This window comes from Macaca nemestrina, chromosome 3, assembly GCF_043159975.1.
Source record: "Macaca nemestrina isolate mMacNem1 chromosome 3, mMacNem.hap1, whole genome shotgun sequence".
NCBI classification, from domain to species: domain Eukaryota; kingdom Metazoa; phylum Chordata; class Mammalia; order Primates; family Cercopithecidae; genus Macaca; species Macaca nemestrina.
Window position 1 is genome coordinate 69,796,479 of NC_092127.1, and position 144,179 is coordinate 69,940,657.

The window sequence follows — 144,179 nt, forward strand, 5'->3', positions numbered from 1 at the left end:
CCCAAGTGGAAGAAAAAAATTATAGTCTGGCCAGGCACATTGGCTCACACCTGTAATCACAGCACTTTGGAAGGCTGAGTTGGGCAGATTACTTGAGGTCAGGAGTTCAAGACCAGCCTGGCCAACATGGCAAAACCCCGTCTCTACTAAAAATGCAAAAAACTAGCCAGGCACAGTGGTGTACCCCTGTAATCCCAGCTACTTGGGAGGCTAAGGCAGGAGAATCTCTTGAACCCAGGAGGCAGAGGTTGCAGTGAGCCCAAATCTTGCCACTGCACTCCAGCCTGGGCAACAGAGCAAGACTCTGTCTCTAAAAGAAAAGAAAAGAAAAACAAACAAATGTTATATTCTGACAAAAACAATGTAGATAAATGTTTATGACAGTTTTATTTGTATTCTCCAAAAACTCAAACCAACCTAAATGTCTAAATGTCCTTTAACTAATGAATGAAAAAGCTAACTGTGTTTCATTTACACAATGAAATGCTACTCAGCCAAAAAAAAAAAAAAAAAAAAAAAGGAATGAACCATGGACGTGCACAGGAATATAGATAAACCTCAAAAGTATCATGCCAAGTGAAAGAAGTCAAACTTAAAGGCTGCATACTATATGATTATTTTTATATGACATTCTGGAAAAGGGAGAACTATGGGAATAAAGCACAGGTTCATAGTTGTCAGACTCATGATATGGGGAGGAAATGACTACAAAGGAACATGGGAGAATTTTAAAGAGTGATTGAACTGTTCTACATCTTGCTTTTAGTGGCAGGGTAATTATATAATCTTTCATTTGTCAAAACTCACATAACTGTACACTAACATGGGTGAATTTAATGTATGCAAATGATACTTTAATAGGAAAATTAAAAACATTGATTATACAAAATACTGTAATCCATTCATTCTAAAGCAATTTATTTACATTTTAACACTTCTGAAATTGTGAGTCATCTTATAATCAATGGCAATTAACATCAGGTCATGGTTCCAGTGGGCAGCGTTTCTTCCCAGTGAAACAAAAGATAATTGTATATCTCATAAACAGTGTTGTTGATTTGATGAAATATGGTATGCACATGTACTTTCTCTGGTTAGTTAAGTTACACACACTTATTTCCGAAATTGTATAAAATACAAGCCAGGCCCAACCAAATCTAGCAGCACATCAAAAAGCTTATCCACCTTGATCAAGTGGACTTCATCCCTAGGATGCAAGGCTGGTTCAACATACGCAAATCAATAAACGTAATCCAGCATATAAACAGAACCAAGGACAAGAACCGCATGATTATCTCAATAGATGCAGAAAAGGCCTTTGACAAAATTCAACAGCCCTTCATGCTAAAAACTCTCAATAAATTCGGTATTGATGGAATGTATCTCAAAATAATAAGAGCTATTTATGACAAACCCACAGCCAATATCATAATGAATGGGCAAAAACTGGAAAAATTCCCCTTGAAAACTGGCACAAGACAGGGATGCCCTCTCTCACCACTCCTATTCAACACAGTGTTGGAAGTTCTGGCCAGGGCAATCAGTCAGGGGAAAGAAATAAAGGGTATTCAATTAGGAAAAGAGGAAGTCAAATTGTCCCTGTTTGCAGATGACATGATTGTATATTTAGAAAACCCCATCATCTCAGCCCAAAATCTCCTTAAGCTGATAAGCAACTTCAGCAAAGTCTCAGGATACAAAATCAATGTGCAAAAGTCACTGGCATTCTTATACACCAATAACAGACAAACAGAGAACCAAATCATGTGTGAACTCCCATTCACAATTGCTTCAAAGAGAATAAAATACCTAGGAATCCAACTTACAAGGGATGTAAAGGACCTCTTCAAGGAGAACTGTAAACCACTGCTCAATGAAATAAAAGAGGACACAAACAAATGGAAGAACATTCCATGCTCATGGATAGGAAGAAACAATATTGTGAAAATGGCCATACTGACCAAGGTAATTTATAGATTCAATGTCATCTCCACTAAGCTACCAATGACTTTCTTCACAGAATTGGAAAAAACTACTTTAAAGTTCATATGGAACCAAAAAAGAGCCTGCATTGCCAAGACAGTCCTAAGTCAAAAGAACAAAGCTGGAGGCATCATACTACCTGACTTCAAACTATACTACAAGACTACAGTAACCAAAACAGCATGGTACTGGTACCAAAACAGAGATATAGACCAATGGAACAGAACAGAGCCCTCAGAAATAACACCACACATCTACAACCATCTGATCTTTGACAAACCTGACAAAAACAAGAAATGGGGAAAGGATTCCCTGTTTAATAAATGGTGCTGGGAAAACTGGCTAGCCATAAGTAGAAAGCTGAAACTGGATCCCTTCCTTACACCTTATACAAAAATCAATTCAAGATGGATTAGAGACTTAAATGTTAGACCTAAAACCATAAAAACTCTAGAAGAAAACCTAGGCAATACCATTCAGGACATAGGCATGGGCAAGGACTTCATGTCTAAAACACCAAAAGCAATGGCAACAAAAGCCAAAATTGACAAATTGTATCTAATTAAACTAAAGAGCTTCTGCACAGCAAAAGAAACTACCATCAGAGTGAACAGGCAACCTACAGAATGGGAGAAAATTTTTGCAATCTACTCATCTGACAAAGGGCTAATATCCAGAACCTACAAAGAACTCAAACGAATTTACGAGAAAAAAACAAACAACCCCATCAAAAAGTGGGCAAAGGATATGAACAGACACTTCTCAAAAGAAGATATTTATGCAGCCAACAGACACATGAAAAAATGCTCATCATCACTGGCCATCAGAGAAATGCAAATCAAAACCACAATGAGATACCATCTCACACCAGTTAGAATGGCGATCATTAAAAAGTCAGGAAACAACAGGTGCTGGAGAGGATATGGAGAGATAGGAACACTTTTACACTGCTGGTGGGACTGTAAACTAGTTCAACCATTGCGGAAGACAGTGTGGCAATTCCTCAAGGATCTAGAACTAGAAATACCATTTGACCCAACCATCCCATTACTGGGTATATACCCAAAAGATTATAAATCATGCTGCTATAAAGACACATGCACACATATGTTTATTGTGGCACTATTCACAATAGCAAAGACTTGGAACCAACCCAAATCTCCATCAATGACAGACTGGATTAAGAAAATGTGGCACATATACACCATGGAATTCTATGCAGCCATAAAAAAGGATGAGTTCATGTCCTTTGTAGGGACATGGATGTAGCTGGAAACCATCATGTCCTTTGTAGGGACATGGATGTAGCTGGAAACCATCATGTCCTTTGTAGGGATATGGATGTAGCTGGAAAACATCATTCTCAGCAAACTATCACAAGAACAGAAAAGCAAACACCATATGTTCTCACTCATAGGTGGGAATTGAACAATGAGATCACTTGGGCACAGGAAGGGGAACATCACACACTGGGGTCTGTTGTGGGGTAGGGGGAGTGGGGAGGGATATTGTTAGGAGATATACCTAATGTAAATGATGAGTTAATGGGTACAGCACACCAGCATGCCGTATGTATACATTTGTATCAAACCTGCACGTTGTGTACATGTACCCTAGAACTTAAAGTGTAATAAAAAAAGAAAAATAAATAAAATAAAATAAAATAAAATAAAATACAAGCCAGACATGGTGGCTCACACCAATAATCCAACACTTTGGGAGACTGAGGCGGGAGGATCACTTGAGGTCAGTAGTTCAAGACCAGCCTGAGCAACACAGTGAGCTCCTGTCTCTACCAAAAATAATTTTTTTTTTAATTTGCAAGGCTTGGTGGCATGCACCTGTGGCTCCAGCTACTCAACAGGCTGAGGCGAGAGGATCACTTGAGCTTAGGGGATCAAGGCTGCAGTGAGCTGTGATTGCACCACTACACTCCAGCCTGGGTGACAGAAAGAGACCCTACCTCAAAAAAAAAAAAAAAAAAAATGTACAAAATATAGACATGTAAAAGGAAAAGGAAAATTAGTCAATAATTCTAGTGATTATAGCATTATTGTCTTTTTACCATGCCCAGACATCCATGCTTATAATTGAAAATATTTGTACTTTTGACAAATTACCTTGTTTTGAATGTCACCTCTACCACAGAATTGGCCAGATAACACTAGGTGACATTTTTTACTTTGTCAGTTTACTCAAATGACATCTGAGTTGGCCATATTGCCTATTGGTCACTTGAATGGATATCTTCAAACTTTTTTGTTTGCTTGCCTACTAGAAAATTTTTTTTGTAAATTTTACACTCAATCATATTTTTAGTTGATTTAAAATGCTTCATTGTAATTACATGTAATTTCACCAATTATCCAATATTGGGAATAAAATAAATACTTTACTCTTTCAAATGCATCTAATGGAATTTGAATGCCATTAATATATAATACCCCCCTAAAAAATACATACACAAAAAAGTTGTTGTTCAGCTATGAAAATTTACATATTTCTTTTTTATAACTCTACCATGTAATTTCATTCCACAGATTTTTATTCTAATTATACAATATCTTATACTTGAAAGTTTATTATTGATCATTTTATCATGCTTTCCCATACCAAAAATATGTATAGAAGTTTAAAATTTAAATTTTGTTTTCCTCCTTGTAACCAAAAGACTTTACATATTTAACAGTTTCTCCTGGGTTATTTTTATAACTATATTAGTTCATAGATAATCAAAAGAACACCTGTTACAAATTTTGGTAAATAATCATTTAATTTGAAAGTTTAACTTAATCAGAAGTGTACATCTTAATGAGATGAATAGGGCTATTTTCCCCAGTTTCACTATTTATATATAAATGGACAGGATTCTGCATTGATCTATACATGTTTTTCCCAGTAACTCCTACTTGGAATTACTAAGTATCATAGGTCACAAAAGTGAATGCTTCTTGTTGTTGTTGTTTGTGTGTAAGTAATCAGCTGAAAACTCAGGTTCCTATTCAATTTTATGGAAAGAAAAAACATAGGAACTGTTTGACATGCAAGTAAATTTGTTACACATTATATTAAAATAGAAACCCTGGACACGATCTCTAATTCTCTTGTCCACACACTTCTTTCTCTGCCATGGTCAGCACTTTATTTGCACAAAGTTACTCTTCCACTTTTATATTTGAATAAGACACTATACTTTAAAGAATAGGACCTGGTTTTCTGAGCGGTCACCAAGATGCAACCAAGAGGTATAGGAGAGCTAGATCACTGTGGATGTAAATCTTGATCAAGGAGAAGAGGAGGTGGAAGGGAGCTAAAGAGAAAATTTCCCCCTCCTTTTTCTCTCTCTTATGGACTACTCAGAATGGAAATTCCTCCTTTTAACCCTTCCAGAAAAGTCTAAAACACAGAGTGACTGTGATTGCTAAATAACTTGCTATGTCTCTTTGTGGTTTTGTTATGGTAATCAGTATAGTACACTGCTTGCCTCTCTTCTCCTTTCTTCCCTTTTCTTTGCTGCCTTAGGCTTGTATCTTCCCTTTGCAAAGTGTTAATCCTGGCAAGAACTGTGAAAGGCCTGAGATTTTAGCCTGCCTGCAAGTTACCAAATGAGCCTGCCACAGTTTCACAGATGCTGACAAGAAGACATGAGACTTCTAGGTCAGAGACAAAGAACTTTAATACTGACAGCACAGCAGGCAGTGAATAGTGTGAACTCCATGTTTACATTGGCTTCCTTTGTCCACCAAGCCACCTGGGGGACAATGTGCTAACAGTAGATTTCTGTAACAGCTGAGAAATCCCAAGCTTGGGAAACTCTCGATCTTTTAAAGGGTCTGCTAGTAAACCCACTCAACCTTTTCCCCAAAGGGGAATATTTCCTTTATTATCTTGGTCAAAAACAATTCTGCCTTCTGTGCCCAGGGCTGGTGACGCTCTCTTTTTTCCAAGGTTTTCTGCTACACAAATATTCCTTGAAACATAATTTGAAACAAAAGCTGTCACAGATGTGACAATTGGTCTGATAGCTAGTTTATAATTTTAACTTTTATTAAAAAGAGATAGAAAATATTTAACATTTTTATGATCAAGTAAGAGGAGAATTCATGGTAATCAGGATAAATCTCACATGACATGACTTGAAAAAACAGATTTTAATCAGTATTGAACAAAAAACATTAAGTCTGAAAGAAATTTCATTACAATTTTAACCATGATTTTTTCTAATGTATTTTAAATTTTTCAATATTTCCAGAAAATAATCGATTATATTTAAAACAAAGCTTTACTACCCTATGTTTTTAGGTTATTCTTTGGTGCTTTCAAATATTAGAGAATAATATTGAAAAGCATAAGAAAGCTTTCCTGTCATTTAAATATGCAGAAAATATTATTTTTAAGCATTCAACAATTGTTGCTGATGCTCTTTCTGCTATTTCCTTAATGAACTTCCTTCTGGAAGTTCAAAAAAGAATTTTTATGAAATAGGAGATAAAAGAAGTCTGGGCACAGTGGCTCACACCTGTAATGCCAGCACTTTGGGAGGCTGAGAGGGGATGATTGCTTGAGCCCAGGAGTTTTGAGACCAGCCTGGGCAACACAGTGAAACCCATCTCTATAAAAAATACGAAAGTTAGCTAGACATGGTGGTGTGTGCCTGTAGTACCAGCTACTTGGGAGAATCCCTTGGTTCTGGAGGTAGAGGTTGTAATGAGCCAAAATTGTGCCGCTGCACTCCAGCCTGGGTGACAGAGCAAGACCTTGTCTCAGAGCAAGACCTTGTCAAAAAACAAACAAACAAACAAAACACCAAAAGAAGGAAATAAGCAACATTGTGAAATAAAAATTTATATCTTTATACATACCTGAATTCATCACATTCTTAAGTGGCAAAAATATCAGTTTCTACTTCTGGGCTTTATCCTTAACAAAAGTATGTATGAAGCTGGGAGAGCCTAAAAGCCCTCTAGGTTTATGGTGCTATGATTAATCACTGGAAAAGGCTTCCCCTTCCTTAGGCACCCAGATTTGTTTAGCCTTCAGAGTAATGCACTTTAGTAAGTTATAAAATGAATGAGGAATTTGCATATCCTTTATAAAGTGGTACTTGGGCTTTTGTGAATATAGGCTTGTTTTCTGGCAGAACAATTTTGGGGAAAAGCTACATATGGAAGTAAAGTGTCAGAAAATTGATTCCCTTAAAACTCTTCATGTTTAGGTATCTTGCAAAATGTTCACATCCTCCCAGGTTGGCACCACTACACTATGCTATATTGTACTTCTCAAGATTGGGAAGGATGCTAAAAGCTTATGAAGATTATCAGTAAGTTACTGATTTACAAAAGCTCAAAAGTGCCTCAGTAAAATAATAAAATCTAGTCTTATTGTCATGGTTAGAAACAAGACATAAGGAAGATAATATGGTTTAACCAAAGAAAGAGTAATAGCATTAGACAATTTTGTATCATCCTACCATTTTTCTTAGGATTGAAGTTCTTTTGGTCCTCCATTGCTGTCCCACTTGCTCTTTCTAGGTATCCATGTACTGAGGTATTTCATTTGCTGCAGCAACATACATTCCTTTCGGAACTTCCCTGGATAGAGTGGAATCGGAGTCTGCTACAGTGATCTTTTCTAGGACATTTTCTCAACCTCCCACCCCAGGTTGAGCTCACAAAACTTAAATGTAGTAGCAGTTGTAAACTCCTCTTACTGTTTCTTTTACTACATGGTGAGAAAATGCTTTAGAGAATAACAAAGAAAACTTATCTTTTTGTCATCTTGAAATTTTGAAGTCCAACTATATTCAAAGCACTATGGAAACTTTGCATAATTATTGGTTCTTTAAAACACAGTTGGATTTTAGCCTATTTGCTTTTATTGTATTGAAGAACTATTTAGCATTAGGTTGGCGTGTTTCAGAGGTTCTAAATATAATTTTATAATGTTTAGTGGTAGACTCAACATTTTTAAAAACTCTAAATTTGCAACTAAAAATATATTAAAATTGTAAAAAACAGACAAACAAAAAACTAAAAAACCGAAAAACCTTTAATACCTAATTAGGATACCTTGCCACAAGGTGGCAGGGGAATGCCTTCATTTCATGAACTGAACTACTTGATAAAAACTATTGTTGCTATTTATTTCATTTATTTGCTTTTTATTGAAATCTAGGATCAGTTGGAGACCAGTATTAGCGAGGTGGTAATCATTAACAAATTTAATCGTTGATTGATGTAAATTACTCTCTCTCCTGTATCATCATGATGTTTTGATGACGTATCAACTATAGCATCAAACATCTCCTCTAGTTTACTGATTGATAACTTGTAGTCTCTGGGGGTCTTGAAGACCCTTTCAGAGGCTTCGTAAAGTCAAGAATATTTTATCACTAATGCTAAGACATTTTTGCATTTTCATTCTCATTTTCTCATAAGTGTATGTACAGTACAGTTTTGCAGTGGCTGTATGACATGGGATAATATTATCATTCTGACACTTAAAGGAATGCATTATTATCGTATACTTGTCTTTGAAGTTTTTTCAGTTTTAATTTCTAATGTGGTAAATATTGATAGATATAAGCTAAACAAACAAAAATTCTTTAGGATCCCCAATAATTTTGAAGAGATTGAAGGAGTCCTGACACCAAAATAATTTTAGAAGTACTTCTCTAAGTAGTTAATTAACTCTAATTAAATGTATTCTCAGCCAACTAACACAGGAACAGAAACCAAACACCACACGTTCTCACTCATAAGTGGGAGTTTAACAATGAGAACACGTGGGCACACGGAGGGAAACATCACACACCGGGTCCTGTAAGGGAGTGAGGCCTAGGGAAGGGATGGCATTAGGAGAAATACCTAACGTGGATGACGGGTTGATGGGTGCAGCAAACCGCCATGGCACATGTATACCTATGTAACAAACATGCATGTTCTGCACATGTATCTCAGAACTTATAGTATAATTTTTAAAAAAGTGCGTGTATTTTTCTATCTCTCCTGAGGATAGGAATTTTTATCAAATTTACCTTTGGATCCTATCCTATTGACAATTTAGCACTGACCATGCATAGTAGGTATCCAAAAAAGAAAGATTTGTTGAAAAACAGTACTGCTAGGTGAGAGATATTAGTAGAATAGAACAGGTGTTCATGGAGACTTTAAAAACAGATATTTAAACTTTCCTCATTAAAACTAAAAAACAAAATAATTAGTTCTAATGTATGTCTTCAGGTAAAAACTTAAACCATGTATAATTTAGTCCCTTTGAAATTAAAATGCAATAGCACTCTGCTGACGAATTTTACCTTTATGTTCTACAAATTTGTATCTCCTATGCAAACTTTTGTTTTTTAAGTTAGCATATTTGATAGGGTTTGGCTCTGTGTCCCCACCCAAATCTCATCTCAAATTGTAATCCCCACGTGTCTAAGGAAAAGAGCTGCTTGGATCATGGGGACAATTTCCCCCGTGCTGTTCTCGTGATAGTGAATGCATTCTCATGAGATCTGATGGTTTTATAAGTATTGGAAAGTTCCTTCTTTATGCTTCTCCTTCCTGTCGCCATGTGAAGAAGACTCTCGTGATAGTGAGTACATTCTCATGAGATGTGATGGTTTTATAAGTATTGGAAAGTTCCTTCTTCATGCTTCTCCCTCCTGTCACCATGTGAAGAAGGTTCTTGCTTCTCCCTCACTTTTTGCCATGATTGCAAGTTTCCTGAGGCCTCCCCAGCCATGTGGAACTGTGAATCAATTAAACCTCTTTCCTAAATTACCCAGTCTCAGGTATTTTATAGCAGTGTGAAAATGGACTAATACAGGAAATTGGTATCAACGTAGTGGGGCACTACTATAAAAATAAGCTGAACATGTGGAAGAGACTTTGGAACTGAGTAATGGGCAGAGATTGGAAAAGTTTGGAGGGCTCAGAAGAAGACAGGAAGAGGTGGGGAAGTTTAGAACTTCCTAGAGACTTGTTGCATGGTTTTGACCAAATGTTGATAGTGACGTGGGCAATGAAGCCCAGGCTGAGGTGGTCTCAAATGGAGTTAAGGAACTTGTTGGGAACTGGAGTAAAGGTGACTCTTGCTATGCTTTAGCAAAGAGACTGGTGACCGTTTGCCCCTGCCCTAGAGATCTGTGGAACTCTGAACTTGAGAGAGATGATTTGGGGAATCTGGCAGAAGAAATTTCTAAGCATCAAAGCATCCAAGAGGTGACAGAACATAAAAGTTTGGAAAATTTGCAGCCTGACTGTGTGGTAGAAAAGAAAAATCCATTTTCTGGGAAGAAATTCAAGCCAGCTGCAGAAATTTGCATAAGCGAAAAGGAGCCAAATGTTAATAGCCAAGACAATGGGGAAAATGTCTTTAGAGCACATCTGAGAACTTCATGGCAGCCCCTCCCATCACAGGTCCAGAGGCCTAGTAGGGAAAAACTGTTTTGTGGGCTGGGCTCAAGGCCCCACTGCTGTGTGCACCCTTGTGATTTGGTGCCCTGCATCCCAGCTGCTCCAGCTCCAACCTAACAGGGGACAAAGTACAGCTCAGGCTGTTGCTTCAGAGGGTGCAAGCTTCAAGCCTTGGCAGCTTCCACATGGTTTTGGGTGTGCAGGTGCACAGAAGTCAAGAATTGAGGTTTGTAAACCTCTTCCTAGATTTCAGTAGATGTATGAAAAATGCCTGGATGTCCAGGTAAAAGTCTGTTGCATGGGTGGAGCCCTCATAGAGAACCTCTGTTTGGGCAGTGCAGAAGGGAAATGTGTGGTTGGAGCCCTCACACAGAGTCCCAACTGGGGTACTGCCTAATGGAGCTGTGAAAATAGGGCCACTGTCCTCCAGACCCCAGAGTGATAGATCCACTGACAACTTGCACCACGTACCTGCTAAAGCCACAGACACTCAACACCAGCCCATGAGAGCAGCCATGGGGACTGAACCCTGCAAAGTCACAGGGGTGGAGCTGCCCAAGGCTGTGGGAGCCACCCTTTGCATCAGCGTGCCCTGGATGTGAGACATGAAGTCAAAAGAGATTATTTTGCAGCTTTAAGATTTAATAACTGGCCGGGCGCGGTGGCTCACGCCTGTAATCCCAGCACTTTGGGAGGCCGAGGTGGGCGGATCACAAGGTCAGGAGATCGAGACCACGGTGAAACCCCATCTCTACTAAAAATACAAAAAATTAGCCGGGCGTGGTTGTGGGCGCCTGTAGTCCCAGCTACTCGGGAGGCTGAGGCAGGAGAATGGCGTGAACCCGGGAGGCAGAGCTTGCAGTGAGCCGAGATCGTGCCACTGCACTCCAGCCTGGGTGACAGAGCGAGACTCCGTCTCAAAAAAAAAAAAAAAGATTTAATAACTGCCCTGTTGGATTTCAGACTTCCATGGGGCCTGTAGGCCCTTTATTTTGGCTAATTTATCCTATTTAGAATGGGAGCATTTATCCAACGCTTTCCCCCTCATTGTATCTTGGAAGTAACTATTAATAACTTGCTTTTGATTTTGCAGGCTCCTAGGTGGAGGGGACTTGTCTCAGATGAGACTTTAGACTAGGGCTTTTGAGTTAATGCTGGTATGAGTTAAGACTTTGGTGGACTGTTGGGAAGACATGAAAAGTTTTGAAATGCATAAAGGACATGAGATTTGAGAGGGGCTGGGGCAGAATGATATGATTTGGTTCTGCATCTCCATCCAAATCTCACCTCAAATTGTAATCTCCACATGTTAAGGGAGAGACCTGTAATCCCCATGTGTTAAGGGAGGGAGGAAATTGGATCATGGTGGCAGTTTCCCCTACACTGCTCTTGCAATAGTGAGGGAGTTCTCACAAGATCTGATGGTTTTATAAGTGTTTGACAATTCCACCTTCACACATGCTTCTCTTTCCTGTGATCTTGTGAAGAATGTTCCTGCTTTCTCTTTGCCTTCCACAGTGATTGTAAGTTTCCTGAGGCCTTCCCAGCCATGCAGAACTCTGAGTCAATTAAACCTCTTTTCCTTTATTAATTACTCAGTCTCAGGTATTTCTTTATAGCAGTGTGAAAACAGACTAATACAATATTTTACCATGGAGTATCATATTCTGAATACTGTTTTTTCCTTATAGAAGTTATAAAGTCTTTGGCCGGGCGTGGTGGCTCAAGCCTGTAATCCCAGCACTTTGGGAGGCCGAGACGGGCGGATCACGAGGCCAGGAGATCGAGAGACGATCCCGGCTAACATGGTGAAACCCCGTCTCTACTAAAAAATACAAAAAAACTAGCCGGGCGAGGTGGCGGGTGCCTGTAGTCCCAGCTACTCGGGAGGCTGAGGCAGGAGAACGGCATAAACCCAGGAGGCGGAGCTTGCAGTGAGCTGAGATCCGGCCACTGCACTCCAGCCTGGGTGACAGAGCAAGACTCCGTCTCAAAAAAAAAAAAAAAAAAAAAAGAAGTTATAAAGTCTTTTATATTAGAAGCTATAAAAACCGAATAGGGAGTCATGCTTAATTATTCATTGAGGACACAAGAAGTGTTTAAAGCATCAGAAACACAGAGATATTTTTATAATGCAATATCATGTGAAACTGGAAATTAATCACTGAAAACCTATTTATATAAGATATGGAGAATTGGCGTACTGAGAACAGCCTTTCAAACATAGGCAAGAGCAACTTGCTTTGAGAAAAGCTGATAAGAAGAAGCATCCCCATAGAGGAAAAGCCTTTAGACCCCTACAATCAAGAGAGGTTTGGGGGCTGACCTACCACTTCTGACTACTCTGGGTACAAATTTTTATTGAAATTATCAGCTGGTTTTACTCAATTTCTTTTTTTTTTTTTTTTGAGATGGAGTCTCACTCTGTCACCCAGGCTGGAGTGCAGTGGCACCATCTCCGCTCACTGCTAGTTCCACCCCACCCCCCCTCCCCCACCCTGGGTTCACTCCATTCTCCTGCCTCAGCCTCCGGAGTAGCTGGGACTACAGGTGCCTGCCACCATGCCCGGCTAATTTTTTTGTATTTTTAGTAGAGACAGGGTTTTACCATGTTTGCCAGGATGATCTCGATCTCCTGACCTCGTGATCCACCTACCTCGGCCTCCTAAAGCGCTGGGATTACAGGCATGAGCCACCCTGTGTAGCCTCAATTTCTGTTTTTAAAGTAATTTTTTCTTTGTATAATTTTGAACTAAAACATTATTAGTAACTGAATTCAAACTATAGAATAAGAAAAAATATATAGTAAAGGTTTAATTAGTATAATTACGTATTGGGCCAAAACCTTATAAATAATATTGTGTGATTCTGACGTTTCCTTCAATATTTTCAAACTAAGGAACTGATTATCCTCTTAGGGGGCTAAGAAAATGTTTTAGAAATTAAATATTTTCTCTCTCTTATTAAACAGAGGTTTATTGTAAACTGATTTCTGTATTCCACATCATTTATATCTCATATGAGACTTGCTAGAATTTTTCCTCTCTTTTATCAGAATTAAAATCAATATCAAGTATTCTTAGGTTCTCCAATTACAGTTGTTCTAAGTTTCTGCTTTATTTAAAGATTCTCAGGCCGGGCATGGTGGCTCAAGCCTGTAATCCCAGCACTTTGGGAGGCCGAGACGGGCGGATCACGAGGTCAGGAGATCGAGACCATCCTGGCTAACCCAGTGAAACCCCGTCTCTACTAAAAAAAAATACAAAAAACTAGCCGGGCGAAGTGGCGGGCTCCTGTAGTCCCAGCTACTCGGGAGGCTGAGGCAGGAGAATGGCATGAACCCGGGAGGCGGAGCTTGCAGTGAGCCGAGATCTGGCCACTGCACTCCAGCCTGGGCTACAGAGTGAGACTCCGTCTCAAAAAAAAAAAAAAAAAAAAAAAAAAAAAAAAAAAAAAAAGATTCTCCATAAACAATTCCTGCAGCTCTTGAATTTGTTCATAGTTGTATAGAATGCAATGAGCTTTCCTCCCATCCAATGTGTGCTGTAAATTCGTGCTACAGCTGCTCATCATGTAAGAAATAGTGGCTCTATTTGTGTCGTACACAGCTTTCAATTTCTCTTTCTGTTCTGCCTACAGAGTCTCTGGTTTCTCTATAAGGCATAAGGCAGTTTTTCATTTTTTGGAGGTTTGTTTCTGGAGGTCCCCCATCTTTTCATTTGCTCCATACTGCACTAGGAAGGATTATATAGATCAACCCTTAATTTTTGTTGCAATTATCTCCCTGATTATTTAACTTAAAACAGAATTTCCCTCACCAAACGCTATTAGAAATAAATTTTGATTACATGACATTCTCTTAGTCAATCAAAAATCCCCTCTGATCATTGAAACCATTTTATGTTCATTGTAGTGTGGACAATGCTTATCCTTCTTTCATCCTGCCTCTTCACAGGATGGAATCCAAATTTCCCAAACGTACTTTGTTACATTTTTCAAACACACCCATCTTTCCAATGGCAACTTAAAGACCTTTTAAAGGAAACTTAACCCCTTTACTATTTCTACATCAAACAACAAAACCATAAAGAATATTCCTTAAAAATGACTAAAGATTTTGTCGTTTTAATTTCAAAATCTCTGAAGCATTCTTCAATTGAAAGTATTGAGCACAATTGTTTCCTGAGGAAACACACTAAGTAGGCCGGGGTCAGGGTTCACAATTGGACTCCTCCTAAGTCCATTAAATGTCTACTGCTTTTTTGTCTGTGTCTGAAAAAGTGAAGACCTGGCACATTTATTCAAGTTGTTAATGGGAAGCAAAATTCCATTATTGACAATAAAGAGAGATTTCAGATTATGTTCCTTGATCAAATACTCTGTTTAATTGCTCTACTTCCCTTTTTACTTTTTGTATAACAATAATCCTATAACAGGATATGTAAATAAACTCAAGGCTAGAGCTGAGGGTGGAAGGAGGGAAGAAAGAAAGAAAGAAGAGAGAAGTGAGCTAAACTCAGATGGTCTTTACCTCTTCCATCCTCTTCAAACCATCTTGTTGTAGGGCAGTGAAGGTTAACTCAGACATCACCTTTCTTGAACTCCAATTTCTCTCCCCAGTTTAGCCCAAAGCATGAGGAAACCACCCCTGTGTGTGATTTAGATGGGTGGCTTACTGCTAGAGGAGCCTATCCCAGGAGGGTCTCCCTGACAGTAGTAGTGTGATACTGTGACAGAGTACTCTGGGTGCACTGACAACCCTGGAAAGCAGATGTCACTGACCTCTAACTGTGAATCACCCTCTTATACGTTATCAGCACGTTATTATAAGGAACTGTTCAAATTCAAAGAGATAAGATAGAAAGACAATCCAAAAGGATAAAACAACAAGTCATACATGAATTAGTATAGATAATAAAGGCTGCTGACTACCTTCATAATATGCATAATATGCATTTGGCTTTATAATACAGAGATTCTTTAAAGAGAAGAAAATAAACCTTTCAAGGATGCCTTCTCTCACCACTCCTACTCAACATAGTATTGGAAGTTCTGGCCAGGGCAATCTGGCAAGAGAAAGAAAGAAAAGCTTTAAATTCAAACAGAAGGAGTTAAACTATCCACGTTAGCAGATGACATGATCCTATACCTAGAAAACCCCACAGTCTCAGCCCAAAAGTTCTGAAGCTGATAAACAACTTCAGAAAGGTCTCAGGATACAAAATCAATGTGCAAAACCACAAGCATACCTACACACCAACAACAGTCAAGTCGAAAGCCAAGTAAAGAATAAACTCCCATTCACAAATGCCACAAAAAGAAGTACCCAGGAATACAACTAACAAGGAAGGTGAAAGATCTCTACAAAGAGAACTACGAACCACTGCTCAAAGAAATCAGAGATGACACAAATAAATGGAAAAATATTCTATGCTTATGAATGGGAAGAATGAATATCTTTATAATAGCCATACTGCCCAAAGTAACTTATAGATTCAATGCTATTCCCATTAAACTACCATTGGCATTCTTCACAGAACTAGAAAAATACTATATTAAAATTCACATGGAATCAAAAAGGAATCCATAGAGCCAAGGCAATTTTAAGCAAAAAGAACAAAGCTAGAGGTATCACACTACCTGACTTCAAACTATACTACAGGGCTACAGTAACCAAAACAAGATGATACTGGTACAAGAACAGACACATAAACCAATGGAACAGAATAGAGAACCCAGAAATAAGACCACACACCTCCAAATATCTGATCTTCAACAAATCTGACAAACACAAAGAATGGGGAAAGGATTCCCTAGTCAATAAATGGGCCTGAGATAACTGGCTAGCTATATGCAGAAGATTGAAACTAGACCCATTTCTTACACCATATACAAAAATTAACTCAAATGCATTAAAGACCTAAATGTAAAACCCAACACTATAAAAACCCTGGAAGACAACCTAGGCAATACCATTCAGGACACAGGCATGGGCAAATATTTGATGATGAAGACACCAAAAGCAATTGCAACAAAAGCAAAAATTGATAAATGGGATCTAATTAAACTGGAGAGCTTCTGTGCAGCAATATATATATATAATATATATATCAACAAATTATATATATATAATTATATATATAAAATATATAATATATATATCAACAGAGTAAACAACCTACAGAATGGAAGACAATTTTTGCAAACTATGCATCCAACAAAGATCTAATATCCAGCATCTATAAGGAGTGTATAAGGAATTTATACATATATAAGAAACTTCAAAAAATTTCAAGAAAAAAGCAAACAACTCCATAAAAAAGTGGACAAAGGACATAAACTGGCACTTTTCAAAAGAAGGTATACATGCAACCAACAAGCATATGAAAAAAAGCTCAACATCACTGATCATTAGAGAAATGCAAATGAAAACCACAATGAGATATCATCTTGCACCAGTCAGATGGCTATTATTAAAAAATCATAAAATAACAGATGCTGGTGAGGTTGTGGAGAACAAGGAATGCTTATACACTATTGGTGGGAGTGTAAATTAGTTCAGCCGTTGTGGAAGACAGTGTGGCGATTCGTCACAAACCTAGAGGCAGAAATACCATTCAACCCAGCAATCCCATTACTGAGTTTATACCCAAAGTCACATTATAAAGTCACATGCACATGTGTGGTCATTGCAGCAGTATTCACAATAGCAAAGACATACAATCAACCTAAACGCCCATCAATGATAGACTGGATAAAGAAAATGTGGTATGTATACACCATGGAATACTGTGCCACCATAAAAAAGAGCAATATCTTGTCTTTTGCAGGGACGTGGATGGAGCTGGAGGCCATTTTCCTTAGCAAATTAATGCAGGAACAGAAAACCAAATACCACATATTCTCACTTGTAAGTGGGAACTAAATGTTGAGAAAACATGGACACATAGAGGGGAACAGTACACACTGGGGCCTTTTGGAGGGCAGAGGGTGGAAGGAGGAGGAGGATCAAGAAAAACAACTAATGAGTACTAGACTTAATACCTGGGTGATGAAATAATCTACACAACAAACCTCCATGACACAAGTTTACCTATGTAACACACCTGCACTTGTACCCTTGAACTTAAAAGTTTAAAAAAAGCAATTTCATTTTTCATAATGTATTTTCTTTTCTAACTTATGCTCATAGGCCATAAGCTGAGATTACATTTTTTTTATTACTTTCAGTTTGCTGGCCTTGGACCATTTTGCCTTTGAACTAATTTTATGGCATGCTGAACTTCTGCTTCTTTACCAGCTTCTTCTCAAAGGAAGAAAACTGCAGCCCTGACACCTTCAAAATGAAAACAAGCAAATGAACAAACAAAATACCTCCTCCAGGATGTGGAGGCAAAGCCTTTTTCTTAGAATTAAAGGCCCACATTTGTTCACAATGCTGTTATTCTACCTGCGGGCTTGAAAAATGGGCTGAAGGAAACATCGGACAAATAACTGTATGGCAAGAAACCGAGCAGACAGATTGATTCTTAATTAGTACCTGTGTAGAGCCAAGACCCTCATGTATAATGGTAAGCATCAAAGCAAAGCCTTAGTAAGCATTAGGTGATACTTAAGCATACCAACACATGATAGAAGTTTTTCTTATTGGAAATATATGAAAATAGGTATTATGTGCTATATAACATGTGATATAGTTTGGATATTTATCACCCCGCAAATCTCATGTTGAATTGTAATCTCCAGTGCTGGAGATGGGGCCTGGTGGAAGGTGTTTGGATCATGGGGGCAGATCCTGCATGCCTTGGTGCTGCCTTTGTGATGGTGAGTGAGTTCTCATGAGATCTGTTCATTTAAGTGTATCACACCTCCCTCCCACTCTCTTGCTCCTGCTTTCACCTGTGATGTGCCTGCTCCCCCTTCACCCTCTGTCATGACTGTAACCTTCCTGAAGCCTCCCTAGAAGCCAAGCAGTTGCCAGCAACATGCTTCCCATAAAGCCTGCAGAAATGTGAGACAATTAGACCTCTTTCCTTTAAAAATTAAAAACAAAGAAAATGCACTATTTTATCAAAACAACATATTGTTGATGATGACAATGATGGATGATGATAACGGATTGTTAATATTATTTAGGTACTTTTTCTCGCAGAGGTAAGGAACATTACTGTATTAGTCAGGGTTCTCTAGAGAGACAGAACTAATGGACTAGATATATGTATAAAGGTGAGTTTATTTAACATTAACTCATGTGATCACGAGGTCCCACAATAGGCCATCTGCACGCTGAGGAGCAAGGAGAGCCAGTCTGAGTTCCGAAACTGAAGAACTTGTAGTTCGATGTTCGAGGGCAGGAAGCATCCAGCACAGGAGAAAGATGCAGTCTGGCTGGGAGGCTAGGCCAGTCTCTCTCTTCACATTTTTTGCCTGCTTATATTCTACCAGCACCGGCAACTGACTAAATTGTGCTCACCCAGATTAAGGGTGGATCTGCCTTTCCCAGCCCACTGACTGAAATGTTAATCTCCTTTGGCAACACCCTCACAGACACACCCAGGATCAATACTTTGTATCCTTCCATCCAATCAAGTTGACACTCAGTATTAACCATCACAATTACCTATGTCCACAAATACGGAATTTGTCTCATTTCTTTGTCTATTTCTAAGTTCAATGCATATATTCATTTATTTGTTTAAAGAAAAAAATAAATTCTGTCTGAAACTATTTCGTCTAATACTGGTGGAGGACGTGGTACTCCTGGGTCAGAAATAAAGGCCTTTTTTCTTTTTTCTCACAGGACAGCAAGCCGTTTGTGCATCAGCTCCCCTGCGCAAGCCTGCAGGGAAAATGTGAAGGAGGGTCTAGGAGGATGCTTGCCTGTGCTGTAGATTGTATTACAGAAAAAAAACCAAAAACCAAAAACCAAAAACCAAACAAACCAAAAACACTGCTCTTGGAGAACCTACCACTTTATAGCGAGAGATAAGGAAATGAACCTCTTTGTCCCAGGGGGAACATGACTTCATTTCTCAAGGTTGCTCTGGAAAATAAAATCCTAAGAAGTGTCTCAGGTGAAGAGTACTGATGGTCTTGTTAGAGGCATTTGAACCAGAGCAACTCCATTTTGAATAGGGGCTGGGTAAAACAGGGCTGAGATCTACTGTGCTGCATTCCCATATAGTTAACACATTCTAAGTCACAGGGGAAGATAGGAGGTCAGCACAAGATACAGGTCATAAAGACCTTGCTGATAAAACAGGTTGCAGTAAAGAAGCCAGCCAAAACCCACCAAAACCAAGATGGCCATGAGAGTGACCTCTGGTTGTCCTCACTGCTATACTCCCATCAGTGCCATGACAGTTTCCAAATACCATGGCAATGTCAGGACGTTACCTATATGGTCTAAAAAGGGGAAGTGTGAATAATCAACCCCTTGTTTAGCATATCATCAATAAATAACTATAAAAATGGGCAACCAGCAGCCCTTGGGGCTGCTCTGTCTATGGAGTAGCCATTCTTTATTCCTTTACCTTCCTAATAAACTTGCTTTCGATATAGGAGTTAAAAAGAAATTATTTAGGCCAATAGTAAGGGTAAGGAAGTCCTCTGTAAGATTTCCCTTTTAGTAAAAAACAGCCCCCAAATTATTTCTTTTCTAACAAAAAGCAGCTTGTAAAATTGAGCTGCAAACATGGATAAGCAAGCTGAAAGCTTACAGGGGTGAATGCCAGCAGCTAAAACAATGGGAAAAGGCTCCCTGGGGGCTAGGCATGGTCAACATGGTGGCTCCATCTTCCCTTTTCCTTCCAAACCATGCATATAGTAAGGAGCAGGCAACATGCTGCTGGCCAGGCAAATACTCCATTTGCATAATAGAAGATTAGGGTGGAGCAGCCATCTTCCCTGGGTTTTATGTAAATGTCACACCTGGTCCAACCAATCTTTGGTCCCTATGTAAATCAGACACTGTCTCCTTAAGTCAGTCTATAAAATCCGGTGCACTTTGCTATTCTCCTTTCTCTTTCTTTTGCCTATTAAACCTCTGCCACTAAATCCACTTCTTGTGTGTCTGCGTATTTGATTTCCTTGGAGTGAGGAGACACACCTTGAGTATTTACCCCACACAAACGATGCCGCTTCACTTTCATTTTACTCTACAGACTCGCCCTGAATTATTTCTTGAACGAGATCCAAGAAGCCTCTCTTGGGGTGTAGATCAGGACCCCTTTCCAGTAACAGTCTTGCATTCTCGGCATACCTAAAAACATTTCTGACGTGCTCCCAATAACACCAGTGCTGCTGGTACATTGTCTATATTTTGAGTGGCAAAGAGTTGGGGTTCCAGTTAAAAAAAATAAGATCCAAGGTCCCAAGGTTCCAAACCCACTGAATCCAAGTCTCCAGAAGGAGGTCTGGATTATATTACCAAACACCCCAGGTGAGTCTTTCAGAAATGATAAATAAGAAAAATTACTAGTCTAGGTAATAGTTGTAATCTTGAGCAGCTGAAAATAGGTAAAATTAATGTGAACACATTTTATCTTCCCATTAACTTACATGCAGTTCTAGACATATTTTATTTTATGATTCAGGCTTAACTCACAGTAACTTTCAAGTCCCAGCTGACAGCTTGTGAAGAGTAGCAAAATACACCACTTTGTCAGAAGACTTCTTCTGAGCTGAAAGCAACTGAAAAAAAGCAGTTTACAAAAAGCCGTCTGCCCTCCCCCTGTTTGCCTAAAAGCGCAACATAAATTTGTAAAGATGTCCCCCTTCCCTATCTCCAAGGAGGACAGAAGTTACTCACTAGAGATAACCTGCACCCTTATCAGCCTGAAGACTGCACCAGTGAGATCTACGTAACAAACCTTGCTAAAATTGGCCCTTATCTGCCATTAATTTCCCCATATGATTGCTTTTCCACAACTTGCCACACCTAGAAACTCAAAGTCTTTACCCTTTGTCTTATCATGTCTCTGAACATTTATTGTTCTTTTATTAAGATGCTATGTATGCCCAGAAGTTACTCATGCTGAGCACTCACATGTGTAAATGTTATGCACATACTAACTGATATAGTTTGAATCTGTGTCCCCACCCAAATCTCATGTTATGCACATGAGAAGGGGTTGTTTCCCACCCTGCACTTGGAATGAGAGAAGTGAAGTTACTTGGGTAGGGTCATTCTGAATGGGGGCCAGTATGGAAGCCAGAATAGCTGAGATCTAGCCCTGAAGAAAGTCGGTCAACATCAGATTCTGTGGAAGTCCTCAATAAAAAGAGAACGTAGACTCCAACAAGAGCCAAACTGATAGGCAACTCTTCAGAAAGACATTCATTGTGGAATGAAGGAGGCAATGCTTAAAGGAACCTAGTGGGTAAGCCAAACAAAAGCCAAAGGTGGGAGAAGCTTAGGAAAAGACAGGGTTGGGGACCCAAGCTGTGATGTAGTTAGCAAGGCTCCAGAAACAGAAAGCCAGACACCAGCAGACGAGAACGCCTTCCACTGAGGCCATTTTGTGTTATTGTTGTTTTAAGCCTCAATACCCTATCTCTCCCAAGAAAATAAGAATCTGCCAATAAAAGCTTAAATACCCCAACCTAGCAATGCTACATAAATTAATGAAACAAATATTTCTCTTTAAATATAAATCAGCACCTCTAAATTATATTTCATAGATTTGGGTTGGGTTTCTTAAAACACATCACTGATTCATAGTATTTCAAAGAATAGCATGATTAAAAGAAAAGACAGGAGAAACAGAGAACAAATTATTTAGACTGTATTCTGATTATTCTCATGATGTTTTTACCATGGTTCCCTAATGCCCCTTGTATATGATTTCTACCCCATCCTTTGTTCATCACAGTCAGTGAGTTTAAAAAAAAAAGAAAGAAAGATCAAGCCTTTAATCTAACAAGAAGCTGAAACAAATTTAAGATGCTTTTAAATCAGTAGATGGAAACTCAAACGTATGCCTAATCATCTGTGATGAACTTCAGTATTAAATATATATAAAACATGTTGTACTCTCAAAGGGGTTCATTTTCATGCTTGACATCACCAATTATTATTCAAGCAGATAGCAAAAGATGAAGCTCAGAAGATGATTAAATAATTAGGCGGAAGTACCAAATGAAACATGCATACTTTGAAGTCTGTAATTTCAGCAAATGGCTGACATACACGAGTATGGAAAAAAACATTTGCCTTTGCGGGATCTAGATGAAGATTAATAATTCAGATGCAGTGTTTCCAAAGTGTTTGAGAAAACTTCATAATCAACTTCCTCCTCATCATAATTTCCCAGATTTCTCTGTACCTTTCTTCTCTCAAAGGTCTTCTTATTCACTGCCCAGCTCTGATCATTATTTTCATACAGATGACTATAAATCTACCTCTCTGTCCCAGGGCTCATTTTGGAGCTTCAGACTCACATTTTCAGCTATTTCTTAGCTGTTGTTTCCTAAATCACTTATCTGAACCATAAATTCAGCATAATCCTAAACTAGTTTAACAACTTTCTACCCCAGATGAGATCCTTCTGTGGTTTATAGGTAATAAGAATTCCATTTCTTCATATGTTCATGTTCATAATAGCTAAGTTGTTTTCAGCTTTTCTTTCCCCTTCACCTCTAAAATTCCGTCAACATCTAGTCATGTAGATTCTATCTCCAAAGTATTTCTTGCATTCTTCTTCCTGTGACCCTCATTTACTCCACCTTGTTTACGTCCTTATTATTTTTAACTGAAGCTCCATAACAGGAGAGAGAAAGAAAGACCTCTTGTCCATCTTGAGCACTGCTATCAGATTATTCTTTCTTATCCACAGGGTCTCATCTTACTCTGTGGCTCTAAATCATCAAGGGCTCTTCACTGCCTACCAAATAAACATTTACACCCTGGTATTCAAGATCCTTCAAAATATACAGGCCTGGCACACATTCCCAATCTTATTTCCTACTACTTTCCCTCAATGCCTACACATTCCAGTCAAATCTGATTGCCCCTCCAAATAGAAACTGTGCTTTCATCCTTCTAAGGTGTCTTTCCCTTCCTGACACTTAAAAGGCAGCAAACATGATGGAGAGAAGGGCTGGGAGCTTTGGAGTCAGGGGTCATGTTGTATTGCATTCCATTTCTCAGTAATCAGCTGTCTAATTGTTGGCAAAGTACTTCGTTTCTCTAATCCTGTTTTATAATCTGTTAAATGTGCATAATTCCTACCTCACAGTTATAATTTTTATAATTATAAAATTATAATTTTATACTTATAAAGTTATAAGCTTGAAATGACATAATCCAGTAAAGGAATTCAGTTGTTCCTACCCTCTTTCCTTCAAGTGGACAAATCTCAAACATTGTGATCTCACTCCATTAACCCTTTCTTTATCTTCTAAACCAGATATGATCTGTCCCTTATTTTTAGTGTGAATTTTTATATGAATCTTAGGGCCCTACTTTACTGTGTATTAAAGTCATTTAACAAATTGCAAGATATTTAAGGTCAATAATTTTGCTTTACCCACTTCAGGATTTCTGTGGTACCTCACGTAGTGTTTTGAATCTAGCTCAGTAAATATTCATGTGACTGAACTGATTCAAATATCTCCAATAAAAAAGAGGGTGTATGAAAGAAGCCCCTAATACGCCTTGGGTCTGTGAAGCCAATCTACTAATTAGGGAAATAAGAAAGGAGGCTGTATCATAGAGAGATGACATATTCAACTATAGAGAACAAAACTATGTGCCTTCTTACAGATTGTTTTCGAATTATGGGAACACCAAACTAAATATAAAGACCATAGCTCCAGGAGGGTAGAGGACAGTAATTGCTCTGTTCTGTAATTTGAATAATTCAATGCCACTTTGGAGAAATAACAGCAAGAGGTAAAAGCTGAAAGAGGTAAGAGGGACAGAGCAACTACTGTCCTGACAGAGATTTCATCAGTGAATGCCAAAAATGACCCAAAGGACAAATAGTGTAAACAAACTCAGCACAGGTGAACCAGATCTGACCATCAGGTAGGATACACCTTCAGGCTCTTCGTTACTATTCTGTGAAGCATCTCTATTCATTTTTTAAAAGCTTTTTGCTATTAATACATATTTCACATGAATAAAAATTGGTATGATATGGTCAAAGGTTGCATTTGTCTCAGACTCCAAATCCTTGTCAAAATGGCTTGGTAATGGCCATCTTTTATCTTATTATCTAGAATTTCTTCAGATACATTTTTTAGATAGTTTAAGAAGCTTGAAAGTTCTCTCTTTTTCAGTATCAATTTGAAGGAAAATATTCCTACACATTTTCCGTTTAATCTGGAGATTATTATGTTTTAATCTATATAGTCAACTCTTTTTCAAGTGATTTCAATTAATAGCTATAGGGATAAAAACAAGATAAAAATAATGAATGTGTAGAGAATTTTTAAAGTTTTTTTGTAATTATTTTACTTTGGGAGAGGAGAGTAGGAAAATAAATATCAAGTGTGTTTATAACCTCATAAGAAAGAAGTAACAACTTTGTGTGGGATATTGCTGACCTGGCTGTAAGAATGTTTTTATTCCAGCAGTTTCTAAACTGAAGAGGCATAAGCTGTATCTCCCTATATTAATTGTTCTAGCTAACTGAGTGTTTTTAAACAATCATTTACAACAAGCACATGATAAACAAGTTAAATTTTAACTAAGACATTTCCAGTTTTAGTGTTTATTCTAAATAGGTTTACTGAACGTCATTTTAAATGAGTAATATAATGTTTAAAGTGTCACTAAAGAAAGTATCTATTTTGTCTAGGTGGCAGTGGAATGGATTAGCTCACTTGTGATATTAATATCACAAAATCACATGAGTTTCTCTATTTATAATTTATAAATTATAAATTTATTAGACTATTTGTAATTAACCTAAGAATTCACAGCAACTGGAGAATTTCATAGGATAACTCTTGGGCTTCGGTCTTTAAGTGGTCTTCTCTGCGGTGTTTCACTATCCTCCTATTGCACTCCATGACACTCACTCTTGGTTTGATTTTTAATATTCTGGTCATTATTTGACATTCCCATTTGTAAGCTAGCTACTCTTCTGCTCCATACTTCTATTATCAACCCTTTTTATCCCATAGATTCTCTCTGTATGACAGCTTCAACTATCCAGGTTGGAGTGCAGTGGTGCAATCACAGCTCACTGTAGCCATGACCTCCTGTGCTCAAGCAGTTCTCTCACTGCAGCCTCCCAAGTAGGTGAGATTACAGGCATGCACCACCACATCTGGCTAATTTATTTATATTTTAAATTTTTTTGTAGAGATGGGGTCTTGCCATGTTGCCCAGACTATTTCTCCAGTTTTAACCTGCCCTCAAGTCTCTGAACCACACATTCGTTGGATACAGATTTGAATGCTTAACACAGGCATTTTCCCCATCACCAAAAGTACAAATCTAGGTTACATCCATTGTTTCTACTATCCTCTTAGCATTTCTTCTTCTTAGCATTAAGTTCTGATTTTAATTTTAAGACATTTATTAATTCAGTTATCTTCTCACCAATGCTTTCCCATTCACTGCTATTGTTCAGACCCCATAATCTTTCAGCCAGAGTATTGTAATGGCCTGTTAACTTGTCTTCCTAACTATAATCTTGCTCTTTTCAAATCCACACTCTCCAACCATTTCTATCACCTTTAAATATTTTTCAGTGGCTTCTTATCAAGTTCAAGCTCTTTAACACTGCACACTACGATCACCACTTCTTCACCTCTGCATCTTCCAACACAATGTGCCATATTATGCTCCAAAAGATGAAACTGCTTGTATTTTTCTAAACCTAGCTATCTTTATTTTGCTTGATACTTTACCTGAAACGTTTGCCCACACTTCTTGTCTTAAATAATTTGTATTCATTTATTCCAAGAAGCCTTCCCTGGCCTCAACAGTTTGAGGGCTGAGGGTCATGATATATAGTTCTAAATTATCTATACAATACCTCCCTATCCATATCTACAGATCCTCTATTATCTTATAACATTAAGACATGGATTTTTTTCCATGTATCCATTTATCACCTGCATTTTATCACAGTGCTTAGACTATCATCATTACACACATAATGTTGAACTAGACTGAAATTTTGGGAAATTGCACACAATTCAGGGCCATGCCTGGATAAGTAAACAAACACAGTGAAATAGTTGTTTGTGGGGGAAATTAAAATCTGTTTTAGATGAGGTTTCACTAAGAACCTGAAAGGGACACATAAGAAGAAAAGAAGGACAATGAAAAGACTTAAAAAGTAGAGTTTGATCATCATAAAATCATTCAAATGTAGTTAAAGATTATCTAAAATCATCAGTCTTTTCCACTTTCAGCTCTATCAAGTTTAGATGCTAGTTTCTGCTTCCCTCTCCAAAAGGACTGACTTACTTAGAGGTGTAGGATATACAGTGCTCTTCCTCATCTCCACACTTTTACCCCTGCTGTTGCTTGCACAAAATATCCTCACAATTTTCTTCACCAGACTAACTCATACATTTTCAGGCTCAGCTCATCGGTATCTGAGGAATAAAATTACAATAGTTAAGTGCAAAAGGCATTTACAAAACAATATGAATAGTTTGATTCCACTTTAAAATTTATATACCTACTGATATATTTGTCTGCGTGTCTTTTCAACCCAAATGTATGCCTTTTTTTTTTTTGTACACAAAAATATCCCAGAAGGGTACATTATCTACCTCTGGGGAGTAAGACAGAAGAATTGATTGTGGAAATTTGTACTTTTCCTTTGTAATATTTGAAAAGAGTTCAGATTCCTCCTCTTGGAAGTCTGGCTGAGCTGCCCGGATTGGATGAGGTGCTCACTCTTGTTGCTCTGTAGCATCCTGGGCAGACTCTGAGGCATGGCCACATCCCAATGTGTTTTTGTCTTATATTATTTGAGTATCTCTCTCAATATCTATATGCTTTTTTGAAAGTGAAATTTGCTTCTATACTACCAACTGAATTCAGTACCTGATATATAATAGAAATTAATTTTCACAGAGATTGGTTCAACCAATATGAACAGTTGAATTGAATTCTCCTGTAACTGTCAGTCCTGACACTTTTTGTAAGAAACAAAAGTGTCAGTTTCAAGAGAAAAAAAGTACTCAAAGCTTTAAAATTTGGTTTCTTTAGACACATCCCAAGATAGGAAAATTGTCTATAATATTCAGTCACATTTTCAAATAGCTTTCAAAAAGTCAGCAAACTTACTCTTATATCCTTGTCAAAAACATGCCAGCTCATTGAAAATGGTACTTAAAACATACTTGTATATGAATGTTCATAGCAGCACTATCCACAAAAGTAAAAAAGTGGACACAATTCAAATGTTCAACAGGTGAATGGATAAACAAATTGTGATCTATACACATACAACAAAATATTATTCAGTCATTAAAAGGAATGAAGTATTGATACATACTACAAAGTGGATATAAAGACTTTATTATAAGTTAAACAAGCCAGACACAAAAGGCTATATATTGTAGGATTCCATTTATATGAAACTTCCAGAATAGGTGAATCTATAGAAAACTGAATTACCAGGGAATAAGAGGGTGAGTGATGGAGAGTAATTGCTTAGTATGTACAGGGTCACCTTTTAGCACAATAAAAACGTTTTGGAACTAACTAGAGAGAGTTGATGGTTGTGTAACATTGTAAATGTACTAAGTGTCACTGAATTGTTCACTTTAGAAAGGTTATTTTTATATTACACGAATTTCACCACAATAAAAAATATATACCAACAGTTTATGACTTAAAGAAAAGGCAGAAGTAGTTACACAGGAGTACATTTTATAAGTCTTTCCCATTATAAACCAAGCTCTAAAAGGGCTAAAAATTAGCATTAATAAACATTTTATTTATTCATGGGAAGCAAAATCTTCACCACATTCTATTTCTGTCAAGTTTAAAGGTTTGAGGGAGATGACAGAAATTAAAAACAGAACTATTGGGAGACAAGGTCTACAGCAATTAATTTTTGGTATGCTCTAACTACAAAAACAGAACTGCAAATATCATTTTTCTGCAGTTGTTAAATCTGTTTTAAAAAGCTAAATTTAACTGAGTTATTTCCAATAACAATCAGAATTAATTCTTAACATTATTTAATAATCTCTATATATGCTATAAATTTGAAACTACAAAAATAGATGTCTCAGGAATATGAAACATATTTCTTCAAAATAATGCAATCAAATGTATTTGGATTCACCTATTAATGCTACCTCAGATGGCACTGCCTTTGCTGTCATTTCCGTGAGAAAACAGAAGTGACTTTTCCATACAAAAATTTAAGAATTTTAGCACAAAATAAAATATGTATTTTGTTAGTCATACTAAATGCTGTCTTAATGCCATGGAATAATAAATGTGACTTCTTATATGGTTAACTTAGGTGAAAATTACTTAGACTTAATAGAAGGCTGCACTTAAATAAGTGACTGCACAGTACATAGTAAGGGGATATTAAAATGTATAATGTCACTTCTAGAAGTACTATTAATATTTCAAGGGAAATTTTCTAACTTACACTTTCAGTTAAGCCCAGCTTAGCAAATATTGACTTTACATAATGTGCTGAGCATTGTGATAAGGAATAAAAAAGCAAGAACAGAATTACTACCCTCAAGGAATTGGCCATCTAATGAGAGCCAAAGAGTTCAAATAAGTTGTAGCTAGATAGCTTTATGTTTAATAAAGTGTAAGCAAGTTCCAAAAGTAGTAAAAGGAAGTAGGTAATTAACTCAGTTTGGAGAAATTATACATACAAAGCATAGCATATGAGCCAGTCATGGTAGGATAAATAGAAGTTCAATGGATAAACAAGATAGGAAAATGTGTTTCAGATATTCTAGGCCTATAAAACAACCCTATGATCTTCAAAGAACTATGAACAGTTTATCAGTGAAAAAAGAGGAAGAAAAGGGTGTGAGAAGAAAAGAAAATAAAGAAGAGAGGGAAAGAGAATAAAAAGGAGAAAGAGAAGAGAAAGAACTTGAGCTGTAAAAGCCGACTGGGACCATATTACAAATGATTTTGTTGAGTTTGAACATCACCCTCTGACCATCAGGGAGTCACTGAAGGAACTCATCTGGGGAATGATATGGTCAGATTTGCAATTTGGAAAGGTCACTCTGGTAACAGTATGGCCAAAAGATTGCAAGGACAAGTCTGAAATCAGAAAACATCCAATAGTAAACTATTATAACAGTTCAGGCTAAACATGAACAGTGCTTGAATTGCAAGGCCAGTGGTGATGCTGTAAAGGCAGACTTGCAATATAACAATTGCTGACCAACTGGCTGTTGAAAGTGAGAAAACAGAGGAAGTAGTTTTATGGATTTGGATAGAGATTGCGGCATATCAGTAATGCAGATAAGGAGAGAGGGGAGCCAGACTGCTTAGCTCTGCATATGTTGACTGAAGGACTTATAGACTACCTTCATTCTGAACTGAAGACCTCAAGCCAAAGATACATATTTAGCTGGACTGAAGACCTTTTCTTGAAGATACGTATTTAGGGTGATTCGGGTTTTTTTGTTTTTGTTTTTGTTTTTGTTTTGTTTTCTTTCTTTCTTTCTTTTTTTATTTTGAGACAGTCTTGCTCTGTCGTCCAAACTGCAGTACAGTGGTGCAATCTCAGCTCACTGCAACCTCCGCCTTCTGGGTTCAAGCAATCCTCCTGCCTCAGGCTCCTGAGTAGCTGGGATTACAGGCGCATACCCCGTGCCCGGCTAATTTTTGTATTTTCAGTAGAGACGGGGTTTTACCATGTTGATCAGGCTGCTCTAGAACTCCCGACCTCGTGATCTGCCTGCCTCGCCTCCCAGGGGTGATTTGGTTTTAAATGGCAATTTAAATGGATGACATTATCCGGGGAGAGAAGAGCACTTAAAAGCCTGAAGAAAACCAAGCTTAAGCATACTTTGCGTAAGTAGTATTCTAAAGAAAATGTCATGGAAGTAGGAGGAAATTCAGAACAGTATAATATCATGGAAGTCAAAGGAGAAAATAGGTTCAGGAATAGAGTGATCAGCACTGTTAAATGCCAGATGAAAACTGAGTAAAACAAAGACTGAAAAATGTCTATTGAATTTGGTAACTGAGAGATTATTTTAATGGAATGGGGAAGATGAAATACAGATTTTAAAAGGAGGACAAGAAAGCAAAGTTATTTTATTTCATTATTTTTTTATCACCGTATTTATTTTATTATTTTTATGCTTTACTTTCCAAAGTTATCATTTCAATAAGATGGTTGAGAATAAAATAAAGCCAGGGAAATAATTTTTAAAGAGTGTTTCAAGCTGCTTCTTTTTAGTGTGTTGAGCAATTTATTTTTATTTTTTCAGGAAAACATAATCAGTGGTAATTTGGCATTTAAAATTTTCCCAGGAGCAGGAAAATTCGCTACTGAAAATTCTGAAGTCATTTAAAACAGTAGAAAACTTTAAATTTTAGGAAATCCTTGACATCAGGGAAATAGGCTCCTGAGAGCAAGACATCCTAATGACTTCAGATTACCACCTGTGAGCATATAAACGCCTTTCAGAAGTGATACATATCAAGAAGTTATTGACACCATAGAGACAGTAACATGTGCTGGTTAAGAACAGCTCTGCAATGTATCTGTTGAGATTCCAGGCTTGGCTCTATCACTTTCTTGCTGTGTGATCTTGCCCAAGTTATTTATTATGTCTTAAGTCTCATTCTCTCACCTGTAAAATGGGGTTAATAACAGAATCTACATGATAGGGTTCTGTTAGCAGTAAATCAAATAACATTTCTCTTGCATTTAGTGATAAGAAAGATGACATTGATTTGATATCTTCTAGATGATGATGTTTATTGTACATGTTTGTATAATTCATATTTAGAGCCATGAAATTAAGACTTTGAAGGCAGTGAGTATAGACAGAAAAAGGAAGAGGTCTAAAAACTGTTTCAAGCCCTCTCCATCTGTTAGATATTGGACCTTGAGGAAGAACTGGCAAAGGAGCCTAAACTCAAGCAGTTAGTGAGGTAGGAAAAAAACCAGGAGTGTACCATCATGGAAGCAAAGGGAACAAAGTCTTTCAAGAAGGTGTGGATGATCAATTGCATCAAATACTACTAATAAATCAAGTAAAATGAGGAATGTGAATTGATTCCTAGATTTGTCAAAGGAGAAATCTTTGGTGACCCTGACAAACATGGTTTTGGTGGGCATTATCTGTGTCTTTATGTGATCTTGATCACTTTTGTACAAGCCAAAGAATAGGACAGTTTTTTTGTCCATGACGGTATTTGATCCACATAGGGCCAATGAAATGTGGTTGATGTGTGCTGGGAGCTTCTGGAAAAGTTCACATGCTCTTCTTGTTGAGCTAATGGAAAAGACTTCTTTGCCATTGGGCATGACCAAGAAACCCAATATCCCTGAGGTTTTGGGTAGATATCTTAGACTCTTGAGATGGAATAGTTTTGCCACAGAAAAAAATAGAAGTTAGGCAGAAACTAGTCACCAATAACATAATTGAATAGTAATTAATTGTCCAAAGTCCAATGTTCCTATTCTTCCCAGAGTCTGCTTGGCTCCAAATAGATGAGCAAATAAATTCCATTTTTATATAAGCCATATATATTTATTTTTCTGTTACATGCAACAGAAGTGTTTCTAACTAATAGTGCAATTTATCAAGACTGGCATCACATGAGCTGAGGCATAGGAAAGGTAGTGATTACTTGAAGGATTTTAGGCATCCGTAAAAACAACTTCCACCACATTATATTACACATGACCAGATCCTGCTCTTTTTCATCTCTGCTTACTCCTTCATTTTAAAGTTGTTCTAATTAGTCATATAATTAATTAATTGAAAAACTGTAATTCGGTTCTAAGAGGATTATGGAAAGATAGTGATAGAATTTCAGTATTTTATTTTCTATTCATTCCTAGCTTGAATTTGTTTGTCTATGTTGAGACAAGCAGCAATTGGTGTTGGTGAGCTGTTGAGTATAAATTATTGAGTTCCAAAAAGTCTTGATAGAGGAGAAAATGTGGAGTTCTTTCCCAACATGGGTTAGGCATTTGTCTGAAAACCAGACTTAGATACCCTCAAAATAAAGTTTGTGCTTGATGAATGCTGGGAAAAGTCTCAGAGTTCTGTGCACTCCAGGCAGCTAAGGTCAACTTAATCTTAAGTGAGGGTTCTGAGCCTGACCTCCACAAAGCCCAAGGAGGGATGTCTGGTGGGCTGAGACTTCCCTATTTCTGACGATAGGAAAGTGTGAGTAGAAAGAGGAATAGAAATGTTCTTTTCATTGCTTAGACAGAGTCTCTCTGCCTCCCTGTTACACAATTCCTAAGGGAATTAGGCAGGGGATGCTTTGCTTTCCCTCACTTAGGGGACCACTGGCACTCCAAAATCTGTATCCAGGTTCCCATGAGTCCACAAAGAAAAATAACCCATTAGAATAACAACCTGAAGTAAGAAGAACAAAGGATACAGGTACCCAGTGGAATAGAGAGGCTGGGGAGATCAGTTGAACAAAGAAATTGAAGAGCACTTTAGTACAGTGCGCACACACACACACACACACACACACACACACACTTCAGCTCTCTAACTATATCTATGTATATTTATATATTTAAAAAGTATGAATTTAAATCTAAATATATAATGAGAATCTAAGAATGTGGAGTTTAAGTGCTAAATAAGGATTCTTGAAATAAAAAGAAACACTGAAATGAAAGCCTGATGAGTTTAGAATTAAAAGTATTTCACTATGTCAACAAAACATAGGAGCCTGTGGAAGAGTGGGTTTGGGGTAGAGAGGAGACTTAGGAATAAAAACATTCCAAATTTTTCATCTGATGAAAATAAAACAGAGAAGATAAGCAAGTGAAAGTATGCTGAAGAATTTATTTTAGTGGAGTGAGTGGGGTGACAATTAGAAGTAGAATGCCTTGGTGGAAAAAAAAAATGGGATCTTGTTTATAAATAGGAGCAGAGAAATGTGCAGCAGATGAGGGGTGCTTGACATTGACATGGCAGACAAATATACCTCTTTTCAAATCAAGCACACAGCTTTAATAGAAAAAAATTTAAAGCACAGAGAAATTGAAAAGAACAACCAACAAACTCAATTTAAAAATAAAGCCACTGCACTGCAGCCTGAGCAACAGAGCTAGATTTCTGTCTCTAAAATAGATATATTGATATATATTTATATTATATATGATATATAACATATAACATATAAATATTTATAAATTTATATATTTTAAATATATATAGAGAGAGAAAACTTTATCACTTATAACTCTTAAATGGAGAATTGAATATATATATCTGTATATAGCTATTCAAATCTATGGAATATTTACTAAAATTCAACATATACTTGACCACAAAAAAACTCTTAAAATTTTTTTTAAAGAAGAGATTTAACAAGTCATTTTATTTTCATTGTAATGCAATAATTTAATATATAAATAATAAAAAGGTGAAAATATTGTAACTAATTACAAATTTGTAAACATACTTTTTGTTAATTATTGAATCAAAGTGGATATCAAAATTAAAGTGGAAAACAATCACATAAAGCAATAAAAAGAACACACTGTAAAACCAGTGAAAGCTGTACACAAAGGAAATTTTATAGCCTTAAGTCATTATTTTCTAAAAAGATAAACATTAAAGACACCAAACATTCAATTTAAAATGTAAAATAAATAACAAATACTGAAACAAGGAAAAGAGAAGTTGTAAATGTAAAAGTTGAAAGTAATGAAACAAAAAACAGAAATGTAAAAAGAAAGAACAGATACATTTAAAAGCCAGTTATTTGAAAAGATCAATAGACTAAACCCTTTGTAAGTCTCAATAAAAGAGGAAAGAAAAGAGAAAGCAAAATGTCGGAGACTGGAAAGAAGGTATCAAAAAGGAGACAATGAAAAATATAGAAAAGAATAAAATAATTATAAGACAATAACACATGCAATTTGATTGCATCAAATTTGAAAATCTATAGTAAAGGGACATTTTTCCAGCAATATATAAATAATCAAAATTAATTCAAGAAAAAGAAACCATCAATACTTTAATTACCAAAGAATAGATTAGAAAATTGTTTAAATTAGAAAATTATTTATTCATAACTGAATAAATCACCAGTAGCAGATGGTTTCACAGCTGAATTTTATCTAATCTTAACAGATAATTCCAATGTTATTTAAACCATTCTAGACATCAGCAAAATATTAAATGCTGCCCAATTAATATTATGAAATTAGCACCCTTAAATATCAAAATATGATTAAAACAGTACCAAAGGTCACCTATAAACATATATTCCAAATATTAACAATATTAGCAAATAAAGTCTACCCCCTGCAATCAAGTATAATTTATTTATTTTTTTCTGAGACAAGATCTCACTGTCATCCAGGTTGGAGTACAGTGGCCTGATCATGGCTTCTCACAGCCTCAACCTCCCAGGATGAAGCAGTCCTCCCACCTTAGCCTCCCAAGTAGCTGGGACCACATGCATGAGCCACCACATGCAGCTAATTATTTTTATTTCTATTCTTGTAGAGATGGGGTCTCCCTATGGTGTCCAGGCTGGTCTCGAACTCCTGGGCTTAAGTGATCATCCTGCCTCAGCCTCTCAAAGTGCTGAGATTATAAGCATGAACCATCAAGCGCAGTCATAAGTATAATTCTATTCTAGAAATGAACTGTTTAATGTCAGGAAATCTAGCAACATAACCCATTAAATAACAATTAAATAGAAAAACATTTTGGTTATATCAATAGAAAATGAAAAATTCAAAATTCAGCAGCCATTTCTAAGTAAAGCACTAATAAAAATAAGAATAGAAGAAAGCTACTTTAAAATGTTACCTATTAAAGAAAACACATCAAATATTATTCTAAATTGCCAAACACTAACATAATTTCAATTAAAATCAGAAATCAGAGAGGGATTTTTATCACATTGCTATACAATATTGATATGGAGTATGTAGCAATATGAAAATACTGCAAACAATAAAATTAATTTGAACAGTAGAAAATATAACATTTTTGAAGTTTGAATTTTTTATCTAACAAAGGAGTCTCAAAAAGACAAAATACAAAGGAAACACTACAAGAATTATTAAGAAATTTTTAAAAGATAGCTGGATACTTCATAAATATAAAACAATCAATTACATTTTTCTATTCATAATAAGCATTTAGATGTGAAAGTGTAAAAAAATAGCACTTATCTTATAAACATAACCATATTGTCATAACTATGAAGTTTTGAGGAAAACTTTTAAAGACAAATACCAAAAATAAATGAAAAGGTATAGTGTCTTCTTAAATGAAAATACTTGATATTATATAAATATTATTACCAAAGTATTAGACATTTATTACAATTCCAAATAGAATTTTCACTATTTTTCTTTTAATTTAAAATACTCAATGTTTTCTTGGAAGAAAAAATAGATGCTTCAGAAAGGCCAAGAAATATTTCTAAAAGAAAAGTGAGAGGGGACTTTATTTTCCAGTTATCAGAATCTTTAGCTAAACTTTGTAATCAAATCAGTATGATATTGATCAAAAAACAGACAAATAGATGATTGCACAATGTGGATAATCTATAAATATATCTGGGTACATTAGAAAATTTAATGCATTCCACTTCAAAGTTAGTATCTTATTTTAGTGTTAAAAGGCTGGTTAATTTAATAAGCCACACTGCTTAATATGACCACTCATTTAGAAGAAAATAAAGTTAGATACCTATCCTACACTTTATTTAAAAATAAACTTCAAATAATTTTTTTTAAAACTTAGATATTAACAAAAAAACCTAGAAGAAAATTAGAAGACTCTGCATATAACAGGTAGAAAAAATCTTAACAAAATGAGAAAATTAGAATTTACAAAAGAAAGAAAAGGTATACTAGACTACATAAAAATTGCAAAATTTTTATGACAAAAGATAAAGACAATCAATTTTTTTTATAAAACTAGCCCCTCAGATTACAAATGTTCATCATCTTTAATATATAAGGAGCTCTTACAAATTGACAATGAAATGACTAACAAAAATTTAAAAACAAAAATGAATAAAAATAGGAATAGGCAATTATAGAAGAGCAAATCATATGGATAATAAACATGTAAGAAAATTGCTCACTGGCAGGTAAGAAGATACAAATTGAATTAAGAAAGAGATAGTACTTTTTAACACTCAGCCTGGTAAAAATGAAACAATATACCCATTACTCGTGAGAATAAGTGGAAGTAACCACTCTTCTACATTGCTGAAGGAAATATTCGTTATTACAATACTTTCACCAATGTTTATTCAAATTTAAAATACGTATAATTTTGACCTTCCGTTCCATCCTGAGACTATGACCCATAAGAAAAAATAGCACAAGAGCCTAAGGATGTGTACAGCAGAGTGTGTACTACAGCATTGTTTGCAATGGCCAAAAATATGAAAATAAGATAATTTTCCAGCAAAAGGAATGATTGAATAAAATAGCAATATACTCTATGGAACATTATTAAAACATTAGAAGAAATTTAGTTAGAACTAAGTCAAATTCCTTAGAGGGAATGGCATGAGATATTATCAAGTGAGGACAGCAAACTGTTAAGGGGTGCATATACTATGATTCCATTTTAAATCCATGACAAGAAAACTCTCTCTCTCTATATATGCACATGTAAATACATGCATATGTTTAACATTATTACATGGGTATGGATAATTGGTATGTCCTAAGTTGTTAATATGAATTTCCCTGGTAGCACAAGTGGGAGGGTATGGAAGGAGATGCACAATTAATGGGATAAGAGGAAAATAAACAACAACAACAACAAACTTTATTATAGGAAAATAATGTATATGACTCTATTATGCATCTATGTAAATCTTATATGTGTGTTTCAGTATATGCCTAAAAATAATGTAAAATCAAATTTCAGAATACTGGGACTGCATTTCCCAAACTGTATTTGATAGGACATTAACATTCCAAGACATACTCTTATCTATCCTTAAAAAATGGTCTTCCCCGTTTGAAACTCAGGAAGTCCTGTGAGATACCACCTGATCCTCAAACACAATAGCTTTCTTTCTGCAGCTGAGGCAGCACTTACCAATTAATTAATGTCATTTATTCAATGACTATATACACTATATAGATAGCTTGTCTAATTTCAACATATATGTGGAATTGTTCAGTATTTATTGTATAAAATATGTATGACAACACAGAGAGACTCTGTCTCTGAAAAACTTTTTTAATTAGCTGGGAGTAATGGTGTACACATATAGTTACAGCTACTCAGGAGGCTGAGACAAGAGAATTGCTTGAGCCTATGAGTTTGAAGCTGCAGTGAGCTGTGATCACACCACTGCATTCCAGCCTGGGCAACACTGCAAGACCCCGTCTCTAAAAACAAAACAAAACAATATATGAATCTAAAAAGGGAGTGAGAGTCTATGAATAGCAGGATTAAGAGGATTTGTGGATAAAGGAACTGGGCATCACTGAATAACAAGATGTCAAAGCTAGAAAAACATCTCACAAATGACTAATCTAGATTTCTAATTTTATCAAGTGGTTAGTGAGGCTTACAGAGGTGTGGATGACTGCCCAGAGTCACACCGCTGATGACTGATGGTACAAAAGCTCAAACCTGGGATTCTGGGCCAAGGGTTTTCTCTGCCACATTCTACTCTCTTGTATAGCATACTGGCTTTGCCTTTTACTGACTGATTGACCCTGGATGGTCTCTTGGGATCTTAGTTTTCTTTTCTGTAAAATGCACCTATTTCTTAGGATTGGCTTGAGGAGTCAATAAGCTTTAATTTACAAGGTGCTTGTCTCTGTAATTGATACACAGTTAACCCTTGGCTACTGCTACTGCCCTTAAACCATCTCTATCCCTCTATAGGCTACCTCAGTATGATCTCGCTAGTGGCAGAAATTAGCATGTAGAAATGACCTGGCATCTCTCTCTGGCAGCCTGAGGCAGGAGGAAAGGAGAGAAAAAGAGGTAGGAGGGAGAAAGAAGAGGAGATTAGGAGGAAAAAAGTGAGAATAAGAGAAAGAGAGAGAAGAGGTGGAAGAACAAGAAGGAGATGGAGAAAAAGAAGCAGGAGAAAGAGAAAAAAAAAAAGAGTGGAAATTCTGTTCCTAACTCTCCATGGCCTCTGTGTAACGAACAGTGTGGCACATTGGAATGAATGAATGAATGTATTTTTAGAGTTGTGTTTTCAAAGGTTACAATATTTAGCAGTGAGACCAGTTTTTCTGCCTGTTAATTACATGGAAAACAAAGACAACATTGAAGTGATACACACAATGATACTTTATTTAGAGTTTTTGATTCTGCACAGTCATTAAATTCTTTTCCTGGAAAAGCTATTATTAACAGTGCTAATTGTAGTTCAGCACAACAGCTCTCAATGGCTGTCAAGTTTAGAAGGGTGTTTTTCAACAAGCTTTTGAAAGTCCTAATTGGTGGGAAAAACCAGACTCTCATAGTTTCTTATATAAACTCTTGAAACACAGAAAATATTTGATGAAACCCTACTACCAAATGATCAAAATGTATTTTTCCCCAATCAAATAAATGTGGCTTATGCAACCACAAATCCTAAGTAAGACAATAAATGGACTAAAATATTTACTATGTCTAAAACCCTGTTAGTGCTTTTATCAAAGTATCTATTTTCTCCCTCTTTTCAAAAAGAAATAGGTAGCTTTGAATATTATGAGGGGTCTTTAAAAAGTTTATGCAAAATGCATATTATAAAATAATTACAAATGGATTAAAAACTTTTGCACAAAAGTAAACTTGTATTAACTTGTATAGCACACCTAGGATCTAGTTTGAGGCACTAAGAAGGGTAAGACACCAACTTAAAAACAGTCTTTATCAGAGCAACATGAATTCTGCTAAAATTGAGGCAAGAACAAATTATCAAATTTATGGTGAAGCTTGTATGGGAGAACAGTGAAATGACTGACGTTTTTGCAAAAAGTTTATGGGGACAGTGCCTCAAAGAAGTCAGCAGTATACAAAGGGATAACTCATTGTAAGAAGTGACAAGAACGATGTTGAAGGTGAAGCCTACAGTGGCAGATCATCTGCACCAATTTGGGAGGAAAAATTTAATCTTTTTTATGCCCTAATTGAAGAGGATTGATGATTAACAGCCTAAATAATAGCCAACACTATAGACCCTCAATTGGTTCAGCTTACACAATTCTGACTGAAAAACTAAAATTGAGTACACTTCTCACTCAATGGGTGCCAAAGACACTGTGCTCAGATCAGTTACAGACAAGAGCACAGCTTGCAATGGAAATTTTAAACAGGTGAGATCAAGGCCCTGAAGCATTTCTTCAAAGAACTGTAACAGGAGATGAAACATGGCTTTACCAGTACGATCCTGAAGACAAAGCACAATCAAAGCAATGGCTACAAGATGTGAAAGTGATCCAGACAAAGCAAAAGCAGACCAGTCAAAAGCAAAGGTCATGGCAATAGTTTCAGGGATGCTCCAGGCATTTTACTTGTTAACTTGCTGGAGGGCCAAAGAACGATAACATCTGCTGGTTATGAGAGTGTTTTGAGAAAGTCAGCCAAAGATTTAATAGAAAAATGGCTGGGAAAGCTTCCCCAGAGAGTCCTCCTCCACCATGACAATGCTCCTGCTCATTCCTCTCAAGGGCAACTGTGTGAGAGTTTCAATGGGAAATCATTAGGCATCCACTTTACAGTCCTTATTTGGCTCCTTCCCACTACTTTTTTTCTAATCTTAAAAGAAACCTTTAAAAGGCACTTATTTTTCTTCAGTTTATAATATAAAAAAGATTGCACTGACATGGTTAAATTCCCAGGACCCTCAGTTCTTTAGGGATAAACTAAATGACTGATATTATCACTTACACAAGTGTCTTAAATTTGATGGTGCTTATGTTGAGATATAAAGTTTAAATTTTTTACCTTTACCTTTTAATTCCATTTTTTCCATAACATTTTTGAAGCTCCCTCTTACACAATTTAAGTTCTCTTGTACTTAATTAATGCACAAAATTTTATTATGAAATTTTTCAAATACTTATAAGTTGAAAAATCTTACAGTGAAGACCTATACCATCAGCACTTAGATTCTACCATTAACATCTTAACTGTCTTGTTTTATTCCACATCTACCAATCCTTCCATTCATACATTAATCCATCTTATTTGTTTTATGCACTTCAAAATGAATTGAAACATCAGTCCACTTTTTTCCTATCTCAGCAAGTATTAGTGTTTTTTGTTTGTTTGTTTGTTTGTTTGTTAAACATGAACAACAAACACATTTATCTCCATTGCAGAAGACTGTCAGATGCAGGGCACATACATTTGGTATAGCAGCTGGGTTCCTGCAAATTCAATTTTCTACCATATCTAGAAAATACACAAAGAAATAGCTAAGTAACATCTTAAAGTCTCTGGAAGAATGAGTGCTACAGAGATTACGAATAATCCTGCATTTCTGAGATGAAAAAGAAGGGCAGTAAGTACATTTTTCGTTAGAGTCCTTCTTCCTATGAATTTATCATGGACTCCTTGTTAAACACAAGCCAAATCTTCTGATTTCTTATCAGGAAAAAATGTTTAAAAATTCTGTTACTTATTAATATTTGAGTGACAGAAAAATTGGAAGAAAAAACAAAAAGCACCTGAAACTTACTACTGTTAATATTGGGGTGACTGTCCTTACCCACTCATCTCCATTTATTCATTCTTTCCTTCATTCAGTAAATAATTTTTGAGTGTTTACTATGTGCCATTGACACACAGTCCATGTCCTGAAGGTGCTAGTCCTTGAGTCTAGTCATATGTCAGGTGGTAATAGGTGCTACGAAGAAAAATAGAGTCTATAAGCATTAAAGAGTAAAGAAAATGTTATTTTAAATGGGATCATCAGGGAAATCCTCTCTGAGGAGGTAACATTTGAGCAGTGGCATGGAAAGGAGGGTGGGAAGATGGAGCTATCCAGACAGAGGGGGCGGCAAGAACTGAAGCTGTGAGGTGAGATTGTGTTCAGGATGTTTGGGAAATGGCAGGGAGACTCGAGGGGCTGGAGTGTGCTAAGGGAAGGGAAGAACAGTACAACATGAGGAGTCAGATTTTACTGAGATGGAAAGCTGCAGGAGAGTATTGATCAGAGGAGGGTCATGATATGATTTAACTTTCCAAAGAACCCCACTGGCTGCTCTGCATGGAGGATGGACGATAAGAAGGCAAAGGTGGGCCAGGCACAGTGGCTCATGCCTATATTCCCAGCTCTTTGGGAAGCCGAGGCAGGCAGATCACTTGAGCTCAGGAGTTCGAGACCAGCCTGGCCAACATGGTGAAACCCTATCTCTACAAAAATTAACTGGGTATGGTGGCGTGTGCCTATATTCCCAGCTACTTGGGAGACTGAGGCACAAGAATCACTTGAACCCAGGGGGCAGAGGTTTCAGTGAGCCAAGATCAAGCCACTGCAACAGAGTGAGACTCTGTATATATATATATAAAAAAAAAAGGTGGAGAAGGTGGAAGAGAGAAATCAGAGAGAAGACTCTAGCAGGAATCTAAGTGACAGACGATGGTGCTGGAATTAGGGTGGGGACAGTGGAAGTAGTATGTGCATATACATATATAGCCATATAGTTACACAATTTCCCATAAATAGGACCATGTTTACACTGTATGTGTTGTACAAACTTGTCTTATTGACTCCTTTGGCTTTTGCTTGTCTCTCTCATGACCTGCTCCTCCGTTCCATACCCCTCTGCTCCTCCCTTCCAGTAAATAATGGAAAAAGCCAGCCAGGTATGCCATCTATCGTATTTCTCTGAATTTTCATAAATCAGAAAGGAGGGCTTTTAAAAAAATGCTTTGCTTTACAAAAATTGAACCATAGTCTCTTACTCTCTGTATGAATTGCCAATATTTTTTGCTAACTTTTTTATTTGGTTGTCTTTTTCTTACTTTGTCGACATATTATAGGTGTTGATTCTTTTTGTGTCATTTGTTAGAAACATTCTTTCCCAATTTATTATGTGTATTCTACCTTTATATATGGTTTTATGTATTTTGTCATAATTTTAAAATACTGTGTATAACCAGTTGTATGTATCTCATAGTTTCTGGGTTGCCTGTCTTTAAATCTCCTCCATTAAGCCATACATATGTACATATATTCCAAAGTTTCTTCTAAAATTTACTTTTTGTTTTTGCTGATTATAATGTGAAATACAAACTCAATTAATATCTGATTTAATTCCATATACAAACTCCATTTTGAATGACTACAATTTTGTTTTTTGTTTTTAATTATGATGCCACTCAGACTGCCATTGCAAAAGTCATCAATTACTATTCTCGAAAGTGTTGATTTCTCCTGTGTTATGTTTAACTGTGCATGCCTACTTTCCTCTTCTACAATGTAAGCCCCATGAGGACAGATGCCTGCTATGCATCTTTATGTCCTTGTGCTGGTCCTGAGCTTGTTTGCTCACGGGTATGTTTCTCATCTTCTGCTCTAAATCTAGAAGATGCCCGGGAAGAGGGCGGCTGTCTGCTGCCTACATTTTCTCTGCTCCCTCATTGACTGCTTTAGCTGGGTTTAATTACTAGGAGGTAACAGTCGAAGACTGAAGAGTAGGAGGGAAGGAGAAGCCAGGGCATTCCTCCTCTCCCTTTGAGTCAGCCAGCATCTCTGGAGACAGCCCACTCTCCTCTATGATCCCGGTTATTGCTCAGGACAGCCTACGCTAGTTCCAGGACCTGCCTGTAGCTCAGGTCCCTAAGCTCCTGTATGACAGCCTCCTCCCTCTGTACCCCCAGATGGTAGTGGCTTTCTGGTGTTGCTAATCTCTGGTTAACCTCACTGCCCCCTCTTTGGTTTCTCAGAGCTCCCATCATGTGCATAACCCAATTCCCTCCTTTAAATTCTCTATAGTTTTTTGGTTGAGCCCTGACACACCCTCCAACAGATTTAACCACGTGCTTTGATTAGAGAAAAAGTTCAAAATATATAGGTGCTTTGTTTTGTTTTGTTTTTCTTTTTGAGACAGAGTTCTGCCCTGGCTGGAATGCAGTGGCACGATCTTGGCCCACTGCAACCTCTGCCTCCCAGGTTTCAAGCGATCCTCCTGGCTTAGCCTCTGGAGTAGCTGAGATTATAGGCATGTGCCACCACACCTGGCTAATTTTTGTATTTTCAATGAGACAGGGTTTCACCATGTTGCCCAAGCTGGTCTTGAACTCCTGACCTCAAGGGATCCACGGCCTTGGCCCCCAAAGTGCTGGGTTTACAGGTGTGGGCCACCATGTCTGGCCTAAATATACAGTTTCTTAAAGCAGTGATTATGATGGCTTTCCATACTTTAGCACAATTACTGGGAACCGTTCATTCTTACCTATTCAACAGCATATGCAATATAATTGACCAAAATTGCTAACTGAGTGTCGCATAACCACTACTTCCAAAATTACAGCATTCGATTTCCCCATCACCATAGCTGTCTTCATTAACAGATTTTATAGACTCTGGACTTAGTTCAGAGTTTCTCTGTTCTTCATTGCCATTCAACAGCATCTTTTCACCTATTTCTACTAAATGTATAAATTATTGAAATTTGTCCTCTTCAGGCCTCCATACTCTCTACTATCTAAACTGATCTAAACTGACCTGTCAGCACTTACTAAGTGACTCCGCAAATTTTTATTGAGAAGAGAGTATCTGCTAAGCACTATGCAAAGCAGAAACTATAAGGGCCACCAAGATATAGTCTCTCTGAGATCTCAGTCAACTGGCAACTGTAATGCAATGTGACAAAAGATATTGTGGTAGACAGAATTCTGAGAAGGCCCTCAAGATCCCCTATCCCTGGTATGCATAACCTGTATAATCTCTTCCTGTTATGTGTGGGCAACCCTTGTATAACAGGATATTTGCTCCCTTGCTTAGGTTACATTATATGACAAAGGTAATGGATAGTCACTCCCGTGATTATGTAATGTCACTCTGTCATAGAAGGATGAGAAGAGAGATTCTCCCACTAGCCTTGAAGAAGCAAATTGCCTTATTAAAGAGAGGGCCATGCAGCAAGCACCAGCACTGAGAGTGGGCCCGGACAACAGCTGTCAAGAAAACAAGGACATCAGTCCTACGGCTGCAAGGAAATGAATTCTGCCAGCAACCTGAGGGAGCTTGGAAGCCAATCTTTCCCTAGTCGAGCCTCCAGATGACGACACATCTGGCCAACATCTTGCTTTTGGCCTTTTAAGACCCTGAGCAGAGGACATAGCTAAAGCATTCTGAACTCCTGATCCACAGAAACTGTGAGAGGATAAATTTTTTTTCTTAAAGTCGTTACGTTTGTGGTAATTTATTACACAGCTGTAGAAAACAGAAACAGATTTGATGAGGTAAGCAGAGGCCATCATTAGGACCTACAGGAAAATACCTTACCCAGGTAGGGATGAATTCCTACCTGGAAAATACCTAACGCAGGTAAGGGATGAATTCCTAAAGGAAGATGTAAAGCTGAGACCTGAAGACTCTGCATGGATTAGTCCAGGGAGGGAGAAGGGAATAGGAAGAAGTGGGAGAGAGAGGTATTCCAAACATAAAACCCTGGAATTGGGTGCAAGAGAGAGAGAAAGACAGAGAGAGAGAGCCCAATAATGAACTCTTCTTTATATCTCTAGTAGTTTGCTAGTTACCTCTGGCACTAAGCCATGTTTAAACCATATCCTCTAGGACTCTTTAACCTATGCTTCTATTTCATCCAACCACTCTCATCTCGTTCCATCATTTCATTCTATACCCTAACCACCAGCCTTCATTTGTGTTAGGAAAGATCTGTGTTGTGTAGTTGTTGTTGATTGTTTTTTCATGTAACTCCTACCGCAGACATTTTGCCAGAAATATCCTAAGTGCAGAGAATAGCTTCTTTGACTCTCAATAGGTCTTCCCCATCTGTTTCATATAATAACCATTTGATCATCTCCAGGAAGCTGTCCTGAAGTACTTCCTCTTAGTCAGTGGCTCTCTGCCCAGAATCCCATGCCTCATCCTCAATGATGAGTTTCTATAATGACTGTGCACATTTCTGCCCATGGTATCCCCCACTAGCATGCCTCTTCCTCAGCTTCTTGAGAGCTAGCACCATATCCAAGTTATGTTCCATCTTATTGTAGTTTCTATTACCATACACAAACCCCTGCAGACTGGCTGCTTCATTTTCTTGCAAGTAAGATTCAATGAGAAGCTGGGCTTTTCAAAGCAGAAAGCAAATCTCTCTCACCCCTAGCCTCCAGATTGCCATTGGGAGCTTCTTTCCTCTTCAGAAAGAAGTATATATGCTTGCTTCAGCTCCCTTGAGGACTAGAATAACAGTAAAAATATACTTTGTGAGTAGGGACTCAATAAATATAGTATTACCTGAGAATAGGTAATAATTCTCAAGTAATAATAGGCATTAATAGAGAAATTGGCAATGGACTAGAAATTTCATTTTTGTCTTTGGTACCAATCAAGTATATGTATAGCTAAGCTTTTTTGAGAGCATATTATGTGCCCACCATTGTGCAAAGCACTTTGTGAGGATGACCTTATCCCATTCTCACAACAAACCTATGGATTTATGAAGAATTTCCCATTATACGAAGAAATGACAACATAGAGAAAGATGTGGTAAGTATCAAAGCAGATACTCACCCCAGCCATCTGTGCCTAGTGTCCATGTACTCCACCACTGTAGTCTCTTCAGGTCTTAACCAGGTCCTTACTCCGTGCAGAAAGTCCTCCCTGACCAAGGCCCTAAACAAATAATGTCGAGCCTGGGAAGCAGTCTCTTCCTCAGGAGATTTCACATGCGAACACAGAGCTAGGGCCTGAACTGAGACTGCTTAAATTTCAATCACTGCTATTTATCAAGCTGATGATCTTGACCCTTCGACTTTAATTACTTCACTTGTAAAGTAGGGATTATAATAACCATCTCATGAGGTAGCTGTGAGAATTCAATGAGATAATGCATGTAAACATTTATTCCAGAGATTAGCAGTTAGTAAGCACTCAAGAAATATATTATTATTATTATTATGATCCTCAAGAGAGCTGAGGCAAGCATATATACTTAGAGTAATGCACTTCCTACCAGTAAAAGAACAAAATCCTTCTTGACAAGCATCCTTTTCCAGGCATTAACATGACAAATGTCAGATATGTTGCAAGTTGAAATGTTCCTCTGAAATATTGTCTTAAGGTACTTTTAAAATGATTTCTAATAGGGGAAAGGGCTGTTAGTATTTTTACCATTATGATTTTTAACGGTGAACCTTAAACAACATTGTTGTAAACTAAGAAATACTTCAACTGATTCCAAAATCCATAATAACTTTGCAATAAAGTAAATAGAAGGGTGTTCAAGAGAGGCTCAGAGCAGCTGTACACCCAGTATATCAGACAGCGAGCAGTATATTCATAGCGGGAGGTGGAGTTGGCTTTTTCATTATTTTCCATATAGCTTATGAAGGACAAACCTGAAAATTTTCAGAGCTCCAGTACTTTTCAGTTAAACACTGGAAATAGTGACTATAATTCATATTAGAGATTTCCTTTTCTGTAAAACACAGATGTGGAGAGAAAATTTCAACATTTTAATCTTTTCTAAATATGGCCTCCTTTAATACAGTGGTAAAGGACTTGACTGAGAGCCAAGAGATGTGGGCTTTGATGCTGGCTCTGCCTTAACTAGTTGTGTGAACTTGGCAAGCAGCACCACCTCACTGGACTCAGCATCCTTATCTTTACAAATGAGAGGAATCAGAGCCAGAGCGATGGCTCACGCCTGTAACCCCAACACTTTGGAAGGCCAAGACAGGCAGATCACTTGAGGTCAGGAGTTTGAGACCAGCCTGGCCAACATGGTGAAACCCTGTCTCTACTAAAACTTCATAGCTGGGTGTGGTGGCAGGCGCCTGTAATCTCAGCTACTTAGGAGGCTGAGGCAGGAGAATCACTTGAACCTGGCAGATGGGAGGTTGCAGTGAGCTGAGATCTGGCCACTGCCCTCCAGCCTGGGTGACAGAGCGAGACTCTGTCTCAAAAAAATAAAAACAAAAATAAATGAAAGCACTGGGAGCCCAACTGGAGGATCCCAGCTTTCCTATCCAGTGGAATAAATAACGTAGTATCTCCTATGTATTTACTTTGGCATCTTTTAATTTTAAAGTGGACAATCACCTTTAAAATACAATAGCTGTATTACATGAAAGTGGGCACTGTGAAAACATGAGTTTAAACATCTTGGAAAGGCATCTTGGTGGCCACTAACTGGAGGAAAACAGACTGCAATTAGCACCCGGACTCAATACAAAATTAAGTCATATGGAAGAGTATTCACATAATTTCCTAGGTACAGAAATGAAACTTCACATTAGAATTATATTTCAAAATATTTAACAACTAGATGAAAAAATAAAGCAAAGTATATTATAAATAAAAGATATTTTACATGCAAATCTCAGTTATAGCAAGCAAAGCCTTCCTACAAATTATTTTTAAACATTCAAATCAGATTTTAATTCATAACAGCCAAAATTTCCAATGAGCTGACATACATGTTTGTATAATACTAAAATATGTAAGTTTTTGCAAATAGGCTTAATGAATTTCAAAGCATTACACATTGTTTTTTTAAGTAGGCTTCTGTGAAAGTACTTCTCCAATCCAGCTGTACATTCTTGCTTCAGGAAACTGTACAAGTCCAGGGAAACACATTGACCTTTCATGCCTCAGTTTTATTACTTCTGAAATGGGAATACAGTAACACCATATTCCTCTAAATCTTCATAGAAGAGTAGTATGCTCCACCAAGTTAGATTGGAAATAGGAATTAGGAGTGCCTATCAATGGTCAGCACTGGGGTCCCCAACTCCCGGGTCACAGATTGCTATCTGTCCATGGCCTGTTAGAAATGAGACCACACAGCAGGAGGTAAGCAGCGGGCAAGCAAGAGAAGCTTCACCTGTATTTACAGCCACTCCTCATTGCTCACATTACCACCTGAGCCCCACCCCCTGTCAGATCAGCAGCAGCATTAGAGTCTCATAGGAGCGTAAACCCTATTGTGAACTGTGCATGTGAGGGATCTAGGATGCACACTCCTTATGGGAATCTAATGCCCCATGATCTATCACTGTCTCCCATCACATCACCCCCAAATGGGACCATCTAGTTGCAGGAAAACAAGCTCAGGGCTCACACTGATCCTACATTATGGTGAGTTGTATAAATATTTCAATATATATTATAATGTAATAATCATAGAAATAAAGTGCAAAATAAATGTAATGCACTTGAATCATCCTGAAACCATCCAGAAATTGTCTTCCATGAAACCAGTCCCTGGTGTCAAAAAGACTGGGGACCACTGGTCTAGCAGCTAATGGAAGTCATTTCAAAAGTGATAGAATGGCATTTTCCTTGATGGTGACTCATGTGAATTTTACTGGGATCCTCCAAAATCTCTGATCAACTCCTGATTTATGAATTGAGTTTCTGATTTTGTTGCTGTTGTTGGTATTGTTATTTGTTTTGTTTTATTTTTGTTTTTTTGTTTTTCTCTTCCAGGAACTCTTAGGAGCAAATGTATTAATTTGTAGGCGTATTTTGAAACTGCATTTTTCTTTTTCTTTTATTTGAGTCGGAGTCTCACTCTGTCACCCAGGCTGGATGGAGTGCAGTGGCGTGATCTCAGCTCACTGCAAGCTCTGCCTCCTGGGTTCATGCCATTCTCCTGCCTCAGCCTCCCGAGTGGCTGGGACTACAGGCTCCTGCCACCACGCCTGGCTAACTTTTTGTATTTTTAGTAGAGACAGGGTTTCACTGTGCTAGCCAGAATGATCTCGATCTCCTTACCTCATGATCAGCCTGCCTCGGCCTCCCAAAGTGCTGGGATTACAGGCATGAGCCACCACGCCTGGCCAAAACTGCATTTTTCTAAACACGTTCTACTTTCTGTCAGAAGGTTATCTAATCCCTGATTCAAACTGTAATACAAAACCCAACCCTATTCCTGTTCCAGGGAGATCAAACAGCTTGAAGATAACTCTCAAATCCATCATCTTCTGAGTGTGGTAGCACTTTGAGAGGATGAGGTGGGAGGATCACTTGAGTTCAGGAGTTTGAGACCAGCTTGGGCAACAAAGCAAGACCCCATCTCTACAAAAAAATAAATAAAAGTTTAGCCAGGTGTGGTGGCACACACTTGTAGTCCTTTCTACTAAGAAGGCCGAGATGGGAGGATCGCCTAGCCCAGGGTTTGGAGGCTGCAGTGAGCCACAAAGTGAGACTCTGACTCAAAATTTCATTATCTGCTCTCTGCATTCCTCAAGAGACATAATCTAAATTGGCAAGCACCTCCCTGGAGAGCTGATAAACAATAAAATGGAGAAAAAGACACCTCAACAAGTGAGAGGGTAAGCAAATAAAATATAGATTCTGCACATTGAGGATGCACACACATACACACTTGAATGTTTATCTAGATTTTGACTGAATGCCACGTTTAGGAAATTTTAGAGAAATTTGTATAGGCTACACATGAATCAAGCATGGGATCACCTGTACTGTAAGTAATTGTAAGTCTGCAATTACCATTAGTAAATGGTAGTTGTGTATCTTCTAGGTGGTCTTGACAAAATTGTTCTCTGAGTGGAGACAGCTGCATTCCTACATGGGTGATCTGCTACTTCTGAGCTTTGCTTGCTGTGGGACATTTAACGGTCATTTAATCAACCTTAAAGTACTCACTGAACAAACTCTAACTAAACATTGTGACTTAAGTGCTGAGATTAGTGAGATATTGCTCCAGGGAAATTGATGTTTTTAGTGTTTCTAGGGCAACGGTTAATCTCTTCCAGCAGCAAGTCTCTTAGAAAATAAGGGAGAGGGAACACTGAAACCCTTTTAAATTAAAAGAAACACCATATATGAAGATTAAGGTCCATGGAGCGATGGAGCGATGAAATCGAACACGTAATTATAGAAAAGAGCAGGCTGTTTAAATAATGACACCTTTACTCAGAAAAGCAGAAATCAGGAAAATTTCACTTGCTTAAATGGTTTTTTGTTTGGGCAATTTTGGTTTTCTCCTGTTTGCATGTTACTCTGTGGTTTTTCAATACATTTTATCTGCTGATCGGCCTAGAGATTTGGCTTCAGAAAAACCTGAAGGAATTATGTAGTCCTTATTGCAACCGAGACAAATCTGGGTGCAGAACTGTAAAATATTTAAGCAAATGCAGAGGAGAACAAGAGACTATTTATTTGCCTTTTTTTCCCCCAAGTGTTCTAAGACCCTACTATTCTAGGAACTACATTTCCTATTATTTAATCTCCATTCATTGACAAACCTGGAAAATAGATTCTTCTCCTTTAACAGAATACTTTCAAAATCTGAAGGGCAGTGTTTTTCTTTAAGTCTGCAAGAAGTTAGGTTAGGAAGTAACAAACTCTTAGAAATGGGGATGTCCTTGTTTAACCTATTTTGTCTCGTCCATGGTGAGCAGAAGGTTGGTGATTAGAAGACAAAACTAGTCTTGGTTTTATGTACCTTATTGGGCAGAGGAATGAAGCCTTTACATCTTCATGAGTCTGTTGCATAATGCAGATATAAGAAGGATCAAGCTGTTATCAGCTGACATAATATTTTGCTAATTGATGACACTCCACAGAGATATGGCGATTTAAAAGATATTACAGAATAATGAGGGATGTTTCAGAAGGAAATCAGATAGTAAAGTTAAACGGGAACAAAATCACATACACAGCATAATCTGCCAACCGCTAGATTAGAAATCTCTATGATTAGGTTGTTTGTTCATTTGTTTTTGTGGAGAGGGTACAGTTCTAAGTATCCAAGATGCTCAATTCAAGGAAATAAGGAAAGTTCATGGACCACTTAACCAAATACAAAGGATCATGCTTTACACTGTAGGGACCTTCAATGACAAGGAAGTCCTCAGGAAGTTTGTGTCCTGTCAAAAACAGATTCAGAGATTTTGGGGTAGAGGTTTTGGGGTACAGGCCGACTGTACCAGCTCACACCACCGTCTTCATTTTTAGATAAGTTCATGTGGTACCATGATCTCCTTCCAACATCTGCCAAGAAAATAAAAGCGTTGTTTTTCTTTCTTTCTTTCTTTCTTTCTTTCTTTCTTTCTTTCTTTCTTTCTTTCTTTCTTTCTTTCTTTCTTTCTTTCTTTCTTTCTTTTTTAACGTAAGTAACCACACATAGGAAACTATTTTGTTTAACAAGGTAATCTGGAAAACATTTCCTTGAAGAATCAGAGTCCCGATGTACATAGAAACTAAAACATAAGTAAATGGAAATTTCCCAACAGTGCATTGTGTGACTCTGGCTGACTTCTCTAAGATATGCATTGGTTTTTCTTTCTAGTAATGTGCTATTTTCTTTATTTGACTTTAAGTTCTGGGATACGGTGCAGAACATGCAGGCTTGTTACATAGGTATACATGTACCATGGTGGTTTGCTGTACCTATCAACCTGTCATTTAGGTTTTAAATCCCGTATGCATTAGGTGTTTGTCCTAATGCTCTCCCTCCCCTTGCTATTTTAACACCTACTCATCAATGGGCAGCCAATGCAGAAGGATTAGGAAGAACAAGGATAATGATTGCCTTGTAGACGGGAAGAAAAATTATCACTGATGATGTGTTTCAAGACGGTCCTTCTGCCAGCAGTTTTAAGTCTTTGGGGAAGGGAGAGCTCCTAGTGCTAAAAAAAAGATAATAAATTTTAAAAAAAAGATGCACTCAACTTATTTATCCTGCCTGAGTCCTTTTTAAGGTCCAAGAAAGAGAAGTAGTGTTTTCTAAAATTTTTCTTGTTTAATAATTCTATTTAGAACTACCTTACCTCTTCATTATTCTTAAGTATCACCTTTACACATCTACTGTGTTAAAGCAAACAAAAAACAAAAATAGAAGATGAGAGAGAACTTAGCAAGTTCAAACATATTAAGTGCTTAAAAAAAAAAAAAAGACTTGGTAAAGGTTATCAAATTACGTGTTCTTTGGTAAGTCTGTATCTTAACTATACCTGCCCCCGACCAAAAAAAAAAAAAGCTCATAATTGAGAACTATATTAGAGTACATTTATCGTGAACGCACTCTTTATCAGCTGCCAATAGAAAAAAAAAAGTCTCAGAGGCTTAATCGGCATAGAGCTTCTGAATCCCAAGCTTGAGCTGCTGAAAGCAATGAAAAAAGTTAAGAAGCTATTACTTGTAACTTTAGATTCTGGTAGATCAAGCAAACAACTAAATGTCTTTTCCCTAAATTATTAACATTTTCAGGTATGTTGGGATTATTCAGAGGTTATTTTTCAAAAAATTCTTAAAGCTCTGGCAGAGTATTGGCAACATCTCTATAAGGTTCTTTTCATTTACAGAGCGGTATTGAAGAAGAAAAATAAGATCACCTTAGTTCTTCATTATAAACAGTCTAGCTGACAAAGAGCTTTCACAAGGATATTTGTTTTGGTGAAACAAATTAGCATTGTCATAGGGGACTAATTTGAGGAAAAATGATGCCAAAGAGGAAACAACAGAGGAATATAAATTAAAAAGTAGCACAAAGAAGAGGTTTAGCAACTGGCAGTCAATAGTTTATTCATGGTCATTTATTGACATTGTACTTCTAACAACAACATGCTATAAGTAATACTACAAACCTTTATATTTTAGAACCACATTTAATATTTATCCAAAGTCTTAGGAAGCTGTTCACAGAATTTAACAGGCTTTTAAAGTATATTTTGTGTAAGATTCTGGATATAGCAAATATAGTAGAACTTTTCTACTTTTATTCCTATTATGTTTCCCCTTTCTCTTTATAGGTATTTGGAGCATCATATGGCAGAGTGTTTGAGGTTCCGTATTCACATTTGTTTACTAATTTGATAAACTCCTAAGTTATGACGATTGCTCTTATATTCTGCTAAGACAAAAATAGTCTTAGCTAGTGTGCTGGAGCTGTGCATCCTGCTTTGTGAGAGACAATTGTTAAACTTTCTGGAGGTTTTCTAGCTGGTTGACATCCCATTGGTAGTTTGAAATTGGCCATTATGGGAGTATTGCATACTGGTTGGTCGTTAAATACTTTGAATCAGGACATCCCCAACCCTGCCCTGAAAGCTGGGTAGTAAATATTTACTAGCACACCATTGGTAAGAGCTATTTTTTAACTTTTTAAATAAAATGCCAAGAAAAACAAAAATCTTCTGTAATTTAACTATGATCAAAAGAACCTTTAAAATATTGTATCTGTATTTTTTAAATCAATAACTTAAGAATTTCAGGAATTGGTGTTATTAAATTTAAAGAACATGGACCAATCAAATCATATCAGATTAGGCTTAGCAGGAAATAATGCCATTCATTTTACAGTTGGAAATGATGTCTTTCAAAAGTATATATTCACTTTATTCAGACACATTGGTGAGTCTCTCCACGTAGCTCCAGTCCCTTTCTGCTGTTCTTCTTCTGTTTTGAGGATTTAGCTTGCTTGGTTTAGTAATATGACTTCTTAAGAATATGTGTATCTTATAAGTAATTTTATATTTGAAAAACATTTACATTATTAACCATTTTGCATTATACGATTGAAGTAAGACAAAGACATCAGATGACAATCAATAGCATATCCATGACATGCCATGAAGTGCTAACTCTATAAGCATATGTGATGACTGTATTCCATATGCAATTCCAGGATACAGTTCCAAGATCCCCAGTGTCCAAGGCACCCAACAGACACCACAAAATGTTAAGCCCCAGTGTGTGCCCTGACCAATCATGCTACCTTTTCAATCCCAACCTAAACTTTACACTAGAAACTGTATCTACCATTTCCCCTGACTTATAAGTTTAGATATAACTAAAAATGTTTCATGTATATCATCTTTCAAACTGTGAGTGCCTTATTTTCCAATGACTAGCAGCCTGATTTTTATGGATATTTAATAAAGTGATATAAATTAATATAGTTATAAATTTCCAGTGGATAACCAAAAGATGTTGACCCTGCACATAAACCTATAAAAATTTTCTCTAACTAAATTGTTAGAGGAAAAACAAAGTCTTTTCACTCGTTTTGGTTTCAGTTTCATGTTTGGGCAAGGCACGAAGCTAGTAAAGATAGCTTCTCTTATTTTTCCGGTAAAGAATAGGCCCTGGGTCTCTGCATAATAAACATTTAAGGCCTTTGTGGCAGTGTTCAATTGAAGCCAGATTATGAGAGTGTCTTCTATGTTTAAACATGGAAAGAGTTCACAGTGAGGTGAGAGATCTTAAACTTGTCTTTTTTTCCTAGGTTGGGCTCTTGTTTAGTATCCCTCAGGAAATGAGCTGTTAAGGGATGTGCTGCCACATCAAAATTCTGAAAGGAGATACCTTAAAACCACCAAAGTAAACCTTCCTCTGTGGATAACTTTAGCAGGCTGAGTATAGCACATTTCATCACTGACCAACCAAACAAAAATAACTAAAGCTGCAGTCTCATTCCAGAAGCATTTCTGACCAAACAGTTTTCTCCAGCTTCAACTGCGTGGTTTCATATTTAATCACTTCAGCATTTTGCTGGTTAAACAACTCTGATATGAAATGTGAATCCCAGAAAGTGTTGTGTCATTCCAAATAGCTAGAAAATCAGTAATTCTTTTCTTTTCTATCACTTGTTATTGATTCAGAAAGATCATTCCAAACCCCCACTATTTATTCTTTTCAAGACATTGTCTTGCTCTGTGGTTTTTCAGAAACTTTAAACAGCAGTCCTGTTATCTATTTGTAAGTGTTGTCTCACTTCAGATAACTGCTTTAAACAAATAATCTAAGCCCAGAACCAAATTGATGGCGTCAGAATGAGACTCCAGCCCTCCTAAGCACTGGTATCTATACTCCATGTGACACATAAGAACAGGGTTTTCTAGGATAGGCAGTGCAAGGCCTCCAGATTGCTGAACTCTTGCCTCTTCTCTGATTCACATCATCACCATTATTTATAATTTTTCTCTAAATTGGCTCTTTAGTAAAACTATGAATCAAGTATCATTGTAAGATTGTAGACATTATGACACTGTTAGTTTTCTTCAATTTGCTAAAATTCTGCTTTATTGACTTTAAATCTGAAAAGTTATAAATGGTGTTGGGGTTTAGAAACCAACATCCCAAGCCCAGGCGCGGTGGCTCATGCCTGTAATCCCAGCACTTTGGGAGGCCGAGGCGGATGGATTACCTGAGGTCAGGGGTCCAAGACCAGCCTGGCCAACATGGGGAAACCCCCTTTCTACTAAAAATACAAAAATTAGCCAGGCGTGGCGGTGCGTGCTTGTAATCCCAGCTACTCGGGAGGCTGAGACAGGAGAATCGCTTGAACCCAGGAGGCAGAGGTTGCAGTGAGCCGAGATCGCGCCACTGCACTCCAGCCTGGGTGACAGAATGAGACTCTGACTGAAGAAAAAGAAAGAAAAAAGAAACCAATACCCCAAAATATAGTCCTCTGACATGCTGGACTGAAGAAGAGGCTCCAGGTCTCTCTGACCTTCTCTTCCCCAATCCTCCTATCTCTCAATCTTCTGTGTCTCCCAAAGCACAGGATAAATGTGTTCTCTGAAGTTTCTTATTTGCCTGAAGTCTGGACCTGCCAAATAAAAAATAATTACCTCCGGCCCCTTCCTTGAGATTTTATTAACTGAGCTTATCACAGAGAAAAAAGACTGAATGTCAACAAACCTGGACAGATTTTGTCACAAACCTTTGTCCGCTCTGTGGGCCCAGTAGGCTTTGTCCCAGTTCATTATATGCTCTTCAAGTCCATTGAATTCCCCTAAAAATCATTTACTACCTCGCTAAAATCATCCACACTTCTCCATTACCCTTTTCTCTACAAAATAGTATCTGTACCTCATTGGGATGTTGGGTAATCACGCTATGATTCTCTCCCATACATGTTAACAGATTTGTATGCCTTTTCTCCAATTAATCTGCCTTTTGTGAGCTGATTTTTCAGTGAAACTTCAGAGAGTGAAGGAGAATTTTTACTTTGGCCCTTCCAATGGCAAATGGCTTTCTCTTAGAACAAGCAAGATACTAGAAACATTGCTGCTTTCTGTGAACCAATGATGTCCATGAATTTGAGCATACGTTCGATAAAGAACATATTAAGACAGCCTGTAAGCTAGTTGGTGTGATCAAGCTGTGTCCACCACTTTTTATCCTCTGTGAGGGCAGTGACCTAGTGTCAAGTACCAGTGCTGAATTCTCCTGCAGTGAATTGCATTTACCCAGAGGCGGACTGAAATGCAAGGGTTCCCTATACACATACCATTGATTCTGAATAGTTTGAAGCCCTGTATTGTGTATAACCTCAGAGTATCCAGGTATGAAGTAGCCTTGCCCAGATGAAAGCCTAATCAAATGAATCTCTAAGTAGACCAAGCAGAACTAACCTTTTCCATCCGTTTCTCAGGGTCTAAGAACTTAGAGCACTCTACATCCTTCTCACTCTCTCTTATGCAAAGGACCACAAGGATGGCTAAATAGTAGAAAGACAAGTTTTACTGGTGGTATCAGCTTGCAAACTGGGAAGAGGCAGTCTCTAATTCCAAAGTGAATTGAAGGTGCTCTCTCTTCAAAGAGGGGAAGGACAGGTTGAGTTTAATGTCTCACAGGGCCTATATTATATATATCCAACAGGTTTGGGAGAAAGCCTACACATATTTAAGAGGGAAGCCAAGAGCATGTGCAATGGGTAAACATACATAACAACCACCCCATGTTCACTTTGGGTTGGGATTTTAGCATTAAAATGAGAGGGAATTCGGTTCTTTATGTCAGAACGTGGATACAAAAACAGCTTGTATGCAGTCTCTGCAAACTGGCTGAAACTGGCCTACGGTCTGCAGTAGCTTATCAGGAAGGAGTGTCTATAAGGCTAGTCCTCTGTCCAACCAGAGTTACAGTGGTCTGGGTTGTAAATCAAAGTTAGAAGGGGTCTGATAATTTGCTTGATAGCGCCTGTTATTAAAGAGTGTAACAAGAGTATGATTTTCCTTATAGCTCTAGGAAATTAGGAAGTAGCCATGGCAGTCAATTTGTGAACCCTCAACCCATAGGTAATTTTGTTTCCTTAACTTTTGAGTCCATCTTGGTTAATAAAAGGGCATTTATTTTGGTCTCTCAGTTCACACTGTTATCCCCAGATCCATTTTTAAACTGCTAGGAAACTCTGGGTAGACTACATATCTATATGGACCATGTATCTATATGATCATTCTCTGGGTGTGTTTGGGTTCTTCACTGTGAAAAAAACCATCACAGATCCCACTGCACCACTTGATTCCAGGTTGGTTTCCTGTTAAGTTCCCGGAATGTTATGGAGGCAGATGAAGAGGCCCCTCACAGTTGTCTTACCTTCTGATGCAGGTATGTTAGTGTTAGATGTTCCCACAGACCTGAGTTACACTATGTCCATTAATATAGTATGTGATGCAGAGATTTTCTCCATTGACAGACTGTCACTGTCATTTCAACATTGACAGTGACAGTCTGCATGTTAGCAGTGGTGAAGACCTACGGGTCTGCAGCAACCTCAATTCTTGCCTCCTCAGAAGAAACTATTTGACATAAGGGCAAAAGGCAGAGGGAGAGACCAAGGCATGTTTCAGAACATGAGTGAAAGTTTCCTAAAAAGTTTAGAGCAGGATTAAAAGGAAATAAAGTATACATGGAAGAGGGCCAAGTGGGCCACTTGAGAGATTCGAATGTCTGATTTGACCTTTGACTTAGGATTTTAGACATTGGCGTTCCGCACATGTACTGGCCTGCCAGCACTTGGGAGGGGCCGCATGCACAGTGTGTTTACTGAAGTTGTGCACGTGCTCATTTAAGGTGTTTTTCCCTTACCAGTTGGATGTTCCTAGAGGGAGGTCATATACCAATTAAAGTCCACCATTTTGCCTTTTAATACGCAGGGTTGAGTCTACTTGCCCAGCTCCTGAGATGTTACCAGGAAGCTGCTGGTCATCCGCTTCAGTTGTTTTCTATCTATAGGGAGACTGCTTTTTCTGGTGCTAGTTGCAACCAATTATTTTAGAGAGACAGTTTAACAACTGCTTGACCATCACCTGATGGTCACTTGACATTTCTGGTTGTGGGGAGCCTCTTGCGCCCTGTTCAAGTCTGCCTACCTACCTACTGTTACATGGGTACTGAGAATAGGTCAGGTTTTTTTCCTCCTATTGTTTTTCATATTTTAGCAGTAAGTTAAAATCACAATACTGATGTGCTTGTACTGCTTAGTCAACACCAGTAAGTTTACACTGTCAGCATTTTTTGCACTATTCACCCCTAATATTTTTTTCAAATATGCCTTTGAACTAAAAGAAGAAGGATAATTTTTCCTATTTTTCCATTTTCCTTCTCCATCTCCCTGTCATTTGAGCTGCTGTTTTGTAGAACACTCTAAAGAAATGATCTCTCAGAAGTGATGAAATACAAGAATTTAAAAACCTCTTAATTGCTATGTTTGTTTCAAATCTTACAACACTGAATTCTAATTTAGTGCTCAACATTCCAAATTAACATTCCAAGCATTCTTTTATCTAGCAATGATGCAAAATACCAAGCTGAAAGTCAATCACAAGAAGACATAACATTATTTCCACACGATTTAGGATTTGTTTTATCTTTTGTTCAGGTACCTGGGAAAACACTAGGAAAAAATATTTGCAATTGAAGGAAACCAAAATATTTCACCCCAAAATATATTTATTTGACATATTTAAAAATGGTTATTAAGAAGAGCTAGAAATACACGAACAGATGAAAAGATGTCTTCTGTTGGGGAGATTTGCATTTGGAGAGAAAATCTGCACTGATGCAACCAGGCTTTCTCCAAGGTCCTCCTTTGTGCAGATCTAGGAAAGATTCACTAGGAGTCTGATATTTTTACAGGTCTGAAGGAAATATTTGCCATCTATACTCCCTGAAGGCTGCTACCTGTGAGGTTCTTCTACATAACAAAACCACTTTTCCTAGCCAGGTCTTCTTTCCCTGCCCTCCTAAAACCATAACCTTTTCTGGGGCTGTGCTCTGAGCCCTCATTCTTTTAGTAACCTCAAGATGGTATATGAGCCTCCGTGCCCCCTTGAAGTGTTGGAATAATTACTCTGTGCCTCTCCCCTGTGCACACTAATATATTTGTATGACTTTTCTCTTATTAATCTGTTTTTTGTTAGTTATTTTTCAACAAACCTTTACAAGGTGAAGGAAAATTTTCCCTTGGCCCCTATAACATTTTCAGGTAACCTCCGTGTCCATCATGCAATGTATAACCAATTAAACAGAATTTTTAGGGTTTTTTTTATGACCTAGTGGAATATTTTGGTGTGCTATAGAATGCATTAAATATGTCAGCTTATCTCTCATTTTTCCCAAGTTTATGATGTTGTGCTTTTAAATTACAGGTTAAAAGTGGGAAAATGATTCACAAACGTTGTTTATGTTTGCTTTTGCCTGACTAATGTCAGTTGTATGACATCGTCCTGGCCAGTGCGTAGGGAAAGCTGCCAAGTACACACAGACAGGCCAAACATCCCTAAAGATAAGCAAGTTACAATGCATGGTCTGTGGTGACACCAGATACCTGCATGAAGTAATTCTTCAAGATAAAAGAAATTCACTTAAGGGAAGTACAGCTTATGTTAAAAATCTTCCTCTGGTAATTGATATTTTCTCATGAAATTCCAAAAATATCTGGCTGGATATTCATAAATGTTTGGGAAGCTTTTCAGTTAAACTTCCCAGTTAATTTAGATGAGGGCCAAAAGTCACAAGGAGACATAGAGCTGACTCCCTCTGTCCCACACAAAAGCAACTGGGAAACTTTGGTTGATACCTTGCTTTCAAATAGGTGCAAAATATTGTTGCATTAACTTGGTGAGAAACTTAAAACTATTATTAAGAAATAATCAAGAGTTTAAAAAAAATAACCAGGCTTTATGGAATAAGCAGAGATGTAGACCTGTGGCTATAATGACAGTAACCCTTGGGTGAATTTAACCCAAAGGGGTTGACACTTTAGTAAAGATAAATGAGATTGTATCAAAGCATTTTGACAAAATACTCTTTACTAATTTTGTATAGTTTGTTTTAAAGTATGTTAGTTTAGCCTTTAGAACTTTAAACCATATTTTAATGTCTTCTACACATAATTATTTAAATACCCCCAGCATGGACTTACCAGATTCTTTCTAAGGTTAGGGTTATGGATTGAAATTGTTATTTTAATCACTTGGGTTGGGACGAGTTCTACTTTTGGCACTTGAGTCAAAGGAGAGGAATGGCAATGCAACAGAGTGAAATCACCTTTACAAAATTATGACAGTGAAAGAAATCTGACCTAATTGACTTCATTTTACCTCTAACCTCCAAGATGCCCTTTTTCATTCCTGGACATAGACCAAGCTAACTATGTGAGGAATTTAATTTATAGTTTAACTTTAAAACAAAGGTGATCACAGCCCCTTCCTGAAACTAACCACCCTCCACTGCCACCTTTGTAAAACTAACCACAAGGAGTCATGTAGCCAGACTTGTACCCCTATAAGATAATATCACTATTGTAAAACCTAAGATTGGTGTTTTGAGGTATTTTTCAGACCCTGAATTCTGATGGACCAGCTACTACCACCCAGACTAGTAACCCATGCCAAGAAACTGGCTCAACTGGTCTTGTGATCCCACCTAGGAACTGACTCAATGCAAGAAGACAGCTTTGACCTCCTATGATTTTATCTCCAACCCAAGCGATCAGCATTCCCCATTCCCTAGCTCTCTCTGCCAAACTATCCTAAAAAAATCCCCTGCCTCCAAATTATGGGGGATGCTGATTTGAGTAATAAACTCCATGTCCTTCTACTTGGCTAGCCATGCAATTATTAAACTTTTCCCTACTGCAATAGCACTCAGTGAATTGGCTCTATCTGTGCAGCAGGCAAGAAGAACCTGTCAGGTAATTACAAGAAAATATACTGACTTGGCATGAATATGTCTGAATGATACTAATTGAAAAGTATCTTTTGATTTTGTCATTCTTCTCCATCTCACTATCATAGCCTAAGTTCCTATCTTCATTATTTCTAACGTAGCTGGAGACAGTAGCCTCCTTTTTAGCCCCTGGGCCTCCAATCTCCCTCTCCCCCAATCCACCCTTTACTTTGCATGAGTGTGGTCATTTGATACCTTTCCTTAAAGCTGTGGTTATTGTTCAGTTGCTTATAATCCTCAAAGTTCAGACTCCTGATTTGATAAACCAATTTCTTTACAAGTAATCTTCAGTCTACTTCTTCAGTTTTATCTCTAGCCATCTCATATGTACTTCCAAATATTTTAAACTGTAATTTGTATCTCAAGTGCTAATAACACAAGCTGTGTAATCAGACTGTCTGGTTACCCAGTAGGACTACCTTAGATGCATAAGCTAGAGACAAAGTACTTAGCTTCTCTAAATTTCAGTTTTCCCATCTGCAAAATGGGGATCAAAAGAGTTGTTGTGAATGTTAAATGACACATACTAATACTCAATAGATTGCTAGTGTTAATCACAGGAAATAAACACTTTATTCATTCTTATTTTCATGCCTTTACCCAAAACTATTTTCCTAATATGTCCCCACATCTGGCAATTTTTTTTCTCTAGGATGAATTCCTAGTTGTCTCTCAAAACCTTGTTCAAATGGCAACTGCCTTTACAATTTTTCCTTTACCATTTCACTCAGAAAAAAATAGTTGCCACCACAATACTCTAAAAAGATTTTGTATATATTAAATTATTATGAACTGTATCTTCAAAAATCTACACATTCGCTTTTTCCTCTGTACTCTAATGGCTGCATGGGAAAAAAAATAATGTCTTGCATCCTTGTATTCTGTTATGGGTTGAATTGTGTCCCCCCCGCAAAAAGACATGCTGAAGTCCTAATACCCAGTACATTAGAATGTGACCTTACTTGGAAATAGGGTTGTTGAAGATGTTATTAGTTAAGATGAGGTCATACTGGAGTAGGGTAGGCCCCTAATTCAATACGTCTAATGTACTTTTCAGAAGAGAGCTATGTGAAAACAGAGACACAGAGAAAATGTATATGAAGATGGAGGCAGAGATTGGAGTGTTGCTTCTGTAAGTCCAGGGACAGCTAGGATTGCTAGCTGTCACCAAAAGCTAAGAAAAGTTAAGGAGGGATTCTTCCTTAGAGCCTCCAGAGGGAGCATAGCCCTGCGAACACCTTGATTTCAGACTTCTAGCCTCCAGAACTGTGAGACAATAACTTTATCTTGTTTTAACCCAGCCAGTTTTGGTACTTTGTTAATGACAGCCCTGAGAAACTAATACATATCCCTACATTTAGGGGGAAAAATGCCCATATATTTGCGTTGCAGAAGAAAATAGCTTTAACAATTTAACTTATTCAATATGGACTTACATGGAAACAGAGAAGTACTGCATGAAATTGCTAAATTAGACCATCAAAAATCCTGGCCCTAAGAGTCCTTGATTCTGTGTGAGTTCATATTTATTTAATGTCATATTTCAACTTCCTGCCCCATCTAAAATTGAGATGATAGATTCTTAGGACTTAGAAAGCTCATTATATTCTTCCTTGCTCAGGAATCTACACTAATTGCCTGTAAAGTGGAAATTATTGTTATCAAAGCAGTGACGTTAAGTTTCTCAACACATGATTCATAAAAATGACACAATTATTCATATCTGTATGTTATCTGCAATCTAAGGGTATTGTGTCTGAGGCTGTAGATAAATTTTTCCTAAGCATTTTAATTTATAACATATATGTTCTTAGTGTTCTATTAATCTATTACATGTAGTTACACTGATTCATGCCTTATCAACAAACATTAATTTACACAGAAATGACAGCATAAAAAAAAGACAAAACAAATCTTATATTCTGGGCCAGAATTAAGGTCTACTCCCTATTTCAGTAACTGTAGCTTAGACAGAGGGAAATGATTCTAGAAGAATTTGGAAAGAGAAATGTAATTTTAGTCATTGTGGTTAAAAGGGCATTCATTGTATAATTAAAAATTCCAAAGTACACTGGGAAGGCAGAATGCCACACTACTTGGTGCCTAAAATAACACATTATTATAAAGTAGAACAATTTCATTTTTAGAGCATGAGAAATCCAAGACCATGAAACATTTGCTTTCTGAGATTTGTCTGAGCCTTAACTTCAAGAACATGCAGTGAAGGCGTAAACTTTGTCATTAAATAGAGAACTCTGCCCTCCCTGAGCCAAACATCCAAATACACTTAATTTTGGCCCTAAATAGATGTCTCACCTTTAGTATTTAGGTCTGCAAGCGCCAGGCCCCACAATGAAGGAAACTAGAATAGTCACAATCTCAGTGTACGTGTTCTCCAGACGGTCATCCACTAATCATGGTTATGTTTTATTCCAGGTTCACCACTGATTTTCTGTGGCAGTTTTGGAGAAGTTTACTGTTCTCTAAAACTCATCACAATTATTATTGGGGGTTAATGGAACCAGGAAGAAAGTTGAAGGAAGGAAAATGCTTATTTCTTAATAGAAATCACTTACTAATTTTCTAGCCTAGCAATCGGTGAACTACATCCCATGGGACAAATCCAGCCCAACACCTGCTTCTGCAAATAAATTTTTATAGGAACAGCCACTCCTGTTCTTTTATATGTTGCCTATGGCTGCTTTTCCCCTGAAGATTTGAGTGGTAAAAAAGGCCACATAGCCCACAGATCCTAAAATATGTACTTCTTACTTGGCCACCTTAAAGGAAAAGTTTGCTAACCCCTCTCTAAGCCCTTGCTACTTAAAGTGCAGTCCTCAGACCAGCAGCATCTGCATCAGCTGGGAACTCAGTAGAAATACAGACACTCAGGCCCCACCCACAGCTTCTGAATCAGAATCTGCCTTTTCACAAGATCCCCATGTAATTCACATGCACCGTAAACATCGAGGAGCGTTAGTCTAGGTTGTCAAGGGCAGGGGTCAGCAAACTTTTCCTATACAGGGCCAGATAGTAAATATTTTAACCTTTCTGAAAATATGCCTCTGTTGCAACTATTCAACTTGGCCTTGGAAGCTGGAAAATTGCCACAGACAATACATAAATAGATGGGTATAGTTCTATCTCAATAAAACTATTTATGGTCACTCAAATTTGAATCTCATGTAATTTTCACATCACAAAGTGTTATTAGTCTTTTATTTTTTTCAATCATTTAAAAATGTAATGATTTCAATCATTTCTTAGCTGACCTGCCACACAAAAACAGGCAGCAGGCTGGATTTGGCCCACAAGCCATAGTTTGCAGAGTTCTAGTCTAGGATACTGCCTCATCACTTACTGCCACATCATTGTTTGGCCAACACTTTGCCTCCCTTTTCACTCTCCCCAAGAGCCTAAACACCTAGTTTATATTTTCTTTTCTCTCTCTCTCTCTCTCTCTTTTTTTTTTTTTTTTTTTTTTTTTTTTTTTTAAGAGACATGGTCTCTGTCTGTCACCCAGGCTGAAGAGCCATGGCATGATCATAGTTCACAGCAGCCTTAAACTCCTGGGCTAAGCAATACTCCCGATTCAGCCTTCTGAATCTGGAGTAACTAGGACAGCAGGTGCATGCCACTACACCTGGCTAATTTTTAAATTTTTATTGTTTGTACATACAAGATCTTGCTGTGTTCTCCAGGCTGGCCTGGAACTCCTGGGGCTCAAGCGATTTCCTGCCTGGGCCACCCAAAGTGCTGGCATTACAGGTATGAAGGCTGCCCCGGGCTAGTTTACATTTTCTAGCCCTGTGACTTTAGATCAGTTACTAATTACTTATCTGATCTATCCTAGAATATGTTTCTGTTCCTCCTGTATAATTTCTAACTTGTAATAAAGTTTCTGTCAAATGATGTGACGGTGTACTACATATTTTTCATTGGCAGAATAAACACATAGAGACTGCTAGGAGGATAGATATATTATGCGTATATATAATGTACATATTATATATATTTTTGGAGCTGAGAAACAGATACCCTACAATATGGTGCTTTGACTTGCTTTGACTTGATGAATTGAAGAAGAAACCCCAAGGTCTCTCTAACCTATTCCCCCTCACCCCTCCTGGCTCTCAATCCTCTGTGTCTCCCAAAGCACGGATGAAGTTGTTCTCTGAAGTTCCTTATCTGCTTAAAATTTGGACCTGTCAAAGAAGAAAATAATTATCTCTGGTTCCTTCCTTGACCTTTCATTAACTGAACTGATACCACAGAAAAAAGACTGAAGTCTGTCAAAAACCTGGACAGGCTTTTGTTACATACGTTTGTTTGCACTGTGGGCCCGGCAGAATTTGTCCCAGCATTGTATGTTCTTTGAGCCCATTGACTTCCCCTAAAAACCATTTATTATCCCTCTAAATCATCCACAGTTCCCACCTCCTTTTCCCCTGAGAAGGAGGGTATATAAGCATTTGTACCCCATTGGGACATTGTGTAATCACTCTGTGATTCTCCCCGTGTACACGTTAATAAATTTGTAAGTTTTTTCTCCAATTAACGTGCCTTTTGTGAGGTGAATTTTCAGTGAACCTTCAGAGGGCAAACAGGAAACTTTCCCTTCTTCCCTACAATCTCATATACGTGTATTTTGGTCAGCAAACCTATCTGTATATACATATACCTGGTTCTGAAGGAACGGGAAATTAACCACAATTAAGAACTCTTTTGGCCCCAAAATCAAACCAACCATATTAACTCTAAATATGCAGGCAGGCTTCAAGTCTCTTCAATTGATATACAAACTTTTTGATATACAGAGCTTATGAATAGATCAGTATTAGAAAAGAAGTTTAGCTCATAGAAACCTTTATGTTCAAACTTTATCAAAGCTAACCTTAGAGACACAAAATGAAGACTTATCATTAACAATGGGTAGATGAAAGGACTTTCTTGAATTAATACAACATTAATAATTTAGGTTAGCCAATTTAAGAAACTTGAAAGTGCCCAAGATTTTTCAGAAGTGCACTTTGTATAAACTATATATATACACAATCTTATAGGAAATATATATACATGTTCCTATATATGTAAAATCTTATAGGAAATATATATAATCTTATAGGAACCATATGCAATCTTACAGGAAACATAAATATATGTTCCTATATATCAGTTTCTTATATTTTGTGTATATATATGTGTCTTATATATAATCTTATATATAATCTTATGGGAAACATATGTAGGCATATATACATTTCCTATGTATTCTGTATATATATCTGAAAGAATGTGTGCATGTATATGTACATACAATCTTATATTGTATGTGTATATGTGTATAATATATGTACACAAGATGTATTTTTAAAGTTTTTGTTCTAAATGGATTTGTTAGAATAGGTTCTGACTCCTGGTCTAAGTTGCAGCCATCTCTCTCTCTTTCTGTACATATATATTTTTTCTTTTTTTTTTTTTTACTTGAGTAAAAATGAAAATGAGTTTATTTTATCTTATCTGTCATCATCCAATTTTCTCTATTCTTTCCAGGATAATTTATTCTTAGGATACAAGCCTGAAGTAAAGGCCTACCTACTTAGTCTGACAAATCTTTTTTCTTTTGTTTTCGTGACAGGGTGTCGCTCTTCCACCCAGGCTGGAGTGCAGTGGCAGCTCTTTTCCCCTGAAGATTTGAGTAGTAAAAAGGACCACATAGCCCACAGATCCTAAAATACATACTTATTACTTGGCTCTTCAAAGGAAAAGTTTGCTGACACTACTCTAAGCCCATGCTACGTAAAGTGCAGTCTTCAGACCAGCAGCATCTGCATCAGCTGGGAGCTCAGTAGAAATGCAGACACTCAGGCCCCATTCACAGAATCAGAGTCTGCCTTTTCACAGGATCCCCAAGTAATTCACATGCACAATAAACACTGAGAAGCATTGGTTTAGGCCAAGGATCAGCAAACTTTTCTTGTAAAAGGCCAGATAGTAAATATTTCACCCTTTGTGGTAGTATGTCTCTGTTGCACCTAGGCCTTGGAAACTGGAAAGTGGCCACAGACAATACGTAAATAACTGGGCATGGCTCCATCTCAGTAAAACTATTTATTGTCACTGAAATTTGAATTTCATATAATTTTAACATGTCACAAAATTACTTTTATTTATTTAATCATTTAAAAATGTAATAACCTTTCATAGCTCACAGGCCAAACATATAAGATATATGCATATCTATCTATCTATCTACATATCTCCCTTAGCTCATTCTCTCAGACATAGTGTATAATATGCATATACGTGTGTATAAAAAAGATTGTAGGAATTAAGGGAACTTCATTAATGTGCATGTACACGAATGCTTATATTTTATATTTAATTAATTAATTAATTAATTAATTTTGAGACAGGGTCTTACTTTGTCACCCAGGCTACAGTGTAGTAGCACAATCACAGCTCACCGCAGCCTCGACCTCTCAGGCTTAACTGATCCTCCCACCTCAGCCTCCCAAGTAGGCAGGACTATAGATGTGGAACACCAGGTCTGGCTAATTTTTTTATTTTTATAGAGATGGAGTTTTGTCATGTTGCCCAGGCTAATGTTGAACTCCCAGGCTCAACCGATCTTCCTGCCTTGGCCTCCCAAAGTGCTGGGATTACACGTGTGAGCCATGGCACTCAGCCCTGACAAATCCTTTAACTGTAAGTGAATCACTAATGAAGTATTTCCACAAGGTGACGCAGTTAGAAAGATTTCAGCCACAAGAAACATAAAATTCTGGCTTAACTAGTTGAGATTAAGTGACTCCAAACTAAGTTCAATGCTTTAACAACATTATCAAAGACTAAGAGTCTTTTCATTTTTCCATATTGCATTCTTTAGGCTTTTCCTTAGGCTAACTACCTTATATCATAATTATACAAGGTAATATCCAGACAAAATATTCTCTTTTTCAATCTTTTTATTTATTTCAATAGGTTTTAGGGAAACAGGTGGTGTTTGGTTACATGGATAAGTTCTTTAGTGGTGATTTCTGAGATTTTTGTGCACCCATCACCTGAGCAGTGTACACTGTACCCAATGTGTAGTCTTTTATCCCTCACCCCCTCCCACCCTTCCCTTTGAGTCCCCAAAATCTATTGTATCATTCTTACATCTTTGTGTCCTCATAGCATAGCTCCCACTTGTGAGAACATATGATGTTTAGTTTTCCATTCCTGAGTTACTTCACTTAGAATAGTGATCTCCACTCCATTCAGGTTGCTGCAAATGCCATTATTTCATTCCTTTTTATGGCCGAGTAATATTCCATAGTGTGTGTCTGTAGGTAGATAGATAGATATCTTTATCCACTCATCGATTGATAGGTATTTCAGCTGGTTCCATATTTTTGCAATTCCAAATTGTGCTGTTATAAGCATGTATGTCCAAGCATCTTTTTCATATAATGACTTATTTTCCTCTGGGTACTCAGTAGTGGGATTGCTGTATCCAATGCTAGATCTACTTTTAGTTCTTTAAGGAATCTCCATACTGTTTTCCATAGTGGTTGTACTAGTTGCATTCCCACCAGCAGTGTAAAAGTGTTCCCTTTTCACCACATCCAAGCCAACATCTATTATTTTTTGATTTTTTAAAATTATGGCCATTCTTGCAGGAGTAAGGTGGTATTGCATTGTGGTTTGATTTGCATTTCCCTGATAATTAGTGATGTTGAAGGTTTTTCTCATATGTTTCTTGGCCATTTGTATATCTTATTTTGAGAATTGTCTATTTATGTCCTTAGCTCACTTTTTGATGGGATTATTTGTTTTTTTTCTTACTGATTTATTTGAGTTCCTTGTAGATTCTGGATGTTAGTCCTTTGTCATATGCATACTTTGTGAAGATTTTCTCCCACTCTGTGGGTTGTCTGTTTACTCTGCTGATTACTTCTTTCACTGTTCAGAAGCTTTTTAGTTAAGTCTCATCTACTTATCTTTGTTTTTGTTGAATTTGCTTTTGGGTCCTTGGTCATGAAGTCATTGCCTAAGTCAATGTCTGGAAGGGATTTTCCAATGTTATCTTCTAGAATATTTATCATTTCAGGTCTTAGATTTAAGTCTCTGATCCATCTTGAGTTGATTCTTGTATAGGGTGAGAGATGAGGATCCAGTTTCGTTCTTCTACATGTGGCTTGCCAATCACCCCAGCACCATTTGTTGAATAGAGAGTCCTTTCCCCACTTTATGTTTTTGTTTGCTTTGTCAAAGATCAGTTGGCTATAAGTATTTGGCTTTATTTCTGGGTTCTCTATTCTGTTCCATTGGTCTATGTGCCTATTTTCATAACAGTACCATGCTGTTTTGGTGAATATAGCCTTGTAGTATATACCTGAAGTCAGGTAATTTGATGCCTCCTGATACTTTATTTTTGCTTAGTTTTGCTTTGGCTATGCAGACTATTTTTGGTTCCATATGAAATTTAGAATTGTTTATTCCAGTTCTGTGAGGAATGATGATGTTATTTTGATGGAAATTGTGTTGCATTTATAGATTGCTTTTGGCAGTAAGGTCATTTTTACAATATTGATTATACCCACCCATGAGCACGGGATGTGTTTCCATTTGTGTGCGTCATCTATGATTTCTTTTCACAGTGTTCTGTAGTTTTCCTTGTAGAGGTCTTTCACCTCCTTGGTTAGGTATATTCCTAAGAGTTTATTTTTGTTGCTGTTTGTTTGTTTGTTGCAGCTATTGTAAAGGGGTTGAGTTCTTGATTTGGTTGTCAGCTTGGTCACTGTTGGTGTATAGCAGTGCTACTGATTTATTTACATTGATCTGCTATCCTGAAACTTTACTGAATTCATTTATTAGATCTAGGAGCTTTTTGGATGAGTCAAGCATTTTCTAGGTGTGCAATCATATTATCAGCAAACAGCGGCATTTTGACTTCCTCTTTACCAATTTGGACGCCCTTTATTTCTTTCTCTTGTCTGATTGCTCTGGCTAGGACTTCCAGTACTATGTTGAATAGAAGTGGTGAAAGTGGGCATCCTTGTCATGTTCCAGTTCTCAGGGGGGATACTTTCAACTTTTCCCTGTTCAGTATAATGTTGACTGTGTGTTTGTCAGAGATAGCTTTTATTACATTAAAGTATGTCTCTTCTATGCTGATTTTGCTGAGGGTTTTAATCATAAAGGATGCTGGATTTTGTTGAATGCTTTTTCTGCATCTATTAAGATGATCACGTGATTTTTGTTTTTAATTCTACTTATGTGGTGTATCATATTCATAGACATGTGTATGTTAAACCATTCCTGTAACCCTGGTATGAAACCCACTTGATCATGATAGACTATCTTTTTGAAATGCTGTTGGATTCCATTAACCAGTATTTTGTTTAGGATTTTTGCATCTGTGCTCGTCAGGGATATTGGTCTATAGTTTTATTTTTTTGTTATATTCTTTCCTGATTTTGGTATTACCGTGATACTGGCTTCATTGAATGATTTAGAGAGTATCCCTCTTTCTTTATCTTATGGAATAGTGTCAATAGGATTGTTCCAATTCTTCTTTGAATGTCTGATGGAATTCAGCTCTGAATATGTCTGGTCATGGCCTTTTTTTTTTTTTTTTGGCAGTTGTTTTTATTACCGTTTCAATCTCACCAATTGTAATTGGTCTGTTCAGGGTTTCTACTTCAGTCACCTTGAAGTGTATTTCTGTGGTATTCGTTGTAATATTTTTTGTTTCATTTCTAATTGAGTTTATTTGGATATTTTGCCTTCTTTTCTTAATCTTGCTAATGGTCTGTCAGTTTTGTTTATCTTTTCAGAAAACCAGTTTTTGTTTCATTTATCTTTGTATTTTTTTGTTCCAATTTCATTTAGTTCTGTTCTGATCTTTGTTATTTCTTTTTTTTCTGCTGAGTTTGGGTTTGGACTGTTTTTGTTTCTCTGGTTTGTTGGAGTGTGACCTTAGATTTGTGCTCTTTCAGACTTTTTGATGGAGGTGTTTAATGTTTGAACTTTAATATTGGCACTGCTCTTGCTGTATCCCAAAAGTTTTGATAGGTGTGTCACTATTATCATTCAGTTCAAATAACTTTTTAATTTCCATCTTATTTACCCAATGATCAATCAGGAGCAGGTTATTTAATTTCCTTGTATTTGTGTGGTTTTGAGGATTCCTTTTGAAGTTGATTTCCAATTTTATTCCACTGTGATTTGAGACAGTACTTTATACAATTTCTATTTTCTTAAATTTACTGAGACTTGTTTTGTGACCTATTGTATGGCCTATCTTGTAGAATGTTCCATGTATTGATGAATAGAATGCATATTTTGCAGTTGTTTGGTAGAATGTTTCGTAAACATCTGTTAAGTCTATTTGTTCTAGGGAATAGTCCAAGTCCATTGTTTCCTTGTTGACTTTCTGTCTTAATGACCTGTCTGGTGTTGTCAGTGCAGTTTTGAAGCCCCCTACTATTATTGTGTTCCTGACTATCTCATTTCTTAGGTCTAGTAGTATTTGTTTTCTAAATCTGGGAGCTCCAGTGTTAGGTGCATATATATTTAGGATTGTGATATTTTCCTGTTTGATAAGGCCTTTTATCATTATATTGTGTCCTTCTTTGCCTTTTTTAGTTGCTGTTGCTTTAAAGTTTATTTTGTCTGATTTAAGAATAGCTACTCCTGCTCCTTTCGGTGTCCATTTGCATGGAATGCCTTTTTCCACCCCTTTACCTTAAGTTTATGTGAGTCCTTATGTGTTAGGTGGGTCTCTTGAAGGCAGCAGATAGTTGGTTGGTGAATTCTTATCCGTTCTGCAATTCTGTATCTTTTTAGTGGAACATTTAGGAATTTGCAGTCAACATTAGTATTGAGTTATGAGGTACTATTCCATTCATCATGCTATTTGTTGCCCGTATAATTTTTTCTGTATTTTTGTTTTATAGGTCATGTGAGATTTATGCTTTAAAGAGGTTCTATTTTGATGTGTTTCTAGGATTTATTTAAAGATTTAGAGCTCATTTTTGCAATTCTTGTAGTGCTGGCTTGATAGTGGCAAATTCTCTCAGTATTTATTTGTCTCAAAAATACTTTATCTTCCCTTCATTTATGAAGCTTAGTTTCACCAAATACAAAATTCTTGGCTGATAACTGTTTTGTTTAAGGAGGCTAAAGATAAGACCCCAATCCCTTCTAGTTTGTAGGTTTTCTGCTGATAAATCTGCTATTAATCTAATAGGTTTTTCTTTATAGGTTACCTAATGCACTTGCCTCATAGCTCTTAAACTTCTTCCTTTTGTCTTTAGATAGTCTAGTGACTATGTGCCTAGGTGATGATATTTTTGTGATGGATTTCCCAGGTATTCTTTGAGCTTCTTGTATTTGGATGTCTAGATCTCTAGCAAGGCCAGGGAATCTGCTTGATTTTTCCCTTAAATACGTTTTTCAAACTTTTAGATTGCTCTTCTTCCTCAGGAACACCAATTATTCTTAGGTTTGTCATTTAACATAATCCCAAACTTTTTGGAGTCTTTGTTCCTTTTTTAAAAAATTCTTCTTTTCTTTGTCTTTGTCAAATTAGGTTAATTTGAAAACCCTGTCTTTGAGCTATGAAGTTCTTTCTTCTACTTTTAAAATTCTATTGTAACTTTCCAGTGTATTTTTCATTTCTCTTAGCATGTCTTTCATTTCCAGAAGTTGTGATTTGTTGAAAAATTTATGCTATCAGTTACTCTGGAGATTTTTTTCATCCATATCCTTTTTTAATTTATTTTATTATTATTATTATTATTTATTTTTATTTCTTTTTCTTTTTTCTCCCCTCTCCAATGCTTAAAATTTCTTTAAGTTGGTTTTCACCTATCTCTGGCGCCCCCTTGAGTAGCTTAATAATCAATCTTCTGAATTACTTTTCTGGTGTTTCAGAGATTTCTGCTTGGTTTGGATCCATTGCTGGTGAGCTGGTATGGTTTTTGGGAGGTGTGAAGAACCTTGCTTTGTCATATTACCAGAATTGTTTTTTTGGTTTCTTCTAATTTTGTAGACTAGGTCAGAGGAAAGATCTGGGGCTCAAGGACTGCTGTTCAGATTCTTTTGTCCCACAAGGTGATCCTTTGATGTTGTGCTCCCCCACTTCCACTAGAGAGGGGCTTCCTGAGAGCCAGACTGCCCTGATTATTATTGCTCTTCTGGGTCTAGCTACCCAGGGGGGCTACTGGACTCCAGATTGGTACTGGGGAGTGTCTGCTAAGAGACCTGTGATATGATCCATCTTCAGGTCTTTCAGTTGTGGATACCAGCACCTGCTCCAGTGGGAGGTAGCAGGGGAGTGAAATGGTCTCCGTGAAAATCCTTGTTCATAGTTTTGTTTATGTAGTTGAGTATACCTGTTTTCTCAAATTCTTGTTGTGCTAGCATTGAAGTTGTCACATGGCCAGACTCAGGACCTATGGTTAAGCAGGATGTTAAAGGCAGTGGAAGTAGCTGTTGCTTTCTCCTTTCTTGAAGTGAGGTTATTTTTTTATGAGTTGCTAAAGTGGCTTTAGTTGATTGGCCTCCATCCAAGAGATGGTGCTTTCAAGAGAGCATCAGCTGCAGTAGTATAAAGGGGATACAAGCTTGACTTAGGGTCACCTGGATAAGTATTTGGGTTTCTCAGACAGGGGGCAGGTTCATAGAGTTCTCAAAAGATTATGTCCTCTGTCTTCAGCTATCAGGGTAGGTAAAGAAAGACCATCAGGTGCAGGTAGAGTTAAGCTCTTCTCAGTTCAAACTCTCCTTGGGTGGGGCTTGCTGTGGCTGCTGTGGGGGATGGTTATGTTCCTAGGGTGATTATTCTGCTGTGTCATACAGGTCACCAGGGAAGTGGGGTAAAGCCAGCAATCACAGGCCTTGCCAAGCTCCCACATAGCCAGCAAGGCCAGTCTCACTCCGACTGTGCCCCACCAAGAGTACTGAGTTTATATCACGGCATTCAGCAAGCAGGGCTGAGATCTTGCCCCAGGCTACAAGCCTCCCTGCTGAGAAAAGAAGCAGGGCTTTCAGGCTCCATCCTCCCCACCTGCTGTAGGTTCTGTGCTCAGAGCTGCACTTCGCATTCACCTCCTTACCCACCACTGGATTCTGCCCAGCAAAATTCACACTCAATCAAAATTATTACAAAGTTGAGCTGAAAGTGTCTTTCTCCCTGTGGTCCTTCTGCAATTCCACTAGCTGCCCTCCCCAAGGACTCCTGTGAAACAAAGTCAGAAATGGCTTCCCTGGGGACCCTGAGTACCTAAAGGGCCTCTTCCTCTTCCTCTTCCTCTTCCTCTTCCTCTCCTTCTCCTTCTTCTCCTTCTTCTCCTTTCTCTTCTTCTTCTTCTTCTTCAGATGGAGTTTTGCTCTAGTTGCCCAGGCTGGAGTGCAATGGTGTGATCTCAGCTCACCACAACCTCCACCTCCCCGGTTCAAGCGATTCTCTCGCCTCAGCCTCCCGAGTAGCTGGGATTACAGGCATATGCCACCACGCCTGGCTAATTTTGTATTTTTTAGTAGAAATGTTTTTTTTTTTTTTCCATGTTGATCAGGCTGGTCTCGAACTCCCAGCCTCAGGTGATCCACCGGCCTTGGCCTCCCAAAGTGCTGGGATTACAGGCGTGAGCCACCATGCCTGACCCACTTCTTCTACTTTTATATTTTGCTCAGCCCTCTAAATTTGTTTCAGCTCTAGGTAAAGTTAAATCCTTCTCCTGTGATCTGGATTTTCAGGCTCCCCAGTGAGGATGTATATTTGGAGGTAGACATTTCCACCTCTCACACTTTGGGCACTCACAGTTCTTAGCTGTCTCATGGAGTTTGCAGCAGCAAGTCACTTCTTTCAAAGGGTCTGTGAATTCTTTCAGTCTTCCTGGTATGTTCCTGTGGTAGTTCCTGGAGTAAAAGTTTACAGTGTGAGTCTCTGCACCCTATTCTGTCCATCCATCCGAGTGGGAGCTGCAAGTTAGTCTTACCTACTATCAGCATTTTTGAATTGTACTCTTTAAATCTTTTCCATCTTTTTTTAATCATGGCAAAATTTTTCCCTGAACCCTGCAATGGATTCTCTTTCCTGGCTCATTGAAATACATTACATCTCTTCCTAAAATTTGAACTGGCAAGAAGAATGAGATTGCCATGATTGGATTAGGAAACCACATAACCATGTGAAGGAAGTTACATTACTTGAACAAAAATCAGTGTTCTATTAGTAAGGAAGAAGTGAGGAGGTGTGGGGAGTTGTTAATGAGTAGTAAAGCAACAGTCAAATTCTACAACCAGAATTAGTATTTAGCAAATTGTCACTAATAAAAGGTACCCCATTTATTAGCCAGAGTTAATTTGAAGGTACCTAATTAAATTTCAGGGAGAAGATAACATTAAGAAATTCTAATGTGACCTTACAACCCAAATATTGGAAGTAAGTAGCAGTAAGAAGCAACAGAAACATAATTACAAAATTCAAGGCACACACCACAATCAAAGAAGAGCCATAGACATTGTCAAAATCTAACCCTAACACCTTTTAGCAGAGCAATATCTATCATGTGATTCAAGTAGATGGAATTCGCAACCTCCACCCAGGCTCCAGACAATTTTCTCTTTAATGTATACTTGTTCCAAGTAATATAATTGCTAGTGAGTTAGAATCTGAACTCTTTTAAGGTCCTTTCATTTAGTTCAGTCAAATGCTTGTTATTTTAATAATATTTCATTGACCCCTGCTTTTCTCTTATGTTTTTGTTGTCTTATTGTCCCTTTTATTGGTCACAGTTCTACCGTGGAAAAATAGAGAGCATATGCTTTACCTAAGGGGCCAGCTGCTTTACTGCTGGCTAGTGGAAATGTGGACTCGGGATGGTGAGATTTTCCAATTTTCAGGAGAAATCAGGACTCTGAATGTTTTATGTAGTAATCTCCCAATTTGACCATGTTGGTAAATTCTGGGTACTGGTTAAATAAACATGCCCACTTTGTGAAAACTCCTTGAGCTGTATACTTTGATTTGTGTATTATTCTGTATTAAAGAATAACATTCACTTCAATACAAAATTTACTTCAAAATGAGCAACTGTGTTAGTCTGTTCTCATGCTTCTAATAAAGACATACCCAAGACTGAGCAATGTATAAAGGAAAGAAGTTTAATTGACTCAGAGTTCCACATGGCTTGGGAGACCTCACAATCATGGTGGAAGGCAAAGGACAAGCAAAAGCATATCTTTCATAGTGGCAGACAAGAGAGCATGTGAAGGGAACTCCCCTTTATAAAACCATCAAATATCGTGAGACTTATTCACTATCACAAGAAGAGCATGGGAAAGACCTGCCCCCATGATTCAATTACTTCCCACCAGGTCTCTCCCATGGCACATGGGAATTATGGGATTCAAGATGAGATTTGGGTGGGGACACAGCCAAACCATATCATTCTACCCCTAAGCCCTCCCAAATCTCATGTCCTCGCATTTCAAAATCTGTCATGCCTTCCCAACAGTCCCTAAAATTCTTAACTCATTACAGCATTAATTCAAAAGTCCATAGTTCAAAGTCTCATCTGAGACAAGGCAAGTCCCTTCCTCCTGTGAGCCTGTAAAATCAAAAGCAAGTTAGTTACTTCCTAGATACAATGTGGGTATAGGCATTTGGTAAATATACCCATTCTAAATGAGAGAATTGACCAAAATGAAGGGTCTAAAGGCCCCATGCAAGTCCAAAACCCAGAAGGGCAGTCAAATCTTAAAGCTCCAAAATGATCTCCTTTGACTCCCTGTCTCACATCCAGGTCATGCTGATGCAAGAGGTGGGTTCCCATGGTCTTGGACAACTCCACCCTTGTGGTTTCCTCCCTGCTTGCTTGCTTGCTTTCTTTCTTTCTTTCTTTCTTTCTTTCTTTCTTTCTTTCTTTCTTTCTTTCTTTCTTTCTTTCTTTCCTTCCTTCCTTCCTTCCTTCCTTCCTTCCTTCCTTCCTTCCTTCCTTCCTTCCTTCCTTTCTTTTTTTTAATGGAGTCTCACTCTGTCACCCAGGCTGGAGTGCAGTGGTGTGATTTAGGCTTACTGTAACCTCTGGGTTCAAGTGATTCTCCTGCCTCAGTTTCCCAAGTAGCTGGGTTTACATGCATGCACCACCATGCCCAGCTAATTTTTGTACTTTTAGTAGAGATGGGTTTTCACCATGTTGGCCAGGCTAGTCTTGAACTGCTGACCTTGTGATCAGGCCCCCCTTGGCCTCCCAAAGTGCTGGAATTATAGGCATGAGCCACTGCCCCCAGCCTCTCCCTGCTGCTTTCACAGGCTGGTATTGAGTGTCTGTGCTTTTCTGGGCACACAGTGCAAACTGTCAGTGGATCTACCATTCCTGAATATGGAAGATGGTGGCCCTCTTCTCACAGGTCCACTAGGCAGAGCCCCAGGGGGAACTCTGTGTGGGGCCTCAAACCCCACATTTTCCTTTCACACTGCCCTACCAGATGTTCTCCATGAGGGCCCCGCCCTGCAGCAGACTTCTTCCAGGACATCCAGGCATTTTCATACATCCTCTGAAATCTAGGTGGAGGTTCCCAAATCTCAATTCTTCTGTGCATCTGCAGGCTCGACACCATGTGGAAGCTGCCAAGGCTTGGGGCTTGCACCCTCTGAAGCCATAATCCAAGCTACATCTTGGCCCCTTTTAGCCACAGCTGGAGTGGCTGGGACACAGTCCATTAAGTCTGTAGGATGCACACAGCAGAGGGGCCCTGGGCCCAGCCCACAAAACCATTTTTTCCTGCTAGGCTTCTGGGCCTGTGATGAGAGGAGCTGTTGTGAAGGTCTCTAACATGCCCTGGAAACACTTTTCCCATTGTCTTGGTGATTAATATTCAGCTTCTTATTACTTATGCAAATATCTGCAACTTGCTTAAATTACTCCCCAGAAAATGGGTTTTTCTTTTCTATTGCACTGTCAAGCTGCCAATTTTCCAAACTTTATGCTCTGCTTCTTCTTAAACATTTTGTCGCTTAGAAGTTTCTTCTGCCAGACACCCTAAATCATCTCTCTCAAGTTCAGTGTTCCACAGATCTCTAGGGCAGGGGCAAAAGGCTGCCCATCTCTTTGCATAGCAAGAGTGACCTTTACTCCAGTTCCCAACTAGTCCTTAATCTTCATCTGAGACCACCTCAGCCCGAACCTTATTGTTCATGTCACTATCAGCATTTTGGTCAAAGTCATTCAACAAGTCTCTAGGAAGTTCCAAACTTTCCTATATCTTCCTGCCTTCTTCTGAGCCTTCCAAACTGTTCCAACCTCTGTCTGTTACCCAGTTCCAAAGTTGCTTCCACATATTTGGGTATCTTTACAGCAGCACCCCACTGTACTGGCACCAATTTACTGTATTAGTCTGTTCTCATGCTGCTAATAAAGACATACCTGGGACTGGGCAATTTATAAAAGAAACAAGTTTAATGGACCCACAGTTCCACATGGCTGGGCAGACCTCACAATCATGATGGGAGGCAAAGGATGAGCAAAGACATGTTTTGCATGGTGGTAGACAAGAAAGAATGTACAGGGAACTCCCCTTTATAAAATCACCAGATCTCATGAAATTTATTCACTATCATGAGAACAGCATGGGAAAGACCTGCCCCCATGATTCAATTACCTCCCACCACGTCCCTCCCATGATGTGGGAACTATGGGAGCCACAATTTAAGGTGAGACTTGGGTGAGGACATAGCCAAACCATATCAGCAACCAAAAAATAAAAATAAATAAAGCAAAATGAATTTTAAAAAGTAAAAACACTCCAATATGACCTGTAGGCATCAATATGTGACTATTAGTGGTACTTTCTCTTACAGCTGCAATTCAAGGTACTGCAGGAGGGAAGAAACATAAACTTGGTGAATCTGTGGCTGATGGGTGATAGATGACTACAATAAGAAGAGAAGTTTGTACATTCTCTTCTATCCATCCCTCACTATCCACCCTCAGGGTTGGCCTAGCTACAGAAAGCTTGAAGAGGACAAAGCACTGCTTCTGAGACCCAGCTGGTGAAGTGGGAAGGCAGACAATTCCTATTTCATTTTTTCAACTACAGAATTTCCTCAAGTAGGAAACCAAACCTATTCTAAATATTGTACAATCTATTCTAAAATTATTCTACATCTTCCAATTATAACATATAAAAACTCTCAAACAAATATCCTTTTTGTAATTTAAAAGTCTAAGTTAGACATGAACTGATACTTATTAATAAATATTAGGACCTGATGTGTTTCAGAGATAGTTTTTATCTTGCTTTCCTGTTAAGTTTTGTTTTTTAATTCCTGTAGTTAAACAGTGAGTAATTTAGAATGGGAATATTTCTTAATGGACTTCGCAACAAGTAGTTTTGCTGGAAGCCTTTTTAAAAAGTATTCTGCCAGTAAAAATGTGACAGAATTAATTAATGTTTTGAGGACACATTTAAACATTTCGACCTAAAAGAACCTGCTTACTTTTTCTGTGGAATATTAACAAAAAGAAAGTTATTATTTGAACAGGAAGGAATAAGGCACTTAAATATGATGAAATATCTAGAAATAAGACAGCACATTCCATGAGAAACTGAAAAATCACAACATGGATATGTTGTGAAAGATCTCAGAAATGTAATGTAAACAAATAGGAAGACAAGTGATCTATTAAACTAAAAATCTTATGATAATCAAAATGGTACCAGATTAATTCTACTCAATTTTTTCTAAATAGAATAGAAAAGAAAATGTAAAGATAAGAATTCCTGATATTAAATTTCACCTTTTTGGCCGGGCGCGGTGGCTCAAGCCTGTAATCCCAGCACTTTGGGAGGCCGAGGCGGGCGGATCACAAGGTCAGGAGATCGAGACCACAGTGAAACCCCGTCTCTACTAAAAATACAAAAAAATTAGCCGGGCGCGGTGGCGGGCGCCTGTAGTCCCAGCTACTCAGGAGGCTGAGGCAGGAGAATGGCGGGAACCCGGGAGGCGGAGCTTGCAGTGAGCCGAGATCGTGCCACTGCACTCCAGCCTGGGCAACAGCGTGAGACTCAGTCTCAAAAATAAATAAATAAATAAAAAAATAAATTTCACCTTTTTAAAACTTAAGGATGAATTGTAGCTTGAGAATTTTCTGAAGGATTAATGAATAATTATTTGTCTTTAAATTCAAGTTGTTCCTAAATAGCTTTTCAAAAAACCGTCTGATCTTTGATAGTACTTAGTCTTGGCTTATGAATAAGAAAAAAACAGTTTCTAAGAAATGGAATATATTACATATGGGCCTGTGTGTGTTTGTGTGTGTGTGTGCATGCATACACTAGTTATCATGGAAATGTCCAGAATAAGGACAAAACACTAACTGGGTTCTTAAATGACATAACGATAGGCCTCAGATCCTTGAGAAAACTGTTGCTCAAAAGCTGCAAGGTTTCCAAGAAATCAACCAGGAAGTCTAAAAGCAAATGTGGGGAAATTCTAATTAAAAGTTCACTATCTAATCTAAGGTAATTTGAGTACTTCTTAGATGTTTATGAGGTTTTATTGCATACCAGTAAGGTTCATAAAACACATCACTTATACACCAATGACCATATGGGTCAAACTCTCTAAACTATCAAGCTATCATCAAGCTCAAAAAATCAATTACTTACCTTGATTCAATACATTACTATACATTCTATCTGGATGGGAAAGACTAAATACTGGGAAAGTAGCTAAAAAAGATACTACCAATTTACTGACCTTTTCCTCTTCTCTCTAAAAGGCATTTAACAATACTTACATTTTTCAGTCAGTTGGCTTATGTATATTTTTATTTATACAAAGTATTATGACATTGGAATCTGAAAGAGTATTTTGATATTTCTAAAAGTGAGGGGGAATGGGGACAAAAGGCACTCCTTACTGGTGTGCTTTAATCAGTTACTTTTTCTCCTCTGGCTTTTTGGAAGGGAAGGTGGGATCCTGAAGGAGACCAGACCCCTCACCTTACCTTGCTCACTTCTTGAAGGCCTCTCCCATCTTTGAAGTTCATGATTCCATGAAGACTTACCTGAACCCAGACCACAACAAATTCAGATTGCCCAGGAAACAAGATGCCTTTCAGATGAGAATGACTCTTGCAGTCTGACTTTTACTCAGAAACAAAATGCAAAGTGTAAGACTCCCCAAGATCTCATTCGAAGATGTTTTGTCTACAATTAGCCAACATTCTGCAGGCCTGTTTAAAACTTCTTTCTTAGATTGAGGAAAAGTTGCAATCTCCTCAAATCCACCATCAATGGCTGCATTAGAGCTATGGGTGAGCAGCTTGGACTAATGGGTTCACAAAGTACTTATGGATCTTTATGAGTACTCCTTGTTCACCTGCCTCAGACTCTTCTGTCCCCAGGAATCACTGAAGGAGCAGGTTCACTGACAAACATTAGTTTGCTGGTGTTAACTAAAAAAAAACTTTTTTAGTTTTCTGGTGTTATAGACAGCAATTCCCCAACACTGTAAGCCATTCATTAGGGTTTTGGAATACAGAAAACAAAATCCATATTTTTCATAATTCTGAATATAACATGGTAGAGAAAAAGAACAAATATATAAACTGTGAAACACAGATCCATACATACTCTTTCATTTTGTGATTATTTCTAAAATTATTTCTATTCTATCTAGTTATGATACTTTAAGCCCAGTGGAGAAGGGAAAAGCACAAACATGAAGTCATCACTACAGCAATGAGAAAAATATAACCGTAGTTGTTTATTGATATGATTTCTAGAAGCTAAAAATGGAAAACAGAGCAAGAAGTTGTGATTTATTTACAAATAGCTTATTTACATACCGACCTATTTGTGGCAAACTCCTGTTTGGTTCATATAAGTTCTAATTCGGTGAAATTCATTGTTAGAATATCTCCTTATCTTACCTAGCTTCCACTTACTGCTAAACTTAATGATTTGCCTTGATGACATTTAACCCTCCTGTTCTCTACCCCCACATGGTAAGGAGGAATTAAAGAGCTGAACCTGGACTATAGATGTCTTTTAACTGGGTCTTTCTCTCCTTGGTTTTGCCAGGCATGGCTTCTGCTCCTTCTGCTTCTGTAACCCTCCTAGTTGCTGAGAGTTGGCCTGTTTCTTCAACCACCTCCCACCCCACTAAAAAGTGTCAGGCTTTGTGCTAGGCTTCTGGTATAAAATTGTTTACAAAACAAACCCAACCCCTACCCGCATGAAGCCTGGACTGCAGTGGGGAAGAGAGACATTAGTCAACTATCACAAAAATAAATGTATCATTAAAAATTGTAATGAATGCTAAGAGGTAAGGGACACAGCACTGTGAGGATACTGTGAGGATACAAGTAAAGGGTATAGTTACAGATGGATATTCTGTAAACCTATCAGAACCAAGTTTTCGGTGCCCCTCAATTTCTCAGGCTCCTGCCAAAGTTCTGCAATTAATTTTGTATTCATATTTTTTGTGTTGTTGTTGTTGTTACTTAAAACTGCCTCCAAAACTGAGTAAGTTTTAGGTCCACAAGACCTGGATTCACCTTAGGTGAGATATGTACAAAGGTCTTATGATGTGAGGGAATATAATGCATTGAAGGAAAAGTTTAAAAGTCCATTGTGGATGGAATGCAAAGAGAGTTGGTGTAAGATGGGACTGGAAAGTAAACAGGTGGCAAGCCATCCCTCTACAGTGTAGCAAGGATTTCATTCTTCATCTGCCTAGCAAGAACAACCCACTGACACTCTTTTAATTGAAATAATTATTGAGATAATTATATATTCACATGCAGTTGTAAGAAATAATAGAGGATTAGTGTACCCTTTACCCATTTCCCCCAATGAGAATATTTTGCAAAGCTTTTATACAGTATTACAACCAGGATATTGACAATGATACAATATACCCATCCTATTCGATTTCCCAGTTTTATTTATACAACTTTGAGCATGTGTTTGTGGATTTAGTTCTATATAGTAGTCCCTCCTTATCTGGAGTTTTGCTTTTTGCGGTTTCAGTTATCCATAGTCAACTGTAGTCCAAAAATATTAAATGGAAAATTCCAGAAATGAACAAGACACAACTTTTAAATTGCACACTGTTCTGAGTAGCATGATGAAATCTCGCACCACCCTTCTCTGTCCTGCACAAGACATGAATCATCCTGTGTATCCGTGCTGTACATGCTACCCACCTATGGTCACTGAGTCTTCTTGGTTACCAGATCTACTGTCACAGGATCACAGTGCTATTGTTCAAGTAACCATTAATTTCCTTAATAATGGCCTCAAAGTACAAGAGCAGTGATGCTGGTATATTGTTAAAATTGTCCTATTTTAATATTAGCTATTATAGTTAATCTCTTACTGTGCCTAATTTACACATTCATCTTTATTATAGGTATGTGTGTATAGGCATGTATTACTCCATTTTTCTGTTGCTATAAAGAAATAACCTGAGACTGGGTAATTTATAAAGAAAAAGAGGTTTAATGGACTCACAGTTCCACATGGCTGGGGAGGCCTTATGATCATAGCAGAAAGTGAAGGAGGAACAAGGACATGTCTAACATGGCAGCAGGCAAGAGAGCATGTGCAGGAGAGCTGCCCTTTTTAAAACCATCAGATCTTGTGAGGCTTATTCACTATCAGGAGAACAGCACGAGGAAAGCCCCGCCACCATGATCCAATTATCTCCCATTGTGTCCCTCCCACAACATATGGGGATTATGGAAGCTACAGTTCAAGATGAGATTTGGGTGGGGACACAGCCAAAACATATCAAGGCAAATGCATAGTATATATAGAGTTCGGTGCTATCCACAGTTTTGGGCACCCACTGGGCATCTTGGAATGCAGATGCTCTGGAGATAAGGGGGGACTCCTGTACAATTTTGTCTCATATGTAGATTCATGAATTCATCACCTCAGTGAAGATATTAAACATTTTCATCACCTCAAGGATCCTTCATGTTTCCCTTTTATAATCAAATCTTCCTCCCTTCAGCTTCCTGGTTGTTATCACTAACCAATGTCATCCAACAATCTGAATACATCTGGTCCTGGACTTTTTTGTGGTAATTTTTTTTATTGCCATTTCAGTCTCACTGCTTGTTAGTGGTCCGTTCACGGTTTCTAATTCTTTCTGATTTAAGCTTGGAGTGTTTTATCTTTCCAGGAATTTATGCATCTCCTCTAGGTTTTCTGGTTCATGTACATAAAGGTGTTCATAGTAACCTTGAATAAGCTTTTGTATTTCTGTGGTGTCAGTTGTAATATCTCCCATTTCATTTTTAATTGTGCTTATTTGGATCTTCTCTCTTCTTTTCTTCATCAATTCTGCTAATGGTCTATCAATTTTATTTCTCTTTTCAAAGAATCAGTTTTTTGTTTCATTTATATCTTGTGGGGTTTTTTTTGTTTGTTTGTTTCAATTTCATTTAGTTCTGCTCTGATCTTGATTATTTCCTTCCTTTTTATGTGTTTGGGTTTGATTTGTTCTTGTTTCTCTAGTTCCTTGAGGTGTGACCTTAGATTGTCTATTTGTGCTCTTTTAGACTTTTTGATATAGGCATTTAAGGCTATGAACTTTCCTCTTAGCACTACCTTTGCTGTATCCCAGAGGTTTTGATAGGCTGTGTCACTATTACCATTCACTTTGAAGAATTTTTTAATTTCCATTTTGATTTTGCTGTTGACCCAAAGATCATTCAGAAGCAGGTTATTTAATTTCCATGTATTTGCATGGGTTTGAAGGTTCCCTTTGGAGTCGATTTCCAGTTTTATTCCACTGTGTCCTGAGAGAGTGCTTCATATAATTTCAATTGTCTTAAATTTATTGAGACTTGTTTTGTGGCCTATTATATAGTCTATCTTGGAGAAAGTTTCATGCGCTGAGAATAGAATGCATAATCTGTGGTTGTTGAGTAGAATGCTCTATAAATATCTGTTAAGTCCATTTGTTCCAGGGTATAGTTTAAATCCATTGTTTCTTTTCTGACTTTCTGTTAAGAGATCTTCCTGCCTCAGCCTCCAGAGTAGTTAGGATTATAGGAGTGCACTAGCATGCCTGGCTTTTCTGAGAGGATTTTTATTTTATTTTATTTTTTGTCATGAGATGTAGAATATTGTTAAATACTTTACATCTATTTCTTGAGAAGATTATATGGATTTACTTTTATTCTGTTAATATGGTTAGAATTACGTGAATTGATTTTGAAATGTTAAATCAGCCCTGCTCCCTGGAATGAACACTACTTGGTCATAGAGCATTATCATTTTTGTATATTGCTAAATTCAATTTGTTAGTATTTTATTAACAATTTTTGCATCCATGTTCATGAGACATGTTGCTTTATAATTTTCTTTTCCTGCAATATCTTTGTCTGGTTTTGATACCAAGATAATACTGGTCTAATAACATGAGTTGAAAAGTCCTCCTTCCCCTATTTTCTGAAAGGTCTCATGTAAAATTGGTATTATTTTTTCCCTAATTATTTGATAAAGTCCTTTGCTGAATCTGTCTGTGGTTATATTTGTGGGAACATTTTAATTACAAATTCAATTTTTTAATAGATATGAGCTTATTGGAGCTATTTCTCTTTGAGTCAATTTTGTTAATTTCTGTCCTTCAAGAAATTGGCCATTTTATCCAAATTATCAAATTTATTGGCAAATAATATTCTTTTGTTATCCTTTTAATGTTGGTAGGATTTCTGGTGATCCCTTTTTTTATTCCTGATATTGATAATTTATGTGTATTTTGTCCTTGATCAGTCTAGCTAGTGATTGATCAATTTAATGGATTTTTTTAAAAAAAGAAACAGCTTTTATTTTCATTCACTTTATGCCTTCCAATTTATTGTTTTCTTTAGTTATTTTTATTATTCCCTTCTTTTAATATGCTTTGTTATATTTTATTTTTCTTCTTTAGTCTTCTTTTTCCATTTTAATTGTAAGGATAGGTCACTGATCTTTCCTAATATAAGAAGTTGAACTATAATTCTTCCTGAGAGCACTGAGTTAGCTGAATCTAATGCATTTTTATATGCACTTTTATTTTCATTCAGTTCAAAACACTTTGTAATTTCCTTTTTGATTTCTTCTTTGATCTGCTGATTATATAGAAGTATGTTATTTATTTTCCAAGTCTTTGGAATTTTCAAATATCTTTCTCCTATTCATTTATTTAATTTAGTATGATTAGAGAATATATGCTGTATAATCTCGATCCTTTTAAATTGGTTATTTGTTTTATGGCCTAGCATATGGTCTATCTTGGTAAATACTGAATACATGTGTGAGATGAATGTGTGTTCTGCTGTTGTTAGGTGAAGTGTTCAATAACTGCGAGTTAGGCTTGGATTAGAAGATAGTGGTGTTTAAGTCTTCTATAGTCCTCTTGATTTTTTTTCTACTGGTTCTATCAGTTACTAGAAGAGAAATGCTGAAATCTCCAACTATAATTGTGAATTTGTCCATTTTTCTTTTGTCCACATTTGTTTATTGAAACCGAATCTTGAAGCTCTGTTACTAGGTGAACATACACACATTTAGGAGAGTTTTTCTTCATCCATCGATCCTTTTACCTTTATGAAGTTTTCTTTTGGTCTCTAGAAATACTCCTTTACCTTAAAATCCGTTTGGTTTGACACTAATATGAGCATTCCAGCAATGGTTCTTGTTTACAAGAGAATATTTTCCATTTATAGGTTTAACCTATAGGAAACCATAAATAGGTTTCCATTTATAGGTTTGAAGTCCAATTCATAAATTTTTTAATTTGTGGTTTATGATTATATCTTATCCAAAAATCTTAACTGGGTTCTTGGTTTTCTTAATGAGTTATAAGAGTTCTTTATGCTACATATATTTATATATACATATGTACATGTACATATATATATATATTCTTTGTCAGAGAGATGTTCTGCAAATATTTTTTGCCATTCTGTAGCTTTCTTTTTCATTTTAACAGTATTTTTTTGCAAGTAAAAGTTTTGTCTTCATATTTAAATTGCACAAATTACTAAATAACATATAATTGGGTTTTGTTTTTATATTCAATCTGAAAATATTAATCTCTTTCTATGATCTGGAGTTTTTAGACCACACTGAGCTAATGAATCGTTAGTATGGTTAGGTTAGTTTACTGTCTCACTGTTTTCTATTTTTCCCACTTGCTTTGTTGTTCTAGTTTTCTTTTTCCGCTTTTCCTGCCTTTTCTCAGACTAAAATTTTTTCATAATTCCATATTATCTGCACTATTCTTTATTAGGTCGACAATGTTTTTCTTTTTTAAGTGATTGCTTTAGGATTTATAATATGTGTACATGTTTAAATTATCACAATCTGCTTTTAATTAGAATTATTTTAATTTATATATAATATATAAATTCAAAAATATAATTTCATTTTCTCTCATTCCTTGTGTTACAATTTTCTTACAATTTACATCTACATATGTTTAAAAACACAATATAGTACTATCTTTTTTTTCAGATGCAATGAATCCTATGGTAAGTGTAGATTTAATTTTTTAAGAAACTGCCAAACTGTTATACAAAGTAGATGTAACATTTTGCATTCCTACTGGCAATATATGAGGGTTCCAGTTTCTCTACATCTTTGTCAACACTTTGAATCGTCAGCCTTTCAATTTAGGACATTTTAATGTGTGTACAGCAGTATTTTGTATTTTCCTAATGACAAATGATGTTGAGTATTTTTTATGAGCTTGTTAGCCATTTATATACCTTGTTTTATGAAATGTCCAAATCTTTTGCTTATTTCTTAACTGGGTTCTTGGTTTTCTTAATGAGTTATAAGAGTTCTTTATGCTACATATATTTATATATACATATGTACATGTACATATATATATATTCTTTGTCAGAGAGATGTTTTGCAAATATTTTTTCCCATTCTGTAGCTTTCTTTTTCATTTTCTTGACAGTATTTTTTTGCAAGTAAAAGTTTTAACTTGGAAGTCCAATTCATAAATTTTTTTATTTGTGGTTTATGATTATGTCTTATCCAAAAATCTTTGCCTAGCCCAAGGTCATAAATATTTTCTCCTACGGTTTCTCCTAAAAAGTTTTATAGTTTTAGTTTCTATGTTGAGGTCTATAATCTATTTTGAATTTTTTTGTGTGTATGGTTTAATGAAAGGACCTAGATTCATTTTCCCCATACAGATATCCAGTTATTTCAGCATAATTTACTCAAAAGACTATCCTTTCTCCATCTAATTTTTACACCATTCTTGAAAATCAATTGACTGTGTGTAATTGTTGTCCTATTTCTGGACTATCATTGCTGTTCCATTAATCTAAATGTCTATTCTTTGTTACTATTGTACTGCCTTGATTACTATAGCTTTATAAACCTTGAAATCAGATGGTGTAAATCCTCCAGGTTTTTATTTTAAAAATTGTTTAGAGATTCTAGATCCTTTGAATTTCCATGTAAATTATTCAGTAAATTTGTCAATTTTAATTGCATTCATTTTTGGAAGGCATTTTTACTGGATATGGAAACATAAGTTGACACCTTCTTTGGTCAGCATTTTAGAGAGCTAAACCTATTGTCTTTGAACTTGCATAATTTCTGACAAGCAATCTGATGTGATTTTTCTCTTTGTTTCTCTGGATGCTGTGTCTTTGTTCTCTTGCTATTTTTAAGACTCCCTTTTTAACAGTTTTTCAGCAGCTTGATTCTAATGAAACTTGGCAAGGTTTTATTTATGCTTATTTTACTTGGACTTTATTTTGCCTTTTCTATCTGTGAATTTACAGTTTTTTAAATCAAAATTTGGGAAAATTTTGGCCATTTCTTTTTAAAATATTTATTCTGTTTCTTTCCTTCTTCTGGAATTGCAATTGTACATACATTAAGACACTTGATATTTTCTCACGGGTCAAGAGAGATGAATCTTTTTCAGTCTTTATTTCTCTGTGCTGCATTTTGGATACTTTTATCACTATGTCTTTATGTGCCATCATACTGCCTTCCATGGTGTCTAAGTATGCTGTTTATCCCATGCAGCAAATTTTTCATTTAAAAAATTGTTTCATTTTTGTCATTAGTATTTCCATTTGGGTCTTTTTTATGTTTTCCATTTCTGTCCTCATTTTATTCAAGGTTTTATATATATATATATGATGCTCTATATATATTCAGATGCATATATACCAGATAAATAAATATGTATATATATATCCCATATATATATTTGGTGTGTGTATATATATATATATAGCTCTATATATGGCGATATATAGAGCTATATATAGAGCATCTATACAGATACATATTTTTACATATAGATGTAAAATAAAACATGATAAAACAATAAAACAAATAAAGTATTAACAGACAAGAACTTGAAAATAGCACAAATCACATATGATTTTTGCCATATTTTTAACTTTGGGTTTATTCTATTGACTGACTTTTCTTCAGCACATGTTTCTCATTTTCCTGCTTCTTCACATATGCAAGATTTTTTTTACTGGATGTTGTACATTGTAGTTTTACATTTTAGGGTGCTGCATTTTGTTATATCTTTTAGTGTGGATCTAGATTACCTTTACTGCAGTCCTCTTTTAGCCTCACTTTTAAGGTGAGGTTCTTCTAGGTTTCCGCTACATGCATCATATATTCATGAAGGTCTCTTCACTTTGGCTTGTGGGAATTCAGATGATTCCCAGACCTTTGTAAGCTCCAGGGATTGTTCAGTTTACAGCTCCTTCATAGTTGTTTCTCTCTGTGAAATTGCTCACATCCAATGATGTCTTTGTAGACTGACATTCAACCAAAGACTCAATGGAACTCCTATGAAGCTTCCCGGAACAGTTTTCCTGGGTAACTTCTTCCTTCTCGATAATCTGCTCCACAAATCCTAACTGCCTTACCTTCCCCAGATGCCTATTTCTCTCTCCTCAACTCACTGACATCGCCAAACTTTGTTTGGATTTATCTTCCTGTGCATGCTGCAATGGAAATTAACTCCAGGTAGAAAGTCTGGGCAAAGGTACGGCTCAATTCATTTGTTTCTCTTTCTTCAAGGATCACCGTCTCATGCTACCTACTATCAAGTATCATAAAACAGTTATTTCCTCAACTTTATCTAGCTTTCTGGTTGTTTATGGATGAAGGGTGATTATGTATCCCCATTATTTCCCGTGGCCAAACTCTGACATAATTTAGAATGGAGTTTCATTTTAGAAAATCCTGTCATAGGCATGGACAAAGACTTCATGACTAAAACACAAAAACCAATGGCAAGAAAAGCCAAATTGACAAGTGAGATCTAACTAAACTAAAGGGCTTCTGCACAGCAAAAGAAACTATCATCAGAGTGAACAGGCAACCTACAGAATGGGAGAAAATTTTTGCAATCTATCCATCTGACAAAGGGTTGACATCCAGAATCTACAAGGAACTTAAACAAATTTACAAGAAAAAAACAACCCCATCAAAAAGTGGACAAAAGATATGAACAGACACTTCTCAAAAGAAGACATTTATGTGGCCAACAAATGTATGAAAAAAAGTCATCGTCACTGCTCATTAGAGAAATGCAAATCAAAACGACAATGAGATAGCATCTCATGCAAGTTAGAATGGCAATCATTAAAAAGTCAGGAAACAACAGATGCTGGAGAGGATGTGGAGAAATAGGAATGCTTTTACACTATTGGTGGGAGTGTAAATTAGTTTAACCACTGTGGAAGACAGTGTGGTGGCTCCTCAAGGATCTAGAACCAGAAATACCATTTGACCCAGCAGTCCCATTACTGGGTATATACCCAAAGGATTATAAATCATTCTACTATAAAGACACATGCACACGTGTGTTTATTGCAGCACTATTCATAATATCAAAGACTTGGAACCAACCCAAATGCCCATATGTGGTACATATACACCATGGAATACTATGCAGCCATAAGAAACGATGATATCATGTCCTTTGTAGGGATACGGATGAAGCTGGAAACCATCATTGTCAGCAAACTAACACAGGAACAGAAAACCAAACACCACATGTTCTCACTCATAAGTGGGAGTTGAACAATGAGAACACATGAACATAGGGAGAGGAACATCACATACCAGGGCCTGTTGGGGGGTAGGGGGCTGGGGAAGGATAGCATTTGGAGAAATACCTAATGTAGATGATTGGTTGATGGGCACAGCAAACCACCATGGCACGTGTATACCTATGTAACAAACCTGCATGTTCTGCACGTGTATCCCAGAACTTAAAGTATAATACAAAAAAAAGAAAATCCTGTCATACTTTTGAAATACAGAAATAAAATTGAAATGTACCTTCTGCTGTAAAAAAATCATAAAAAGCATTTATTATTTGATCTCATATTCTCTGGAGTCCAATTCCTTGTACTAGCCAGAAAAATGAACAAAATTGACCAAGTAAAATTATAATAACTGAGGTTGTTTTGATTTTAAAATATTTAGGGGAGGAAATCAGTCAATATAAATTAGTCACAACTGTTTCTCCACCACTACAGAGTCTCTCCTAACTCTCTTTCCTCTATAACTGACATTGGGGTCCCACTCAGCATGGTAGCAAAGAGAGAGACCTTTGGTCCATGTGCTGTCTTTTGCTGGGATTTTCCCTTCCTTCTCTCATCTTGGATATCCTACACCAGTGCCTTCTGAGGTTTGCCTAGTCTGGTCCTGTCCTATGTTTTTGAGGTGTCATCCATGGATGCCTCTGGATCTTGTCATGCTACCTAGTTCTAAAGTCCCTATAGTGGATTTTGTCTGCTTTACTGATTATCTAAATCTGTGACCCTTGTGGGTGACCCTGCAGCCACCAGCTGATTTTCCTCACCATGACACAGATTGCAGAATTATTTCTAGTGGCCTTGAAACATTTCCTCAGGCATTCCTCTTCTGCCTAGGGGCTACATAGTACCAACACCATTCTAAATACAGGACTTTGCTAAAGAGTTTACCATATTCCCCCTTCTCTCTCCCAAAGGCACTAGTACCCAATAGATGAGTCAAGTCACTCATACCTATAACTCTCCCATTCTTTTTCTCCAGTTTCTAAATTCTACTTCTCTTAGTGAAAGGGAATTCTCCTTTCTTGTCATAAAGAAACTTCCCCTGCAATATAGTCTCTGTTCTCTTTATGCTTTAGCGTCATGTAAATACAATGCTCTAAGACTTGAAAGGACCAAGCCCACACTTTTGAATGTAAAGGGAAATATGGGAGATTTATAAAACACTTTTGTTCTTTAACAAAGAGTGGCTTTATGACTAGAGTCTTGCAATCGATTAAAAAAATGTCAGCCTGGGGACTCAGAGAATAAAAGACCTGTTTGTTCTGTATCTGCCCTTACCCTGAATCAATACATGCCATTCACCAGGTGATTGACTGATTCAACAAATCAGGCAGCCACTACACACCTAAGGACTAAGGAACAAAAAATAAAGAAAACACTGATTTAATACCTGAAAAATATTATTTTTTTACCTTTTCTATAGTAAATCTTTGCATGAGGATTGACTTCCATCATATCCTTCTCTTTTCTCCTACCATCCACATAGCCTAGTTGTAAAAAATAGTAAGATCTAAGATGCATAGATTACGTGAGGTATGTCAGGCACTGCTCTCATTGTTTTAAACTCATTTAATCCCCACAGCAATGCAGTATAGATTATCATTACCTTCATTTTACAGAATGGAAAGCTGAGGCCCAGAGAGATTAAGTAACTTGCTCAAGATCACACAGACACTTTATCTTGGTTAAATTAGTGAATCTTTAATCCTCAGAATTTTCAGCTATAAAGTAAGGATAACAATTTCAATAATATAAATGAGGTAGTCTGTATAGTATTTCAGCAAAAGCTTCCCAGATCCCAATGGGCTGGGTTCAAATTTTATGTTTCTGAGTTACTGTCTTGTAACCCTGGGTTCCCTGACCTCTCTGTACCTCAGTTGCCTCAACTGTAAAGAAGGAAAGATGATAAGTATATTTTCCTCTGAAGACTATTATGGGGATAAAATAAACAAACATAAGACTTGAACCAAAGGCTAGTACACAGCAAGTGATCAATAAATGTTACTGTTTTCAAAGGCCCACTCTACCTTATCAGAAATCCTGGCACCCTAGCTTATCAGAAATCCTGGCGGCAAGGTGAATTTTGGAATTGGGACTCCTTCACGTGTTACACATGGGATAGAGTCCACATGGAATTATGGAGTGTTACCCCAGTGAGGTCACAGAAAACACCATGACCAAACATTAAGACGGCTGCCTCAAAATGCACGAATATTCACTCTAAGTGAGAAAAATAAAGACTAAAAACATCCTCTGGCAGTTCTGTTCAGGTTTTGCTACTGAATCAATCATTGCAAAATGTTAGTTTTCAGAGGCTTTTTATTTCAGAATTTTAGATGGGGTATTTTGGGGTGTATTATTTTATATTATGAGAATTAAAGAAGGTGACCTACGTAAGCCAAGCTAAGTACAATGCCTGGCATATAATAAACTCTCTGTAAGTGTGCATTTGCCATTGATTTGGAAATTAATACTATTAGCATTAGTATTAAGCCCATAAAATAGCTACAATTAAAATAGCATCTTCGTAGTTATTCTACATATTCTCAAAGTCATTTCCCCAGATAACTTCCTGTAAAAGTTTTCAGATTTCCTAATTATATCATATTTTTGGCTGGGCATGAAGTTCATCTATCACCTTTATTTCATTTGCCTTCCTTGGTGACCAGTCCCTTATCTGACTCCCCAGCCTTGTCTCTGTGATAGGATCAGTCACAGTCAAGGAAGCAGTACAGTTTCACAGTAAAAAGGAAGAAAGAAAGAATATAATAATGACTGTCATTTATCGCAAATTTGCCCTGGGGTCTGTGCTAGATACTTTCCATAATTCTCTCATTTAATTCTCCCCACTGCTTACTAAAGCAGGTATTATCACTCTGATTTTACAGATTGAGAAACTGAGACACAGAGAGATTAGATGATTTGCCTAAGGACTTTAGGAAGAAGTCCTTGAAATTGTTCGTGTGTTTTTTTGTCCCCTTCTATGAGAAAATATCTTAGTTTATTCACATTTTCTAAAAGATACACACTGTTCCAAGGTTTAAGAACCACTGAGACTACAGATGCTGTAAAAGTACTTGATATTTGTGCAGACAAATGGGTGCTATTGATTCCCAATTCAGGTGGGATTTATTTACAAGTCTCCCCGTCAGACCTAGGCAGTGTAGCTCCCAGGTCACTCAGCAAAGAGAGGGATTAAAAGACATCCCCAACAATAACACTTCGCCTATCAGAACCACAAGCTGCAGCCTTAGCTACTTAGACAACCTTCAGCATTTTCCCCACAACTTCTGTTTCATTCACTCCCTAAATCTCATTGTGTACTCTCTCCATTCTCCTCACCAGATTAAAATCTCCTGTTAAACCAGAGGCCATGTCTAATTCCTCTTTCTATCCATCCCCAAACTACAATGTTTTACACATTGTAACTTCTTCATATGTTTTTGATGAAACAGAAACTAAAGCTGTATCTCAAGGGATATCTCAGACGGGCATTTCAACCTCAATTGTGTCCTTATTACCCACAATAAGGACACAATTGAAAGACTGAAATTCAGCTAAGGCTCTTACCTTTCTCTGAGCTCCCAGAAAGTGAGGACTCTAAGATTTCTTGTCAAATAACTGTAAAAGAAAATTTTAAACAGAATAAGTATTTCGTTAGGTAATATCTGCTTGATTACTCCTATCTACCAGTCTCTGAAATAAAAAAATTTGCTCTGCTTTTCCTCCAGTCCCGATATGTGTGAGGTTTGTTTGTTTATTGATTCATTTATTTACTTTATTTCTTAGAGACAGAGTTTTGCTCTATCACCAAGCTGGGTGATAGTGGTGTGATCGTAGACTGTAGTGCAGTGGTGCAATTATAATTCTCTGGGCTGAAGCAATCCTCCTGCCTCAGCCTCCCAAGTAGCTAGGATTATAGGTGTGCATCACCACCCCCGGCTAATTAAAAAAAAAAATTATTTTTGTAGAGACCGGGTCTTACTATGTTGACCAGGCTGCATGTGTGAGGTTTAGATGTGTGGAAGTCAGTAGTAGATAGAAACTCTCAAAACCCAAGCCAATTCGAGAATTTTTCTTTTTTTTTTGAGACGGAGTTTCACTCTTGTTGCCTAGGCTAAACTGCAATGGCGCAATCCTGGCTCACCGCAACCTTCACCTCTTGGGTTCAAGCGATTCTCCTGTCTCAGCCTCCCGAATAGCTGGGATTACAGATATGTACCACCACGCTTGGTTAATTTTGTATTTTTAATAGAGACGGGGTTTCTCCATGTTGATCAGGCTGGTCTCGAACTTCTGACCTCAGGTGATCCGCCGACCTCGGCCTCCCAAAGTGCTGGGATTACAGGTGTGAGCCACGACACCCGGCCGCCAATTTGAGAATTTTTAAAAAATAATAATAATCCACAGACAATCCCCCTCATTTCCGTATTTTCTCATATAGCTTTCCTATGAAGCACACATAAAAATGATAGAATAAAAGCTTAGTTATAATGATATGACTTCATCGCAATCAACTGTGGAACATGGACAATAAAATTATTTAATTTGAGTCTTTCTGTTCTCCACAAATGATCTTTGTCCCTTTTCCTTCAGTAAGGAGTTTGTTTGCATGAAAATATGAGTGTTTATAATACACTGGCAGTATTCTTTTTGCTTTCTTCGAAGACAATAAACACTCAAATTTATGTTTCCTTATTCATTGAAGTATTTGCTGGAATCTCATGTTCACATGGAGAAATGTAGTGGCAGAAGAAAGTAGAGGGCGGGAAAGTTCAGGAATGTGTCTAACTTGTTTTTAATTAGACCACGACTCACAGATCAATGAAAATAGAAATGTTTCAAAAGATAATTTCTATATGACTGAGAAAATGTCAATTGTCTAGATGGAAAAATATTATGAAATCTTGTGGAGTGGCTGTAGGAAGACGCAGGGCACTAAAAGAGGTCCTCAAGCCTCCCTTTGGTGTTACCACTATTATGTGTTATTTGATGTGTCAAACCATATGACCCCCCATTGAAAAATGTGAATAAATTTTGCATTTTTAGTTAATAAGCATTGAGAAATAGAAGGTGTTTCTTTTTATTTTTCTTTTTTCTGTTTCTTAAGGTGATATCTATTTACCTCACTACATATTCTAGGTACCACAAAGATACCAGAGATTTCAAAATAGAAAATGTACGCCTAGCCTTAACATTGGCCCATAAAACTCCTCAAATTGCATCTTGTCACTCTTTTCCAAGTGAGTCCATCAAAAAGGTAATATCAATTTAATCATATATAGTTTTTGTTTTTATAATGAAATAGTCCCAAAAACCTGAGAAAATTCTTAGTTTTTTTCTTTATCTGAGAACCCATTCTATAATAACAATACACTGGATCTTAGCCAAAAGGCCGAGAAGCGACCTATAGTAATAATAGACACATACTGACATATTTCTTAATTTCTGAATAAAAAGCTGAAACTTGGAATAGTGAAATCAATTTTCTAAAGTTAGTAAAGGACAAACATTTTGGAGAAAAAGAATTTCTTTTCACTTTACAAATAATAAATCCAAACTGAATAAGTTAAAGAATTTTTTAAAAATGTAACGAAGTTTAGTTTCTGTTTCATCTTGTGTGCAGTAAACATTAAATTCTAATATATTCTCTTTAATTTTTTAAAATAGATAACGCTATCAATGTTAAATATTCAGATTGTTACACACTTCTTGTTTGCATATCAACTTTTAAGTTAAATTTTTATTACAAAATTAATAAAAAAGAAGGAGAATTAACAATAAAAAAAAGTGGCACATTCTAGTTTTCCAGTTGAAAGGAAGAGCACTTCCTTTTCTCATGATAACAGAAGCTCCCTGGATGGCTGACTCACATCTGATTAGAATTTGTTTCTCCCTCCAGCAGAGCAGTTATGTTGCTTCTCCCAGCAGCTGATTGGGTCAGTCTTCCTCAGGGTTCTCAGCTGACCCCAGGTTATTACATTCCCAAGGCTGAAGACTTTCCTTTTTTCCAGTACTTAAACTTCACTTCTCTCTTTAGACACGCAGGCTCCTTCCTCTGAGAGGTAGTATAGAAAGACTGCTGAATTATGGCTCTTTCAAACTGAACACTGATCTGTTCTTTTTCATTCCTGGGAGTAAATGGAGAAAGATATGTTTAATTCCTGATGTGAATTTGACCTCTGTTGTCTCAGTTAATAGAATGGACTTTTGAAATGTTGCACTAAAAAAATTGTTACAGTTATTGTAGTTCAGCTTTATTTCAAGAAAGCAAGCATGCCATTGGATTGAAAATGGCGAATAACATTGGAAAATAAAAGAATCATTGAACGAGAATTAACTCACTAACCCAGCTTATTTTTAATACTCTAGATATAGATTCTCCAAAAGAATGACATACTTCCCTAGTTTACATAGGAATGGACTAAGGTGTGTTTGGTGAGGGGTCATTTTTGTGGCTTACAACTCTGGAGAGTTATTTTTGCAGCCTGTGGAGCCAGACTGGAGAAATAAAGCTGAAGGTGCTTTGATGTCTAAATTCCATTGATAACTTTTAAGCAAAAAATAACAGTAGAGTGAGCTGTGGAAATAGTAGTGGAAGAGAGGGGATGTTTCAAGAAAAATATTCACACAATTATTTAGCATTGAGCTGATCAAACAAAACAAGATTGTGAGCCATTTTCTTCTATGAAAGAAAAAAGGATGTTTGCATTATTAATTTTTCTTTTCAACTGAGTCCAAGTATGAAGAGTCTAAGGTTGGCTGAATCTTCCTGTAATTCTCCTTCGGAGAAAGTTTCAGTGAGGAATTAAGAAAACCAACAGTAGGGAAAGGAAGCTATTTTAATAGGAATGTGGAAAGCTAGGGAGAAGGAGACAAGAATATAAAACAAAGTCGAAAAGGGAAATACCTCCAAAAATCTAAATTTCTTCTTCTTTGCTAGCCATTTCCACCTCTGACTCAACTCTGGTAAATTAAATGCAGTGGTTTTTAACCAAGCAGAAGCATTGGAACTACTCATGGAGCTCTGGCACCACACAGCTGCCACGATGCCACCCTAGGCTTTCTAAATCAGAATCTCTGGAGGTGGGGCATGGGCATGGGTCATTTTAAAATACGTTTCATCAGTTGTTCTGAAACATACTGCTTTTTTAGTGTGATCCCCATTTACCCCAGGCCTCACCATCCTGTGCTTACAAACAGAACCACAATACCGCATAGCTCAATCTCATGACCCTATGTATAATTGCAGAGTCTCATTTATATATTTCTGTAGTCCCCAAATACATAGAACAGAGTTGGCAAGCACTCCTCCCAGATCTTTCTGCCTGGCATCTCTTGTGGAGGGCTAGCAGAGACACTTGAGAGTGATTCTTAACATTAGCTCCCTGTTCATAGTACCAACACCTATCCTGGTGCAAACCTAAAGTGCAAACCCTCAAGCTGAAACAACATTTATCATTTCAGAACCAGGCTGTGTTATCCCCAGATACAGTGAAAATGGTGCTCTTCCCTAACCTGTATCCTGCTTCATCACTTTGGCCCCTTAGCCACATGATAGGTGCCTCTGTGCCTGGGAAAAAGGAATCTTCAGTGTCCTCCTGCAGCCCCTGCCTCCATCTAGGTTCAGACCGAGACCATAAGACCCATCAGTAAAAGAGACAGCTTCTTGTCCATTTATATCCTTTTACATCTCTACCCCCACACACCCTTTTATTTGAAGACACTTTCCTACTATGTAAATTATTTCACTCAAATCACCTCTTTAAACTTTTAGATGCACCTTTTAAGCAAACACACACCAAAATTTAAAATCCCAGTTTAAATTGAGGTGATATCCTTATTACACATCATTCTTCTAAAATAATACCCTTTCAGCTGGGCGTGGTGGCTCATGCCTGTAATCCCAGCATTTTGGGAGGCCAAGGCGGGCGGATCACGAGGTCAGGATCGAGACCATCCTGGCGAACACTGTGAAACCCTGTCTCTACTAAAAATAAAAAAAAATAAAAAAATTAAAAAAATTAGCCTGACGTGGTGGCAGGCACCTGTAGTCCCAGCTACTCGGGAGGCTGAGGCAGGAGAATGGCGTGAACCCAGGGGGTGGAGCTTGCAGTGAGCCAAGATAGTGCCACTGCATTCCAGCCTGGGCAACAGAGCAAGACTCTGTCTCAAAAAAAAAAAAAGAAAGAAAAAAAGAAAATAATACCCTTTCTTTCAATCTACCAAAATCTAGCTAAGTCCAAGGGGATCACATGTGTCAGGTTCAAGCCCCAGCTGAGGTCTGAGGGGAGTAGGTGGATGCGGCGCAGTGAGCTAGAAGAACAGTCGAGAGACAGCAGGTAGATGAGACATGACTTTATTCAGCAGGTCCTTCACAGTGTCAGTGTTACATTTATACACCTTACAAAGCATAGTGGCTGAGAACCAGGTGATGAGCTTCTCTATGCTATGTCTACATAGCTGTGATTATATAAAGCATGGAAATGTGCACCTGCACTCCAATCCTGCTGAGTCATGCAGGATGTTTACCTCTGCCTATGCCTGCCTGGCTGCAGCAAAGCCTTGTTCCTTACAACATGGTCTTAGATCAAGTGAGTTGATAAATGTCAACCTCTATAGTTATCCAGAAAATGCAGTTAGCATCTTCATTGTCAAACTCAAGGCTCAAGAACCCTTGGGATTGCCACATGGATAAGGGGAGAAAAAAGGGGTTGAGTGGGCATTTGATAGAATATGTATTCTCAGATCTACAATCCAAAAAAAAAAAAAAAGAAACCTATTTGAAAAACTCCCTGTATCATGGCAGCAGTTCACAATCTCCTTCCCCATCCTTTGCTCCCTGCCTCATTTCCACTTCCCAAATCCTCTTGTTAGGATTTTTCATCTTTGCAAATGACTCCACCATTCAGCCAGTTCTTCAAGTCAAACACTGGTTGTCAAATTTGGCTCTTTTGTCTCTTTCTCCTCTCCTCCAACAACAAATCTATAACCAAGTCCCATCAGTTCTATACTCTAAATTTCTACTGATTTTATTTCTTTCTCTTCATCTCGACTGACTCTAATCCAGGCTGACATCATGACTTGCTGAGACTAATGCAATAAGCCACAGCTAATTTTCTGATATCTACATTTATACCCTGAAAATGTTTTATCTGGTACAATCAGGGCAATTTTTAAAAATATCTGCTTCTTCTGCCCTTAAAAATTTTTAAATCTTCCTAAATCCTCTGAATGTCAGAGTTTTCAACTATAAGTTGGGGATAATGATTCCTAAATTGATGGTTATTGTAAGAATTTGAAAGATTGTAAAATATATGCATAGAGAATGTGTATATAAAAAGCCTAATGCTGTACTTCACTTGGCATATGTCAGAAAGTATTATGCTTATCTTTTTTCTTTCTAAGGCAGCCGAGGACATGGGACTCAACGGAGAAACAAAGTTCATTTTAGCTCTAAACTTCTATGATTCTATGTCACGCAAAGAAGCTGGGATGTACCTAAATTTTAAATTTGATGTCATTTTTTTGTTGTTATTTTTCCATTGGTAATAAAATTCGGAACCAGAGGGACACAAATATGATTCATATCAGGTTATGTCAAAGGTGATAAAAGTCACACTTGTCTTCATACTTGCTCTGCCAGCCCCAGTTCTGTCATCTTTTGTTCTGCTGGCTCATGGGTTGCTGATGGATTGTTCAGGCTGAGGGGTCAAAAGAAGAGAGTCAGAGTTTCAATTAAGTCACCTTAAAACAAATTCACATAAGAGATTTCATATAAGAACCTCTCATCTCATCTGTGCCTCACTTTTGCTTTTTATTTCTTTTTTTTTTTTTTTTATACTTTAAGTTCTAGGGTACATGTGCATAACGTGCAGGTTTGTTACATATGTATACTTGTGTCATGTTGGTGTGCTGCACCCATCAACTCGTCGGCACCCATCAGCTCATCATTTACATCAGGTATAACTCCCAATGCAATCCTTCCCTCCTCCCCACTCCCCATAATAGGCCCCAGTGTGTGATGTTCCCCTTCCCGAGTCCAAGTGATCTCTGGTGGCTGATGCCTGTAATCCCAGCACTTTGGGAGACCAAGGCAGGTGGATCACCTGAGGTCAGGAGTTCGAGACCAGCCTGGCAAACATGGCAAAACCCCACCTCTACTAAAAATACAAAAATCAGCTGACGGTGGTGGCAGGCCCCTGTAATCCCAGCTACTTGGGGGGCTGAGGCAGGAGAATTGCTTGAACCCAGGAGGCAGAGGTTGCAGTGAGCCAAGAGCTTACCATTGCACTCCAGCCTGGGCAACAAGAGAGAGATTCCATCTCAAAAATAAAATTAAATTAAATTGAAAAGTAAGGTAAGCATGTTTGAAAGTAATATTCATTTTTATCACTCATTTTGATACTATTCTTTATAAAAGTAATCATAAAATTATTTCCTAATTGAGATATTAATATATAAAATTTTATGTAGTGAAAAACTACTTTCTACATAAATCTGACTTAGCTATAGATTTAACGTTAAGCAAAGGCATTGCCTATTCTTGAGACTACCAGCTATGCCTAATAACATAACCACAAACATGTGCAGAACAATTATACTGTTTAAAATGCTTTCATATACATTACCATTTATGATTTAACCAAATATAGTTATGGACTTCAGTATATTCTTTTGAATTGGTCAAAATGTAGAAAACACCCCAAAACTATATTCATATCTCAAGTAACTCTTATTAGCATTTTGCTGATAAATAAATAGAGCATTTTACCAGAACAATAAACATAGGTTTTAAACAAATATATAAGAAAAATGATTTCTCATTTGAAGATAAAAATGCACATACCATGGCTAATATGAATCTTATTTCATTCACCATTTTAAATATATAAAATACAACCTGCACTATAACCTGAATGGGGTCACCCAGGGCACTGGCCAGATAGCACAAGGCTTGGGGACTAGAGCCTGACATGTTAAAACCAGGTTAGGAATTCCGCAAGAAGGAGCCAAAACTCAGAAAGGAAATGGAAGGTCCAAATCGTTGGTCTTAAAAAGCATGAAAAGTCATGGTTGTAGAAACCAAGTGTGAACAGCAGAACCAAAGCCTGGATCAGAGCTGGCAATGAGAATATAATCCAAGGGCCAAATAATAGGTAGAAGTGGACTGGAATGGGAGCATGCAGAAAGTCCTGGGATTACTGGGTATGGAATTAGAGTGTGAGTTGTACACCTTCATCATTCAGCTGGTACCAAGGCATGAGGGTAGCCCTTACTTAAAGATGCATGTAGGAGAAGAGAGATAATATAGACCAAGTCTTTTTTTTTTTTTTTTTTTTTTTTTTTTTTTTTGAGGCGGAGTCTCGCTCTGTCACCCAGGCTGGAGTGCAGTGGCCGGATCTCAGCTCACTGCAAGCTCCGCCTCCCGGGTTCACGCCATTCTCCTGCCCCAGCCTCCGGAGTAGCTGGGACTACAGGCGCCCGCCACCTCTTCCGGCTACTTTTTTGTATTTTTTTAGTAGAGACGGGGTTTCATCGTGTTAGCCAGGATGGTCTCGATTTCACGACCTCGTGATCCGCCCGTCTCGGCCTCCCAAAGTGCTGGGATTACAGGCTTGAGCCACCGCGCCCGGCCTAGACCAAGTCTTGTTAATTTTAACTATATACCTCGTTATGTTGTTGTTAAAATGCAATTCTAAGAGATTTTCTTTTCTTTTTCATTTTTCCTTTTTTTTTCTTTTTGATACATGGTCTTTTTGATACACTCTGTCACCCAGGCTGATCATAGCTCACTGTTACCTCAAACTCCTAGGCTTAAGCAATCCTCCCACCTCAGTCTCCCAAGCAGCTGATACTACAGACATGTGCCACCACACCTGGTTAATTTTTTGTAGAGATGGGGTCTTGTTATATTGCCCAGGCTGGGAGATTTGATTTCTTATCCAGAATGTTTTAGAGTAGTCATGCAATTGCTGACTGCTTCTTATTGATCTGAAATACTCAAACTAAGATTTTTAGGAATCACATTCTGTAATTAATATTTATAAGTGGTTGGGCTCAGTGGCTCACACCTGTAATCCCAGCACTTTAGAGGGCAGAGGCAGGCGGGTTGCCGTAGGTCAGGAGTTTGAGATCAGCCTGGCTAACATAGTGAAACCTGGTCTCTACTAAAAACACTAAAATTAGCTGGGCGTGGTGGGGCATGCCCGTAGTCCCAGCTACTCGGGAGGCTGAGGCAGGAGAATTGCTTCAACCCAAGAGGCAGAGGTTGTAGTGAGCCGAGACTATGCCACTGCACTCCAGCCTGGGCAACAGAGCAAGACTCTGTCTCAAAAAAAAAAAAAAAAAAAAAAAAGTAAGTAATTATATATAAGTACTTAGAATGATTATTAAATATATACTAAATTAAAAGAAAATTATTTACATGTCATTTTGAAGACACTGAAACTTAAATTCTTCATTTTGATAGACAAGAAGAAAAAAGTATTTTATAAAAGCAGCAGACCTAGCAGTTTGACTGGCAAATGATAAATATTAAAAATTATTTGTTGATTGAACAGTGAACTATTTCTGATTTGTTGTGATTTAGAATAGGTCCTTTAAAAGTCTTATCACGGCACTTTTAGGAAGTAAAGAAATAATTACTACATTGTGATGTAACTTTTTGTTGTTGTTCTCCTTTTTACCTACATGTGTTGATATAATTTCAGCACAGCCATTTACATGATTCGGAAATCTGACTTTAATTATACACATAAGGTCTTCTGAAACTAAGAACTGTGCTTTATTGTCCCTCCTTTTAGTTCTCACAAAGGATGTTTCTGCCTTGTGTTACTTTTGATTTGTCAAACATACATTTTTCTGAAATATCAAACTGTGTTTTGTGAAGTTAAAGGAACATAACTCTCCTTTAGAGGATATCAGTTGGTACAGGAAAAATGACATGGTAAAATGGCTGCTCAAAGGTAAGTTTTCAAAATGCGTATCTCTATTGACTCTGTGAATTAACTTGATCCACAAATCAAACTCCAGAACTAGTAGCAAGAAATAAACTGAAGGGCATGAAAAAGGAATAGAAACATGCTTAGATCTCAAGGGAAATTTTAGGAAAAATGTATAACACTACTAAGGGCCTGAAAAATCAAAAGTGGTACTTTACTGCAACTTGACACCAACGTGTGTCTTGAATTAAATATTTGAAATAGCATTGTTATTCAGAGGCAAGTATGTAGATGAAAAAGAAAAGGTAAAATTCCCCCAACTAGTACTAATACAGAAAGCCATTTTTCTTCTCCTTTATTCCTGACCCCATCCCACATAATAGAATTGACCTTCACTATTTATTGGCCCAGAAAGAGAAATCACACATTGCCCCAAAGGTTGACTTGCCAAGAGTAGGAAACAGTTATTCTGGGAATTAAAGAGCATTGATGAGTCTCTTGAAAACTGCACCTACACTTCTTGGTTCCCTTCTTTCAGCTCCTATTTTTCTATGCAAATCAGTGCAGAGAGTTTTTTCCTAGTTCCAGTGCAGCCGACAATGTGGCTGCTGTAGACATGAGCGACTGAGGGACATGGTGATGTTGATTCAATTAAAGTCTGATCATCAAGAATGAGTTCAGGGAGCTAGATTCTTCTGTGCCCAGAACAGTACTTATTTGCACTCTCCTCAGATGCTGCATTGGAAATTTAATGTAAGTTTTATGTATTTGTTTGTGAACTAGGTGTTTTCCAATATCCTGAGAGATGGCTTAAAAAAAAAAAAATACACACACAGCTGCTTGTACATAGTAGAGAGACAAATAGATCAAGTGAATTGTAGTAAAGCTTAGTTGAATCTTCAAACTAAAAAGATGGCATCACCATCAGCAAAATAAATCTTCAGAATCAGCCTGAAACCTCACCCAAGGCAGAGGTACCCAGAGTGATTTTTAACATGGAAGCTTTAGAAATTGTCAGAAAAAAGACTTTTAGAGACTGTCTGCTTAGCTTCAGCTGTCAAAAAAAAAGGTGATGCTAACGTTATCTGTTTTCTTCCCTACCTCACTTCCATCTCCCACGACACACACATTCAAGAATAGGAATGGTCCCTACAACGCTTAACACCCTCTGGACAAGGTCAGTCAGTGGTCGTTCATTTATCTTCCTTCTGCTCTTTCCTCAGACCAGAGATTCAAGATTTGAACATATGTACACACTCGTTTGGCTAACAGTACAGCAAATTCCAGTACTCTAAGGATTAACTAGTCACTTTATTTCTTTTGGAAGGCTGTGCTATAACCGAAGCCCAACATTTTGTTTATCTTCCACTGTTTATCTTCCAAGGAGCATGCTCCAATGCACTCATCATGACAAAGTACCTGCTGTGGAAATGTATTTTAAGATTGTGAAATATGAAGGCTTTTTGGAGGAAGAGCAGTTATTATCTAATTTTAAAAAGTTTTGTTCCTTTGTAGAAGTGGACAATATATAAGTTTCTTAGAGATTTTAAACAAACTCAACTTTATTGAAGTAGCATTTCTAGTCCCTTTTTTGTGTATAAAGTTAAACAGATCCACCTTCATGGTAAATGGATATTTGAAACTAATAAATATAAACAAATTCCTTTTAAGTTAATTGCTTTGACCTCCTCTTCCTACGACAACACTTTTTGGAGAACTGCTAAAAAAAAAAAAATAGTAAAAGAAATACTTGTGTTTCAGAGCTCTTTATTTCCCCTGGTCAGGCAGTAGTGTGGGTTCTGAAGAATAATACAAAGATTCAGTGGCAGGAAGCTAAAAAGAGAATAAAGAAAAGCAAAGATGACATAACAAACCACCCCACAAGCTCTCCCATTAATCCATGAATGACTGAAAATGGATTATGAGTGAGCTTATTTTTTTGTTTCAATTGACAGCTAAGGAAGAGTAGCTTTACAAAATTTTGTAAAGCATGATTGAATGAAGGCTCTCTCAAAATTCTGAAGTCCCTATTTTTTTCTCTAAATTAATGTCAACACTAGAACTGTTTAATGTATCATTGAGAAAAGAAATTAGTAAAATTTTAGTTTCTCCTCTAGATAAAGTTTCATGAAAATAAATAGAAAAAAGGAAATTCAGTGACTCTATTCCTTGGCATAATAATTAGATTTTTGGCATTCAAATATAAACAAATAATTCTAATATGACATAAGTGCTATATTCAAAATACATGTAATGAGAAGACATTTAAAATGTTATTAATGGCAATGAAAATATACATTCTTAGCTTTTATTTGACTTACATGTTATTCAATTAACATTTATATTCAACATTTATTGATTGTATATTATATGCCAAATATTTACATTTTAAACAGTGCCAACTTTTATCTCAAATGTTCTTTTGAAACAAAGATTATTAAATAAATGAGAATTCATGGAGAAAGACAATGATTTGCCTTGGGAACATCAGAGGGAGAAAGAATTCAGAGGTCTAACTAGAACCAGAGGTGTGTTGGTAAATGTTTTACCACCCGTTCTCCACTACCCTGATTTGTAGTGTTTGCCAATTAGCATAGTGTAAATGTGAACACCATGTCTGATTTCAAGCTACCAACCTGACATTACTGAAAGCAGAGTTGGAAAGAGATGCACACAAAGAATTCTCTGATCCATTATGAACTTCCTGTAGCATATCACTGTTAATACCCAGCAAACAATGGCTTTCTAGGGTCACCCTATGACTCTATTCATGACTACCTAACAGTCAGGATTGAGGGGTTGAATAGCTTTGGAGAGTGACTCATAATTGTCCATAGACATATTTACATAGGACCCCATTATCTTTATCTCTTTTCTTCTCTGGATTTTGGAGCATTCACTCCCATATCCTGGCTCTCTTTAGCCTTCTGCTACATTAAGCACCTGACCTCTGTTACTGTAAAGAGAAAAGTAGCTTCTGCTTTGGGAAGCTGGCAATAACTTTGAACTACTTCAGCAAAATGCTTCCCCATTTTGTCACACAGAATATTAAAAAGATATATAGTCAGGGATGAGATTTAATAAAATTAATAAATGTTTCTGCTTCATCAAGGATATTCTTAAAGAATGCTTGCAGTTTTTCACTGAGAATATGTAGAGATGAAGAATTTAATGACTATAAACACAGTTTAGTACCTCAGCCTTGATTAGAGCTAAATTTCACTGCTTTTGTACCAGCAGTGAAAATGTCAAACACAATTTAAAGGGCCAATAATGTCTTAGTGTGATTATGAAAATAATTTTTACCTTGCAGATCTCATGAAAGGATCTCCAGGAACCTCTCGGGACCCACAGATAACACTTGGAGAGCCACCCCCCTAGCCCCAAGTCACAAACATGTCTTGGTTTGGTTATTGCCATCGCCTGCTAATCAGGTTCCCAAATTCATTCTGGCCTCCTTGTAATCCATTTACCAATGGAAGCCAAACAGAGCTTTTAATAAGGCAATTCTAGTCATGTCATTTTCTATTCAAAACCCTTTTACGGCTTCCCGTAGTCTTAGGGCAAAATTAAAACCTTCACCATGGCTGAGAGAGGTTTTACCATCTGGTCCCTGGCTATTACCCAGCCTCATCTCTCTCAGATCTCCTTAATCTATTTGCAGCAGCCACACTTGCTTCTTTCTCTTTTTCAAACATTGCAGATTAATTCTTTCCCCCAGGGTCCTTGCACATGCATTTTTTTGTTCTTGTAATGATTTCTCTATGTTTCATTTACCTAATTCGACCTATCCCTTAACTATCAATTTAAATTACACTCTAAGAGGCTTTCCTTACCTGAATTCCATCAGATTAGGTTCCCCCTCATATGCTTTAACAAGCAGTCTTGTACTTATGTAATTAATGTAGAACATTTTTTTATTATTATTTTTTGAGATGGAGTCTCGCTCTGTCGCCCAGGCTGGAGTGCAATGGCATGATCTTGGCTCACTGAAACCTCCACTTTCCGGGTCTGAGTGGTTCTCCTGCCTCAGCCTCCTGAGTAGCTGGGATTACAGGTGCACACTACCATGCCTGGCTAATTTTTATATTTTTAGTAGAGATGGGGTTTCACCATGTTGGTCAGGCAGGTCTCAAACTCCTGACCTCATGATCCGCCAGCCTCAGCCTTCCAATATAGTACTTATTTTTGAGGTCCTCCATGAGACTATAATTACTCTCAAGGAAAAGACTATCTGTCTTGCTCTTCGTTGTATCCCTAGTGCTTGGCATAGATTAAGGACTTTTAATGTTGTCTGATTTTACTTAAGGATGTCACCTAAAATGAAAAAGAAAGAATTGAAAGATTACCTACACATAAATATCAGTCTGTCTGCTCTTTTGAACGTGTACAACAATGACTTGTGGCCCTTTGAAGGAACAAGAAAGCACCTTAATCTAGCTTTGAATTACTTGACAAAAATAATAATAATAGTAAAAGTAAAGAAAAAGGAAACTAAGCAAACTGGAAGGTGCAGAGAAGGCATCTCTCAACCGCAAGAATTCAGATTTAAGATTATGGAAGCCAGATCAGGATAGCTGTACTCAAAATTGAAATTCAATCCTAGTAATGAAGACTTTGTTCCAGTGATACCTTAATCCCTCTTCTCTTTAAGATGATGACTCTCCAAGGAGGTTGCTGAGTTTTTCATTCAAATAGACTCAGACCATCTGCATACAATGTCCAGCAAATGTCTGAGCTTTAGCAGTAGGCATAGCTTAGTCCCAAGCATGGATTTCTACTACACTTTATCCACTTGTTTTATTCCCATATCTGTTCCTCCATGCCAGATAAATATTGAAGTCTTGTTCTAGCTCTGAGTCAAGTCTGTACTTCTTGACTTTCTGAAAAAATTATCATGCTCCCAAGCTTAACTCCACAATAAGTTTTTCACATCTAGAAAATGTTGTGGCTCTCTATTAAAGAAACATGTGCCAAAAATTAAGTAATTCCAGGAAGGCTCAAAGTTCTTCTGTAGATTATACTCATTATGGCTTGAGCATGCCTTAGGCTAGGTGACGACCAGTATGTAACTGGACGCAGTAGCCTAAGAAGATATTATTAGAAATTATAATTTTCTATATTTATTTTTTGCTCAGTTCAAACTATGGCACTAAAATGATTCAAAACCTCCTAAAACACTCTGGTAAATATTCTCCATTAATTCTACTCAAGATAAAATTGATGCATCTTACACAATGAAGTATATGAACAATTCATAGTAAGTTGTAAAACTCACGGTCACTTGGTGCTGAAAAGGAAAGCTTTGTTTAAATGGCTAAATATTTTTTTATAAATGTCTCAACTACACTTAGAAGCAAATATGAGACGTTATTTCCTGTAGTATTTTTCCCAAAGCTAGAGTTTGTTTTAATAAGGCAAAGGTTAAACACTGCAGTGAATTATGTCTGCACCAATGTGCAAACACCTTTTTCTTTTTGCTTGTCCTTGCAAATTTTTTAAGTCTGATATTTATTACATCATGTTTGAAAAAGAGACAGATTAAAGCGAAGCTTGAAAAAGAGAAGATGGTGACTGGAAGAGATCGAATTACAGTGACCTAACACAATTGGGTCAGCAAGAGGGTAAGAATTCATGCATTTATAATGGGAACTTTTCTGGAACGTAGCTGATACTGTGCCATTGCCTTGGAAACCCACTCAGATGTAATCAGTCATTTTTTTAGACTATGTTTGAGACAGGAATCCCAAGTTGAAAAGTTCAGGGTAGGATGTTAGTATCTAGGGGAGAGCTAGTGGTTGTGTTGGAAACCTAGAAATCAAGAGACAACCGAAGGGGCTGATCGCTGAAAGAAAGCAAGCACCAGAAATTCCAATCCTGTAAGTGTGGAAACATCAAGGAAAAATTCAATCTTCTGTGGCAGTTAAATTACATTGTTATTTAAAAATTTGGAATATACCTTTGTCCATTTATATTTGCTGTTTCTAATTTCCTTTTTTATGTGCAGCGTTTAATTTTAGGCTAATTACCCAACTGATGAATCACATAGTACTCCCCAGTAACATTCTACCTCCTTTAAGGACCTTTTTACTCACTGAAAGCTATAAAATGAAATAACTCATCTACAATATATCATAGACAACTTTCTTCATCACATAAAAGCTTACTCTGCAATTTGTGAATTATCCTGCTTCTTGCTTTTGCTTTCCTTTTTGTCTCCTTTAGGCTTGCTTTGCCCATCATTAGCACCTTCTCCAGAGCTAAAGAAAGGGGACAAGCAAGGCTTTAAACTCAGTCTAGTCATGGTATTTATTAATGGGTGGTTTTGAGGAGGGACCAGAAAACAAGAGTTTGCCAGCAAAAGTGAGGTTTGTAAATTATCCACAAGGCTAATTGATTCACGTGATCAATTCTCCCTTTTTTCAGAACAGCACTGTCTAATGGAGCATTTGGATATATTCTTATCTATGCTGTTCAATGTGGTTGCCACTGGTCCAATTGAGTAACTGAATTTTTAATTTAATTTCATTTTAATTTTAATACATTTAAATATAAATAGCCACACATAGTTAACAGCTATCAGACAAGACAGTGCAGCTCTAGAATATGTCTTTCTAGTTATCACATCCAGCAGTACAATATAATTTCATAAACTCCAAATTTACTATTTTGGAAACCATAGTCTTTTCACATGGATTGAACTAGTTTACCATTGACATTTGCACTTTGAAGAAAATGTCAGATAATTGCATTAATAATGTAAAAACCATTATAGATTAAAAGTTTAACTTTCATAAGGGCATGTGCTAGTTATAAGAACTAGCATAAAACTATTAGAATTATTTATAAATTAATATAAATAATTGATAATAGATCTGTTAGATAATGAATCACTAACGTGAAGCAGGTCTAAAGGAAACTCGAAGGCATCCTTTATTTATTTATTTATTTAAACTGTATATGCCAGACATGGGACTAGTGCTGCAGATTTTTTAAAAAGACTAGCCATCAAGAAGCTCATTTATCTTTTCAAAAATATCATTAGTGCTTTATCTAATGTATTTTATATTTCATACCTTTTATATAAATAGGACTGAACTTTTCCCAAATTAGTACAAAATAATGATGTTTTTAATATTGTATTTAATTGAACTTTGCAGTGATTATCATTTATGTGCCTATAAGTTATTTTAGTATACTATATTAGTGTATAGTACAATCTTATGGTATATCTGTATGTATACAACACATATGTAATTGTTTTAAATTTTCTTTACAGATTTAGGTAACAGTTAAAAAATTTTTCCAGTATTTAAACCCTGATTTAGTTTTGTTTACAGCATATAGCACTTATGTATTAATATAAGTATATATAGTAATATAAATACTGCATTACTTATAGTAAGTAGTATAACTATACTCATATAACCATATAAGGTACAATGTAACTTTATGTATACTTATATAACCATAAGAATAAACATAAGTATTAATATATGACTAATATAAGGATAAGTACTAATAGTTTCTTCTTTTAATTTCCTGCTTTAGTTTTTTTTTTTTTTTTTTTTGAGACAAAATTTTGCTGTAGTTGCCCAGGCTGGAGTGCAGTGGTGCGATCTCGGCTCACTGCAACCTCCGCCTCCTGGATTCAAGTGACTCTCCCGCCTCAGCCTCCCGAGTAGCTAGGATTACAGGCATATGCCACCATGCCTGGCTAATTTTGTATTTTTGGTAGAGACAGGGTTTCTCCATGTGGATCAGGCTGGTCTCAAACTCCTGATCTCAGGTGATCCGCCTGCCTCAGCCTCCCGAAGTGCTGGGATTACAGGCATGAGCCACCGCGCCCAGCCTTAGCACACCTAATATGTACACCTAATATATACAAATATTAATAAAAATGATGACTTGATTTATACTTAATGAAAATTAATATGTTAACTTTTTCAGGAATTTATACTTAATGAAAATTAATATGTTAACTTTTTCAGGAATATTGACGATGGGCTATAGAGCCAGATAGCCAGACTATTCAGTAACTAGTTTTCTCACATCCCAAATACAACCCTGAGCAACCCTCAGCTTATCTGTGCTTCAATTTCTTCACTAGGAAAGTGGAAAATAATTACAACCTCCTTATAGGGTCATATTGAGAAATAAATAGAAAGATTCATAGCAAGTGCTTTACATAGCCCCTGATACATACTAAGTGTTCAATAAAACTTCATTATTATCGTTATTATTAAAAATATTGCAAGATAAACTTAATAAATTTGAGACCCTATGTCACCTTTTTCAAGGTAACAGTGGAGAAGGAGTTTGTCAATGCTCAATGTATACTATACCAGGTCGTATTTGACTACACACAAAACTGAATTAGAGTTTAAATACTGGAAAATTTTTACTCACTAGTGTCTTTACTTTCTTGTAGAATATTAATTTACTTACTCTTTTCCTCTAAGACTGGAAAATTCACAACTTTTTGTACTTTATTTTGAAGATTACCTATTTGACATGGAGTCATTACAGAAGATGTGTCCCATGTTGAAAACAATTTTTTTTGCTGGCAGACATGTATATGAAATTGAAAATATAGGTTTTACTCAGTATGCCTATAAAAACAAAGAATGAATATATTAAACAGTTTTAAAACTTCTAAGGAAATGCTTTTGCAAATAAATACAATCCTACAAAGGATGTAATATTTGAGAAAAGCTCTGGCTCAAAAGCGTGATCAGAGATTTTCAAGTAGAGCATTGAATTAGATTTTTAAATGCCACCATGTATTCTGTAAACAGATTTAGCTGACAACACAAATTAAATTGGAAAAACTGAACATCTCAGTTATGTCAATTTGCTCAGGCCTCAAAGATATACATCTTTGAAGTCATGCTTAAGTCAATACTACAGTACATGCAATACTTCATGAGATCCATTTAAACCTTACATTTAAAAGTACACACTTGTAATTCCACCACTTAACTTTAGTCTTATAGAAGACTTGAAGGAAACAACCGACTCCAAACTACAGAACTCAATAGGGAAATGTGGGCAGTAAGCCAAGTGTGCTTTTGAATCTCCATTTCTCTCTTTGTATTAATTTTGAGAACATTAACTGCTATGAGAAATAAACTTACAAATACAGCAGAAGTTTATTTCTTACTCACATAAAGTCCAAAATAGTTCTCAACTGACAGATGATCTCCTTTGAGCAGAAATTCGGAGACCCAAGCTTCTTCAAGTATTGGCTCCATTGTCTTCAACATGTTGCTTCCAATATGGCCATCCTTGTCTTCATTTAACAAAAAAAGCAAATAGCAAGTAGTTCAAGTAGAAAGATTTCCTAGACCAGACCTGGGAGAGAGACAAATACCACTTCCATTTATATTCCATTGGCTGGAACTCAGTCATACGGCCACACCTCACTGTAAGGGAAGCTGGGATATGTAGTCTAAAATATTCCTAGAATGACAGTCCCCAATGCCATATGATTCTTGATAAGCCTACAGAATATAGTTTCTTCTTAGTCACTAGTCATCTCCCAGCTGCTTCTGTTACCTCTTTAATTGCTAGAGGAAATCCATCCCATTAATTCATTCACAGTTATGTGTCAGCCCTGGATGTGCATTTCAAAAGCAGAGGGCTGAAGAATGATTACTCACTCCATAAAAAGACAAATGGAGGAGTTTTTTTTTTTTTTGGGGGGGGGGGTTTGTTTATTTGTTTGTTTTTGGTAGATAGGATTCAAAAATATTTGAAGTAAGATCTACTTAGTTCATGAATAAGGCAAGTTCTAAAAAGCAGTCCGTTTCTTAGAAATAGAGAGGATACAAATTAAAGAATAAATATTATAAACAACACCTATTCAATTCTGAGTTTTTTCTCATTTCTTTAGATATTCTTAATGTACAGTATCATTGGTTAGTGTCTCTATTGGTATTGGGTAAAAGGCACACTTTATCAAGCCAGTGAGAGACCATTGTGTCTTAATTCCTATGTTGGATTAGCATATATAAGAGGTCTCATAGAAATCTCCAATGCAACATGTTCCAAAACTGAAATCTTGACTTTCCTCCACAAATCTATTCCACCCTCATCTCTTCTCTTGCCTGTTGATGGAACTCTATCTTAAGAGTTGCACAAGACTAAAACTTTAGAATCTTTGACTCCCCTCCTTCTCTCAGACCTCTTATCCAAGCTTCCAGGAAATCCTGTTTACTCTACATTCAAAATGCCCAGAATAAACACCAGCTTGGGAAACACAGCAAGACCCTGTCTCTATTTTAAAAATAATAAAAATGAAATAAAAATTTTAAAAAAAACAAAATACCCAGAATATGAACACTTCTCCTCATCCTCATTCCTGGTTTGAGCCCCCATCATTTCTTACAGGGATCACGAAATAGCCTCCTAAATACTTTTGTGTCTGTAATCCCCACCCCTAAACATAAACACACACACTCACACACACACCCCTACTCTCGACTGAGGAGCAAAAGTAGAAGCAGTGAAATTAGTTAGGAGACCACTGTACTAATTCAGGTAAGAGATAACTCCCACTGTTCTTCCCTCACATGGTCCACTTCACCCATATTGACGTCTTTGCTGTTTTTGGACAAATTAGATATTCTCTCACCTTTCTTATTAATGTCACCATTTCAGCAAGGCTTATCCTGAGTGTCCTATTAAATATTCCAATGTGCTATCCAGAATTTCCAAAACCTCTTAAACTTATTTTCCTTTTAATGTAATTATGTAATGCTTACTAACATAGTTTATAATGTGCATACTTCTTTGTGTTTACTGTTTGCCTCTCTTCCAGAATGTAAGCTCCACAAGAGCAGATATTTCTTTTGTAGTTTTTTTTTTTACAGTGCTGTCCTTCTAGTGCCTAGAAGAGTACCTAACACATAAAAGATGCTCTGTAAATATTTATTGAATGTTCAATGAATTTTTCTAAACAGAAATATATAGTTTAAAAATTGATGATCCTATCAGGTTTAAGCTTTTCTGGTTCACTATCACCTGGTAGAGAAGATTAGTCAAAATCCTTGGGACCAAAGTATTTCAAGGTATATTTGATGGAAAAATAATTTCACAGAATATTCTTGCCAAATAAGCTTATGATACATAGCCGACCATACCTCCCTCTTGGAGAGTCTATTCCACTGTAAAACAATCTTTGTAACACTAATCCAGCACTTCCCAAACTTACTTAACAAATCTCTTTTTTCATGAAGTGACTATTAGAATTGCATGGAATTAATGCTCTAGGCTCGTGATGTGAAAATAATAATATTTAAAATGGAGTTTAGCCCAGGAATGTAAGATTGGTTCAACATTTGAAAAGCAATCATTGTAATATACCATATTAATTGGATAAAAGATAAAAATACATGATTGTCTCAATAATTTCAAATAAAACATTTTACAAAATCCAAAATCCTTTTATGATTGAAAAAAAAAAAAAACACTGAATAAATGAACATATTAAGGGATTTCCTTAACCTGGTAAAGGACATCTACCAAAAAACCCCTACAGCTTGCATTACAATGGTGAAAGAGTGAAAGCTTTCCCCCTATAATCAGTAACAAAAGAATTTCAACTCTCACCACTTCTATACCTTGCCAGGGAAACTAGGCAAGAAAAAGAAATAGAAGTATCTAGATCAGAAAGCAAGAAATAAAATAATGTGTATTTGCAGGTTGTGTAATTTATATATGTAAAACACTAACAAATTCACACTCATACACACACACATTACAGCTAATGAGTTCAGCACAGCTGCAGAACACACTACCAATATACAAAAATCAGTTGTAATGCTATAGACTAGCAATAAACAAACTAGAAATAAATGTAAGGAAACAATTCCATCGATAACAGCTTTATAAAGACTAAAATACTTAGGAATAAATCTAACAAAAGAAGTGCAACATGAGTACACTGAAAACTACAAAATTTCATTAAATCAATAAAGGCCTAAATAGAAAGACATTTTATGTTTCTGGATTGAAGGACTGAATGTGGTTAAGATGGCAATGCTCCCCAAATCGACCTAAAGATTCACTGCAATCACTATCAAAATACCTGTTGACATTTTTTTTTTTTTGCAGGAATTGACAAGCTAATCTTTAAAATCAAAAGATCCAAAATAGTAAAGCCAAACTTGAAATACAACAAAACCAGAAAACTCACACTTCCTGATTTCAAAACTTGCTACAAAATTATATTAATCAAGACAGCGTAAACAGGCAAAAGGATAGACAGGTAAAGGAAGAGAACTGAGAATTTTATCAACAAATTAATAGCAGAGATTCAAACCCAGACTGGACAAAAAAAATCCATGCTTTCCCTACTACCATGTAAGTCTTTTTTGGTTATCATCGTTCTCTATATTCTCCACAACACGTAACCTAGGGCCATGTACCAACTGATGAATGAATGAGCAGCGCTTCTGGTGATAATGTCTAATCCTATAAGGCACTAAATGGTACATAAAGAAGGACAATTTTATTTTTAAGTACAACCCAACAGTTACCCTGCAGCTAAAGAAAGAAATTAAAAGCTGTCATTATCTATGTGCTGAATAAAAAACACAGATGGAGTTTCTATACTCTAACACCCTTCATCTTTTGGTAAAAATATGAGAATTGAAAAACTATCAGTCAGAAATATAGATACTATCTTAAGACCAAAACCAAAATTAGATTAGCCAGGAGATATCACCTTATATTCTCACTTTGTCTGCTAGCGTATCATGTTCAATGGGGTTAAGATAAGTATTTGCTAAATGGGAAGAATAGTTTACGTATATATATATATTCATCACACACACAGTTATACACTCCCCTGGGAAGTCTTGAAGAGCACTGTAACTTTGAAGGTCCTTGGAAAATTTCTGTCTTGGAACAAGACAGTCCAGGAGAGTTTAACATCATCAGTAATTAATGTGCAAGATGACAAACGTACCTCCTCTGACTCAGAAAATGAAATGTTTCCACAATCAAGCCTGAAGTTAGCAGTGTTGAAGTACTAAATGGCTTTCTAACAAATTTAGACTTGACAGTTACTTTGTCTTTCTCTTGTCTTAGCAGATTCATGCTTAAGAAGGCCACATATTCTCCGGCTACTCAGGGAATACAGGCCAACCTACCCATCTGCCAGGCAGCAATTCAGGGTGGGTGTCCTGCATATCCAGCTGTAGGGTTATATCCATGTAATTATATACATGGGTATGTAATAAAGATAGAGGAAGGGTGTCAGGAGGAGATTGTGGGTGAATGTTAGGCCAAACTTCTCAGCTCCTTATTAGTCTCCTTTTATAGACTTGAGGGCTAACCACATGCAGTGGCACACTTCGATAAAAGTGAATCATAGAAATGGAAATAAATGCATTATCTGGCACACATTTTTGGCTAATTTCTTTAGACAATGTGGCTCAATTCTCTAGAATATAAACAGTTGTCTTTTGTAAGGCAGTAATGTCTAATAGGTATTTGTAAAGAATTTCTATTTTATCTAATATTATGATATAAATTATATCATGTCCAGGTAAAACAAATAGCATTTGAATATTGGTATTTCAATGTCACTGACTGTAAAATCAACAAGAAAAGTGTGCTTCATTTTCTGGAACCTAAATTTTCCCACTTACAAAAACAGCAATAATAAATGTGTTTTCTCTAATTCTTGTGTTAGTGAGAAAACTTGCACATATCATGTAAAATATTACTTTGATATGAATTTAGGCTTGAGCAATGTGGGCCTCAGCTAAAAGAGCAGGACCTTATAGGGTACCTTCTTGAGAGCCAAACTTTAAAAGCTAATCTGCCTTTCTACCCTTGTTTCTCCTCTGGTCTTGTTTTATTCAGGTCTTTTAACTTTTTATATTACATATATATTTGTAAGATACCTACCCAAAGTCACTTTGGAATAAAGGGTGGGTATAAATAATCAAATGTTTTTGAAATAATATCATCATTAATTGGGTTGTCTTGAGCAATGCTGGGTGATTATGGGGATGAGGAAACAAGGGAACAAGGGAAAATCCTAGTTCACTGCTTAGGAGCACCAACTTGTTAACCACTTAAAATGCATAAATCACAAATAATAAGGCTCTTCTTAACATATGGGAGACATTTTTTAATTAAAAAATGCTGGAAATGAGAATTAAGTATTTTTTAATAGCCTATAAACTACATGCTATGTGCCAGACACTATTCTAGCTGCTTTATATGCATCAGTTCAAGTAATCCTTTTAGCAATTCTCTGTTCTCTTCTATTACTATCACCATTCTCATTTTACAAACAAGGAATTGAGGATCAGAGTGGTTAACTACCTTGCCTAGAGTCACAGTGGTACAAAGTGGCAGCCAAAGTTTGAAGCCAAACAGGCTGGCTATGGGGTCTTTTATGCTATTCCGCAGCCTTACTTCTCCAGACAGCAGAAGACAGCTGGGTACACAGCTCTCTGATTCTCAACTCCGAAGGCTCAGTGGTATCATCTTGGGGAAGGGTGGAAGGTGGTTAAAAACACTTCTGAGCCTAGGCCCAACTCAGACATTATTGTCTATATTTTTTAAAAGCCTCCCAAGTGATTCTGTTCTTGCACCCTGGGTTAAGAACCACTGAAATAAATGAACCATTGATTTCTGTTCATAAACTAAAGAGCAGCATTGACCTTAAAGGAATAGTCCATATTCTGAGCATGCTCTTCAAAATCTTTGGAATATAAAAATGATTAACATAAAGGCAGTGTCATAGTAATAAAACGGCCAAGAGAATAATAAATCATGACCCAAAGAAACAAGCCGTGTACAGGCCCCACACTGGCACTCTGCTGAGTAGAAAAAGACACCATTTGCAAGAGTAGGAAGTTATTACCTATATTCAAGAGAACATAGAAATAGCTCAGAGGTGAATGCAGACAGATCAAGCCATACCTCTTTTACATCGTTCCATTAGTAGAAATGGAGATAAATACATTGTAAGACAGCTACCCATCCAGCTAAAGTACTGCTGTATTTTCTGTTTTTACTACATGAAAAAAGAATGCCCTTTTTAGGTTTTTTTGTTTTTTGTTTTTTGTTTTCTTTGAGATGGAGTTTCACTCTTGTCGCCAAGGCCGGAGTGCAGCAGTGGTGTGATCTCAGCTCACTGCAACTTCCGCCTCCCAGGTTCAAGGGATTCTCCTACCTCAGCCTCCTGAGTAGTTGGGATTACAGGCATGCCACCATGCCTGGCTAATTTTTGAATTTTTAGTAGAGATGGTGTTTCACCATGTTGGCCAGGCTGGTCTTGAACTCCTGACTTCAGGTGATCCACCCGCCTTGGCCTCCCAAACTGCTGGGATTACAGGTGTGAGCCACCCTGCCCAGACAAGGATATCCTTTTAAAACTACTTTTTGCAGTCAAAATTATGCAAAATATCTTCAATGACTTTAATTTGTGATAGATGATGGCAGAGATTGAAGGTAGTGAATTAATGTATTCTGTACTCAAAAACCAGACTTTATCTGTAGGAAAGAGTAAGGCAGTAAAGGAGCAAGAAAAAGACTGAGTAAAAGAGAAAGAAGCTGAACAAAGTATTAGCAAGTAATAAACCAACGTGTGTTTCCCCTAGGGTTGTCGATTCCACATAGAGACATATGACAATGTGCCTTCCATTGTCAACCTTCCCAATTATTTTAGTTCCTGGAGTTTTCCAAATGCACAAAGTGTTTAACAAATTTGCAATATGTAACTTACTCATTGAGCTCTTTATGGCATAGTTCATTCTGCACTTCTAGATGCAAATGTGTTAGGTGCCAAATTCCTGGAAAAAAAGAGTTATCCTTTTCTCAATAGTGGTTTACGTGCGTCAAATTCTTTGTGGCATGATGGCCATATAAAGAACTAAATTAAAAGTATATGTCCTTAAAGCCTGCCCCTGTTTCTTCTTGCCATAACATCAAACTAATTTGCTTAATGAGGTCACTTAAGAAAGGGGTAATTCCTTATATTTCATTATAGATTCTTAACTTTAGGAAGTAAGTTGCTATTTGTGTCCAGAAACTCATTCTTTCTCCTAATTTTATCATGACTACCATGTGGTAAAAAGTCCTCACCCTTATGTAGCATTTTTCTTCCTTTCTCTTTGGGCTTTGCAGTTTTATAATTCAGAACTATGAACTAGCTCCTTGAGACCTGAGAGAAATAACTCCATAAAATTTGAATAAGCAACAGCGACAACATTCTGTAGAATTTTCCAAGAACCTTCATTTGTAAAGTATTATACTAAGTTGTTTGATGTTAAGGGAGAATTCTACCAAATAATAAGAAAAGTGATAACCAAAAAAAAGTAATCATGAGAATTTAGGCAGATACTAGGTTAGCAATTTCCCTGATAAGATACAAATGATTGAAAGGCAGGCTAAACAAATTAATACTCTAGGTATAATTACAGAGCAAATAGTACTTAAAATGAATATTTTCTGGCATTTTGAAAGCATCTGCCCATTGACAAGTCGTTCTTTCAGACATAAGCCACGAGGGCTCATCTTTCTCCTTGAACTACACTCTGTAGTGTCTGATTTGGCCAGGCAGGCCTCATCGCCTTCACAGGGCTGGCAGGGCAATTATATGTGGAGTCAGCTTTGCACAGCTAGCTCTGCTTATGGTGACTCTAAGGGCTTGCTTTGGAGGCTTGGTTACAGCACACTGCCACTTAACTTCCAGCCCAGCTGCTTTTTTAAATCTGGCTTTATCCACCATTAACACAGCGGTCATTTCTTCAGCATTTGTGACTACTTCGTACTGCACAGAACTTAGAGAAGAGAAGGGGTGATTCATTGACTCCTAACTTTCAAAGGCCACATCAGGCAAGTTGTTTTGCTTCCCTAAATTTTTCAGATATAAAATGAAGAGACTGATCTCTGCTGAAGTCCCCCACAGCTATTTCATTTACAACTTTTTCAGGTAATACATTTTTTAAAAGCCAGGTTCAACTGGTTATAATCAAAAGTAGCCAAATGTGTATTTCCTTAAAAACACTATAATTGTGTCCAGGTCTTCAACAGAGGTTTGTCCAAATTTGTAACACTTTACATAAAGAGATTAAAAAGATGAAATAAATCCTCATCTATTTCTCTGCATTCCTTTGAGATAGTAAGTGAAGTATTTTCATTCCTATCAAAGAAATTCTACAGACTTTATTATGTTCTTATCCCATTTGAGATATAGGTTTCTTCTGGAAAATTCAAAAGACAAAACAATGGTATGAAAAGATATATGGATCCAACATGCATTCATGAAATAAATATTCCACAGCCCATTATCTTCAAAGCCAGATTGCTATATCAAATATCTAGATGGCAAATGGTTGCAATGACATATTTTGCCTAAAAAGGTAAAGAATGGAAAAGAGAAGAGAGGAGAGTTCATCTTTTGAACATCTAGATATGCTAAGTATTATGTTAGAGACATTTATATATCTATTTAATATAAATTATTGCAAAGGTTTTGTAATGTAGTTATTTTTATTCCCATTTTTATAGGGAAGTCAACTGAAGTTCAAAGAGATTGAATCCCTTGTTCCAGAATACACTGTTAGTAAGACCTGAGTTTGAATACTTATCTGACCACCCCAGAACCCAAGTCTTTCCCAAACGATTCCCGACATGCTGCCATGGGCTACCCTGGGTGGTGGTGATAGAAAGTGTGTGATGCTATCCACAACACACTGTGATGACAGAGTGGTTTTTCCCTGCTGACAGGATAAGCTTCTTTTAAACTCCCATCATCCGGACTGCTTTTCAAAGGGCGTATGTTCAGACTTAAGCCTCACATCCTCAGCAAGTTAGTGTCCCATCATTCTTAGGGGACCTTTGTTTCCTTAAATGTTAGATGGAATGAGGTCACACATCAGGCCCAGGGTGACTGGTCTTTGTTTAATGTCTGATAATGCATTTGTCTTAAGGTCAAGTGGGATTATTTCCAGAACTCTGCTGAAACATAAAAGGCAAAAGGAAAAGTGACAAAAAGCAGGGTCAGCTTAGAGCTCCAAAAAGAATTCAGAACGGATTTTATGTAGAAAATGCAAACGCTAGGGACAAAAAAAAAAAAAAAATAGAAATGTATTTTACGAGTGTCATAAAAATGTGTTTAAAAAACAGATTTCAGTTATACAAGGCAAAGGAATGACATAAAGAAAATTCTAGCTTCTTTGCTATAGAGGGAGAAAACCCAGTAACAGATGGCATTGAAACAGAGATTTTTAAATAATTTTACTCCTTCATATATTGTATTTTTATTGAAAAAAATAACATATATATAGGAAAGTATATGTGTTATGTCTGCACATACGTAAGTATACAAGTCAGTGAATTTTCACAAAGTGAACACACCTCGGTAACCACCACCCAGATAAAGAAATAGCACATTTCCAGTATCTTAGAAATCTGCCTCATGCCCTGTCAGTCGCTCTCCACTCCTCTCCAAAGTGCCCATTCAGGCTTGTAAAACTAGAGATCAGCTTTGCATGTTTCTGATTCTCATATAAACAGAATCAGACAATGTGTGCTTTATATCTAACTTCTTTTGCTGCACATTATATTTATAAAATTTACCCATATTGTTGCAGTAGTGGTTGTTTAATTCATGTTCATTGCTGAATGGTATGTCCTTCAATGAATAAAACACAATTTATTTATTCGTTCTGTTTATAGACATTTGGATTGTCCCAGTTTTTACTATGATGAGCGTTTAAGAGTATGCATATTCATGTACATGACTCTGTTGCTCATGCATCTGTTACATATATAGCTAGGAGTAAAACTGCTGAGTCAGTGTGCATTTGTTCAGTTTTAATATTTATTGTCAAAGAGTTTTCCAAAGTTGCTATCCCAACTGTTACTTCTATTATCAATGTAGGACAATTCTTGGTGCTCCACACCATAGCCTGAGTTTGGGGTTGCCAATCTTTTACATGTTAGCCATTCTGGAGGGTGTGAGATGGCATCTTATTGTGAATTCAATTTGTATTTCCCTGATAACAAATGAGGTTGAGAACATTTTCATATACCTCCTGACAACATGAATTTTTTGTGTGTGAAGTGTAAGTTCAAGACTTTTGCAACATCTTCTATTATGTTTTCTATCTTTTTCTTATTGGTTTGTTGTACCTTTTCTTTTTCTTTCTCTTTTTTTTTGAGGCAAGGTCTCACTCTGTCACCCAAGGTGGAGTGCAGCAGTGCCATCAGAGTTCACTAGAGCCTTGCATTCCTGGGCTCAAGCTATCCTCCTGCCTTGCCTCCCGAGTAGCTGGGATGCAGGCACATGCCACCGTGCCTGGCTAATTTTTTTAATTCTTGATATTCCTTTTATTTTCGATATGCCAGCTAGAGTCCTTTGTTGATTTATGTGTTGAAAACATCTTCTCCTATTTTGAGGCTTGACTTTCTACTTTCTTAATACTATATTTTTATCAACAGAAGATGTAATATAATTCAATTTATCAATACTTTACCTAATGATGAGTGGTTTCTGTATCCTGCATAAGAAGGCATTCCCTAGTCTACGTATATAAAGATATTTTTCTGGGTTATCTTTATAAATTTATTATTTTACCTTTCACATTTAGATTTCAATACCACTTTGAATTGATTTCTGTGTATGGTAGGATTTTCCTTTGTCTTTTGAAAAATATCAATTCTAGTCAATTATCCAGGACAAGAGATAGAAACATAGGAAATCACAGTAAAATGAGAAAAACAACTGAATTGTAAAGCAATCTGAAAATATGTTTAATTCCTTGGATTGTTGTTTACAAAACATGTTGAAACCTGTCACTAAAGCATCAGCAGTTTTATTCTGAAAGGACAAGAAAGAGAAACAGAAATTTTTTTGAACAGCAAAAAATGCAAAACCTCTAAGTTATTTATTGCAGTAAAGGGGTAGGCAAATTCCTGTTCAGAATGAGTTCAGGAGCTTTAGCTAGAATTTTGGATTCAAAAAGAACTGGGTTCATAGCTCAGCTCTGCCACTTACCAAGTGGCACAGCTGAGCTTTGTACCTCACAAAGTTCTCATCCGTATCATGAAAAGAATATGCATCTCACTGGATTAAAGTGAGAAGGCAGTTAGACACATTTATGTTTTATCACTGTGTCTCCTGTACTTGCAGCAGTGTATGTCTCATAACAGGAACTTAATACTGCATTCCCCTCTGTCTTACACTATTATTATTTGTCCTTTGCTCTCTAATTAGAACCAGTGTAGAACCATCATTGAGGAGAAAAGGCAAGACATCATAAGGTAACCTGGAAACCAGGAAAACCAAAGACCATTTACTTTCACAATTTTGTCTAAGAAAATTGTATGAGTCAGCTTAATATTAATACCCCCAAAAGAAAGTAGAGCATGATCATTTTGAAATGCCGTTGAAGGGCCCAAAATAGAGTAATTAGCATGGTTTTACAAACCCAAATAGTATTAGAAAGAACAGTTTAATATCCTTTCCTGATATATGGCAAAGTAATGTTGATAAAGGGAAAACTGTATTACATTTAATCTCTTTATGCATCAAGAAAGCCTTTAATTTTATCCCACTGAACATTCCTGGGAATATACTAGATTCTTAGGTTCCTCAAAGTGTGGGGCTTGGCCTAGGACCAGTAGCATCGACATCACCTGGGAGCTTATTAGAAACACAGACTAAGACCTACTGAGTCAAAACCTGCATTTTACCAAAATCCTCAGGTTATGCACATTAATTTTGAAAAACACTGAACCAGACAATTAAAATATCTACTGATCTGATAACCCCCATTTTAAAAATAAAGTTAGGAGCAAGAGTAAGGATAGAAAGGGGGGTCAAACTAAATAAGTAATAACCATCCTATATCAGGTTCAATTTATCTGTTATCAGGTCATTTTGATTGCACATCCAGAATCTGAGCACTGCATGCTCTCAGCCTGGGTTGTCTGTCTTTCCAATTATCTACATTTTTCGCCTCTTTTCTCCACAACTTCAGATAAAAGTCATTATAATAAAAATTGTTATTGAATCTTACTTTTACTTTTGATTTTTAACTTAGCTCTCAGGACTGCAAACTGAAACAGAAAGAAAGAGGAGAGTAAAGAAAGGAGGCACAGTCCCTAAAAGAAATTGCTGCTGACACACTGTCTTGATCCCTCATTCAGTCACTGATTTAGCCCGAAGCCATTCTCCTTCTCAATCTCTGACTTAGAATCCTAAACTATCTTTGCCTTCTATGCCCTCCCTTTAAAGAAAAAAACAGCATGAATAGGTTGGGTTTTTGAAAAGTATTTTTTGTCTGTTGGTTTGTGGCAGTAAACTCTGGTGAGCTAAGTAAATGAAATGGTTGACTCATGTCACTGTAGTGATCTGTGAATCGAAAAGTTTGTGAAGTACTAGATGGTTATGTCTACTCTGCTAAGTGGGTGCCCCAAAGAGTAATCATTTACAGTTGACTGCCTTCGTTAGAGAATGTTTGTAAAATAGTGATAGTAATCACAATCACTAATATGTATGGTTTAATGAATATATATCAGGCACTGTGCTAAGTGTCTTAGATATTTTCTCACATTTAGTTTTCTCAGTAATATACTTGTATTAGTCTGTTCTCATACTGCTATAATGAAATACCAGAGCCTGAGCAATTTATAAAGAAAGACATTTAATTGGCTCACAGTTCTGCAGGCTGTACAGGAAACATGGCAGAATCTGCTTCTGGGGAGGCCTCAGGAAATTCACAATCATGGTGGAAGGCAAAGGGGAAGCAGGCACATCTTACATGGCCAGAGCAGAAGGAAGTTGGGGTGGGGAGGCACTACACACTTTTAAACAACCAGATCTCATGAGAACTCACTTGCCATCATGAGAAAAGCACAGAGCTAATCCATTCCTGAAAGATCCACCCCCATGTTCCACTCACCTCCCATCAGGCCCCACCTCCGACACTGGGGATTCCAATTTGACATGAGATTTGGGCAGGGACACAGATCCAAACCACATCAATAATTAGGTGAGTTACAGAGACCTTATATTAGTATTCATTTACTGGGTCCCCATGGTTAAGAGGAAAGTAAAAGTTACTATAACATGAGATATTAAGTAATGACTTCCCCTCTTGTAGAATGGCTTCTATACTCAAACATATGTCACTCTCACTTAATGCCTGCATCTATCCCAGTGCAAGAGCCAAAGTTTTTGTCCCTCGATTTCATCTTCATTGTATCAAACATCCAGTAAACACAGTGAAAACCAACAACAAGGCACAAGTGTAGGTCTTGATAAAGAAGCAGGTTCATGAAATGGATAAAAAAAATATGTTGGGATTCTGTTCACACCACTGGCTGAAGCATTGACAAATGAAGATCTGGCAGAGATTAAAGTAGCTAACTACTGAAGAAGAGAAAATCAAAACTGTCGACAGGATATGTTCTTCACAAAGAATCATTTAAATATTAAGAGATGATGATCCTGCTTTAAAAGCTAAGTCTCAAGTGAAAATTGTCTATCATCATCATATAATTTTATCACAAAAAATATAGCAAAAATTAATATCTGATTCATTCTCATTTATGCTAAGAAATAACATACCTTTTGCAATGTTAGTTATGAATTAGAATGAATTCATTTTCATATAGTCTAGCTCAAATTTTTTGAGATGAGTTTTCAAACTTTTTACAATTTGCTGTACAATTTTTATGGTATTTGAGGTGGATTCATTTTAAATGGGTTTTTCTTCCAATATCAATCCTGCTCAAGTAAGGAGGTTTTGCTGTTTTATTACCATCCATTTTATACATGGGAAAACTGAGATTTTACTTGATTCCATAATTTGACCAGGATCACAGCCAGGCATCTGTTTTGCAAAATTTGGTCTTGGTCCTAGAAAGTATTACTTCCAAAATTAGAATTCTAAAATCATTCTAATAATAAGAATTTGTGCAATGAAGTAAACAAGATGAGAGAGAAGAACTTTAAATCCCTGACTTCTAACATTGTTGAAAGTTATTATGAAAATATATGATATTACATAGGACCTATGGAACTCACTGAATATATTAATCAGGGTCAGAATGCCTCTTCTCCCATACAGAAATTGAATGCAACTGGCATTGAAAGAAAAATTCTTCTAAAAATATGACATTCAGTGGATCACTTAATACAAAGCAAACTTGAAAGATTAGACAACATCTGGAACCATAAAACTGTATCCTACCGGCTACAATCTGATCAACTTTATGGACTGTGAATATGTGATTGATTTACACATCCAAATGGAAACAAATGATGCAATGCCAGCAGGAACTCTGGATTTGATCTTCCATTTACAGATGTACTGGTGAATCCTAGACTACAAATGTACATGCCAATTGTAGCAGTGATAAGTTCCTTCATGATATAAACTGCATGATAAATGGGATATGCATAGGCTTCACTAGTTTTAATTCTAGTTCCTAAAACACATAACTTTGTTCATTGCTCCTCTTCATATATTTGAGAGAAGATAATCTTCCTCAAATTATTAGTTGAATAAGCATAATATCATATCCTGGGGAGGAGGGGGAGAAAACTATTTTTATAGCCTATTATAAGAGCTCCTGTCACACAAATTAAATGAAATTTAGCTAGAAATGCAGACAACAAAAACAAGAAATTTTACTGGTAAGAAAGATAGACAAACTGGGAGGGCTAGTTGCTTGCTAACATCAATCTAGAGAATAACTAAGAATGTCAACCCCTTTCTTTAAAAAAGTCAGAGTTGTAACAAAGAAATTGTAAAACACAAAATACAGTGTTTTATAATAAAAATGCATTAGTCAGGATCAGTGGGTAACCATACATCACCGATGAGACATATTTAAGCTAATAATTCCCAAGACTTTATCTGTTGTATGAGTTATTCCTCCACATACATAATTCTCTTTATTCCCCTTTTTCTCACTGTTTATTAACAGACAGAAGTATAAATACTGGCTGGGCGCAGTGGCTCACACCTGTAATCCCAGCACTTTAGGAAAGCAAGTCAGGCAGAGCACGAGGTCAGGAGTTTGAGACCAGCCTGGCCAACATAGTGAAACCCCATCTCTACTAAAAAAAAAAAAAAAAAAAAAAAAAAAAGACATGCAAAAATTAGCTGGGCATAGTGGCAGGCGCTTGTAATCCCAGCTACTTAAGAAGCTGAGGCAGGAGAATCACTTGAACCCAGGAGGCAGAGTTTGCAGTGAGCCGAGATGGTGCCACTGCACTCCAGCCTGGGCGACAGTGTGAGACTCTGTCTCAAAAAAAACAAAAACAAAAACAAAAACAAAAAAATATATATATACACACCCACACACACATATATATAATGCTTTTTACTTTTGAATGCTAGGACAAAATTAAAATAATTGTGAATATTGAATATTAGTAAAAATTATATGGTGTTTAATGCTTAGTTGTATATATTTATGAGCATGATGATACACTATTTAAGCTAAATATTCAGCTATGCACACTCTTAAGAGTAAAGTTATAATATTTAAGCTAGGATGTTGAAAGTAAGGTTGTTTAGAATGGTTAGATTAGGTTATACACAACTATGTAAGCACATGATAGCTTGAAGGAAAGTTCAGAGTCTTTGAGGAGCTAATAGTTTAATGTCTCAATAATAATAAAAACAATAATGAAAATTGCAGTTATACCAATATGGTTCCAGGGTGAATAAATAGTAAATCAGTGAATGAAACACTCAGTCAATGACTAAGCTAAAAGCCTCCAAACAAAACTGAGAAATGCTTAAATTGTTTGAGCGCAAGATCTTTAGATGAATATTTACATAAGCATGGAATAACGCATAGCAACCACTTCATCAGAATATACAAGGAAATGTCAACAGAAGATTCTCAAAATCCCTAACACAGTAGAAAATGGCCTGAAGCATCTGGCCATATCTTATCAGCTTGCAGAATCCATCTGGACAAATCATTCTTGTCATTTTTTATGTAAACTGGAATAATCCTCTCTTCAACTAGAAACTAAAGTGCTGGCTACAATCAGTCACCTCATTTGTGGTTTGTAAGACTCAACCAAGGGAATGTGTGCAATAAAGTACAAACAGCCACTATAACAAATGTCACTCCACCCCACCACATGTTCAAATAAATTTAACTAGTTTTTAAAACCTACTACAAATGCTGAACGCCATGTTGGGGAGCAGAAAGGAATTTATAGTATGGTTATTACGTTCTCAAATAATACTAAGTTGGGTGGGTTAAGCATTGACAAAAACAAGTTAATTACCAGGAAAGATTGGTTATGAATACAAGAAAAAAACAGTCTAAAGAGTCACAAGGAACTATAAATTAACTGTGTTATCCCCATTGTTAACTATATACTGTCATATAACACTTTCAAGTAGGATGGATGGGGAGATGAAAGGTAGAACATATTTTCCCCTCAAAATTAACATAGGTCAAATCTTAATTCAGAAGTTTGCATTTGGGGGCCTTACACTGCAAAAAAACAAAAACAAAAACAAAAACAAAAACCACTGAAATATAGTAGACAATCTTAGGAAGAATAAGAAATAATTTAAAATGTGACGAGTTCAATGTAGCATTAAAGATGCTTAGATAAGAAAAAGGATTGTTCTGTTTTCTGAAATGCATAACTGCCACTTATTTCAGCATAATATAAAATGAAATATTCATTTGCTGATTTTAGAGAGAATGGAACTCTTTATAACTCTTTTATGCGAGGATACTATCAAATCCTGTAAACCACAATAAGATATCAGTTCATACTAAGATAGCGATAATTTAGAAGATGGACCATAATAAGTGTTGGTAAGGATGTAGACAAATTGGAACCCTCATACATTGCTTGTGGGAATGTAAAATAGTGTGATTGCTATGGAAAACTATTTGGTGGTTCCTCAAAAAGTTAAGCATGGATTTGTCATATGACCCGGCAATTCTACTCCTAAATATACAAGAAAAATTTAAATACATGTTCACAAAAAGCCTGTACATGAATGTTCGTAGCAGCATTATTCATAATAGCCAAAAAGTGGAAAAATCAATTGAAGAATGAATAAACTAAATGTGGTACACTCTTATGAAGAAATACTATTCAGTCCTAAAAAGAAATGATACATGTTACTACATAGATGAACCTTGAAAACATTATATTGAATGAAAGAAACCAGACACAAAAGGCCACATATTGTATAATTTCATTCATATTAAATGTCCAGAATAAGCAAACTATAAAGAAAGAAAGTCGATTCGTTGGACTGGATGGGAGGGAGTGGGGAGTGACAGCTAACTGGGTCAGGATTTATTTTGAAAGTAACGAAAATGTTCTGAAATTGGATAGTGGTGATGGTTGCATGATTTTCTTTTAGAATATACTAAAAACCATTGAATTATATATGTTATTTGTTTATTCATTCATTCATTCATTCATTCATTCATTCATTCATTTTTGAGACAGAGTACCCAGGCTGGAGTGCAGTGGCATGATCTCAGCTCACTGCAACCTCCACTGGGCTCAAGTGATTCTCATGCCTCAGCCTCCAGAGTAACTGGGACTACAGGCATGCCCACTATGCCTGGCTAATTTTTGTATTTTTTGTAGACACAGGGTTTCCCCACATTGGCCAGGCTGGTCTCGAACTCCTCACCTCAAGTGATCTACCCTCCTCAGCCTCCCAAAGAGCTGGGATTATAAGCATGGACCACCACATCCAGCCTGAATCATACATTTTAAAAAGGTGAATTTTATGGTATATGAATTATATTTCAATTTAACAGAAAAACTTGTATATGTGGGAAGTAACTAATTTTAGAAAAATAACTATTTTCTTTTAGAAAAAGAAATTTTGTCTTATAATCTAAACTTCTTCAGCTTATAAAATATCCATCAAAAGGATAGTGCACATCAGCTGTTCCCTGTTCTGTAGAAAAGATGAAATAAAAATAAAAACACTAAAATTATAAGTTTCATAATACATGGTCTCTTCCTGTATAAATTGTCCTGTCCAGTGGAGTAGGCAGACATACAACAAATAATGACATGACATGAGATACATGGAAATAAATAAAGAGATCTATACAAGGTATGATAACAGAGGAGAGAGGATATACATCTGAGTGACATCAGGGCTTAAGAAACATCAAAGATAGTACAATTTCATCTGAGTCTTGATGAAAGAATGCATATTCACCAGACACACAAGGTGAAGGCCAAGCATTTCAAATTGTGGTAACACATGCAAAACAGACATCTGGAAGAGCATTTCAGCTTCATAGATCTGCAAGTCTTTCTGTTGGGCCAGAACATAAGAGCTTTTGCAGACGAGCTGATGAGGGTTAAGAGGTACTATTCTTACAATGAAAGCAACTAACCTCTCCCATGGGAGATAGAGTCATCAAAGATATTGTTCAGGGAAGTGAAATATTCAGATTTCTTTAGATGGATTATGCCGGCAGAAATGTAGGGCAAGAATGGGGGAATCCAAGACTGGAGTCCAGGAGATCCTTAGAGAATAAATGGTTAAGGCAAGTAAATGATGAAGTGGAATAAAGATAAGGTGACCAGCTACAGAGATACTTAGAAAGGCATTGTGAACTGGGGAAAGAGGAGGAATTGAGAATGACTCATCTCTGACTTAGGAATAACAAGGTTTGTTTGTGTTTTTTTGCATTTCTAATAAAATTGCATTTAAACTGTAATTTGGAATTTGAGGTGTCTGTTCCAGGTATAAGAAACCTAGAAGGCAGATCTTTGAGTTTGCAGTTTGGTGAAGAAAGTCTGGGGTGGAGATATGAATTTGAGAGGGTTGAGAATATACCTCAAGTAATGGGAATGAATGAGTTTGCCCAGGAAAAACAGAAAAAAGGACAGAAACCATCAGAAGCCCAGATTAGAAGTAACACAGTACAGAGATGGCACATATTTCTCAATAAGTAGTTTTCAAATAAATGAGCATATAAACATCATATTTGGTTCCAAGGATAGCAGACAGGGTGAGGGGATGAATATGGAATCAAAAGAGATGCTATCAAATCTTTTCTAATTGTTTCTTTTACACAATGAGAAATAAAAATCCATTTTTCTCAACATTATCTGGACATACAACATTGGGAGTTTTCAGCTCAGAGATGAGATTGCCAAAAAAGAAGTATGAATAGAGAGAAGGGAGCTGAAGACTGAGTCCTGGTCAGGAGGCAGAGGCAGTTCAAGCAACAAAGACAGACAAGGCAGCCAGTGAAACAGGGCTCAAAGCAGATCAGTGTAGTGATTTGAAAACCAAATGAAGAAAATGTTGAAGGGATGGTCAGCTGTGCCAAATGCTGCTCATAGGTCAAGTTAGTGAGGACTGAGAATTTTATGCTGGATGTGGCAAAACGGAGGTCATTTGTGACCTTAAAAGTGCTTTTCTGTGGAGTGGAAAGGGACGAAGGCCTAACTGCAGTGAGTTCAAGAGAGAGAGTTCTGTGAGGGAGTAAAATAAATTTGGCAAATACTTTAAAAAGCAAAATATTTTTAAAAGTTACATAGATGGATAAATAGATAGCTGGACTCCAATTTTGCTTAAATGGGATTTACATTTCCAGACAAGATTATGTACAATTTTATTACAATTCTACAAACTGACAGGTATAGAAAGCTATTTGTTTTACAACATTTTGTAAAAATATTGCTTAAAAAAATGAAGAAGATTCAAGTAAAAGACCCAGGCAGAGAATGAGGAGGAGAAGAAAAGAGAAAACGGAATTCTACCATAAAGGGAGAGCAGAAAAATGGGCAAAACTGAAGTGAGATGTGGAGTGGAGGGAGGGCTCTTCATAAATATAAATAAATATATATATATAAAAAATATGTTATGTATAATATACACACATACATTTTTTAAAAGATTGGAAGATATCACAGCATGTGGTGATGCTTTGGGGATGAAATAAAGTGTGATTATACAGAAGAGGCAGGGGATCAGCAGAGGCTCGCAGAAATTAAGGAGGAACAGGACCTGGTACACAAGCAGAGAGGCAGGAGCCACGCTTATCCCCTAGAACGGCAGGAAAGGCAGAGCATGTGGGTCCAGATGTAGGAAGGGTAATAGATTTGGGGGAATGTAATTTTGCAGATAAGAAAAAAAGAGTAATAAATAACTTGCCAAGAACCAGGAAACCAGAATAGCTAATTTAATATCCATCTCAAAATTAATGTGGCATATGTTGAATGTTGATCTAAATGGGACATAGTATCATTGTTTAAAAATAATAGCATTATCTTTGTAAAGTAGTTCTAGTCTCTTTGTAAGTGTAAGAACAAAACGCTATAAAAGTTTGAATATAGGTGGAGGCAGTTGGTTTTAACATATTAAATAATGAAAGCATTTACATTGGAATCCATGTGAAGGAACTTCTAATACAACTGCAGGATTTCCATGGTCAGTTGACTAGCCTGATGTTAAACAGGAAGCCATCATAGCAATATTTATTTTAGAGATACACATCCAAATCAAACAAGCTCAGAGGAATACACTTCCTTGCAAAATGAATGGAAAATAAATAGTCTAATAGCTATCTTCCCAGTAATAGTATATTTTCACAATTCACTTTTAAATAATGACTATTTTAGATAGGAGATATTCAAAATTCTTCATCAATGAATACACAAGTAGATGAATAAATCTTAAAGAAACATTATGGACCTTTCTGGATCCTATGAGTAGTTGAATTATTCTCCCATAAATGACTTACCTGCCCTTCTAGAACATTGTCCGTTTGGGTCCTAAAGCAGCAAAAACAATTTTATAAACTCTAAATCCCTTAACATTTGTAAAGTAATAATAATAATAATAATATAAGGGATAATTCTGTCTGAATAGAGTCACATTTTTACCAGATACTGGAAAAGGCGAGAACAAGCAAAGTGACATGGATTTCAAAAGGCATTTAGGAGATATTTTATCTTCTAAATTTAAACTTAATACTGGATATGATTATCATACCAATCAGGTTTTTACTGACTTGTTTTGCAACTACATATTCTTTACAGTTAATAATTAGGCTTTATTTAAATAAAAAGGTTTGGATACTGTTTCTACCTTTTATAAGGGAACAATGTGGCTTAAATAATCTGGGCTTTTAAGTCCAACAGGGAAAATAATTACATTTAAATATAGCACTTTGTATATAGTGATAGTCAATAAATATTTGTTAATTTGGTTTCAAGAATGTAGCTATTTCACATGATGTAATAAATGTTTAACATAATAAACTATGAGTTCAAGAATGAGTTGGAAAACAGTTGCTATAAGATTCATCAGGAACAACACAGTGAACAAATTCTGACCAATAGATTAGATATCCTACTTTTTATTGAATTATTTAAAAGATAAAGTTATTGTTTATTTTAGTAAATGTAAAATAATAAGATGAAATCTCTCTGGAATTCCAAAAGCCAATATTCTAGCTTTCATAAGAATGGGATTAGTTTTTAACACTTTACTCCAAATAAATACACCATGAATACTAGTTGGGATGAAAAATAAGCAAACTTAAGAAGACATACAAACTAATTGCTTTCTGTTTTGTTTTTGAGATGGGGATCTCACTCTGTTGCCCAAGCTGGAGTGCTGTGGTCAATCATAGCTCACTTCAGGCTCAAACTCCTGGGCTCAAGTGATTCTCCTGCCTTAGCCTACCAAGCTTTTAATATATTTTTTAAGAGATGGGGGTCTCACTATGTTGTCCAAGCTGGTCTTGAATGCCAAGCAATCCTCCTACCTCAGCCTCCCGAGTAGCTGGGGTTACAGGTTTGAGCCACTGCACCTGGCCCAAAAATTGCTTTTAAAAAATGAGTAGTAATTTGATTATAGGACATAAGTGATCATTTAACAAATAAAACCTTTTAAAGTTTTTAAGTAAATTAGGTTCCTATTTTATACTCAATAGTATATTCAAGTCATGAGCTTACTTTTGGAATATAAATATAAGTAAAATGATAATTCACAAATTGCTAATTGTTCTTCCCTGCTTGCTAGGTCTTTGAACAAAATGCACACGGTATTTTAGGTTAATTGCTTAATATAGTCTCAATTTGAAACCCCATACTGATAGATCTGTGATCATTTAAATTCAGAATACCCTTTTAAATTATATATATTGTCATCATCTACTCAAGGGTCAAATGTTCTTTTGGAACTAAAAAGTGTCATTACAACTTGAAATAAATTGTAATGGCTGTGATTCCAGTGGTCTTCTTTAAAAGTGCATTAAAAGTAATTTGTGGCCTTGGCTTAATTTGTTGGCTTTTTAAAATCTTTTAAGCCTTTTTTAAGAATTGTAGTAATTCTATATGGTGTTAAAATATGCAAAGGTTATATGGGAATTCATACATAAATTATGTACTCATCTTCACTCTTCACTTTTCTTTGCCAAATAAATTATTACTTGAGTTTCCTGCTATCACAGGAAACACATAATTTCACAAAACATACAATATACAATGTTAGGGAACTAGAACTTGATGACTTCAGATGCACAGGCACATTTGAATTGGTAAGTTTTTAAACTAATGTGGTCTTCAGAAGGGCTGTATTTGACTTGGCAGGCCCCTATGTATAAACTTCTGGGTTTGCAAGACAGTCTTATCATTTTGATACCATAAGCCAGGCCTGTCTTTTTTTAACGTGTTGTATTGACTCAACACCAGAATTATGTTTACAGCAGAACTGTTGATTATAATAAAATGTGGATTATTGGTTAGAATAGTTTCACCTACAAATAACAGAAAGCCCAACTCAAACTAGCCTAAGCTATCAGATATTCATTGGTTTCTCTTCTAGAAGAGAGATTGGAAATATTTTACTTCTGGAAGAAGAGAAGGAGGGCAGGTGATTTTATTCTGTGGTTCTAGCTCATTGCTCTGTTCTTAATAGAAGCTTCATCTTCAGGGCAGTAGCAAAACAGCTATAGAAGGATCCTGACAACGTTCAAAGAAAAGGGTCACTCAGAGAATCTCTCTCATTACAATGATGAGCGCTTCTCAGAGACTCCTTTGAAAATCCACCCTAATATTATTAATTGGGTCACACATCATCTTCTGTACCAATCCCTGGCTCCAGGAATGAACTTAGCCTTAGATACAGAAGAGCCACCCCTGCATCCAGCAGTGAAGTCAGGTCCTCCTTAGGCCTGTGTGAGGTGTGAGACAGTGGAAGATACCTGCGTAAGGCCTGGATATTGTTAGATGAAGGAAAATAATGAATGCCAGTAGAGAGCAGAAACGTCTATGTCAAACGGTGATTGGTGGTCACATGTAAAATGTAGCCCTCCAAAAATCAAAAGCAATACTCTTCCATATATAAAGGATTTTTATTCTGTAGCTTTAGAATAATTCAGAGTTAGGAGACTTTTTACAATCCCATCTTTCAAGTTTATGGGGTGCTTTTAAACTTCTTTTGAAAGGGGATACATACCAGGTCAGTCATTCTGTAGCAGCTATTTTTTAAATCAGTCTGTAACTTTGGAAATGGTATCAAACATTCTCTTTGTTTCCCCCATTTGTTACTGTGCATTTCAAGTTATATATTTGCTAACCTTTATTCAACCAAACCTTAACCACCACTTCCTATATGTAATGCATAATAGTGGGTGGGTGTTTTTTAATACATCTATTATACATGCTTGACACATGTATGGTTCAGGTTAAATTGGTGGAGGAAGTAGAGTTTAAGATGGATATGCTGAACTACTTGCTAATAGGAATGAGTGATTTATTGTAGCAAAATAAGAGATATTCAAATTGTTGTTATATTACATCTTCTATTTATATTACATTTTGATTTTGTCCCTAAACTAGCTACATTTATTCATACTTCACTTGTCACTTGATTTGTGTGACCTTAATTGATGTTTATACAACCAATTATATGGTTAAAGATCATCCTCATAACCATCTAGAAGAAATACTTAAGTTCTGTAAACCTACTTCCTCATTTATAAAATGGAAAGAAAATCCACCTCGCTGAATTGTGGGAAAGTTTAAATGAGATGAAGTGTGTAAAATCTTAGGGCCATGTCTGACATAAAGTATTCCCTCAATAGGCCAGGCATGGTGGCTCACGCCTGTAATCCCAGCACTTTGGGAGGCTGAGGCAGGGTGATCACAAGATCAGGAGTTAGAGACCAGACTGATCAACATGGTGAAACTTTGTCTCTACTAAAAATACAAAAATAAGCCAGGTGTGGTGGCGCGTACCTGCAATCCCAGCTACTCAGGAGGCTGAAGCAGGAGAATCATTTGAACCTGGGAGGTGGAGGTTGCAGTGAGCCAAGATTGTGCCACTGCACTCCAGCCTGAGTGACAGAGCAAGACTCTAGTCTCAAAAGAAAAAAGAAAAAAAGTAGAAAGTGTTCCCTCAATAAAGGATAAGCAACTTTTGGGAAATGCCTATTGATGGAGCCTCCCAATTAAAGAAGTTAACATTCTAAGGGAAGGAGGCTTATAAATGCAAGTCCTTTAGTTTCATACTGCTGTATTACAAAATTACTGTAATTACTGTGTGTGTGTGTGTGTATGTGTGTGTGTGTGTATTAAGGGCAAGAGTAAACAATATGGAGACTGGTATAGTCTAGCTTTAAATTTCTAAAAGTACAAAAAGAATAGACTAGAAATCTCTTTGTAAATTTTATAACACTAAACAAATGTTGTGTGTAGCTAGTACGACCTGCTCCCAAAACTCAGAGAATGAAACAATTGTACATATCTCTTATTTTATCCTAATTAATCATTCAATCAAAAAAATCTTTTTAATAGATAGCCCAACATACCCTCTTAAACTCTACCCCATCTTTGTCCTTCTTTTTCCATTTACAGAGAATCTTCAGGGATTGTTCAATCCCGAATTGGTCAATCCTTGCCCAGAGACCAAGGGGAAAGGGAACTGAGGTCCAGTCAGCCTACTATCACCAGTTTTTCATTGTCATGTGTCACTGTTGAAACTTGATCTTGTCAGTTCCTAAAATCCATGCTAACCCTTGCTGGGCTGGTCCAGGCCTCTGCTCTGGCTTCAGGGATGCCTCTCAGTTGGATTCCTGGAGTTCTCTTTGTTCACAATGTCTTGTTCAGTCATTATTCCCAAAAAACTGGATACTACATCTGGGCCGCTGGAGGCCGAGAGGCTTCTTGCTTAAATAACAAGCTATGTCACACCAGTCCTTCCCCATAACAACACCTGGAATCTTAAAAGTTTAGCCTGGATTAGCCAAGACCATCCCTTTCTTTAAAACGAAAAAAAGAAAGAAAGAAAGAAAGAAAGAAAGAAAGAAAGAAAGAAAGAAAGAAAGAAAGAAAGAAAGAAAGAAAGAAAGAAAGAAAGAAAGAAACTTTGTACCTAGGCACGCTATTGCCCTTTTTTGTTGCCATGTGTTGGTCAGAACCATCCTAGTCTTCCCTGACAGGTCCCTCTAACTCCAAATTTCTGGACATATGTCTTGGTCCCCATTTCACTGAGCTCCTGGGCTCCTCATGCAAATTACATATCAGGGTTTCTAAAGAATAACAATATGGAATGTCTCCTCATCCTATATTCACATAACTAGGGAAACCACTCTTAGTGGTTTCATATGGCTACTGTAACAAATTAGCAGCAATGTATTGGCTTAAAACAAAACAAACTTACTCTCTTAACATTTCTGGAGATCAGAGGTCAGAATTGAGCCTTACAGGGCTAAAATCAACGTGTCTGCCGGTCTGATTCCTTTAAAGAAGGCTCAATTCTTTGCCTTTTCTAACTTTCAGAAGTTTCTGGAAATCCTTGGATCATGGCCATATTCAATTGTTACATAGTCTTCCATTCTACATCCAACCACAACTATGTCCAATCTCTATTTCTAAATTACATCACCTTCTCCTAAATTTAACCCTCCTATCTCCATCTCATAAGAATGCTTGTGAAACTTTAGGACAATCTGGCTAATACAGGATAACGTCCTCATCTCAAAATACTTACCTTAATCACATCTGCAAAGTGTCTTTTACCATGTAAGGTAACAGGTCCTGGGGATTGGGATGTAGACATGTTTAGGGGCCCACTATTCTGTGAACCACATCACTCAAATAATTCTTTTCACAGCAAAGATTACTTCAGGGAGACTTTCTGTTTTCACCCTATGTATAGTGGGAAGAAGCAGAATCAAAGATGTGTCTCAATGGGCATTTCCTTTAAATTTCACATTAACCAGCACCCTGATTTGCACTTTCTTAGCCAAATGGCAGAGGGAGAAAATGTATCAAAACTGCAGTTTTTTTAATCCAGTAGGTTACTAAATAACATATAATTAGAGGAAACTATGATCAAAGGCATGATTAGAATATAAAATTCAAAGTGTGCCCTTTCCATGGTCTATCCTACTTATCGCTTGGTCTTCTGAAACCCAGGAATCAGACCATCCCTTACAGGTCTCTGAATGGGTTCAAGGCTGTCTACCTTTGAAGGACAAACTGCTAGGTAGGTTAAACTGTTTCAGTTGGGCACCAAAGACATACTACCATGAGTTGTACCAAGCGACATGCCTATCTCAAAGGTTTTGCTGACTTTATATTTATTTTTTATTGACAAAAGTTCCATCTATTTATCATGTACAACATGATGTTTTGAAACAATATATACCTTGTGGAATGCTAAATCAAGCTAATTAACATGTGTGACTTTATATTTTTGTCTTGGCTTATCTCAGAACAACAACAAAAATATTTAATGTTATCCATATAGAATATCCATTCCACTTAAGAATTTTATGCAATCCTAACTTCAAACATACCCAACAATAAAACAATGAGGAGTAACATATTTGGTCATTTAATATAAGCATTTATTCATTAGTAACTTTATTGGAAAGTACCCAGAATACTAGGTTGAACTAGATGAAATTGCTAATATTTGCTCAGTATTTTGATAATGTCATGTGACTCAACTTATGATAGAGTCTGTCAATGATGGCATTACAAACTCCAGCAGCATTCACCTGAAGCTCCACAAGGAACAATTGATGACCTTCCAAAACACATTCCTTGCTCACCCCCAACTCCACTCCCAGGAATATGTTGGTGTGTTGGATATCTTCTGTTTGCCTGCCCGGACCCATCATCCACCCTACCCTGTGATCCCAGGAGGCTGACCTGTATGGATTCTTCTGGTCTTATGGCATCCAGTTGGGTTAGAAAAGTAGAAGATCAGAGGGCAAGAGGACAGCAAGATAGAGGTGTGAATCCACCCTCCTCCTACTCCCCTGGGTCATCCCTGGTTATCTGCATTTCTTTCTAAACGTCACAGCTCTCATCAGACACTCTACAAACAGCTGTCCTTGGAGTTCTGTTAATTTGTCTTTTCCCTTGCTTCTTCAGTTCTAGGAGAGGTAATGACTCTCTGCTGTTGCTATTCCTAGGGTTCTAAATAATCTCTTATTTTTTGTTTCTTTAATCCCTCTTCTATACTTTTATAAATAATCCTTTTACCTCGTTTTAGCTTACCTTCTATTTTCTTCAGAAATCTTGACTGAACCCAAGACAGGTTTTCTAAAAGAATAACTACCACACGTGAAACTGCATTTCATTTTGTGGGTAGCATTCCTCTACACACCTCTGGACTCAGATAGAGGGTGAGGGATTGTGAAGGATATTTTAGGCTGCAGACCCAGCCAGGACCACATGAGAGTGAATGAGCCCTCAGATGATTCCAATTCTGAGCCTTCAAGTCTTCTACCTGAGACCCCACATGTAGTGGGTTAGAGACTCTGTGGTGTGGTACCCTATCTGAACTCCTGACCTACAGAAACCATAAGAGAGAAAAACTTGTTTTAAGCCACTACATTTTGGGATAATTTGTTACACAGCAGCAGAAACTACTATACTTGTTCTCTCTAGTATCTATCATCTGAGGATCTCCCAACCTCTTTCTCTCTCCATCATCTCTGATGCCTATTGAGAATAGGAGGCACCAGCATTTAATGAGCCCACTCTTACATCAGACCAGGTTGACTCATTTCTCTTGCTTTCTAAGTCTTCCGAGCAAGCCTTCAAGGTATAAAACAGTGATCAAGTGTCCAGAGTCTGCAGCTGAACTGCATGGCTTTGAGTACTAGCTCTGCCACTTGCTAACAGAGAGACCTTGGCTAATTATGTAATCTCTACATGCTCCAGCTTCCTCACCTGTAAAATGGTAATAATCACACATATCTGATAGGATTAACAGGAGGATTAAATGAGTTATAACTTGTAAAGGTCTTAGAAGAGTGTCTGGAATACAGAAAGTGTGACACAACTGTTGAATAAAATAATGCAGGGCACATGCAGTGTGCCAGAAAATGACCATTATCCTCACAAGCAAAGCAGAAGAATAGGTTCAACTCACTGAATCCAGAAAACCTTATGGATGGTTTAAGAACCTAGTCTATTCTGAAGTATTCTAAGGCTTTTTATTTAAGATAACACATTAGTTGCTTGATATAAGCACTTGATATAAATATATAAACAGAGTTTTGCTAGAGTGACTTTTCCTGTGACTTTCTGAAGTATAATTCAAACCATTTACATAGACTAGAACTTTCTTCCCTGCTCTCTACCACAGGTATGTCTTGAAAATTATACATGAGGTCTGGAATATCAGCCAGGATCCCAGCAGGAAACATATGGCACTCTCAAACTGGATAATTCAGGAGAGTTTAATTAGGGAACTATTTTTAAAAGGTGGCCATGATTTAAGAAAGCCAATAACAAAGAGTAGTACAGCCAGCAATGGCAGGGAGCCACTACCTCCCACAGGCCAGATGGCAGGAAAAGCTATATGGAGAGAACTATCTTAAAGGGACTTTGGCAGAGGAACTCAGCCCACCATGGATGACCCAGCTGGGAGGTTGCCAAGTGTTTGGTTATTTATTGCTGCATAAAAACCATGCCCAAACTTACTAGTGTAAAACTGTAATCATGTATTATTCTCACAATTGTGTGGGCCAGGAATTCTGGCAGGACACAGCAGGGATGGATTGTCTGCTTCACAATGCTGGGAGCCTCTGCTGGGTTAGTCTGAACAGCTGGAGATGGCTGAGAAAGCTCCATGGGACCATATATCTTGGGCTTCAGTTCTGCTGTTGTCTGGGTTCTTTGGTTCTTCTCCATGATACATCTGCTGGGGTTAGAATGTCCTGCAACCTGGCATTCTCATTCACATGTCTTCCATGGAAGGCTGAATATCTTGGCGACGGCCAGCATTGCTCTTTCTCCGTGCAGTTTCTGCCAAGGGCCAGCTTGCTCTGGCTCCCTCCAGCAGGGTAGTCAGACTTCTTATATAATAGCTCAGAGCTCCAAGAGTGGGTGCTCTAGGAAACCAGGGTAAATGGGAGTTCCAAGGCTTCTTGTGATAAAGTAGCCTCAGAAGTTCCAAAATGTAACTTTTACCACATGCAATTGCTCAAGCAAGTCACTTAGGTCAGTCAAGGTTAAAAAGGAGTGAGGAAATCTTGTAGTCACATTTCAAACTAAATCTCATTGTAGCTTTCTGGATTCCCCAAATCAGGAAGAGCTTGTTTCTCCTGAACTATCCACATACTTCTTTTTCTTTTTTTTTTTTTTTTTTGAGACGGAGTCTTGCTCTGTCACCCAGGCTGGAGTGCTGTGGCCGGATCTCAGCACTTCTGCCTCTCAATGGGAGAAATAGCAGAGAATTTGCCACCATGTTTAGTCTACTGCATCAGGTTAGTAAAACTCTGAGTCCATTCTCCTTCTGCCTTACCATCACTTGCTGGTGTTCCCTATTAACTAAGGCAGCCAGTAGCCAGAGGGTAAAGGAGCTTGTTGATGTAGTCCTTACAGGTCAGCTTTCTGGGGCAGTGGCCCCCAATGTTTTTGGCACCAGGTACCAGTTTCATGGAAGACAATTTTTCCACAGACTATGGGGTGGTAGGGAATGGTTGTGGGATAAAATTGTTACACCTCAGATAATCAAGTATTAGTTAGATTCTTGTAAGAAATGGGCAACCTAGATCCCTTGCATGCACCGTTCACAATAGGGTTTCCACGCCTATGAGAATCTAATACCCGCCGCTGATCTGAGAGGAGGCGGAGCTCAAGTGGTAATGCTGCTTGCCTGCTGCTCACCTCCTGCTGTGCGGCCCAGTTCCTAACAGGCCATGGATCAGTACTGGTCAGGGGCCCCAGGGTTGGGGATCCCTGTTCTGGGAAATAGGGTATCCAATGACTCCTAATCCCCAAATGCTTATTTTAGGGCTTTCGAGCACTGTGCCAGATTCTGAAGCAGTGTATTCTTGATAACACAGGAATGACAGCCAGGAAAAAACCATATACACCGTTCATTATCTACATTTGTATTCCCAATTATAATGCCTTTGCCTTTCACTCTTGAAATCTTAATCAGTGTTTATTCAGAGC

General features: G+C 37.0%; 1 long non-coding RNA gene across 1 annotated transcript; it reads right to left on the reverse strand.

The window, feature by feature from the left end:
- Positions 1 to 26,747: 26,747 nt before the first annotated feature.
- LOC139362336 (uncharacterized) lies at positions 26,748 to 98,178 on the reverse strand. The gene is made up of 3 exons (XR_011621052.1): positions 97,655 to 98,178; positions 95,352 to 95,402; positions 26,748 to 26,963 (listed from the first exon to the last, which is right to left on the reverse strand). It is a non-coding gene; the product is annotated as an uncharacterized lncRNA (long non-coding RNA).
- Positions 98,179 to 144,179: the final 46,001 nt, after the last annotated feature.